Source organism: Ricinus communis, chromosome 8 (genome assembly GCF_019578655.1).
Source record: "Ricinus communis isolate WT05 ecotype wild-type chromosome 8, ASM1957865v1, whole genome shotgun sequence".
Classification (NCBI taxonomy): domain Eukaryota; kingdom Viridiplantae; phylum Streptophyta; class Magnoliopsida; order Malpighiales; family Euphorbiaceae; genus Ricinus; species Ricinus communis.
Window position 1 is genome coordinate 8113825 of NC_063263.1, and position 143301 is coordinate 8257125.

Here is a 143301-nt window from a genome sequence, read left to right on the forward strand (position 1 = left end):
TTAATTGTTTCTACTCCTATATTTGTCAACTTCATTAGCTAACAATTCATATCCATTGTGCTTGCAGCATTATTCATTTCTGAGTTAAAGATTTTTTTTTTTTTTGTGAAATTCATATTTCTTATGCCTGCATGAATTATTCATTCCTTGAATTGGATAAATATTTTTGTTTCTTGAAGACATAAAAAGCTCACTTTTGTGAAGAGAAAAAGTTAAACATTCTAACATAAACACAATTACATACCTTAAAATCTTCATAATCATTCTCAACAATAATGGTTAAGTTTGCTTTAAAAATCAAAGTCACCCTCAAAAATCTCACTGATTTGCAACCTTAAGGTGGTGCTGATAATGGGCTCTCTTATTTTCAAAGTTAATGTTTCAATTTTAACATGCTAACAAATGTAAGACAGAAATTCCTAAAAATCTTTGCTTATACACAACTGGTCCAGATTCCATAAAGTACAAGGTAGTTTTCTTTTTAAATAATTGAGATTTTCAAAATAATATATTGATTTTATTAATAGGTCAATCTCTAAATATTAGTTTTTGGCTTGAAAAAACTGCCATGATTTGATAAAAAAAGAAATGTATAAAATATATAACTTGTGTATGTATGTATGTATGTTATTAATAAAAAAATATCCTTAATTTTGCATTACTGTAGAGTTGCTCAACAAGGGGATCTATGAGAATCCTAGGCGACAAGAACTTGACTGATAATGAGAATCCTTTTGTTAAGTTTTCTAGTAATGGCAAATTCATGCTTGTTGGGACTATAAAGTTCTAATAAAAAGAAATTATTGTTTTGTTGTTGGTGTGTTTGATTTTATGATATTTATATTCTGGGTGTTGATTTTATAGTTATCTTTTTAATAGCTTTTAGAAGGAAATAAGAAGAAATCTTCGGTTTTGTTTTTGTTATGCAAAAATGTCAGAAGTGGGATTTGAACCCACGCCCTCTCACGAGGACCAGAACTTGAGTCTGGCGCCTTAGACCACTCGGCCACCCTGACCTGTGGTCTAAATTAAGCTATTAAACTAAGGGTGACGTGTGCCCATTTCTGCAAAAGCTAGTTGGCCTGCCAAATAAATATATGTTTATCTACTAAAGATTGGATGTAGAAACATCTTCTATACGGAATAGTTTATTCATGTCCGCTCTGTTTTAAGTTTAGCGATTATAGTTTTCTCGAGAAATTTTGTCTTGTGCATTAACCATTACTGTTTACAAGCACAACTAAAGTAATTAATTTCAAGGTCCTGCTTGGAATATCTACTTGAACGGGATTTGCATGAATTTATTGCTAAAAGTTGGATGAGCTTGTACATCTAGTTGACGAGCAAGAAAATCAAAGGGTGTTGCAAGCTTAAAAGCCTGCAACCAGTGGACATGTTAATTTTCTCTTTTCTGAAATGTGGACATGTTTGCTCACACTCCTTTCATTGAGTTCGTCTGCTTATTAGAGCATTCCTGCTTGTAACCAGTCTGTTTACCAGCAAGGTTCAACATTCCATCTCTTTTGCTAAGTGTCACGTGAGTTTTGTTTTATCTCCAAAACTTTGCCCACGTGCGGCCTAGCTTGCCGAGGCGGGGCGTGACATAAGGCTTTGCTCTTAACTCCGGAGTACTAGGCGGTGGTTCTTTTGTGGAGTCAGACAAGTTGCCTATTTGAAACAAAAAAAAAGGGCAGGAAGTAGATTCTTGCCGCTTGCACATTTTTCTACTCAGTGGTAACTTTCTTGCAATGAAGTCATTATGATCTTTTTGAGTTAAAAGAGTTACGGATGAAGGCAGGCGTCTCGAATTTAAAAACTTAATCAAACTGTCAGGCTAAATTATAATTTTTGTATGGACGGTGTTGAAGCGGGCTTTTCTTTTTCTGAATATAGTATTACTTTTGTGGATGATTTTGTTACATACAAACACCGAAAGAGGAAGAAAGGGAAAAGGCCAAGTGGGTTGGTGTCTGTTATAACTTCTCCTATATGCAGCTGAGTCAGATGATGAGTCATCTCATTTCGTAACTTGCTTCCACCTTCATCCAAATAAAATTCAATTCTGACAAGAAAATGATATATATTACCCAATAAATCCGCTTAAAAGGGTAATCTTATCAATGATGGTTGTGCATTCTCTAAACAAGGAATGGTCATAGATAAGATCATAAATCTTGAGAGCCTCTACACAAATGGGAACTGACCATTCACCTGGCGAAGGCTTCCAAAAAAGCTGGTCCAGTTTTCAATCTTGGATATGTTGGGTGCCCTGATAGATCCTGAAAAACCTTGTACAATATGTGATAAACCTCCTTGCTAGGATATGCATGTTATAGGAAAAAAAAAGGAATATGGTTCTGGAGTTCACTTTTATTTTGGTGGAAAGCAAAAAAGAAGCAGGTATATATAGCAGATTCTTGGTACCATTTTGCACATTTGTTTTCCATAGTCTTTTCATCATTTTCATGCAATGAAGCCATTTAATATTCTGCATTTTCACAAGATGAAAAATCATATTATTGGTTAAAATTTTCCCAACTTAATCTAAATGAAATGTCATTTTTTCATCAAGAAAAATGAAATAGGAAATTGAATCCAAGAAAATCAGGTTAAATGGGTAAACTAATTATTGGTCTTTATGTTACTTCCAAACAAGGAATCCTGGTCATGGAAAACCCAAGACATCCTGTTAAAAACAGCAAAAAAGGCTAATAATACTGATGATCAAGGAGCTAATTTGCTTTTGTTAACTCCTTAAAAGGCTTCTCGTAATAATATTATATGCATGCAATGGAGTCCTCACATCAGTATATCTTTTTCAGGTTGTACCTCAAATTGAAAAGTTGAAGAGCAAATAAAAATTTCACATTCCTGCAATGGCTAGTCAAGTTCATCAAGACCATGTTACAAGTAGGATTCTTTTCTTAATAGCTTTCTTGTGCTATAGATTTGTTGATGGAACAAGGATTTCAAATTCCATCCATGAATACGCTAAACAGGTTTAGTATTATCACTGAATTCTTACAGCCACTCCACTTTATGTACTTTTTCTCTTATCTGAATGCTAATTTTCTTTTAAAACAAAAATCTTCCTTATGTATTGCAGAGTGAGGATGGTGATGTAATTGAGTGTGTTGATATCTATTAACAACCAGCTTTTAGTCATCCACTTCTCAAAAATCATATTATACAGGTAAAGACTTTGATCTCTTGTGTTTCTAACACAAAGTCAGATTGATAACCAATATAATCTAATTTATTATTGATAAAGTTGGACCACACTCTCTTGAACTTGTGAAATTTAACATAGGTAAACATAATAAGGAAGTTAGGACAAGTGAAAACATAAATTTGCTTAATACTATAATATGTGTCTGATTTTACAGATGAGACCCAGTTCATATCCAAATGGACTAAAAGCAGGAAACAGTACAGAGCTTTTACAAGAGAAGGGAATGTGTCCTGAAGGAACAATACCAATCGCAAGAACACATCTATTTAGACACCCCAAAACTAGCCCAGTTCTTCTAAATAGGACAAATGCATTTAGCCCCCCAGTTCATGAGGTATCATAATATCAATTATCACTATTTTAGAAAAGGAAAACAAAAAGAAAGAAATTTAATGCACATTTTATAGAATAGGGTCCACAATTTTATTTAATTTATGTCATTCTTCTTATACATTTATCAATTTTTCTTTTCAATAAAAATGATATATAAATTAGTATGCCCAAGTCTCTCTGGAAAGTGGCTATTACTATGGGGCACATGCAAAACTTAACGTATGGAACCCAGCAAAAGCTAATGACGGGGAATTTAGTTTATCTCAAATATGGGTTCTGTCAGGTTTGGACCAAGATCTTAACTCCATTGAGGCTGGCTGGCAAGTAAGTTTACTGAGACCTTTATTGTCATTTGTTTTTCTTCCCAATTTAATTAACTTTTGCACATACAATCTTCAAAAACTTCCAGTCCAATCATTATCCACTTTCAAATGTAATTAACTTTTGAGATCAGAACTTCCAAAATCCTAAGATTTTTTTAGATGGATGGTTTACAAATTAAATCATGATGTTTCAGGTTTTTCCCGGTGATAATAAACCAAGAACTTTCATTTATTGGACAGTAAGTATATATGCATAAATTTTCATTCTTTTCTAATTCTTATTCACATTTTATCCTATTTTTTGTTTTTTACATGTATTCACATGGTTCGTTAAGAGAGATAATTACGGACAAACAGGTTGCTACGATCTTGTATGCCCTGGTTTTGTACAAACCAGCAGTAAGCTCGCATTAGGTACTCCGATAAGGCCAGTCTCCATCTACGATGGCAACCAATATGATAGAGACATAGCTGTACATAAGGTAATCCCCATTAGTCTCTACTATTTATTATTATTGTTCTGGTACCGCATATATATCCAGAGGGCCTCCATTAACTTATGTCGGGCCAAAACTTGGAACACTTTCATGGATGAGACCATAGGACATAGACATCCCACCAGCTCATTAAGAAGAAAAAGAAGTCTTGTCTACTTGGACTGCTACTGGGTCTCTTACCATTGTACTAAAGCTGTAATTGATCATAATCGATTAATTATTGGTGTCCTGCAGCTATGTCAGTGGCTGCAGGACATTCCTGGTGCCCGGCACGGCAGCAGGAAATACTTGTGTTAAAAAAGTTTTTATTGCTTTTGACGTAGAAATGGTTGATTTTATCAGGATAGAGAAAGTGGGAACTGGTGGCTACAAATTAGAGGCCAAGATATAGGGTACTGGCCCTCTTCGATTTTCACTACTCTGGCTGAAAGTGCAACACGGATAAATTGGGGTGGAGAGATAGTGAATTATGGATTGAATGGTCGCCATACCTCTACACAAATGGGAAGTGGCCATTTCCCTAGTGAAGGTTACAAAAAAGCTGCTGTACTCTTCAAACTTGGTTACATTGACGATTCCGGTGTCCTGAGAGATCCTGATGGCCTCGAACCATATATAACGAAATCTTCCTGCTATGATCTGCAATTTGGAGAAATGGGGTATGATGATTTTGGAGTTCACTTTTATTTTGGAGGTCCAGGATATTCAACACAATGTCCATAAAAGAAAAAGAAGAAGAAAAAGAAAAAGATTGCCTATACAGATTCTGGCTTTCCAAGTAGAACACATTTGCAATGGATGAAAATGGCTAGCTTTTCCTTACTTTTGCTTGAGGCATGACTATATATATGTATTGAGGCATGACTATATATATGTATCTAAGAAAAAATTAGATTTTTTTTTTCTTCTAGTGACACCTCTAATAATTATTATGGTACCAAAATGTAATTTAAAGAGAACGTGCATGAGGAAATTGCTCGTATTAAATTATTTTATTAGAATGACAATTAAGATGATCTAGACAATGAAACATGCCGCAATTAAAACCGTCGAAATGTCTCCATCTGTTCTAAATGCAAAGGTCTTGGACTTGCAAAATTGCCAGTTGAAGCAACCCTGTGATGGTATGTCCATGAAAGCATTATTTATATATGTAAATGCAACTCGATCATCCAATACAAAACTCATATTTTTCTGATTCTGCTTTTGCAGTTTGACATTATTCCAAGAGAATCCAGACAAACTCTAGTTCCTCCCATTGTGTAACTTCAAGGAACTGAATCTTCAATCATATATCCAGACAAGAGTTATCCCATTGCTGAACTTGTTGATCCTATGCCCTGGACATCTCCATATCCAGAGAGTGCAACAATAGATATTTTGATAATATAAGACTGGGTCACTATGCACTTGCAATTCTTTAAGGTCTGAAATGTTCTGAGCTTATGACAATATCAAGACTGAATCCCAGTGCACTTGCAAGTTGCATCATATGTAATCATGCATTATGATGGGGACTGATCCTGTATTTCATTGACAGAAATATGATCTTGTCATGCTTTGGCTTTTACAGTTATATACTGCAAATTAACATGGCATTCGCAACGCCAGCTCAGATCCCAGAATAATGTGTAAGCTGTGATTTTCTATTTCATTTCATTTATTATTTACTTAGTTATTTATTTAGTGAGGATGAGCATGCCACCGACATCCTTAATTCATATATAACAAGGATTTCCAGTTATTGCTATCTGATAATTTTACATTTTTCTCGTTTTCTTGTCATTGGAATGCCCATAATAAGACTGGTATCTGCAGATCTTTTTCCAGTAAAATATGTAAATGAAGCAACTAATACAAGACAACTTTCTTCACATGCAGATGGTTTAGAGTACTATTTTTCATTAAACAAATGTATTTACATGCTCTTAATATGTATAACAGAATTATACAAATAGTACATTTGATAAGACTAACAAGATCGGTGTGACTTCCACCAGTATGTCTTAGGAGATATAATTCTCATATATTTAATCATATTGTTTTCTTTCTTCTTGTATAAACCGAAAAATGCGAGCTGCTGATTCAGTTGCTGATCTAGCGTTGTGAGGCACAACCTTAATCACACGCGTCCATTGTGCATCAGTTTGACCATTTTGATCTGATGCCTGAGCTGTTGGTTCTATAGGAAAAAGCGGGAGTGCATCTCCTTTAAGACTCTCAGAGGGACTACTTGCAGTACTTCCTTGTACCTTACTTTCCTTTGATGGTTGAAAGTTCTCAGCACAGCATGAGATCACACGACTCATTGAGCTAGATATATGACATGAGCTTTGTTGTGGGAAGGTGAAGTTCATGTCTCCAAGTGATAACTGATTGCCTTTTGACTGGGGTCCATTGAATGGGCTCACCTGCCCAAATAATAAACCTGAAATGGAGGGAGTCATGACTGGCATGCCATAAGGTGGAAAATAGTTCTGACCTAAAGGAGGATCGCTGGGAAGGATTCCAATCCCATTTTGATGAGAAGCTTGGACACCATAAGCTCCATTGATGAAGTCCCCATGCTCTCCATCTAAGCTCACTGGAGCACAGTTGCCATAAACCTGTGCCATAAATCCGGCAGTTGGAGGGCATGGCCCTGTGTATGGCTTGTAAACAAGACCCTCAGAAGGGGACATTACTGGAACTAACCACTGATTGCTAGGCGGCGGGAAACACCATGGAGATGGTCCAGAATTGGTAGCAACAGGAGCTGGCAGATGCCCTCCTGAATCAGATCCATAATTTGATTGATTTGTATGAAGTCCTTTACTGACTTCATTATTAACAGCAGAAAGGGAAAGCTTTGCAACTGCATTCTCTTCGGCAAATTCAGTGCTAGAGTGTGGCTTCTGGGAACCATCTTTCGGTTTAACAATTGGTGGTGGTTGTTCTATAGCATAATTAGATGGAACCTTTTTAGCCTCAGAGGCCTTCAAGAAAGCTTTTCCCAAATAAAACTTGTCTTTCAGCAATAGTGCCGGTGAACCAGCAATCAGTTTTTGTACCTGTTCCAAATTAACATCATTTACTTGGTTCACTTTCCAAACTGAGATGCAATAAATCAAGTAAAAGAAATCATATGCACTATCTCATGATAGAAAAGGCTAGCAGCTTGATCAGGTGCTCAGCATACCTTTATGAGCCTATGTAACTCGGATACTTGCACTGTGAATGCTCTTTGCTGACTGCAAACAACAGCAAAAAAGAAGCCAGGTCAAATATTAATACTGTCGAACAAGTTAAGGAATACATGTACTGACTAAAATTTCATGCATATGGACAAAAAGGTAGAATATAAACCACGTTATAGATTAGATATCAGCTTACATGCTACATTACATTTGATATTCTTGCTAGATGGACCACTCTTATAACATGAATGCTATATCCTGCAAAATTTATTGATTTGTGCGGAAGAGACAGGAGAGAGTAAAATAATCAACAACTGAATCTGGCTGCCCACAAATACACAATAAGAAATCTGTGTAACGTGTATAATATCCTACCAGACACTGCAGACCTTGATTTATTACACAGTATAAATCGTTTCTGCTAAGTGAGACATGTCAGTGCCTCCCACCTACAACTTATACAGAGTTTTAGACACTAGTTATGCAAATGCAAATCATGGCCCTGCTGAGGTGTAAAAAAACAGAATTTCCAACTGTCCTATAATATCAATCAGGACAGAACTGACAAGTTGAAATAAAAATCAGAAAACACCAATAGTGTTTATACAAGGTAATCATCAAAATGTAATTCTATAAATTTTAAAGAGAGTGATTGTGAGTCAATTATTTCATATAGTGATTTAGATATTTGTAGTACCAAACTCAGTAGATAACATATGTCACTTTGAAAGGCCTACTAATAAAGAAAAGGGCACAAAACAAAGGAACAGCATGAGGAACTTTAGCCCATAACAAAGTGAGCAAAGTGTGTACATGGGAATTCTTACTTGATGCTGTCTAATGCCACTAAATCTCTCAACCCACACCGGCCCAAACAGTGAGAGAGAAAAGAAGAAGAGGTTCCGATTGATAGCGGTGCTTTCTGATTCTTAGATTCTTCTATTTATAGCACTTGCTTTGCTTCATAAGATCGAACCAAACCATAGGTTGCACCTCCAGTTATGATACAACATAGCAAGTTACTTCCAGGTTTAAATAGTTTATGCATGTGAGAGGGAATAGCTTGTGGTTCCACTCTCACCTAATTTATCTAGTGAGATGTATGCATAGATGTACAAGTCAAGGGCTTAATAATACAAACTCACAGAGAAATTTTTTGAATCCGTGAAAGTAACTAAAGGATATCGAAGCAAACATAGACTCTAGAAATTTCTAGAGTTTGTATTTCTCTAGGATCATCTACAGACCACTCTAAATCCGAAGTGCATTGGATGGTCAGTGAACAGGAGGTGAATAACTACCATAACGGAAAATTCTAAGTTAGACTAGTGATAAATAATAAAAGGTACATAAACTTCAAAAAGTAAACAAAATTCCACAAGTTTGGTAGCGATTTGCAGCAACTTATGTAAATAGAAACTACTGAAAAGATACTTACTTGACAATGATTCTTCTTGCTTTCCAGAATTGTTTCTCGCCTATTATTCTTACAACATCATCAGGCGATATTTCCAAAGCAGATAAGGAGTCCACCAAGGAAGTTTCTGAGCCATCATTGTGCCTTTCAACATCTCCTACTTGCAAAGACCCATTTTGCTTGTCTTCATGGTTTTTTCTGCTATTCTCAATCACATTACAACTTCTATTATCATCTCTGAGAGGTAACCTATAACATAACTTGCTTGTCACTTTGGCAGCATTTTCCTTATCATTGCCGATAGCATATTCCTCCCAAGATTTTTCTTTATGGACTGCTTTATCCTGCACTGTGACAAATTCTTGATCTAACTGACCTTTTGAACCCTTTAAGCTCCTCAAGAAATCCACTGAACTGCTTCTGTGATCCTGATATGACGATGGATGTGCTCGCTTCAGTGATTCAGGTCTTTTAACTTTTCCCGATGGGCTACATGATGGATCTGCTGAAGTTTTATCATGAAATGATGGGACAGGAGAATATCTTTCCCTAAGATCCTTGCAAGCCTCGGACATTTTTCTCTGCTCTTCAGTTTGGTTCCTTGTAGACTCTGTTGCCTTTAAATCTATGATGCCAGGACCTTTCTTCTGCTTTTCAGAGACATTCTGAAAGTGCATTGAAAAGCTCAAGTTCCAGCATGGTTGGTTTTCTCTATCTTTATTGTGTTGACTGCTGTTAGAATGCGGAACTGCTCCTGACTGGGCAGAGCCAGAAACTCGAAAATCATTTTCATATCCAATCTTCTTCCATGAGAAGTTTTTTAAGTGGGAGAAATTGTGCAACTGAAATGAATTGCTAGCATTAGATAACAAAGACTCTGTGGTTTTCAAACTTTGACCATTCGTACAATTCATGGACTTCCATTCTTGATTTTCCATCTTATTGCTTCGCTTAATTCCATCAGAGGAATAAGAAAAAGACTTCTCAGAATGTGAAGGTGCAGGGGAGTTACAAAATGGAGTAAAAACGCTTCTTTCGTTGCCGCTGACTTGTGAACATGAATCACTTGTAACCTAACAGCAAAAGAATGCAAAAAGGAAGAGGTATTTATCAAAAAATGAAGCCTAAACGAGTATTTAGCAAACCAGTCAGAAGATCCTACGACATAATCCAGGAATTTTGCAAAGTGCAAGCTAATTTGACTGTTTTCCAATAGATAAAAAAAAGTGAAGATGATAGCAATTTCCAAACCATCTTGATTAATAATAATCTAGAAAAAAACTATTCCTGTAGTAGATCAAGGAACTAAAATGATACTAATTTTATCCAAGATCACACCAAAGTGTCCAATGTAACTCCTCAAGATTGGAAGAAAGGATATACAAAAACTCATTAGGTGCACCGCTTGAAGAGCCAAGGCTGTGTTTTATTGCCTAAGGATTATATCAGGTAAAATGCATATCCCAAACCAATCAGGATCCAGAAACTTACCAGAGCATTAACCAAAGGCACACTCATTGTTTATATGATAAATTAAGTAAGATAATCTCAAGCAAAATATGTTCATTCATGAGAAAAAATTTAAAATAAGAAATAAAAAGAAATAAGGACCCAGGAACTCACATGGCTTGGTAACATTTTAGGAACAAAGGTACTGCCATTGTTAGGTGGAAGAGGCAACATGGATGCTGATCCAGAACTAACCTTTCGAGAAGGGATACCCAGTTGTTCATAAAGAGCCATCTTGTTTCTTGGAGGTGCCCTTGGCCCTCCTTTCTCTGTATCATTGACATGAAGCCTAGGAAACATAGGACTTATCATTTTATCCTCATCTTTTGTCCCTCTCATCATCCTTTTTCTCTTTCTTCACCACAAATTCCACTGGTAGAAATTTATACTTTCACCAAATTCATCCAATTACCATCCTTTTGAGGCAAGATTCGCTGTAAATAAATGCCTAGTATAATAGCATACTCAAATTCTTCAAAGGAGATAGACCTTCACTGAAAATCAATCACAAGCATTTTGGATAACTTTGACCAAAAACCAAAAAACTTGCGTACTCGGATAGCAAAATCAGTTACTTATTAAAAAACGAACTCTATTCTTTTAGTGTCTAGGATCAGCCTACTTTAAAAAAAAATTGAAATTTCGAATAATATTCAATCATCAAAAACCAAAAAGGAGCCTACCCAGAAAGCAAAAGCAGCAACTTGGTGGAGCATTCCCAAATTTAAAGTCAGTGAAGATCAACCCACCTCAGAAAAGCAAATTTCTTCCTGATCGAAAACCATAAACACACAACTAAAGCACATGAAAGGTTATTGACCAAGATACAAACTTTCAAGCACCCAGAAGTAACCCACTTCGTAAAAATGAAATCTTTGAACTAAAGAAAGGTCAGAACAGCCAAATATGATATTAACTCAAAATTTTATAAGTACCCACAATCAACCCACCTCAAAAAACAACAAACTTAATCCTGAAATTCTAGTACCAGCACCAAGAAAACATGACATTACTGAAAAGGTAGAAAGAAGAATGAGAAGATCAAAAAGGGAGAAATGATAATCAAAAGAAGAAAGTGGCAAAAGAAAACAAAATGATTGTTAAGTGGAGATGGAATCAAAAGATATATATGGCAAAAGATAGATTCGGCTAGAGAAGAGGGTCGCCTTGGAAATTCCACAGGAGGATCTCATCCAAAAAGCTACACCAAAGAAAAAAAGCAACTCCAAGAGAGAGAAAGAAAAAGAAAGAAAGAGAGAGGATGTGGACTGTGTAGGTCCCAAGAGGATTGAACTCAAATATATTTTGCCTAATCCTAATATTTACACCTCTCTCCTGTTCTGCATTTTCTGCCTACAAGTTAGATCCTTCCATGTCAGATTGGTCCCATAAACATTGTACTGCTACTATTACCATTAATATCTTCCAGTTTAATTGCCACCCAAAAGTTTTTGTATTTACTAAAATATCACATCATGCTCTTTACAATATGAGTAGAATGTCACTTGTTCTTACATGGGTAAAGTTGGGTAAAGTTTAGATCCATCGACTAGTCATATTTACATATTATAAATCCATCATTAGAATCCGAAATTGACTTTTTCAAAAGAACAAAAAAATTAAATCAGGTTAGAGTTTTTGTGGAAAGAAAACATCCCAAATAGCATAAGAGCTGACAATCCAATGGTGCAATTTATATCTAGAGCTGAGAACTATGGAAAAAGGTAAAAGTTTCTGAATTGTGCCTAAATATTTTTTTAAATTTTTATATTTTAAAAAAAAAAAGAAAAAAGAAAGAAATTGTTTAATTAGTACTAATTGTGTACGTATTTAGTACCAGCAGAAGACTAGGTCACATAGGTGGTGATTGGGGAGCTGAAAGAAAATAAGCATATGAACCACATGTTGTTTTAAATTATTAATTAAATAAAAAAATCTGGCCAATCTTTAACTAAAAATTCGTTAAGAAAGATTTCCCTTTTTAATTCAGTTAGAGTTTTCTTTCCTGATTCTTAAACAGTTGGGGCGTGAACGTGAAGACTCGGTCTCTCCCACATGTGCGAGCTGCTCAAGTAACTTCCTTCTTAACCACCACATCTTCTTTTTTTCATCTTTTCACACGCAATAAATAACAACACTTATCTTTAATAAATTATTATTTTTAATCTGTATAAAAATTATAAATTTTAATTATTTTTCAGTTATATTATTATTTTTAAGTATTTTTATTAAAATTCAAATATGAATAGAATTATCAACTCTTTTATAATTGTTTGAGATTAAAAAAAGAAAAAAATTATTGAAATTCAAAAAGATTGTATAACAATTTGCAATTCATCAAGAAAGTATAACTTAATTATATATTATGTTACCTAATGATGGACTTTTTAAATTATTGATAATTAAAAGAAAATGATATACTTTTAGATGGACCAAAAAGGAAAAGATCTATTACAGTTAGACAGAAAATATTATATATTACTAATTTAACATTAAATAATTGATATATTTTTTTAATTCATTATCAATCATATTTAATTAAATATTATTTATTGATTTAGCGATTGGACAGATACTTAAACAGACAAGGATTTTCCTTTCCATATTACTATGAGTACTTAGGAGTCTGAGATTTTGTTTTTCCAATTCTATATAAAAAGAAAAAACTCTGTCCTTAGCACCCAATCACGCATTGATACGTAGCAAAATGATACAGCAAGTTCAAGTACAGTACGGAATTAAAAAGGTTCCTAAGTGGGAGTGATTATTATATACTATTATTTTTGTTATATGGTGGGGGCGGTCCATCCCAATTGGGAAACAAATATCTAATTTATGGATTTTGTGCGCCCGGTGCCAACCACCTGAGAAATTATATCACCAACCAAACGTTGATTCCTTTCCATTTCTTGCGCTGCGTTTGGATAATTATTTTTAATTTTATAATTCTCTTCATATTTTTTTTTTTATTATTGACTTATCAGTATTGTTTTTGATTCAATGTATGAATTAGAATACCGCTTCTGGACACCAGATATCTTAGGTACGAACATGCAGTAATTGGTATGATAGTCACATCACTTAACACAGACAGTGTTGTTTTGATTTTCTTTCCCAATTTCAATCTATCCCTCAACGATCCCTACCTATCAACTGCACTCAAAGTACAAGTCCAGATCACGGGGGCAAATCAAGTAATTGATGCTCTCTCTGCGACCCTACATCATCAGATAGTCTACAGATTACAGGATCATGCCTTTAATCTCCAATTCCCAGGCTTTCAAGCCTCATCTGATGCTTTGTTCATTATAGCTGACTCTGGCCAGATTCCTACAATTGTCCAGGCCCCAAGGCAGCTGAAAAAAGAAGATCTGCAAAAGTTGATCCCAACTGAATGGGTAACCAACTATGAAAAGCTTCAGGCATCCCAAGCTAAGCTTGTTCAAGCCACCGACCCTCTTTTTGTCAATCAAAAGGACGGAACAGTAAAAAAGATCTTCACAAAAATAGGAGAATCTTCTTCTGCACCATCTATCTTCCAGGAATCAATGATACAACCTGTATCTAAACCAAGGGAGAAGATCCCTATCCATTCATTCCACCTCCGGACACGCTAAAGTAAAAGGACACTTCATCTGGGATGTTGACCCAGGAATGTGCCAACCAGGATGCACCTGTGAAGATGATCTCGATTTTGCTGAACCTTGTTTTCAGCATTGTAACAAAAATCCACGAGTTATGACTCTAGACTCTCCATGCTCAGCCATGGAACCAAGGCCAGATGACCGGGATCCAGACTGTCCTTGGATGGGCATTCCCCAGAAACAAAAGCAGAGCAAAGCACCGCTCCCAATGTTCAACGAGGCCTTAGACCTTCTTGCAAAAGAATGAAAGACAGTTCTTGACATCTCTTTTGATGAAATGAAAGAACTTTTGGCCCAATTGGGAATTGAATTTGGAAAAAGTCCTTCTGCAACTTGCAGAAAGGAGATCCAGGCTGATCTACCAGCAGTACAACCACCCCATGCAATCCAAAGTTGTTATATGTTTCAGCCAGAAGATTTCCCTCCTTTCGGGAAGACTGAGAATAAGATATCGGAAATCCTTCCCTCAAGGATTACTCCCTCCGGATCCATAGAACCCCTCACACCACCATAAGAGGTTCTGAACTAGCAAACTTTAAATTCCATTGTCCAGAATTGCTATCTAAAGAAAATAGATGGAAAACTGGATCAAGCTCTACATCTGGCTCATAAACTGGACCACAAGTTGGATACATTCTCTCAGGAAGTACTCCAACTATATTCAACACTCACTGCCAAATATCAAGTTCTGGACAAAGAGCTTCGAGTTCCTCGTACCAATCACTCCGTACCTTCATCCGGAAGGAAAAGGAAATTACCAGGCTAAAAAGGCAAATTGACCAGATTGAACATGATCTTCGAAGAGATCAGACTGCTACGATCCCATCTTTTACATCAGCAGCTTCTACATCTTCTGCTATTGCTCCCTCATACTATTCTTCATTTCCTTTTCTCCCACAGCCAGAACAACAACAAGAAACTCTCTACCAGCCCTTTGGCACTTTCTCTCATCTCTACCCAAGAGACTCAAGAACCCAGCAAAAAAAAAATCTCCCCTTCTTTAGCCTCTAAAGAAAAATTACCAGAACAATCTCTCACCCTATGATTCCGATTTCTCCTCAAACACCCTCGGAAATGGCGGATATCATCAAATTGATGAATACTTACCATCGATCCCGTACCCGAAGTAGTGGAATCTGAGGATGAGGATGCACATTCATTCTTTGCCCCTACTGGAGCTCCATACCCAAGGTCAAAACCGACAACTGGTACGGGACCTTGGTTTTCCTTTGATGACCTGCCTCCATCAAAATGGAAGGACAAGCTTTCTGAATTCTTGGCATGGATCGATCTCCAAATGACCCTCAAGGGGCCACACTCAAAAAGTTCTCACAGGTTCACAGGAAGTTTGAGAGATTGGTTTTAGTCACAGCCTGAGTATACCAGGCTTCAATTTGTGACACTGCCAACTCCATCAGCAGCGGTTACAGTCCTCCATAACCAGTTCCTTGGAAGTTATGATCTTGTCATGCGACAACAAAAACAAGAATTCTTTGATCGAAAATGTTGTTCGTTAAAAATGAAGGATCTGGAAAGACATTATTCTGCTATGTCTAAACTTTATTATATCATCGGAGAACATGATGGTGATGATACACTGAAGTATACTTTCATCGCCTCATTACCAGATGAAATACAACTAGAGGTCAACAATATGATTACTGCAATAAAGAAACCGGTCACCTCCATCACTCTTAGAGAAATTTGGCAATTCACTCTCTCTTCCATCAAAAGACTCTGTGACCAACAGGATTTGTTCAGAAGGCTATCTCAACGAGATTTAATAGTTCAAAAAGCCTGTAATAAAAATCATCTCAAGATCAAGTGCAAGGCCTCAACTTGCATCTGTTCCAATCATAAGAAGAAGACTGGAGTTCAGACAAAGAAAGACGCGCTCAAAAGGGTTCAGATATTTCCGGAAGAAGCGGAATCAAGGTCACAAATCTGACAGATGCTACATCTGCAGAAAAAAGGGACACTATGCTAAGAACTGTCCCTAGAATCTGAAAAAATCAGCAAAAATGATTCAACAAGTCAGTATGTCTATGTCCATTCCAGACTCATTTGAAGAGGATATAGAATCTCTCCTCTCAGAATAGGATAATCTTACTCCAGAAAGTCTTTTTGGAATTGAGGCGGATTATTCAGATTCCACGGAATCCTCAGAAGGGTCCTCTTCAGACTCGGATGATAGCGAGATCCCAATCTTGATAATTAGTCTCTCTTTAAGAGAGGAAAAAGAAGAAGACATTCTGAGAGATGTAATACAGTACCCGTTCTCTCCACATCCACTCCCCGCTAGCTCACTCAATTCTCTCACCAGAACTAAAATCCCTCCAGTACCCTATGTTCCTATACAAATCCTACCCTCAAAATATGAAAAACATGTTCCAGTTATAGCTTTTTTTGACACTGGAGCTCAAAGAAGCATGATGAATCCAGAGGTCCTTCCATCTGAATACTCGAAGCCCCATGATCAGTTTTTCAGGGCAGCCAATGGTCAAACCTTCAAAACTACTCTGATCACAAAACAGAAAATCGGGATATAATTTTTCTCTAATTGCGTAGTATGGACGCATATCATTGGTTCGGATCTTCCAAGCAAGGACATCCTAATAGGGTTTAATGTTTATCATCAAGCTCGGAAGCTCCAGATTCTTTCCACTGGCATAAAATTCAAAAGACAATTTTGGCCATACACAGAGACCTCAAATCTATTCACTATAGCAAATACCGGTCCACCATTCTTACAATACATAGAAAAATTCCTTCTCTTTTGTCCAGAATCTCATTCACACTTCCAACACCCTCTTCCACTATGGAGAAATCCTCAGTTCTATATCAGTCTCCCTTTCAAGCTCAATGAGGATATCAACCCCACAAAGGCCACACATTTGGGAATGTCTCCTACAGATCTAGCCCTTGCTAGATCAGAATGCCTAACCCTGTTACAGCAAGGTCTCATTGAGCCCACAACCTCACAATGGGCTTGTCAAGCCTTTTATGTGGAGAAACGGTCTGAAAAGATACGAGGGAAAAAGAGACTTGTCATAGACTACAAGCCCCTAAACCATTTCTTACAAGACAACAAATTCCCTCTCCCTGGAATCTTGAACCTCAAGGTCCATATCCAGAAGGCCCAATTCTATTCCAAATTTGACCTGAAAGCGGGCTTTTGGCAGCTGGGTATCCAGTCCTCAGAGGGATACAAAACAGCCTTTTGTATCCCTAATGCCCAGTATCAATGGAAAGTCATGCCTTTTGGGCTCAAAACGGCCCCTTCACATTTTCAAAAGACCATGATTGAGATCTTTGGGCCTATCCTTTACTCCTCTTTGATCTACATCGATGAAATTCTCCTATTCTCAGAAACAGCTGAGGAATATCATCAACTCCTAAAATAATTCCTCGCCATTATTCAAAAATATGGCATCATGCTGTCAGAAAAGAAGAGTCTTATTGGCCGACAAGAGATAGAATTCCTTGGCATGCAATTCAAAAATGGCCAATACACGTATGGTCCCCATCTGACAAAGGAACTTGATCACTTTCCAAAAAAAATCTCTCAGTAAAACAAATTCAACAGTTCCTTGGGATTCTGAATTATGTCAGAGAAGCCATACCACACATGTCCAGTCACACGTGCCATCTCTCAAAGATGCTCAAGAAGGACCCTCCTCCTTGGGGAACAGAGCAGACTACAGCTGTCCGAAAACTAAAAGAGGTGGCTCACAATCCTCCACCTCTTACTATCCCGTCCACAAGAAAGCTCATTCTCCAGACAGATGCGTCTGATTATGCATGGGGGGCCATCCTCCTTGAAAACCTTAATGGCAAAGAATAATTGTGTGGTTATGCATCTGGACAGTTTTCTTCCTCAGAAAGACATTACCACACAATCTACAAGGAGATTTTGGCAGTCAAATATGGGATAAATAAATTCGAATTCTTTTTTATTGGACAACACTTCCTGGTTCGGATGGATAATTCTTCTTTTCCAAAAATCCTTGAATCCAACCAGGAAGCCTTACCAGAACCTCAATTATTGTGGTTAAAATCATGGTTCAGCAGGTATGATTTTGAAGTTCAGCATATAAAAGGGACGAGAAATCTAATTCCAAATTTCTTATCCAGACTTTCAAAACCACAAAATCAACCTATAGTCCTCCTCACCTCAACAGTAAATCTTTCTATAATCTTTATGGCTTCTTCATCTTTAAAAACCACTCTGCAACCTCCCTCACCACCAGATCTTCCCATCAACCTCACAACCAAACAGGTCATTGATTTTGCCAGAAATATGATGTTCCATTATTTGGCAACCTTTCAACAAACTTTCTAACTATCCACCCAACCCAACTTATTTTTACCAGATTACCCTTGATGTCTGATTTATCACATGTCTTCTACCCATCCGCAGATTGAAAGTGAATTATGGTTCTTATGGTGTCTCTCTACAGTTTGTCATTATGCTATTGAATTCCCATCATGGATCTCTTACATTTCTTCAATAATGAAACAAATTTGGGATCATATCCATGGAGATACCTCACTTGGTTTAAAACTCCGTACCAATGGACAAGGGAACTTCTTAAGCTTATGCATGAGAACAGATTATTTACAGATAATAATTCCAGAGCTTCGGAATACCATGCCATTTTCATCTTCCACAGGCCTTACCTTCAGTTCTCGGAAGACACTTATGCAACTCAAAATATCTGCCATTATTGGAGAACACTTGATGTACCTTTGCATCTTGCTCCTCTACCAATCACAAAAGATCTGAAGCAGGCCCTCCAACTAAGAAATGAATTAGGAACGACTGATGTCTCTACACCATTAGTCTGCACTTTCAATGGACATCTGTGGTCTGAACACCCCATTGGACATTTCAACTTTTCCATACTTCCGACCCCACTGGATGATCCAAGCCTGACCAATGAACAGAAGGATGCCATCATGCAAGATTCTTAGCCAATGGATGATGATCACTATGAGAGTATTTTCTAAATACGTGGTGTGTGTGCTGGACATCAAGACAAGCACTCTACTCAATAATTCAAAAGATAGTGGTTGTGTGTGCTGGATATCAAGACAAGTTTTCTCTTCCATAATAATACAATAAAAAAGATGAGATGTCAATTTCATCTTTCGGTGCATTATTTTCCACATGTGTATAGTAGCAGCATTATTAAGACTTTTTTTCTTAAGATGCATGCGGTCTTTACTTTTGTAAGTGGGAAATCAAGATAAGATTCCCACCTTGTCTCTCTTTGTCGTTTTGTATTATCACTTCTCTATATAAGGAGATGTCGAATGAGAATAAAATCAAGCAAGTTTTCCATTTCATCTAGGACCATCATACTCTCTCATATGGCTTTCTAAATTTCTTCCTTCTCTCCTCTCGATCCATTGGTAATGAACTAATTGTTGCACGATCTGTTTCTTCTATGATCCAAAAGGGCTAACTCGGCTATCGAAGTCCAAAAGAGCAGAAAGAACACCCAATGGCGAGGTGCCTCTTTATGGTCTTAGCTTGAGGACATTCTCCTGCCTTGAGTTTACAGCATGAGGAATATTAATAAATTTATCAAGTTATCTATAATTTCTTAATTTTAAATAATAAAATTTTGTATGCAATCTACAAATTTAAAATCTAATAAATAAAAATTAATTATAAGTGTTAATATTTATATTAATTAATAAAGATAGTTTATATTATTAGACGAATTAAAAAAGGGTCTATCAAAATTGAAAGGAGAAAATATATTTTAAAATATTAAAGTTTATATTTATAAAAATAACCCTTCATTAATTATTGATGCTAGTCGGTTTAGTTAGAAGATCTCATTAAAAAAAAGTTTAACTTCTTTAATTTATCATTATCTATCAAATTCGATCATTTAATTTATCATTAAATGTCAGTTACAAATATGAGTTTTATAAAAACGTCTCTGTATTAATTTTAATGAAATAAATATGATTTTCTAAGTTTGGGATACTTGTTAATTATTATTTTTAGATACCATAATTAAATTATGATAAAAATTAAAAAAGATAGAGTAGGTAGAAGATAGTATTTAATTCTTGTATTAGATACTATAATTAAATATTTAAAATACAAGAAAATTCACTTTAATGTTCTTTTTTTTTTTTTGGTCAAAAGGATAATGAATTAGAAAGAAAGAGTCTGATATGACTGAATAATAAAACTCAAGAGGGAGGACAAGAAAACCAAGCACGGGGGAGACTCCCTTCCACATATTCCTTAGCTGACCACCTAGCTGGTTTGTTTTTTTACATATGAATAGCAAACCATATAACCAAATTAAAAAGACTGAAGTCTCTCCCTTGCATGGTCCACAGCATTAGCAGTCTTCCAATCAACCTGAGTATGATTAGATAAAGCTAAAACAATACAACTGTTTTCACAAAAAGAAACATCAAAAACTAGCTAGAACCAATGTCTGGGCGAACTGGAGACAAACAGATACGGCTAAAGGCTTCAGTTGATACTTGGGATGCGCTCAGAATAGACATTGTGATCCTGCATGTAATAGCCACAGATGCCAATTCTTTGGTCCTGTCAAATGTTACAGCAATATGAAAAAAAGAGATTGAAAAGTAGGAGTCTGAGTTGAGCGTGCATTATCACTAAAAGCTGCAGTAAAAGTTGAGCTTTTTTTGGGACTTTTAAGTACTCTTCAGCTAAGAAATCTCCCATCTTAACAGGGTCGAACATGTTATCAATTAAAAGGTCCTAAGTGCGGTACGGAAAGCAAAAACGCGTCAGAGTGGCCTACTGTTTTAGTGGCTTGTTCCAATTAGGTAATTTGCATGGCGACCAACAATTATTGAATGGGATTATTATGGTTAGATAACAACTTTTGCTATTGGAGCTACTTTTTTCATTTTCTATGAATTAATTTGTATGGAGTAAGAGATTAAAAAATTTATAAAATCTATACTCACTTATCTAAAACATGTATTATTTCTTTAATAATAATACCTCACACATGCTAATAACGTCTCTATTTTTATTATTATTATTATTATTATTATAAATACTAAAATATTTTATCCTTATTCATCTCCATTTTATAATGATTATTATACACACGTGGGGCGATTGCTTAGCAGGAAAAAAGCAAAATATATTTGAGATTTTCTAAACAGATACTTGAAAAGAAGAAAAAGTCAACAGAAGACTCAATCCAAACAAATAAAAGTAATAAGAAAATATTGTAAAAAGTCATAAAAGTGTAAGAGTTAGAGCTACTTTTCTTTACCAAAATTTAAAATAAAAATGTGATGGCAATGGTCATCTAATTTGTTATATTATCTAAAGTGAATATTTCAATATCTCAATTTTGACAATTTAATTATTTTAACAAGTTATCAAATATTATTTTATAGATATATTTTTTTATATTCAATCAATATGTTCATGCATATTATGATTAAGTATTTAAATATTATAAAAAAATAAAATTTAAGTATTTATTAAATTAAAATTAAAATTTTATAAGTTATAAAACTAAAATCTAGATGTTAAATTAAACTGAAATTTAAGATGTTGAAATAATTAAAATATCCAAAATTTAGATGTCAAAGTATATATTTCACCCAAATATATAAATCGGTGCTCAGCGACCTGTTAACGAGAGACATGACAATTAACCACCCTTCCCTTGCCGGTAGACTTGTTCAAATTTTGGTCCCGGCCAGTGCGGACCAAATTTGATCGGATTTGAAGTTTTTAAGTTTAGGTTCAAACTTAGTCCGGCCTGGTTATACGGCGCTAAATTTTTAATTAAATTCGATCCATCATAAAAAAAATATTATATTTTTTTAAATAGTTTTTTAGTCGAATTAAATTTGTTAGATGGATTTCAAAAATATATATTTCCAAACATACTAAAAAATTAAGCGAGCTTTTACGACTTCGGGTTTAAACCAGCTTAACATTAAAAAAAAAAGTGTTCAAATCCAAAAAATTTCAGACCGGCTAGACGAATATCCAATTGCATCAACATGTCTACTTGCTGGTAACAAAATGGCATTATTGAGCTTGAGTTTGGGGATGTAATCAAGTTAAGTTTATGTTACGAGATACATACTGTATTGTATATAGATATTGTATAGATATACTGTTTGATATGTATACGGTGTAGTATGGTAGAAGGGTGGTCATATATATTTGTTGTTTTGGTTTCATTGGGAGGTAGGGGAAATAGAATTCTTCTCAACATGGTATCAGAGCAAGGTGAACGGCGCAACGGAAGCGTGGTGGACTCTTAATCCACAGGTCAAGGGATCGATCCAAAGGAAATACAGTTTATTTCGGGGTCCAAGAAAATATTTTTTTTCGAGACGCGTATTCGAAGTGGGACGCATAGCTCTCTCCAAACCCTAAGTTTTTTTCTTTCCTCTTTCTTTTCTTCGTTTTTGGGGACATGGCCGACGGCGGCGAAAAATCTTCCTCCAGTCGTGCCATTGGCAGTGATAGGAAGATCGATGTCTTCTTCTTAGGATCCTCGGATAATCCTAGTAATCTCATTACTCCGATTCAGTTGAATGGAGACAACTACGACGAATGGGCAAGGGCTGTACGCACAGTTTTGCCAGCGAAACTTAAGTTTGGGTTCTTGGATGGTAGCGTCGAAAAGCCAGCAGAACACGATGTTAAACTGGATGACTGGTATATTGTGCACTCGATGCTGGTGGCTTGGCTTATGAACACGATCGAGCCTTTGATTCGGACAACGCTTTTGTTCTATGAAGATGCTCGTGAGTTGTGGGTTGCTTTAGAGAGGCGATTCTATGTCATTAATGGCACCCGTATTTGTCAACTAAAGACGTATCTGGCTGAGTGCAAGCAAGGCAAAATGGAATCGGTGGCTTTGTATTTTGGGCGGCTGAGTAAAATCTTTGACGAGTTATTACTGTATGTGGTGTTGCCTCGATGTACGTGCAGTGGGTGCACTTGTGGCGGCTGCAGGTGTCGTCTGGCCACTCAATACCAGACCCTCTTGCGGGAGGATCAGCTTCAGTGGTTCCTTGTTGGTTTAGATGGTGCATATGCTTCGATACGGTCTCAAATTTTGAATCATGATCCTTTGCCTTCTGTGGACAGTGCGTACCAAATTGTGGCTCAAAAAGAACGTCTGCATGGTGGTCACAAGGACGATCGTGAGACGGTCATGGCTTTTAGGGTTCAATCTGACCCCAGAGGTAAACCAAAACTTACTGCTCATTCCGAAAAATTTTGTGCTAATTGCAATCGTGATGGACATGATGAAAGCACATGTTTTCAAATTCATGGATTTCCGGATTAGTGGGGGGATCGCCCTCGTGGTGGCCGTGGGCTTAGTCGTGGTGGCAGAGGAGGACGTGGTATCATGGCGAGGAGGCATGGCTGCCAGGGCAAACAAAGCCACTGCTAGCACCTCGACACAACCGCAATAGACCTAGGGACACCCGTCTAACACCGCAGAGCAGGCTGGATTGTCGAACATAACTCCGGAATAATGACAAAACATTCTTGATCTTCTCAATCTGCCGACACCTAAGGATCGCCTCTCTGGTAAGTATTCTTGGATTTTTGATACGGGGGTAACATACCATGTAACAGGGAGATTAGATTGGATGATCGATGTGCGGAAAATTAGCTGCTGCCTTGTAAGCTTGCCAAATGGTAATAGTTCACAAGCTACTCATGAAGGGAGTGTGGTGTTGCCAGGGATTTTCAAAATTGACAATGTGTTGTTTGTTCCCAAATTTGATTGTAATCTAATTTCTGTTACACAGTTGCTAGATCAAAAGAATTGTACTGTTCAAATAACTAACACATTGTGCATTATACAGGACCGAACCTCGAGGCGGTTGATTGGAGTGGGTGAACGCAAAGATGGACTTTTCTTTTTCCGGGGTGTGCCTCAAGCTTGGACTCTAGCTCTTTGTTGTGGAAGCTCAATGGAGTTGTGGCACCAGCTGTTGGGACATCCGTCAGAGACTGTGCTTAAGAAGGTTCCTAATGTGAAGTAGGTTGAATAAAGATGGTTGTGATGTCTGTTATCGTGCAAAACAGCCTAGAAAGAGTTTTTCAATTAGTAACAGTAGAGCTGGTAGACTTTTTGAACTCATACATTGTGATTTATGGGGACCATATAGAACTCCGTCCACTTGTGGGGCATATTATTTTTTTACTATTGTTGATGACTGTTCGAGAGCAGTTTGGGTTTATTTATTGTTTAATAAATTAGAAGTTGAATTATCATTTATGAATTTTGTGGCCTTGGTAGAACGACAGTTTGATCGGAAAATCAAACGAGTTCGTAGTGATAATGGAACCAAGTTTAACTGTCTGAAAAATTACTTTGTGAAGAATGGCATGATTTTTGAGACGTCATGTGTGGGTACCCCGCAACGGAATGGCCGGGTAGAATGTAAACATAAACATATCTTGAGTGTAGCACGTGCTTTACGTTTCCAGGGACACTTGCCGATGAAATTTTGCGGGGAATGTGTGATGGCAGCATGTCATTTAATTAATCGTACGCCTTCCAGTGTATTGAATTTTAAAACTCCTTATGAATGTTTGTTTGGAAAGAAACCTGATTTAAGTGCAATGCGAGTGATGGGATGCTTATGTTATGCTCATAACCAAAAATCGAAAGGGGATAAATTTGAGAGTAGGAGTCGTAGATGCATCTTTCTAGGTTACCCATTTGCTAAAAAGGGCTGGTTGTTGTATGATTTAGAAAAAAAAAGAGTTACTTATTTCACGTGATGTTGATTTCTATGAACATGTCTTTCCTTTGGCTGGGAGCAATATAGACCAGGATTCTCATACTGTAGGAAGTGATGCGAGCCTGCAATGTGATGAGCTTGATGAAGCAGTGGACTGTGAGGATAACGTGAGTATTGGTAGGGCAGTTCATGATGACCCTGCTGGCAGTAGTGCGGAGATGGGAACAACATGAGGTGGTGTAACGAGAGGCAATGCAGATGAGGTTAGTGTATGACCGGATTCTGGCAGTGACAGTACTGGTCTTGAGGCGATGGCGGTATGTACAGATGAATTTAGTATAGAGACGGATACGGGAAAAGGGAAGCGTGTTAAGATTCCAAATTCTCGCTACCAAGGTTTCGTTACACATATAATTGTGAAAAAGAAAAGTTCGTCTGAACGATCGCTCCCTTCGTCAACTACCTCAGGTACTCCTTATCCTATTTCTCATTATGTATCTTGTGAACGGTTTTCAAATAATTATAAAAAAATTTATAGCACCTGCGAGTGCAGGCACACCACCTAAAACATTTAGAGAAGCAGTGAAACATGAAGGTTGGAGATAAGCTATGGCAGAGGAAATTAGAGCATTAGAAGATCAAGAAACATGGGTGCTGCAAGAGTTACCTCCTAGGAAGAAAGCTCTAGGTAGTCAATGGATATATACGGAGAAACGAGATGCAGACAGAAATTTAGTAAGATTAAAGGCAAGGCTTGTGGTTTTCGGAAACCATCAGGTAGAGGGTATTGACTATACTGAGACTTTTGCCCTTGTGGCCAAAATGGTGACTGTACGGACATTTCTGGCAGTTGCAGCAATCAAGAGTTGGGAAGCACATCAGATGGATGTTCATAACGCCTTTCTACATGGTGATCTGAAAGAGGAAGTTTACATGAGGATACCTCCGGGATTTGAAAAAAGTGACAACAAGAATGTAGTGTGTAGACTGAAGAAGTCGTTGTATGGATTAAAACAGGCGCCTAGATGTTGGTTTGCTAAACTAGCATTGGCTCTAAAGAGTTATGGCTTTAAACAGTCTTATTCAGATTACTATTTGTTTACGATGACTAAGGGTAAAATCCAGATCAATGTTCTTGTGTATGTGGATGATATGATAATTGCAGGAAATAATAAAGTGGCATTAGCAGTATTCAAGGATTATCTTGGAAAGTGCTTTAAAATGAAGGATTTGGGACCTTTGAGATATTTTCTGGGGTTGGAGATAGCAAGGAATAAGGAAGGTATTTTCATGTGTCAAAGGAAGTATGCATTGGATATTATATTTGAGTCGGGTCTGTTGGGGTCAAAGCCAGCAGGATTTCCTATGGAATTTAATCACAGATTGTCTTTAGCCAGTGGGAAACTGCTCGGAAATGCAGAGCGATACAGGAGGTTGGTGGGTCGACTTATTTATCTCGGCGTGACTAGGCCGGATTTAGCGTACTCTGTACACGTTCTGTCTCAGTTTCTGCAGGATCCACGGGAAGAACATTGGGAAGCTACTTTGAGAGTTGTCCGTTATTTGAAGAAGAACCCGGGGCAAGGTGTGTTACTAAGGGCAGATAGTGAGCTGAGTTTGGAAGGATGGTGTGACTCTGATTGGGCTAGTTGCCCGGTGTCCCGCAGGTCGTTGAGTGGATGGTTTGTGTTGCTCGGTCATTTTCCAATCTCCTGGAAAACCAAAAAGCAGCATACTGTGTCTCGATCATCGGCAGAGGCGGAGTATCGTTCAATAGCGTCTATTACGTGTGAATTAAAATGGTTAAAACAACTGCTAGGAGATTTAGGAGTGCAGCATAAGAAGGGAATGAGACTCTATTGTGACAGTCAGTCGGCTTTCTATATTGCTCACAATCCAGTTTTTCATGAGCGCAGTAAACACATAGAAGCCGATTGCCACTTTGTTAGAGATGCAATTTTAGAGGGCTTGATTGATCCATCATATGTTTCTACGAAGGTTCAGTTAGCGGACATATTCATGAAAGCCTTGAGAAAGTCACAGTTTGAATTTTTGTTGGCTAAGTTGGACGTCCGAGATTTGCACGCTCCAACTTGAGGGGGGTGTTACGAGATACATACTGTACTGTATATAGGTATTGTATAGATATACTGTTTGATATGTATACGGTGTAGTATGGTAGAAGGGTGGTCATATATATTTGTTGTTTTGGTTTCATTGGGAGGTAGGGGAAATAGAATTCTTCTCAAGAGTTTACCTAAGCCATGTTCTTATTAGTTTAAGACTTATTTATTTACTATTGAGTGATGTCCGAACTAAGTATATTAAATTTTTAAATGAGCTTAATTAACTTTATTTTATATTAAAATTCAAACTCTTATACATCGATATATGAGTCAACTTATGAGTCTATATATATACTAGGTCACAACTACATTGAGTCGACTCATGATTTTATATATAAAGTAGCTCACAAGTCTAACGAGTTGAGTTTTACCAAATTTGAGAACCGAGTTCCAAGTAGTTGACGTGTTGGCTCAGTTCATCTTTCCAAAGCTTCAGCAGGAGAAGAATGACAGAAGATGGAGCTAGCAGCAACACAAGCGAGCTCTTGTGTGTTCTTTTCTAGGACTTCTGTTTTTTAAAATTTTGTTCAGGTTGTTGTATTGGGTCATTATTTGGGTTGGATTTGTATTTTAATTAGAAGTAATAAAAAATTTGGAAAAGGAAACAGAAAATGGCATTATAGATATCTTGGTTGGGACATTTCAAAATCATACGTTGGATAATTGTTGATGTCAATTCGTAATCATTTTATATTAATGCTGGCGTGAATTGTCTCTTGGGTTGAAGGCCCAATTTCTTCCTTTGAATTTCTACATTTCTTTATATATACCATAATGTATATAAAAGTATGAATGAAGGAGAAACAAATTTATTAAAATAATTTTATAATTATTTAGTTATTTAGTTAATTATTTAAATTAATTATATTATTAATTAATTAATTTTATTAAATATTAAAATACTAATAATCTGTTAAGTAAAATTTAATTTTAGTTCTATTAGGATTTCAACATTAATTGTTTAACTCTATTAGAATTTTAATATTGGTTGTTCAATTCTATTAAAATTTCGATATTAGTTGTAAGATAAATTTTTTAAATAATATTAAGCTGATGTAATCGATAGCTGGTTGTGACTAAATCAGTTATCAATCGTTGATTCTTAAATCTTTACCAAACACTCTAATATTGATGTTTAATGAAAAACAACTACCATGTGGATACATTTTTTGAATCAAACATCCTCGTAACTAAAGAAATTTAGAAAGAAATTATTATAATGCTATGAACCACGTATAATTTGATTATTATACTTAGAAATTAAATATTGACATTTATTTTTATTATTTATTGATAATAAATGTATGTCATTTATCTTATATATTTGGTGAATGAATGCAACCTACACCTGGAGTATTATTCTTTTCCTTTGCCTGTAAACGGATCATATGAGTGGACCTCATTGTTCAGGTATAGGGTAAAAATTGCAATTGAAAATTAAGCTTGTCTGTTTGGAGCTTGAAGCCCAACTTAGTTTGGTACGGACTGCACTTAGTATCAGAATTTTAAGCCCACAGGCCTGGACAAAATTCATGCTGAAATCTTTTGTGCAGCTCGTGTGTCCTGGCTGTGAATGAACCTGAAAAGAAAAGTGTACTGGAGAAAGAAACAGCCAAGAGGATTATAGAACTTGACATGCAAATATCAGTCCAAACTTAATAATGATAAATTGTCATTATTTATTATTTGCTTTGTTGGATTCAATTCAGTTATTTCAATTTATTTATATCATTAAATTTAGTTTTTTATTTTTTATATGATAGATCGGGTTGATAGAATGCTCACTTTTGTATAATAATATAGCAGTTGATTAGCAGTCGATAATTAGAGAGTGAAGCAATATGACTGTGGTAACGAGGGTAAATTACATCGTCGGTCATTAAATTTTACATTTTATAACAAAAAATACTAAATATTTAATTTGTAACTAAATGATTGTTAAACTTTAATCTTAATAATAGTGTTGAATTTTTTCGGAACACTAACATGGTAAATAACATGATTAGTTACCAAATTTTATATTTTATAATAAAAAGTATGAAATTTTTAATTTGATATAAAAAGGTACCAGTCATATATTAAAATTTTATTATTTTAATTATAAGTTTAACTTGATGTCCGCTTATAAAATATATTTTTATATTGTCAAAGATATATCGATGTTAATAAAATTAAAATTCAGTAATTAATTAATTGCAAATTAAAGATTTAAATAAAAATTTAGTTATCCCTAATGCAATTTACTGTGGGAATAGTATTGTTAAAAAAATCTTCATTTTTCTGGTCTGTCAGCTCCATTCAGAGTCCTCCCTCCCAAGCCTTTGAGCATGAGCTCTAGCTATTCTTTTACCACGATATCGTTCGAGGGTTCAAGCAGTCAATGCTATACATTTCGTGCAAATAATGCTATGTGTCTTTTCTGATAATGAAGACAGACTATTTTATGATCCAGAGACTCTTTCAGACAGAGCAAAAAGAAAAATTTACCACAAACAAATATATAGTAATAAATAAAAATATGTAAGACATGATATATGATATGAAGTGGACCAAGTGTCCTAGACACGTGGAGGTCAGCATCATGGAACACTAACCCTGGGGGCATGCAATTGCAGCCAGCTTGAAGAGTTCTAGGATTATATATGCAACTACAACTACTGGCTAGTTCTAGAAAATGTAAGGATAACGACCCTTCATTTGAAAGGGTTCTTTTGCTATCCTCTCCCTATGGGCTGTTGGTCCTTTCTTTGGGTAAGAGCCATTGCATCTGACAACATACATCACTTTCATGCAAACACACCAAAACAACGCAAGAAATTGAGACTTGAGATGCCACCCATTACGGTGGCTGTAAATAACCCTTACAGCGGTGGAGAACCTGCTGCTAGGTCAAACTTTAAGATGGCCAAAGGTCAAAACTTTTAATCATTAAAAAGATTTTAACACTTAATTAAAAAGCTTAAGCTGGTCAGACTACTGGGTTTCTTTTCCTTTTCTCTTGACCATTTTGCCGACATGCGGTTTAGAGGTACATACATTCTATGGACTGAATCAGGGAGGGCTTTTAAAAAAAGGGTGTATTGTTAAAAATGGAAGAAAGTGGGAGTAGCAGTAGCATAGCTGTCAAAGGGCCATGTTGTGGGGTTGGGCTGATCCTATTTAGCCGACCTGTTTTAGGGCCATCCCTACTCATGCCCCTTGGACCACCACCACTCTTCTCTTCATCTCTTTGCTTTATTTAACCCGGCCTCAACTAAATCATATATGTGCATAGTTTATAAATATAATGCAACTTAATTAAAAATGAAATTCTATGTATGGTGTATTAAAAGATAACTATGAAATTTATTTAAAATTAAATAAATATTTTATTAAAGATAAATTATTATAAAAAAATGAAAGAGAAAATAAAATAAAATAATAAAATTGAAAGAATAATTTTACTTTTACGAAATGACCGTGAAATTTATTTAAGATTTTTGCCTATTTTAGTTATAATTAATTTTATAAATTTAATATAATTTTATAAACTTTAAACTTAGAAATAAATTTTATAAAATTTTATGTACTTTATTTCAATACAACTCTAATATTATGTTGGGTTGAAACCCATTAAAGAACTCATTCTATTTAAAAAATATTAAAAGAATAAAATAAAATAAAAAGTTGAATGAGATATATAATATATTGACTTATTAATGCAGAATTTATTTGAAAATTCTATTTATTTTATTAAAATTTAGTTTAGTTATAATCAATTCTATATAAATTTGATTATATAGAATTTTAAATTGATTTTTATTTTATTCACTCTAGATTTACAAGTGAATTACATAAATTTTATGAATTTTAATTAAATACAGTTTAAAAAGACTAAAATATTCATCCCCTTCGTTTTAAATGGTAAATATATTTTTTTGGTGATAACATATAGTACAATAATTAAAAACAAACTATAATGCATTTTACATAAATCAAAATCATAAAAAAGACACAAAAATAAATCAATAAATTTAGGATGATACAAAGACAAAAAATGAAGATCAAATGAAAGAGATGCACATTAAAAAAAATTGATAGAGACATTGATCGAGATCACACATATTACAAAGATAATGTTTTCAAAATTAAATCATGAAAATAAAAATGAAAGAGCTTCCAAGGAAAAATATCAGATGGTCCCAGCTCTTACCACCGTTTTTGATTTCCCCATGTGGGAGACGGCTATCTCTTCAGGTGACCGCCCAATCACTCCGCGCCACGTACACACATGAGTGTTGAGTTCACGTGTGGGCAAGTAACAATAATAGAAGCACGGAGGATTGGAAACTGCGGGTCCCCAGCGTAAGTTCATTATGGGGACCACCCCACACGAAATATCACCGGCCGCGCTTAACTATAAATGCAGCTTTGCTGTGACCTGAGCTGGCGGCTGAGCCGTGTAGAAGCCGACAGCTAAGAAACGGTTATAAGGCAGATTATTGCAGAAATAACGCGGGAAGAAAAAGACCAAAGTGGCATTTATTGAGATTTTGACATTTTACAGAGCCTAAAATGGACCACCTTTTTCTTCTTCTTCTTTTTTTTTTTTTTTTGTTTTTCCTTCCATTTTTTTTTTATTTATTTTTCAAAAGTTTTGATCAAGCGACAAGTAGGTCCCAACATAATATTGATTAACGGTTTAAATTGGATGTGATGGCTAGTACAGATCAGGATTTTAAATTCTTATTGGTCGAGGCTAAAGAATAATTGAAGTTTCATTTATCTGTTTTAATTTTTACTTCCAATGTGGATTTTGATTTTGGTATTTGAATTAAACGGTCTCTTAAGTTATTATTTTTTCTTTTTTCCTTAACTTAAAATTTAAAAAATTATGCAGAAATAAAAAAATAAAAAAGGTGAAATTTGAATTTTTGATAATAATATATAGTCTTATTTTATGTTTCGATGACTTCAAATTTCAAGATATAATTTAGTGGACAAAATATATAGATGTGTGTCACATTATGGATAAGATGTTGGGTTTATTAGATGAAAGAATGGGTTTTAGCAAAATGTGAAGTTCCAGTAGCTATTGTATATATAGATTTCATAATTGATGACAGGTTCAAAATTGAAGTTGACACATGATACTATTAGTTCTGATACACAGAGTTGATGCCGAAATTTTGATGGAGTACCCACCAACTTATGATGTCTAGATTAATCGAAACGTATTTTCCAGATGAAAAAGTTGACTTAATTGCTAAAATAAACGTATCTATCCATATATAAATTTAATTTTCAAATTGCAATATTAATCTTCTAGTATACAGTTGCTATTATTTTAATAATAAATACTCTTCATTCTAAAAAAAAATAGAATTATATTCTTTATTTCAAACAAAATCATATATATACAAAATTTAATTAATAATAGATTAAATATATAATAATAATTTAGTAAATAACATAGTTAATAATATTGGGATCAAATTTCTCTTATTCGAATCATATTAACTTTATTTTTGGTAATACATTGCCACATGTATATTTTAGATGTATACTTTAGACTTGAGACTTTTCCAATTTTTATTAGCTATAATACTAATTAAGCCACTTCCTAATAATTATTTTGCAATTCTATTAATCCTTTTACCATTTTCTTTCTACATATGCTTGCTGAGGATCTGCAGGGATTATATATATATAGTGGGTTTTTTTAAAAGTTTTTTTTTTTTTTTAACTAGTGTCTCATTTTATATTTGGCATAAAAAACCAAATGTGTCTGTCTCTGCAAATTGATTTGAAAGGATATTCTTGTAAAATCTGAAACAGAATTCAATTGGTAACATATATTTAGGCACTTGATCTGAAAAGAAGGGAAGTGCAAGAAAACCATGAAAGAGTGAAGAGTTGACACAATTTTGAGATTGATTGTTAATGTTAGCAAACAGCAGCAGAAAATATACTCTGGGAAACCATTCACTGAGCTGTGCAATGATGGGTCGCATGTGGGTAGTACTCAGAAACCCCCAGTTAGATACCTCTTTCCCTCATAACATTCCTTTTCTCTTTCTACTATTAACACTGTACATACATTTTTTTTTTATTCAGCACTGCACACGAATGTACAACTGTCTGATTTGTGTATTATTTCCTCGATCCAACGGTTGTGAGCTTGTGCACCTTAGACCCTTGAGCCCACTGAATCATCTATCCATTTTTTTTTTAATTTGTAAACTGAGAGAAGTGATATAGGGCTATGCGACCTGTTTCTTTCTTTCTTGCTCTGACTGCATGTTTTTGCCTGCCAACATCTTTTATGTCCTTAACTTCCCAGTCCCACTAGTAGTTTTTATGTTCAAAATGGCAATCCTAAGAACTACATCTGCAGGTTTTCTTTTCAGGATTTGCTTCTTTTTTTGGAATTCTTTCCTTTTTTTTTCCTTCCACTGCAGCCAAGCAAATTCTACTCTCACTATTCAATTGTGAACTTATGTAATTAATTCTAAGATTATAGATTAGCATTTCTTGAAAGAAAGAAAAAGAGAAGGATATCCGAGAAAAATTATGGCCTAATAATCTATAATTAGGCATCAGTAATATAAAGAAATGGATAGAATAACAAAATGTGGAAAGGACTGTAGTAGAAAGTGAAAACAGTAATTAGTTTTTCTTTTGGGTCATGATTAAAACTATGATTAAGCAAAAAGCTTAGAAGAAAGTGGCACTGTCAAAAGATGCTCATTAATTCTCTCACTCTCAGTACTACTGCTGCAATTTTACTGAAACTTCACAGTGCGCATGGAATAGCATGACCAGAAAAACAAACCAAAAGGAGGAGTCAGAGCTTTTCCCCACTTAAAAGAATATAAAAATCTAAAAAAATGCCCAAAAAAAAAACTCAAGAAAAGAAAAATAATAATCAATTAGTACTCTTATTATAAGATTCAATGATATATATATATATATATCCTTCTCTGAAATCTCATGCTCCCCATCTGCAAAAAATATACTCTTTATATACATCCCCACCAAACTGACCAAAAAGCCTTATCTTTTCAAACCCCTCCATTACCTCTCTCCTTTCAACTATATATAATCTATATTTTATTGGGTCTCTTTTCTTTTCTTATATTTTACATGTTTAAAGTACTATATTAACAGTACTTTTTAGCAATATTATATTCAACCTTATGTTCTTTCTATCTATATAAGCACACCCTTTAACAACCATAACCACTGTATCAGCATTTTGTGTCATCTAAGATATATAGTTCAAGGTAGAGCAGGGCTTCAATTCTCTGTTATCTAATTTCTTCTCTTCATCGCTGTGTACATTTCTTGTTTTGTACTTCCTTGAAGTGATTTTTATATTCTTGAATCAGTAATGGTGTCTTCAATTCTTGGAGGGTTTTCTTTTGTCTTTATTAGATAGAGTAGGCTGATGACAGATTTTAGTTGCTAAAACTGACGTTAGCAATGGCTGTTTTGTTCGTGATCACAGTTTCCATGATACAGAATTAAAGAGGGCGGTTAGGACCAGTACCAGATTGTACACAGAGAGTATTACACAAAGCTGAAGTCTGTTCCAAGCATTGGCTCTATTATTTGCAATCAATAAAACAAGAAAAAGAAGAAGAATTGCAGGCAAGTAATTCCAGTCTATTGGCTCCTTTGGCATATTAACTTGGCTGGCAGCTGCTGGATCTGAAATTAATTGGTATGTCATATATTACTCAAAGTTTGTTGAGCTATATATATAAAAAACACCCATTTGTTATATCTCTCTCCTGTCCTGAGATTTAGCATTTATATATATATATATATATATAAGAAAATTCTTTATGTTCTAGACTATTTTTCTTGGAGCTTCTCTCATTCTTGATGTGATTTCTTGATTTAGGCCGAAAAAAGGATCAATGGAGAGTTTGGGATGGGATGATTCACAAGTCCTTACGAACACATCATCTTTATGGAACAATCCACAACATGCATCAATTTTGTGGAGCAATCAAGAAAATCAAGAAACCTTGATTGCTTCCAATCCAAATTCTTGCCTTTTTAGCGGCAAGAATATGGATCTCGCAGACGACATCTTCAATCAAATTCAAGGCTTCCAAAAGGCACAGACATCACAGCTGAATTCAAATTCTGATAGAGTAAGTGAAAATCTCCAGAATTTAAGTGGCTCTTGCTTTTGATTCTTTATCCATAAAAGTTTGACTCTAACTTTATATTTATCATTAATTGCAGCGACAAGAGACATCAACATTAGTTGCAAATACACTAGTTGCAAAATCAGGAAATGGAACAAGTTGGGTCGATGCTTCGAATCAAGAATTATTCTCTTCTCCTTTGATCACTATTAAGCCTTATGCCACAACTGGTTTTGGATTGAATAATCAATCAAGAATCATGAATGGCTTGCCAAATGGAAAGGCTGGTGTTCCGACAGGCTCTCTTGAGTCTCTTGATTGCTTACTCTCAGCAACTAATAGCAACACCGACACTTCAGTCGAAGATGATGGGATTTCGATGATCTTCTCTGATTGTAGAAACTTGTGGAATTTTAGTGCTAATAGTGCAGCTTCATCTGGAGAATCAGAGAACAATACTTCCAACGCAAGAAACAAAGAAATGCATTGTCCCGACGAAACTGTCTCTCAAAGTATTTCTTCAGATAAAAAATGCTCTCAAACATCTAAGCCTGTTTCTACGAAGAGAAGCAATGATCAAACTGAGCTAAAAGCGGATATTTTTGATCTTCTCCAAACTAATTCCTGTACTACACAAGGTGGTTTCAGGCTGATTTCAGAGAATCCATCAAAGTCAAAGAGACTCAGATCAGACAACAAGAAGCCAAGTTCATCAAATATCAATTTTCAACAGCCAAGTTCATCAGTGTCTTCTTCAATTGAGGAGCCTGATCCTGAAGCAATTGCGCAAATGAAGGAGATGATTTATAGAGCAGCAGCTTTTAGGCCAGTGAATTTAGGATTGGAAGTTGTGGAAAAGCCAAAGAGAAAGAATGTTAGAATATCAACTGACCCACAAACCGTGGCTGCCAGGCAAAGAAGGGAAAGGATAAGTGAGAGAATTAGGGTATTACAGAGGCTGGTCCCAGGTGGGAGCAAGATGGACACTGCATCAATGCTTGATGAGGCTGCAAATTATCTCAAGTTCTTAAGGTCACAAGTCAAGGCACTAGAAAATCTTGGCCACAAACTTGAAGTGAATTCTCCACCAACAAATATTGCTTTCTCTTCTTTACCATTCAATAGCCACCCTTTTCATCCCATGCAAACTCACTTTTCATCACTCCAAAACCCTAATCATATTCACCACCCTCAAAGTTGAAAAGCTAATTTTTTAAAAACAAGAAAGAAGAGAAACCCGATAGAAAACCCTAATAATGGATTATTAATCATGATACTTATCATCATTTCCGTCTCCAAATGATTAAGAATCCAAAGCCCATTTTCTAGCCCTAAATTTAAACAAGTACAAAAGCTAATCCAAGATCCTTCTTTACCATCATCTTTCATCATTACAATTCCTGTGATCCATAGTCAAAAAAGCTTCACCTAATGATAGATTTTCTAATTATCATCGTCATGATGACATCCACCTTCCAGGAGCACAAGGGAAAAGAGCTTTCGTTATTGTGCAGTTTCTATTTCCTCTATTGTTTTTCTGCCGCTTCCACTGTAATAATTAACAAAGTGGAAACGGTAAGATGATAGTGTGGAAATGGTAAAAATTGGCACGGAAGCAGTTTAGGGTTATTACTGCCTTTTTTCATACAAAAAGGCATAGCAATTATAACACCTATGATTAAGATCAAGGGCTAGAAAGTGATTAGCACTTTAGCCTGCTTTTTAATAGTTTGTTTAATGTATCCAATGTACTTAAAAGCTCATTTTTCTTGGAGATCTTTTATGATGTTTTCTTTTTTAATGCTAATTTGTTAGCTAACCAATGTAAGAGACATTCTCTTAAGAGTTGTGAGGTCCAGTCAGTGGTCCTGTCTCCTTGATTCAACCCAAAGCGTGCCCTTGAAAATCACCCCAAAACTCATTGCTTAGCACATGTTTATGCTTCTCTTTTGGCAGGGGTGGTTCAATTTGTTAGAGTTAAAAATTTTAAAATACTATATATGGTTCCTAGAATTTTAATCAAACTAATGATATTGATCATGATGAAGGAGATGATGAGGTGGGTTTAATTAATTATGCTAAAGTTTTGATATTTATGTTCTTGTTTAGAAGTTTTGGCTTTGTATTGGACGATCGAGTTGAAAAAAAAACCGCTATAATAGAAGTATGAATAGATGGGGTATTCAAATCATTACTCGAGTTTCATGGCATATATATACTTATGCTTAAATAATTTAAAAAGTAATTTCTATTTATTCAAAAACCAGAGGCAATATGTTAGAATTAGGTAAAACAACTCTATATTTGAAATGCGTCTAAATAACATTTGACTCTTTTTCTGAAAGAAGAGAAGAAAAGAAGCAAGTTGTGATGGGATTAAAGAAGTATTATTCTTTGAATTTATATGTGGTTGGGGGTACATACTATATTTAGACATTCTGTTGAGAAAGGAACCTAGATCTCTCGTCCTTTTTGGGTTTTGTTTTTATGTTTGTGCTACAAGTTGACAATGTAAGAAGGGGTCCCAAAATAACCAATTTGCGTGTGTAGAATTTTGTCTAATGAATGCTCATATTTTTGTGGGCTTTTCCCAAGTGGGAAATTTGACTAGTTTTTGTTATCAATAGTTGGGATAAATGGCTGTGTTGTATTGTATGGGACAGCTATATAAGTTTTTCATTGGATGACTTGTGGCTGGCTTAATCAATACCACAAGCCATCTATCTTCTTTAAAATTAGGTAAAAAAGAAGAAGAGAAGAAGAAGAAGAAGAAGAAAATATATATGTATTCGGAGCATTAATTGATTTGTTACACCTATCGAAAATTCAATAGAAATCAAGCCCTTGAATTATTGATCTCCTCTCCTGTCAGAAACTGTCACTAGGCACAACAATGTTGACTTGATACAATGGTCTTTTACCTGTTTTTTAGGGGGCATCCGGAATTTGAATGAATGAATGATTATTATTTTCAAAATAGTTGCATAATTGTAGTGAGTTTAATCTAGGTGCAGGGATATATATTTTAATTTAAGTAAGATCTAAATGCTTTCTCTTATTTATAAAAGAAAATTACTTATTTAAGCCAATTTACTCTTAGTTATATAGTAGGTAAAAGAAAAGATTTAATCTATTAATGAGATTTAAATGTTTTTGTTGCAAACTTGCATTGGAAAAATTTATTTGTTACTATTATAGCACTGTTTTGGTTCAAATATGCTCATTTCAAAGGCTAAATTTCGCTTTCATTTCAACTTATATAGCAAATATTTGCCTTGTTTGATTATTAGATTGTAACATGATGCTGAGATTGATTTGATGGTCAAACAACGACGTTATGAGTAGTTAAAATTTAAATTTATATTATTAGATAAAAAATAAAATATAATAACAATAGCTAATCGAAGTGACAATGGTTGAATATTTATAAATTAAAAAATTTTAATAGTGACTATTTGTAACTATATTTCTTTTTTATTAAAAAAATCACATATTCAAAATTATTATAAAATACAACCATATGATATTTCTCTACTTATCTTTAATTATAAAATTATTAAAATAACATCGGTTCTTTTAAATATAAAATACAATTTTAATTTTTCAAAATATAAAACCTTTTATAATCAAATAATAATAACAACTTGCACAACAAATAGAAAACTAATATATTTAGAGATGGTAAATGGATTGATATAAATGGATGTGGGTCTAATATAAGGTGAGTGAGTCTTAAACTACTTATTTATTCATATATAATCAATTTAAAGTTTATATAGATATCCAAATTTATATAATCTAAATAAACCCTTATCTATCTATTTATTCCATTAGTGTTAATTTAATTTAATATAAAATTATTTTAAATATATTATGATATTATTATTTAGACCTTAATTTTCTTCTTATTATTACATGTTATAGTATTCAAATTTAGTGAATTATTTTAATTTCATCATCATCATTATTATTATAAATAAATTTATTCGATATAAATCTTTTTCTTTTTTCAGTCTTGCCTCTACAATTTTATTAATGTCACTTTCTTTCGAGTGAAGTTTTTTATTTATATCTTCTTTATATATTATGAGTTGATTTAAAGGTCAATTTGCCCCCTTAACTTGGAGTCAATGGCCAATTTACTCAAATCTTAAATTTTTGGCCAATTTCAACCATCAACTAGGCAAAAAACGGCAAATGCAATCCAAAATTTCACAAAATAAGAGATTGGACTCCACGCATCATCCAAAGCAAGTGAATGAACGAACTAATAAATAAGTAAAGTTTATTTTAGTCATTGAATTTTATATTATGTATTAAACTTAGTTTACAATAAATTTTTTATTTTAAAATAATCTAATAATAATATCTAAGAAAAAATAATTAAATTTTTAATTTTTAATAAAAATTTAAATTAAATAATAAACTTAAAATCATGCAAATTTAAATTTTTACTAAAATTAGAAAAATAATTGATTTTTTCAAATAATTAATCTTAATTTCTAATATTTTTAGCATACTTTAGTCAAGTGGATAAAAAAATTAGTAATTAATTACTATTATTTAATTCAAATTAATTAGTATTTTCATTTTAATTGAGTTTAATACTTAATATAAAGTTTTAAGGACTAAATTAAGTTTTACTTATTGATTATGTCATTTAATTAAACTTTTATTTGCTTTGCATGATGTATGAAATCTAATCTCTTAATTTTGTTAGAATTTGGACTGAATTGACCGCTTTTATCAAGTTGGTAGGTGAAATTGACCAAAAATTTGAAATATGAGTAAATTGGCAATTGACTCAAAGTTAAGAAAAAAATTAACATTTAAACCTGACTATTCAATACTTTATTTTTTCTATTATCGCATTACCTCGAAGAAGAAAAGGATACATAGAAAAGACTAGAATTTTTTCTCGGAGAAGAAAGGTTATATATCTTCTGGATAAACAATATTATTGTTTGGCTTGGAGGAAAATTCTCTAAGGACAAGTCTTAAGCAACGGATAAGAACAAATTTTATTAATGATGACTTGTCATCGATGTGAAATTATACATTTTAGGAGATTGATGAGTGTTGGAGTTTATAATAAATTTTGAGGTTTATTAAAAAAAAATTGATGAGGGGACTTAGTAAGTATCATATTCAATTTAACCCAACTCATATAAATAAGAGTTATTTTCTTATTATTCTTTTATTACCTATTTAGTTTTTATTTATTACTTATTTATTATCTATACCTATATAATAAGGTCGAATTATGATGAATAAAAGAATAAGAGTGGAATTTGTCACTTCTAAAACTATTTAAGAATACATTGCTAAATATATACGTGTGATCAGTCGTAATTGAATCAAGTCGAGCCAAACATCAACAGTTCATGGTTGATTTGTTTAATTTTGAAAGAGGCTCGAACTTTTATAATGGAGCTCAAGCTCGTCTTGTTTGAAAATAATTAGGCCCACGAATAGCTCGAACTCGATTCGAATTTGATTCGTTAAATGGATGCATAATGAAAAAAACTTGAGTTCGAGCTCGTTAATAATTTGAGTTCGAGCTCAAGCTCGTTAAATATTTTTTAATAATTAAATTAATCAATAGCAACATCTAAAAATATAACAGAAAATGATGAAAGTATCAAATTTGTAATAATAAAAAAAAATCAACATTAGTGTCTAAAAATATAACAAAACATGCAAAAATAGTATTACTAAAACAACATGAATGATGAAAGTAAAGACCGACAATGCATAAAAATGGTAAGAAGACCATACTAAACATATTACAAGTCTGTGTTAACTTTAAAAAAGCATATAAACCAACCCAACCATTTATTATTTTTAGTAACACTCACCTTTTAATGAATAAAATTTATAAAATTTAAAATAAATCTTAAGATATAAAATAGTCGAAGTGTGATATAATAAAGTAGCTAAAGGTTTTCCACAATAATATATTAATTTATATAAATTATAATATTGATTAATTTAGCTTAGTTTTTAATTTGATTACTATTTTTATATATAAATATAAATTAAATTTAAAATTTTAATTAAATCAAGATTTTTTGAAAGAAATTATGTAATCCAACATTGACATTCTACTCTATTAACTTCAAAATTTGAGTTGGATAAATATAAGATATCTAAGAATTGAAGAGTATAAGATTGCGAAAAAAATACTTTATTTTAAGGTTAAGATATATATAAGATTTCAAAATAATGGCAATACTACTTGCTATATTCATTTTGATATATGTTTAATTTTTTTCTTTCCATGCTAGTGCCTGGTTAGTCATGATCTATTATATATTAATTAAGATTTTAATGATAATTAAATTGTTTTTATATTAGTATAATTAGAGGATGCATTTAGGATATTTTTACCATCGTAAAAATATAATTAAATTTTATAATATATAATAGTTTATAAGTAAATTATTGTAGTAATAAGTCAATTTTATATTATCTAATTTGAGAAATACTTATTTTATTAAATTGTTATAGAATATATTTGTTTATCATTTATTATTTTTATTGCAGGTCTTTACTAATAGTAATAGCTTCATTTTAAATGTAGTAGTTATAATAATAATAATATTTTATTATTTTTATTTTTATTATTATTATTATTTTGAACTCAAACTCGATCCTACAAACGAGTTCGCTCATGAATTTGTTTGTTGAATTTATAAATGAGTATGTTTATGAATTTTATAAACGAATCAAATGACAAGCCTATTCGAGAGATTTATAATGAACTGAGCTTCAGCTCGAGGTCATAAGCCTGTTCGCAAATCAATATACGAGCAAATTCGCGAGCTAACGAATCAAATTTTGTCAAGTTTGAGCTCGGCATGAAACTGAATTCGAACTCAGCTAGTTTAAATTAATAAATGATGTCGAATAAACTTTTTATCAATTCGAGTTTCAAATAGGTGGCGAGGCGTAGAGTTGAATATGAATTCAAATAAAATGGAGCTCACTTCATACAGTTGCAAAATTATCTAATTAGTATTTCAGATTCTGTTAAGGCCCATTAATACTCATGGCCTAGAAGCTCACTATCTTATACACATATCTTGGGTAAATGTAGATATTCATGGGCTACGTGCCTTCGTCACAAACACTATCAGGCCCATTAACAGTTCTACGCACTCCCTGTGCACATGTGATTTCTTAATTACCAAAGAGTACTTATGCCAAAATAATTATGCCTGTGTGCTTGTATCTAAATACACAAATATGTTACAATACAAATAAATCAATTTAGTAACAAAAAAAGAAGCCACTTATGGCAAAATGTTGAAGCAATTTCATGTGGGTGGCAGAACAGAACGTACTAACCTTTGAACAAATCCATTGAGACTTTAAAACTATCTTGCAAGAGGAGATGCCTCAGTGTGCACATTCACAGTCATCAACTCAATAGAATTAGAGTTGAATGATTGACTGCTCTGTCCTTCCCTTGTTCGACCCATCTCTATCTTTAAACAATCATTCAACTCCACCACCGCTTGATTCATTGTCGGCCTTCTAGCAGAAGATGCAGACACACAGCCCATTGCTAATTCCGCAGCTTTCCATACAGAATTAATCTCGAAATCCCCGTTTAGCCTTGGGTCGACGATGCCGTGAATGTCTCCTTTTTCAAGCATGGAGCTAACCCATTGGCTAATGTGAGTCCTTTCACGGGTTTGAGCTATCGCAGGTCTTCCTGTGATGATCTCCAAAAGAACAACCCCAAAGCTAAAGACATCACTTTTATCTGTTAACCAGTTGTTTACGTAGTACCTGCAACCCAAAACAAGTAAATCAATCCAAAACTGATGTGGCATTAATTTATTTTTCACAGACCCTTTTCATGATTCTTTAGTTACAGAAAGAACATCTATTGTAGAGCTACATAAGAATGTGAGAATAGACAGGATAATATATGCCTATTTTCATAATGAAAGATATTTAACATAAATCGTTGTTTACCCTTTTAGTAAAATTTGTTTTAAAAAAAAACTACTGACTATTTCCTGCCTTTCTGCCTCATCTTTGCCTTGATCGTGCGTATTATTATAATGCTAAAGTCAAACCTGCTAACGAAAAATTGAATTTCAGGTAACAAATAGAAGGATACTTACTCAGGATCAAGGTAGCCAGGAGTGCCAGCAACAACAGTTGATATATGTGTGCTACCGTCAACTGGGAAAATTCTTGACAACCCAAAATCAGCTAGTTTGGCTTGGAATTTATCATTTAGTAAAATGTTTGTTGTCTTCACGTCTCTGTGCACAATTTGTGGCTTACAACCGTTATGAAGATATTCCAATCCTATATTGCAGACATATATCCATTAATTCACTATTAACTGGGGTTAGATGTGCAGATAATTATTGCAGTGCCTGCTGCTAACCTTGTGCTGCTTCGGTTGCTATTCGAAGTCTTATCTCCCAACTTAAGGTATTCAGACAGCTATCTGCAAACACAGAGAATAGCCTGTCTATATTAGCTTGTTTTCAGTGGTTGTTCTTAATTAATTAGGAAACACGGAGATTTCCCTTTTGTAATAAAAAGATGCAATAACAAATGATTTCATTAAGAAGAAACCTGAGAGATAGTCTTCTAAGTTTCCATTAGCCATGTACTCATAGATAAGCCCCAAATTGGTGCCTTCATTGCAGTACCCTACAAGGGTAGTCAAGTTCCTGTGATGAACTCTCAGAAGAAGCTTCACCTGTAATTAAAACATTAGAGATTAGTACGTGTAACTGAAAGGAAGAAACTTAGTGTTAACCTTAAAGGGGAAGCTGTATTTTGGAAGAAGCACCTCTGCTTGGAACTCCTTGTACCCTTGAGCTGAGGATAGAGAAAGAACCTTGACAGCTACTTGTGTACCATCATTTAAGGTGCCATGGTAGACTGTTCCAAAACCTCCCTTACCAAGAATCTTATCGAAGTTATTTGTAATCTTGAGAATTTCAGAGTAGGAAAATTGTCGTTTCTTCGACTCCACTAATGGTTCATCATTTGTTTCATAACTTATTTTAGCTTCATTAGTCTTGGCTTGTGAACGTACAAAGAAGTAGCGTAAAATGACTACCAATGCAGCTGCTAAAATGAAAAATGCAACAACTGAAGCCACCACTGGAACAACAACACTTTTCTTCTTTTTCGTGCATGAAACTGATGGACAGAGTTCTGGATTTCCGCTAACACTTGAAATGATAAAAAGAAACAACAATTATATGTTAGCTTTTGAATAAATCTGTTCTATCCGATTCTTTTATTTGATTTTTTTTACTTTATGCTTCCTTACACATGGAATTAATTTGGATTCAAGGGAAACATACCTTAGCAATAGCGAACCCTGTTGCGATCTTTCAAAGAGGTCAGCCGGAATGGTACCTGTGAGCTTGTTTCCCGTCAAGTTTCTGCAGTGAAATATCAAAAATGATTCTTTTCATAAGACATGATACGCCCATAAAATCCTATAATTTCAATCTAAATCAAAAGAAACTTACAGGACTTTCAAGGATGTCATTCGAGAAAGAAAATCAGGCAATGAACCTGACAAGCTATTGTTTGACAAGTCCCTGACATTGTAACAGAGTTATAAGCAATTTTTTTCTATATCAATATTTTGATAATCTATGGTTTGAATCAAGATTAAGATGCTTACAACAATTCCAATGATCTGAGGTTGGCTATTTCAGAAACTATCTCTCCTCTCAATCCGCTAGAAGATAAATTCCTGAATGAATAGGACTATTCGTTAGAACTTGTATCATAAATATAAAAATAATTTAGAGGTTCTTATGCTTGATGCAAAAGCATATACTTACAAGGATTTGACTGTAGGTGGATCATCGTCACTGTAGCTGCAATTTAGACCATGCCACACATAAGCTTGAGGAGCACATGGATCTCCTTGCCAGTTTTTTGTAATTCCATATGTTGACTTGATTTTCATGATAGCATCAACTACGATATTGAGTGCCAATAAGCTTATTAGCTGAAATTATGCATACTAATTGGTATGATGATATAAAAGATTACCAATGTCAAAGACATACCATCATCTTGGTCTGTTTCTGATTGAGAGAGATCAACAACGAAATATATTTCAATCGCATTGAGGAGGGGTGGCAGGGTTGAACCTTCGATTTTAAAGAGTGAGAACATATTATTTCCTCCAATGATGGGAAATTGACTATAGACGGTGCCTGAGGACAAATGATTAGGAATCACAGGTCCATACCAGATTGTTCCATTCAGAGAAATGTTGAATAGACGGGATTGGTTAGCTTGAAGCTCTACGATTTCAGCAAAGTGCATGTAGACATAAAATAGTGAAGTTGTATCGTCAATGTCTATATAGAACTCCATGTTTTCACTAGCATTGGTTGGCATGTTTGCAGTCCTCATTACAACTGATGGTGGCTGGAAATCAATGTGATTTTGAGCATCAACGGTATCTGGAGTACTCAAATCTGTCCATTTGTGGAAATGATCAGGGGTCCAGATACGGTCAAAGACATCATCAGGATACCTATAGCAAGTCCACCGGAAAATAAGCTACAAGCAGTATACATGCACTATCTAGAGATTACATAACATTTGACAGTATAAAATGGCTAACCTGACAGTTTTATTTGTTAGAGAACCCAAATCCAACCGTGTGGATTTCACCAGTGCTCCAGATTGCGCTACATATGTTGTATTTTTTAAGGGCCTCAACTCTAGTGCTGATATGAAAGGCATCCCAGAGTCGGTATTTACCAGACAGATATGAATATAGTTCAATGTAGGTGTATGTATGATTTCTTTAATTACAGGAATGCTAGCATTCAAGATTTTCACGGTAACCCATTTGTTAGGTCCTAGATGCAGATCAAATTCTGGTAGCTCATTGGATCCGTCGTAGTCTCCATGCGCGAAAATTGCTCTGATCAAATATTTAGTGTTTTTAGCAAGTTCTACATTAAAACAATTTCTGTCACCTTCAGGAAAGCTCCTAACAGACAATTGCTGGCGGTCCGTGCTATTTGTAGTGACTTTAGGCGTTATGGTTGTAATGATACCAACGTCGATGAATGATGCATCTGAAATGTAATTCAGGCTCGTTGTTTCATCAGTATAGCTAGAGTTTGCTGGTAAACCACAGTCTATGCTAATGAAGCCTGAGAGATAAAGAGAGAGCTGGATTAGTCCATGGTTAGACAGAGGAATAAACTTGAACTACCTGAAAAATATAAGACGTATTACCTGATTGATCCTGAGCATAAACCGCTGTAAGAAATAAAACAGGAATGAATCTGAAAAGGAAATCCCATAACATCTTGTTTCCCGTCATTAGCTCTTCTTGCTAAGAAGAGCATAAAAGTTATTGTCTCTTGATTTATACTGATAAAAGAAATTGATGATATATGTGAAATATAGCAAGTGACCGGGTCAATATTGTTGCTGCAGCTTTAAGAATGCAAGTTGTTCCTTAATTATCAACTGGAAGCTAGATAATTGGATTATTTACATAAGAGTATATGATAAAATATGTCCACTTCCATTTATAAACTTCCATTTTGTTACGAAGTCAGACTCAGGAAATTGAAGTAGGTGGAAGAAAGGAGAGGTATGTCTATTCATGGAGTTTTTTTTTTCGTTACTTTGAAAATTTGGAGAGGTAGCAAACGGCTGACGTGGTGAGTTGTATTCATGTAATAGTCCTTTATACCAAATCCTGATCTGATGCATTCGATTACCATGATCAATGTCTAATCTTTCTTATTTTTCTAGCACCAGGCTCTCTCGAGTCCTCTAAATTGGATTCAAGATTGAACCTTCTGGATTTAAATCTGAAAAAAAGAATTAAAAAAAATTCCTGACAATCATTAGAATCTTCAAAGATACCCCTGATGCATTAGCATCCACAAGCTGGCAGTTGAGAATTAGAGCTAGTAAGAGTCCAACAACAGAAAGATGAAAAAAAAAAACCTCAGAGCCATGATATTCTGTAACAACTTGACAGGGATATCCAAATACTTAACTAGCTACCCAACAAATAATAGAAAGAATAACACAAAACTATTAGCCTTAAAAATTTTATTAAACTTTGACAATTTGTATTCTGATAATTAAGACCGATGTCAAAAGAGACTTGGTCCATTAACCGAGATTATTATTAGTATATAATATTGATTTCATTGCAATAACATAATATTACATATCAATTTTGATGGTTATCAGATTTAATTTATATAAGCGTGATTGCTTTAGTAGAGCTCCTACATATATAAATGGTGGACAAATCAGTCCCCCAATGGAACTCAGATAATAAACAGTTCGCTATCAAGCTCTATTCAAGAATTGTGGGAGAAGAAAGGTTTAAAAGAGAATGATTCAAATTAAGAGCTAAAAAACCAGCACATATTGTTTAAATAAATATATTTTATTATTATTTACATGCAAATTATAATCCAACGAATGATTCAAAGGCTATATTCTTTTTGTTAACTTTGCAGCATGGAAAGCTCCTTCACAGCTACATAATTCATAATTTATAATTAGTTGCTATAGGACTGATTTACCTATTACAAATGTATTTTACCTGATTTCGAAATGGGGAAAAAGTATCTATAATTAGGTAATGAAATAGTGATATATATATATATATATTAAATTTTAAAACTACCCTTTATATGTTGTACATCTAATAATTGAAGGTAACAGAACAGATAAAATCTCTTTAAAATAATCTTAAACATTGAATAAATATTTTCAAAAGGAAAAAAAATTCCATCAAATAGTGGACGATAAGATGTGTATAATACAAGGAAAGCCTTGAAATCTATGGTCAATCTGTTTTATCAAGGAGATTACTTTTCTTAGAAGTTTGACATAAAAAATTTTAGTAGTACTCTAAGTGTTACAATTTAATTATAAATTATTAATTAATAAATGTTAATGTAGAATTTAACTATAAATTCTAGAATTAAAATTATTATTTAATTATAAAACTAATTTATTATTTAATAAAATATTAAAATATAATTAATATATTATTTTTTTTGATAGAATTAGTATTATTATCTGATTAAAAATTATCTATTAGTTAATATAATATTAAAATATAATTATTACACTATCTTTTAGGATTAGACTTAGTGTTTAATTAGAAATATAATTTATAATCAATAAATTAATAAAAATATTATAAAATTACACATAAATTTTATATGTTAAAAATAAGTACACATATCAATAAAAAATTTATTATTAAATATTAAATATATATATTAAAAATCTTAATTTTGAAAAAATATATATATTTATATATATATTTGAGAGGAAAAGAATAAGTAAACAAGAAGGAATGATATTGATTCATACGCGGTAGTAAGCAACATCATCATGAGTTATTTTGTCCCATTCCAAGGACGACATGACGTCTGGTAAATACACAGCATTTGCTACTCTTTTCATTAAAATAAAAATCTGGAAGTATAAGAAGATTTGGGACATTTTCTAGATATTAATTTGTCTGTTTACCAATTCAGAATTTATCAGTTCAATTTCATTTTTTAAAGGACTGAAATTGTGATAAACAAGTAAATTGATGCTTCTTTTCAGAATTAAATTAAAAAAGTAGTTTGCAAAAATTTAAAAATCCATTTATTAAAAAAATAAATTTCCAAATCTAATTTCTTAACGCTCCATAACAATAACAATCCCAAAATTTACGTTCTTGTTGAATTAAAAATGAAGATTTCTCGTTCACAAGCATATGTAAGAGCTTACAACTTCCAAATCATATATTCACCCTGATTTAGATGTGACATACGAGCTCACATGTAATCTCATGGCCCTCACAGAAAGGGAGCCAAAAAAAGAAAAAAAAGAAAGAAAAAAAAAAACCTATCTTGCTAGTGGGGGATGAATCTGTTAGCAGATTCACAGTGATAATTTCATCAGGATCTTTAGTTTCATCCCCATGCCCCTCTATTTTTCGAGCTAATTCTGATGCTAAGCACTCATTCAATTCGGTGACAACTTGATGCACGGTTGGCCTTCCTGCGAAGTTAATGAAACACATGCCATAGCAATTTTCACAGCTTTCCAGACACAGTTAATGTGGAAATCTCCTTCTAGTCTAGGATCCACTACATTTCTGATGTCTCCATTTGCAAGCATAGAACTAACCATTGACTTATATGAGTCCTCTCGTTATTTCTAGCAATTGCAGGTTTGCCTGTGATTATCTCCAGAAGAACAACTCCAAAGCTAAACACATCACTTTTTGTAATCAACCTTTCTGATTCATAATATCTGCAAGCAAAAAGCAACTAGGGACTTAATCAATGCCCATATCCAATTATTGTGATCCATTGCACCATGAGTGCAATCGGACGAATTTATTTAAGAGGAAGAGAACTACTCACTCAGGGTCAAGGTACCCAAAAGTGCCAGCAACACCTGTGGAAACATGAGTGCATTCTTCAATTTGAGAACTTTTAGAAAGACCAAAATCAGCAATTCTGGCTTGCAGTTTATCATTTAGTAGGATGTTTGCGGTCTTCACATCTCTATGTACTATTGGTGGCTTACAGCCATTATCCAGATACTCCAATCCTACAAAATTTTGATTAATATGATTATTTTCGCTCCTAGACAGATAGAAGAAAAGAGAAGCAAAATGGAAACTAAGTCATCTGATTGCCAACCTTGTGCTGCCTCGAGTGCTATTCTAACTCTTTCTTCCCAACTCAATTTATTGTTATTGTTACCTACATCAACACACAGCATCTTACTCGTCAATATACAATTTGATTGATTTGAAAAATTTGGATCATATAACTAAATATAAGAAAGCTGTCAGATTTTGCATCTATATTTTATAAGTGTAGTAAAACTAAACCTGATAAGTGCTCTTCTAAGTTTCCATTTGCCATGAATTCATAGATTAGCCCCTTTCTGGCTTTTTCATCACAGTATCCAACAAGGGTTGTCAAGTTTCCATGATGAACTCTCAACAGAAGTTTTACCTGGAATCAGAAACGCTTTCTTAATGTTTAATATAGGGGGTGAATTCTCAGCCTGAAAATTAAAACAATGACATTTGAAGAAATAGTGTTTGCCCAAATTGAGAAATTCACCTACCGCTAGCGTGTAGGATGTCTTACTTAAGTTGATGTTTACATTATATTTATATAGTGAACTAAGTAATTAAGGCATTTACCTCTGCTTGAAACTGTCTATACCCTTGGGCTGATGATTGAGAGAGCATGTTCACAGCTACTTCATTGCCATGTAAGTAGCCATGGTACACTATTCCAAATCCTCCCTTACCAAGCACCTTCTCAAAGTTGTTGACAGTTATACGAGTGTCAGAGTACTTGAATTTCCGATTCTTGGAGGCTGACGATTCATGCAGTACTTCTCGCAGTGATGAATATATGGGCGATTTCTCAATTAATTATATACATACAGAAAGTTTTTAACCACATCAATGTCATTAATGCCAAAGATTGTTATATAATTGACACAAAAGAGAAATGCTCCTTTGAACAGACGGAGATCCTAGGAAGAGGGCATTGGATGGGCATCAGAGCCATCGAGGAGTGGCAAGCACCCACAGAAATAATACTAAAGGTTTGATTTTGTTTTTAAATAATTTTCTCCAAACTATTATGTTCTATTTGGGAGTTGATAATATACCTTTTTGTTTCCTTCTTATTAGGCTCCAGAGTATGATTGCCAAAGCAGCTGCACAGACAAAAAATGCGGCAACCGATCCCACTGTGGGAGCAACAAATTTTTTTTTCTTTCTAATGCATGAAGCTGATGGACAAAGTTCTGGATTTTCGCTGACACTAAATTCGATGAAAGAAAGACAACAAGCAGAAGAAATTTTGTTAAAACAATCTTCATATGCTAGCTGCATGCTAATCTTCCATGTGAAATAAATAAATCCAAATATATTTTAGCTTGCACGTGTACAAATGTAAACCATTAAATTCTATGAATACTCAGAAAATCCTGATTTTGAATTAGCTAAATCTCTTAGATTATGTGATTTACTCACAAATTTGTCATGTATCTTGTAAATGGAAGTATCATGTCATAAAATCGAACCTTAATAGTAGCGAACCATCTTGCCACCTTTCGAAGAGGTCAACTGGAATTATACCTGTGAGCTTATTTCTTGATAAGTTTCTGCAGAGACATATCAAAGATGATAATGCTGTTTAGATGTTACCGGGAAAATTTTCACTTTCAGTCTTAATCGCAGGTTACTTACAACGCTTTCAAGGAAGACAATTGAGATAGAAAATCAGGTACTGATCCACTCAAATTATTGTTTGATAAGTCCCTGTTAGTTTAGTAGAAGTTGTTTAGCAAAAATTTTATTCCTTATCAAAGTTTAGCAAGATTAAGATACTTACAGATACTGTAGTTATTTCAAATTGGCTATGTCTCGAGGAATCGCGCCAGTTAATCCACTTGAGGATAAATAACTAATTAATTGTTGAATTATGTTTCATTAATTAAATACTCCTGACACAGAGGTTACCTAACCTTAATAGAAAAAATCCTATCCTTGCTTAACGACAAAAGCTTACAAGAATGTGATTTTAGGTGGATTATTGCTATTTCTGCTGCAATTCAGACCCTTCCACATAAATGCTTGGGGAGCACATGGATCTCCTTGCCAATTTCTTCTTATTCCATAGGTTGACTTGATTTTTATAATAGCATCCACTATTGTTCACATGCATACAAATACTAACAGTATCCAAATTAACCAATGATAAGCTGATACGCTTCTGATACTTTTAAAAAAAAAAAGAAAAGACATAAGATATAAGGAACATACCATCTTCTTGTTCCGTTAGCGATTGCAAGAGTTCAACTACATAGTAGACTTCAATAGCGTTGAGAAGGGGTGGAAGAGCTGAATCTTCAGTTCTGAAAATTGAAAACGAATTTCGTCCTCCAGGCAAGGCTATTGTACCATAAATAACGGATGTATACAGGTATTCAGGAGTAACAGGTCTCGAAGAAAAGATTTCCATTCAAAGAAATGTTGAACTCACGGGATTGATTGGGTTCGTGCTTCTCCAATTCAGCGAAGTAGAAGTACAAATGAAATTGGAGAGAAGCGTCATCCGCCTCTATGATCAATTCCATTGGCTCACTAGTATTTTTTGGTCTGCTTGCACTCCTCATAACAGTTGATGGTGGCAGGAAATCTCGGTGATTTTCAACAGTCTGTAGGGTACTTATATCCGTCCACTTCGAGTTGAAGAAGAGTCCCGGAAACCAGAGCCGGTCATAGACATAATCTGGATACCTGAAGCAGCATTGGCTTGACAATTAAGCTTGAAGAGTAATACTTGCCTTTTATTTTTGGAAAGAAATTGAAGATATGTGGCTTTACCTGACTGTTTTATTGGTTAACGAACCAACATCCAATCGAGTGAAGAGTGCAAGAGACCCAGATTGTGTTACACATGTAGTATTTCTCAAAGGCCTCAATTCTAGTGCTGAAATGAAAGGCGTAGTGGATTCAGTTTTCACAAGACAAACATATATATAGTTCAACATTGGAACATGTATGATCTCCTGGATAACAGGAACCGATTTCATTCAAGAATTGCACTGTAACCCATCTATTAGGTCCTATATACAGATCAAATTTCGGGAGCTGATTCAGCCCATCATAATTTCCGTACATGAAAGTAGTTCTGATCAAATATTTAGTGTCTTTGGTAAGTGTGACGTTTTAGCAATTCTTGTCACCTTCAGGAAAGCTCCTAGGAGGCCATAGTTGTCGCTTTTCTACATTGCTCTCCAGGTGCTATGCTCGTAGCTATACCGGCGTCGATGAATGTTGCATCTGAAATGCAATCTAGACCAGTTGTCTCGTCTGAATAGCTTGTGTTTGCTGATAAACCACAATCTATGTTCACGAAGTCTGAAATTGGTAAAGAAAGCAAGAACTGCTAAATAAGTTTCCCTGCTACCAAATAAAGACTTAAAATTAATTAAAAAGACAGATCTAGATGTACGTATAAACCTGATTGTTCTTGAGCATGAATCAGAACTAGAGGAGCTAAAATACAAAAAAAAGTGAAAAAGAAACCTTGTAAGATGTTTATACCCATAATTAGTCTTAGAGCTTTGGAGAGATTAATTGCTATTTAATATTTACTTTTGATTAATATTTATAAAATTTATTTATAAATTCAAAGTTTATATGATTTGAATAAAGTGAAAGTTAATTTAGAGCTCTACATAATCAAATTTATATGAAATTGATTATAACTAAACTAAATTCTAATAAAATAGATGAAATTTTTAAATGAATTTCATATTAATTTATCAATATATTTCACAACATCAAAATATCTCTTTCAATTATATCATTTCTATTTTATTTTTTCTAATATTTTATTAAAGAATTCATTTTATTAAATGAATTCCTCCGTGTTCCTTTTTACGCCTTCTAATTTTTTATATTTTATTTTTATTCTTCGCTGTTTCTATTTTGCAAATTTCTCATCTCTATTTTTTATTGTTTCTCTCTCTCTCTTGTTGTTTTTTTTTTTCCTCCAATTTGCTTTAAATTCTTTTTATAATTGAGCATCACCATTATCATTGATGATGATAGTCTAGAGAAGAGATAAAGATCAAGATCACTTTTTTAGATATTCAGTTGACTGGAAGTTTGCTCTTTTTTTTTTTTTCTTTTATAATTATTTGTAATAGTTTACAATAGAGAGAAAGAAAAATATATGTACAATTAATTTAAGAGTTGAGAAATTAAAAAGGTAAGAAAAAAAAATAAATGGAAGAATGGGACAAGGAGACCAAGAGATAATTTTAGCTGTGAGTACTAATACCGAAACTCGCTATTATACTTTCTATTCTTTTCTTTGCTTTGTCGATATTATTTTAATTTTAGTTATTATAATGATGGTAATAGATATTTATTATATATTCGAAGTATACCAATTATTAGTTAAAAATTTGGATAAAAGATTCAATTTTTTATATTCATGTGATATGAATTTATTAGATCATATTAGTTCATGATAGAATAACTAAAGTTTTGGATATTTAAGAAGCTAAATGCAAATCTTGTTAGAATTTCTTAATTGGATCTTCAAAAAATAAAACTTGTAATTTCTTAAATTCTTTTTTCAATTTTATTAGTTTTATAAATATAAGGGTTTTCTTATGGAAAAAAATGAGATGTAATCAATAAGATGATAAACATCAGAACAAAGTCCAAAAGAGCTGAAGATTTTAATAGTGTATCTGACTTATATAATAAACTTAAGAAGGTGGATAAGCTAAAAGAAATTTAGAGAAGAAATTTAATATAATTATTATATAATTTTTTATAAATGTATTATATATGATGATAAGTATTTTTATAATTTTATTAATAGGTTTAGGAATAGTATTTTTATTGTCCATATTTAAAGAAATTGATGAAATATGTGAAACATAGTAAGTGACTTGGTCAATTGCGTTATAGCTTTAAGAATGCAAGTTGTTCCTTAATTGTCAACTGGAAGCTAGATAATTAAATTATTTACACAAGAGTCTATGATTAAATAAGTCTACTTCTATTTATAAACTTCCATTTTTTACAATTACTATTTTTAAGATTAAAAATTTATTATATATTAAAAAAGTAATTTATTATTAAATATTATATTAAAATATAATTTAAGATGTTAGTTTCTAGAATTAAAATTATTATCTAATAACTTATTAGTTAATATAATATTAAAATATAATTAATAAATTATTTCTTAGAATAGAATTAGTATCATTATTTAATAAGAAAATTATTTATTAGTTAATATAATATTAAAATATAATTAATATACTATTTTTTAGAATTCAAGTAAGTGTTTAATTATAAATATAATTTATTAGTCAATAAATTAATATAAAAATTTATAAAGTTACACATAATTTTAAATTTTATGTATCAAAAATAGGATACATGTCAAAATAAGAATCTTATGACTCAAAAATTAGATACACATTCCAAAAAAATTTTAAGTTTCAGAAATTAATATATATAATTGAAATATGGCTTTTTAACACTCTTATAACATGCTAAAAATTAGGCTAGAATTTTGATGGATCAAACCATTAGAATTTAACTTTAGTTAGGTCACAGTCAACTTGTTAGTGGAGTAATTATAAAAGTATCTATGAAATACAAGCACTTTTCTTTTTTACTTTTACATTGAATTCTAATTAACACAGTAGGTTAAGAACAAATGCAACTACTGATAAATAATATTATTTATTAATATTTGATTTTATTTATTTATGGATAATGTGATAAATTAGGTTTATTTAAATTTTTTTATAGAGTTAATATTTTATAATTTAGTGTCAGCATACAACTATCTGAATAGCATTATCTATATTTTTGTATTTTAATATATATTATTTTTAAATATATTTTTGTGATAATTCTTGAGTTTGAATTTGACAAAATATCTTTCAATTGGAGAACAAAAAATTATAATTAAGTGATTAATATAAAAAAAAGTTTAGATATCCCTATTTAAATTATTACATTATGCTTTCAGTAAAGAAATATATTCAGAAAACTGAAAAAGTAGAGAATCAGAAAGTCATGACAAACGAACATTGAGTATCAGTTTTTGAGTTTCTTTATTTGGAAAATGAAAAATAAGAAGAAGAAAAAGAACTAACAAAGGTCCGGGTGAGAACCTAGGAACACGAATTTTCTCAATCTAAGTCGTTTCCAAAAACCTGACACTCAAAAGAAATTAAGAAACAATGTTTTTAAAAGAATGACTATCTTGACCGGGGAGATAGTACGGTACTAAGCACATTCACAGACATTAATTCAGCTGAACTATTTGACTGAGCACTGCAGTACCCTTCCCTTGTCCGAGCCATTTCTGTTTTTAGACACTCGCTCAATTCCATCACCACTTGGCTCATACTTGGCCTTTCAGTAGAAGTTGCAGATACACACGCCATTGCCAGTTCTGCAGCTTTCCATGCAGTATTCGTGTCGAAATCTCCACATAATCTTGAATCCACAATGTTCTTGATATCCCCTCTTTCAAGCATTGGTTTAACCCATTGGCTTACATGGGTCTTCTCACTGGTCTGAGAAATCACAGATCGGCTCGTGATGATCTCTAAAAGAACAACTCCAAAACTATACACATCACTTTTCTCAGTTAACCAGTTTCTTACATAGTACCTGTAAGCCAAAACCATTTCGTTACTTTTTCTTTTTTCTCTTTCTTTTGCTTAATTTACTTATACAGGCATGAACTTTGGATAATATAAACCAACTGTGCAATTGAAAAACTTCTCTAGCTACGCATATATTTAGACTTGTTTAGTTCAGCAGTTGCCATTAGCTATTGGCGGTCAGCTTTCAGCTGGTAGCAGAATTACATATAGACGAGAACAGAAAGTACTCACTCGGGATCAAGGTATCCAGGAGTGCCAGCAACAATTGTTGACACATGAGTGCCACCTTCAGCTGGAAACATTCTAGAGAGTCCAAAATCAGCTAATTTTGCTTGGAACTTATCATCCAATAAAATATTTGCAGTCTTCACGTCCCTGTGTACAATTGGTGGCTTGCAGCCATTATGAAGATACTCCAGTCCTACATTCAGATTTAAAATAAATCAATCCCCTTGAAATGCGATATATAGACAAGCTGAAAGTTTCTTGTTTCTTTTTTTTTTTTGTTTTTTCCTCATAAGCAAAAAATGAATATGATATTTAATAGAATTGATATTCTTTTTACCTTGTGCTGTCTCAAGGGCTATTTTTAATCTCCCCTCCCAGCTTAAGATGTCTGGATGTTCGCCTGCATTCACAAAAGAATCTAGGTTTATGATACAGTGGTTGCTTTTCAATTTCTGAAAATGGTCAAGGAATGAAAGTTCTTCAGGATTGGGTTCAAATTTCAACAATAATAATTATGCTAAAAAATAAATAGACAAATACATAAAAGAACTGGACGGTTCTTTTAGCCATTTCTAAACAAAATGAACCTGAAAGATGCTGTCTTAGGTTCCCATTAGCCATGTATTCATAAATGAGAATCATGTTTCCGCCTTCATCGCAGTATCCGACAAGGGTAGTCAAGTTTTTGTGATGAACCCTCAAAAGAAGTTTGACCTGTAATTGGAAATGACCATCATCCAGAAAAAGGAAGAAATTTCAATATATGCATCTAATATACGCTACCCAGCTTAAAGTTAATTTGTTGTATAAAGACTATGCCTTCTAAACCCATATATGTATATACCTCTGCCTCGAACTCTTTGTATCCTTGAACAGAAGAAGTGGAGAGCACCTTTACTGCTACTTCAATATCACCCAAGTAGCCATAATAAACTGTTCCAAATCCTCCTCTACCAAGGACACTCTCAAAATTCTTAGTAAGTTTCAGGACCTCAGAGTAAGTGAATCGTCGGTTTCTCATCTCCCGAGGTTCATATGTTTCCTTGGTATCAGCTTCCTCATTCCTTGCTACTGAAGTTTTTAATGAGTTTAATATATATATACTTATTAATTAAATAACACTGAAACATTAACGCATATATACATATAGCCCTGTCTTAAACATTCACCTTGCTGCTTTCTTCTTCTACAGCAACATATAATTGTCAATGCAGCTACAATGACAAGTAATGCAGCAATGGACGCCACAACTGGAACAACGAAGTTATTATTATTCTTCTTCTTCTTGTTATTGTTACTGCATGACACTGAGGCACAAAGTTCTGGGTTGCCGCCAAAACTTGAATTGATAGGAAAAGAAAAAAGAGTTCAAAATAGAAGTAATTGTGTTTAGACGAAATAAAAACAATGTAGCAAAATTAGCTATTTTCAAAAAGATAGTTGATATTATGATTACTTCTATGGTTATTTTTCCAGCTTAGTTTAATATTTATTTCATTATTGTGGATAATAAAATTAGTTAGATGTCCAAACTATTTGGAATGGGTTTTTATCTATTTTGGATTTATAAAAAAATAAAAAAAATTGTCTATAGATAATTATCTTTTGTTTAGATTAAATTCTCAAGTACCATCTATTATCTAGTTGATAATTTTAGTTATAAGTATAACATTTTCTATAAGGCTTTTGATATCTCATAGATATTATCTATTATTTAGTTTGATTATTTTAATTATAAATATATACCATTTCTATAAGACTTTTGATATCTCCTAGATAAATAAACATATTTTTTCACAAATTATATCTATTTTTAACCCAGTAATTATTAATTTATATAATTTATTAAGTGTTGAATATGTTTACTCTTTCGCCAACCTGTGCTGGTGAAGAAGTCCAATCCTTTTTAACCCACTAACTTTTAATTTATATAATCCATTCCCACAATTAATCACAGACAAGTTTGACGTTTATTAGAATATACTAACTATCAACTGTGTTTTTCAATACTATATTTGGTTGAAATTTATAAGAAAATTTATTTTACTTAAGATAAAAAGATGAAAGAAAAGTAAAATAGAAATGATAAAGTTGAAATAAATATTTTAGTATTATGAAATATATTGACTTAATGTCGTGAAATTCATTTTGTTATAATTTAATTTAACTATAACTAATTCCATACAAATTTAATTATATAAAATTTTAGATTAACTCTTACTTCATTCAAAGCACATAAAATTTAATTTACAAATAAATTCTATAAATATGAATTTCAATTCAACCAAACACAATGTAAGAGTTTATTAAAATTTGAAAACTACTTTTAGAAAATCCAATTGAATATAGTTTTTTTTTTTTTGAACTGATAATAATTATAGTTCACTCAATTGAAAATTTGAGGTTATTAAAAAATGTTAAAAATTTAATTTTCAGAGTTTTGGTTTAATTTAGTCATAAGTCAACTTGAGGCATAGATGCCATTCAAATAATATATTTAATCCATGTGTACATTCAACCTCAATACTTTGCCATTCTTGTAAATTTAAAACGAAAAAGCCATTGAATGAAAGAATGACTTCCATTAAATAAATAAATGTCGGTCAATATAGATAATACTAAATATTTTTTTTATTTATTTTTATTTTTATTTTTTTAATATGTCATGTAATATTTTTATAAGACTGCTCCTTGATCTCAAAATATTATAGAGCAGTTTTATAAAAGTTTTAAATATTGTATCAATGGATAAGAATTAAGACAAATAAAAATGATAAATAAAATTTAATTCAAAAAAAAAAAAGACAAATAAAAATGAATTATATAACATTACTATGGTGAATGTATATAGTGGACTCCCCACAATACTGAACTTGATGCCTAATTATCTTGTCTGATTTTGTGATTTAATTAGCTTTTGTAAAATGAAAATGAAAAGAAAATTAGCGTGATGCATATATGTGTTTAGATGAGAATTAAATTCTTGGAAGCCGGACCTTAGCAACAGTAAACCACTTTGAGATCTTTTGAAGAGATCATCTGGAATTATACCTGTGAGCTTGTTTCCTGTCAAGTCTCTGCAAAGGCATATGAAATAGAATTATTCTTTTCCTGAGGATAATTAGTCATTATGAAAATTAATTATGTGCTCACTTTAGTCACCAGTAACTTACAAGACTTTCAAGGATTTTAATTGAGAGAGAAAATCAGGCACAGGTCCCGTTAAACTATTGTTAGATAAGTCCCTGGCATTATAATAAACATTGGAATTTGAATTTCATTTCCATATCAAAATATGCTGAGAATTCATGTTTCCATTCGAGGATAAGAATACTTACAGAGATTCGAGTGATTTCAGATTAGCGAAAACAGGGGGTACGTCCCCTGTCAATCCGCTCGAAGACAAGTCCCTAATTCAACATTTCCTAATACTCGTCATAACAAGGAGATAAAATAATTGAGAAGTGCCGACTTAAAAGGCATAAACTTACAATGATATGATTACAGGTGATGCACTATTACTGTAATTGCATTTAAGACCTTCCCACACATAATCCTGTGGAGCACATGGATCTCCTTGCCAGTTCCTTGTTATTTTATAGGTTGACTTGATTTTAATCATAGCATAAACTACCATATTCAAATACATATGTACAAACAGTATTAGTAATTGAACTTCTGCATATTAAATGCTGAAATAGACAAACATCTAAAAGTATAGAGGAAACATACCATCTTCTTGCTTTGTTTCTAACTGTAAGAGTTCAACTATGTAATAAACTTCAACTGCGTTGAGAAGGGGCGGCAGGGTTGAACCTCCAACTTTAAAGATTTGAAAATCATATGTTCCTCCAGAGATGGCATATCCACTTGAAACAGTAGTTGAATATAAGTAATGAAGAGTAATAGGTCCATACCAGATATCTCCATTCAAAGTGATGTTGAATTCACGAGACTGGTTTGCATCAAGCTTTACAATTTCTGCAAAGTGAAAATAGGCATAAAATTTCAAAGTAGGGTCCTCAGCTGCTATGGTTACTTCCATGGGACTACTGCTGTTTCTTGGTGTTCCTGCACTTCTCATAACAGTTGATGGTAGCTGGTAACTATTACTTTTTCCTAAATCAATGGTCTCTGTGGTACTTATATCTGTCCATTCGACAAAATGAAATGGAGACCAACGACGATCATAGACATCATCTGGATACCTGAAGTATTTTCGATATAACATATATTAATCAAAGCTAGAATAGTAATTACTAACACAATGGGAAATTCTTGTCTAGATCATGGCCCATTATGGGATTCATATTCACATAAGATATTCCATCATGGACCATGGTCTAGGCAAGAATTTTCTCTAACATATATACTGATTGCTTGGAATTAATTGGAGATACAAAATTTCTCACCTGACTGTCTGATTGGTTATTGAACTAATATCTGCCCGGTCGAACAGCGCCAGCGATCCAGACTCGGAGACATATGTGCCATTCTTCAGAGGCCTTAGTTCCAATGCTGATATGAAGGGTGTTCCGGAATTCGTGTTTACAAGACAGACATGTATGTATTTCCGTTTAGGATGATGTATGATCTCCTTTCTCACAGGAATGGATCCATTGAGAATTTGTACACTGACCCATTTGTTAGGTCCTAAATACAAATCAAAAGAGGGTCTCTGATTCATACCATCATAATTTCCATACATGAAAGTAGCTCTGATCAAATATTCAGTATCTTTGGTAAGTGTGACATTATAGCAATTTCTGCTGCCTTGGGGAAAGCTTCTTACATACCATAGCGGTCGGAAAATGCTATTTGTACTAAACTCAGGAGCTAAGCTCTTACTTATACCAATTTCAATGTATGATGCATCTGAAATAAAATTTAGGGTGGTTGTTGCATCAGAATAGCTAGTATTTCCTGGCAAACCACAATCAAGGCTAATAAAACCTGAGAAAGAAAGATGAGTACAGTATTAGATAGGTAGTTATACAGTGAAATAAAACTATCTGATATGGAAAGATTGGAATTACAGACCTGACTGATCCTGGCAGTGTACCAAAACTATAAGCGCTAAAACACCAAAAAATTTAGAAAAGAACTGGAATAAGATTATCTCCATTCCTGTCTGGATTTACTTCTTGCTTGAATAGCATAGAAGTGAATGGTTCTTGATTACCTTTTTAAACCAATGACCAACTTCGTTTGGCCTCATACTTTATCAAACAATATCCGTAAATCACTCCCAAGAAGTCCACACGATGTAGCATACAAGTTTTGCGTCAAGAATTGATGCAATAATATATTAATAAGATTTTCAGAAATACCAATGATGAACCTAAAGTAGTGTTGGACAACCATTCATTTCTTTCTCGATAATTTTCATTTTTTTTAATATTGATAAAAGAGAATTCTAATAGACTTGAATTCTATTGTCTATTTATGAATTAAAGCACTAATCTTTTAAAATACTTTTAGATGTTTTCTCTTAAAATCTGTTTAAGTTAAAAGATCATTTCTAATTTATGCATTAATAAAAAATAATATATTTTTCATGTGATCTTAAGGTTGCAACATCATATTGACCTGGTTGAGTAGGACATACTCGTTTAAGAAAAAATTATTTCAAAAACTCTTAAGAGTTGGGGCAGTAAAACACTTGAATTTCTGTATATATAAAACATCAGACATTTTAGTCCTTTCATTGTCTCATGTTAGGTTAATACCTTTTTGGGTCAAAAGGGAACGTGTCACTAAATGAGTAGAACCAAAATAATTGATGAATGAAATCTAAAACATCAAAGTATTGTCTTCTACAAAACCTAGATTGTTGCATATAAAAACTTAATGAAAGACATTTTGATCATTTTGCATTTCCTTAACAATCACACAATGGAGTTAAAACTCAAGAATCAAAGGTAGTAGTTTAAAAAAAATGGTAAAACGAGAGATAATACTTTAAATTTTCAGTTAAAGTGCAATTCAAATTTTAAAATTTAAAGTAGTAAAATAATTATATTTTTAAAACTAACTCGGTCCATCTTTTCATGTAATAGTATTAAAACTAGTTAGTTTTAGATGTATAAAAACTGTTTAACTATTTGCAACTCACGTTTTATGTACGTGAGAAAATATTACTTTTATATTTCAGTGGATAAAAATTATAAAAAAAAAAAATATCTCATTCACTTTAACAATGAAAAATCAATATCATTATCATTAATTAAAAATTAGTCAACTCCGCAGATATTATTTATTTTATTCCTTAACCTTTAGATTTGAGCTATTTCAAAATTTAAGAGTTTAATTATGCTTTTCGTTAAATTCAAATATTTATAAATATGTTTTGCCTTTTAAAAATTACAAGGCTCAAATATCATTCGTGTGAAACCTCATTAGGGACTGTTATTTAATTCCAACCAGCAATCACCTGTGTTTAGATTCCAACTTTACATAATGAAGTTGACTTTTTATCAAAATAAGAAAAGGTTGACTTACCAACCTTATGCGATGCCAGCCAAGTCAATGAACTATGCAAGTTGACTCTGTCGTTTTCTTTTTTCTTGCCTCACTTCTTATTTAATTATTAAATTAAAACAAATGGGTTGTAATAAAAATAAATTAAGACTAATGATAAAACTAAGTTATTGCCTTTCTTCCATAAACAAGAAAACAGAAAAAGGAAAACTAAGTCATTGCCTGTTGTTAATAAATCAACTCTTTAATGCTAGCTTTTCAGGTCAAAAACTTTTTAAACTACTAAAAGAGAAAATGTGAAGGTAATTCATATATAAGAAAATTAGCCTTAATTACTATTTAACCTTTGAAATAAGGTCTATAGCACTAATTAGCCCAACTCTTTTAATTACATGAATTTCTTTTTTAGTTTTTTGATTATTATTTTAGTATCTGTCACAATATAGAGACAATGCAGTAAAAAAAAAGAACTAGGATAATTTTTTAAATTTTCAATTGAATCTCAATTAAGTTCTTAAATTTTAAATTGGAGTAATTAAGCTCCTAAATTAAATAAGATGGAACAATTAAGCTTCTCTATGCAATTCTATTATTTTCGGTGTTAACTATTTTGGTAAAAGGTACAAATAATCCACTAAGCTTTTGACTAAATCTCAATTAAGTCCTTAAACTGTAAAATGAAACAATTAAGCCCTTAACTAAAAATTATTATTTCAGGAAAAAAAAAAAGAAAAAACCCTTTCAGTTTTCACACCTGGATTTTATCTTAACTCTTTCATTTTTTACACCTAGGTTTTATTTTGTTGAAATAATTATTTTAATTTTTGTATTTTCTTTTAGAAATATAAAAAATAGAATTTATAATCTAGATGCCTTTATGCTATTGCTTGTTATTTTTTGTGGGTCATTATCAATAAAAATAATTATCCGTAGTAGGAGTTGCATAAAAGGGTTTAATTGTTTCATATTCTTTAATTTAAGAGCTTAATTATTCTGACTTAAATTTTAAAGGTTTAATTAATATTTATTCAAAAATTTAAGAGGTTGTCTGTACATTTTGCTAAAATAGTTAACGGTAGCAACAACGGAGTTGCATAGAAAGGCCTAATTGTTTTTATTATATAATTGAAAAGGTTAATTATTTTAACTTAAAATTTAAGAATTTAATTGATATTTGGCTAAAAATTTAAAGGTGTATCTGGACCTTTTGCTAAAAACTAAATTCATTAAAAGAGTACAATTTAATCCTTAAATTCTTGCTTAGTATCAATTTTATTAAAAATTAATTTACAAATCATATTTTCAAAAAGTTCCCTTGCTCATAATTAATTTAAAAGCAAAATCGCGTCTCTTTTACTTATTCTTTTTTTATTGAATGATAAAGTTTTATTTTGGTCGGATCTAACCCGTTAGGACCTCGGGACTTGTCAGGATGCATCTCCATATTAGCCTTTCTAGACTCATCAACAGAAAAAAAAAAAAAAAAAGAAAAGAAAAAAGAAAGACAGATAATAGCTCAGCATTCTCGGGCTCTGAAACTCTAGGGGATAAATAAGTGACATGGATAGAACCCGAACGGAATGATAAAGTTCTATAATATCTTACTATCAATAATAAGTTGACCATAAATAAAGACTAGTTTTCTTCCCAGCTATTCTATTCCCAATGTTATAAGACGAGTTTTCCATGAGAAAAACTAAATTTAAAAGACTTTTCAATACAGAATTTGCATAGGGTTCTCAAACCCATGACAGTTCTAGAATAAAGAAACTCATGGTGATTGGCCACGTTGAATAACAATCAACATTCATTCATTATAGATACAGGTAATATCATATATAATCTCTTATTTATTTATTTTTTAATTTAAAAAACTCTTACTTAATCTTTAAAAATATGAAAAGAATGTACATTGCGACATACTATATTAGATATGAGGTTAATCTAAGTTCTGAGGTAATACTCTTGTGGAAAAATTGAAATGTAGAAGAACTAAGATTTTATTGATTAATGATGGTTTAGAATTCTAAATTACAAAGGAAATGTGTATTCTGTTATATACACTTGTAGTCTACCGGTAATTTTCTGTGTAGGGAAAGGTAGAAGCAGCTTTTTCCCTTAGGGGAGAGGTGTTGCTCCTTTTCCCTAACTAGGCCTGTGATGATCTTGATATCTGAGGCCTTGACCAACAGTCAAAGACTATTGGTCTTTAATGTCAGTCTTTGCCTGCTGAGTTTTGTAAGTATTGTATGATTTGGGTGCTTCAACACTCCCCCTCAAGGTGGGTTCGAATAAATTGATAGAACCCATCTTGCTTAGAAGTCTTTGGTGGCTTGCTTTGTCTAGGGCCTTGGTGAAGATGTCTGCCAGTTGTTCGTGGCTTCTGACAAATGGGGTTGTGATTTCTCCTGATTGGACTTTTTCTTTTATGAAGTGGCAGTCAACTTCAATATGTTTAGTCCTTTCATGAAAGACTGGGTTTGATGCTATGTGTCTAGCTGCTTGGTTGTCACAGTACATCTCCATTGGATCCTTGCACTTTACTCCCATGTCAGTGAGCACTTGCTTAATCCAAATAAGCTTGCTAGCTGTTGATGCCATGGCTCGGTACTTAGCTTCAGCACTGGATCTTGCTGTTACTGATTGCTTTTTGCTTTTCCATGTTACCAGATTTCCTCCTACAAAGACACAAAACCCAGAGGTTGATTTTCTGTCGCAATTGCCTGCCCAATCTGCATCGGAGAAACCAGCAACGGTGTTAGCATTATTATTATTCTTCATCAAAATACCTTGGCCTGGAGTACCCTTGAGATATCTTAGGATTCTGTCGACCGCATCCAGGTGGGAAGTACGGGGAGCATGCATAAATTGGCTAATCATGCTTACGGCATAGCTAATATCAGGCCTGAAGACAATTAAGTAGATTAATTTTCCTACCAACCGCTGGTAGTGACCTATGTCACTTAAAGGGTCGCCATCCTCTAGATTGAGACGGTTTTTCGTTTCCATTGGAGTATCTACAGGCTTGGCTCCTATTTTTCCTGTTTCTTGCAGAAGATCCAGGACATACTTTCTTTGAGATAGGAATAGTCCTTTATGGGATTTGGCTATTTCTATCCCGAGAAAGTAAGTTAGTTGACCGAGATCCTTGATATCAAATTCCTTCTTTAGAGCTTCTTTTACTTCCTCAATCTCCTCATTACTATTTCCTGTAATAATAATATCATCCACATATACTAAAATAATTATGGTGTGAGTGTGAGTGTGTTTAACAAATATAGAAGAGTCAGAGGTACACTTGCTGAAATTAATTTTTAAGAGAAACTAACTAAGCTTGGCATACCATGCTCTCGGTGATTGTTTCAGCCCGTAGATTGCCTTTTTTAATTTACATACCAGGGAAGGCTCAGAGGCTAATGTATAGCCTGGTGGAAGTTTCATGTATACCTCTTCGGCTAGAGACTCTTGAAGAAATGCATTCTTGACATCCATCTGAAATAAGCTCCACCCTGAGTTAGTAGCAACAGACAATAAAATACGGACTGTGCTCATTTTAGCTACTGGAGCAAAGGTCTCCTGGTAATCTACACCATAAGTTTGGGTAAAACCCTTTGCTACTAGCCGGGCTTTGTACCTTTCAATGGTACCATCATGCTTGTATTTGATCTTATATACCCATTTACAGCCAACTGGTTTTTTATTTGATGGTAGGGTAACAAGATCCCATGTTTCATTTTTCTCCAGAGCCTAGAGTTCCTCTTGTATAGCCTTACACAAATTAGGATTGGTGTTAGCGTCATAGAAGGAGGTGGGCTCTGTGTGTGATGTGAGAGTGTTTAAATAAGCCCTGTAGGAAGGAGATACTGAAGTATAACTGATATAGTAAATGGGATATAATACCGAATTGGACACATAGTCCTTTAGCGGAGCATGAGGTCTGGTAGGTCTAGTGGATCTCCGCAGGGCAAGTTCTTCTGTTGGTGACTCATGATTTCTCCCTGAAGAAGTTGCCATTGGGATGGAAGTATCTCCCCCTGAAGGGTTAGGGCTGATGACAGGCACATGAGTGCGCTCCTGTGCAGAGAGAGTGTCCTGAAGTATGCTATCAAAAAAGAAAAAGTTAGAGGGAAACAAGTCTGTTGGGGGTGCTGTGGGAAGAAAGGGATCATTAGGAAAGTAAGGGATGGTTTTGTTAAAGGTCACATCTCGGGAAATGTATGATTTGTAAATAGTAGGATCATAACATTTGTAGCCCTTTTTTTCTGAGGAGTATCCAAGGAAGATGGTTTTGATACAACTTTTTTCTAGTTTATGGTGATGTCTAATGTGGACAAAGGCAGTGCAGCCAAATACTCGAATATGACCTAGATCGATTTTTCTTTGTTTGAGGAGTTCTAGGGGGCTAAGGTTGTTAAGAACGGAGCTGGGAAGCCGATTGATGAGATAGGCTGCAGTGAGGAGGGCATCCGACCAAAAAATATGGGGAACATTGTTTTGAAAAAGGAGAGTACGAGTAACCTCAAGAAGATGTCTATTTTTCCTTTCTCAAATTCTATTATGTTCAGGGGTATAGATGCAGGTAGTTTGGTGCAGAATACCTTCTTGGGAAAAAAATTCAGAATTTTTTTGTTGATGTATTCAGTACCATTGTCTGAACGGAAGATTTTAATTTTGGCATTGTACTGATTTTTAATAAAGGTATAAAAATTGAGAAAACATGTAAAAACATCATTTTTCCCTTTTAATAAATAGACCCAAGTAATTCGAGAGTAATCGTCAATAAAAGTGACAAAATAGCGGAAGTGATTATAGGAGGTAACGGGGACGGGTCTCCAAACATCAGAGTGGATTAAATCAAATAATTTTTCTGATTTAGTAGACGACGATGGAAAAGGTAATCTAGTGTGCTTGGAAAATTTACAAACATCACAACAGCTAGAGTCTATTTTAAGATGGAAAAGGTGATTCAAAATTTTGTCTGACGGATGCCCAAACCGCCGATGCATCAACACGCCTTGGTTGGAAAGTTTGGTTGTGGTCAGACACTGACTGGTAGTGGTAAGATAGTATAGACCATTGTGAAGGTATCCTTCACCAATCGTCTTCCCGGTGATTCGATCCTGAAAAGTCACAGCAGATGGTGAGAAAATAACGTTGCAATTTAAAGTCTGAGTTATTTTACCAACAGATAATAAATTCGATTTAAAATTAGGTAAAAGAAGGATATTTGGTATAGAGTGATTCAAAAGGTTGGAGGAGCCAAAACCAGAAATTTCGGCTCTATCCCATTGGCAACGATCACATGTTGGAAATTCACAGGAGTAAAATTGTACAACTGTGTCGAATCCCAAGTCATGTGGTCGGTCGCCCCAGAATCAATAATCCAATCAGTAACATGGACTGGAGCTGAGAAATTAGGTGTGAGAGTTGGGAATTGTCAACTGGGCCGGATCCGGGTTGTGTAGGCTCAGCCCAAGAGGTGCGGATGGTTTGATCGCCCAGAGCCGCTAGATCACGGACCGACCACCGCTCGCTTGGCCGGGCCGATCGCCCAGAGCTGCTGGTGGACTAGGCCGACCGGACCAATGGTCGTCACTGGCCGGCCCAAGTCGCCACTGGGTTGGACGTCGGGTCGGATCGGGGCAAACAAATTTGACCCATTAATGAGTCCCCCCGACCTGACAAGTGTGTCATAACCTGTAGGGTTAGACACACTTAATCCCACGATGCCGCCCACTCTATTCTCCCATCTCCTTTCTCCGGAGAGCTTTGTAGCTCGTATCGAGCCCGCCGAGGTAAGTGTACACTAAGTCCTTTTCCTATCGCTTGCGTGCTTGATTGGGGTCTATTGTGGGTGGGAGGTAACTCTGTAATTCCTCCCATCGGGTTAGTACTTCGGTCGCGTAGCTTGTGCTGGACCTGGTTCCTTGCTTGATGTGTGCTAATTCTTGTTTTAGACTGAAAATGTGTGCGAAGTTGTGCTCTTGTCCATACAGGTTTCTCATCTTCTCCTATACAGCCTGTGATGATGCCAGAAGCATACATAGTCTGGCAATCTGAGGCTCCATCGTGTTGGTAATGAGGGACATGACCAAATGGTCGTTTGTCTGCCATTCTTCGATGGTTTCAATCTCCTCTTTTGTTGGTTGGTTCGGATTTTATATTGTTGGCTTGGTTAGGGTTCCTGTGATGAACCCTAATTTTTTTCTGCCACTCAAGCCAATGTAAACTGCTCTTGACCACTCGAAATAATTCTGATTTCCCTTTAACATAATGTTTGTGAGTTTGGTGAGATCATTTTGTGACATGATGAAAGAAAAAAATTTCTGATTGTTGGGTAGATGATGACAGGATTAATCCTGCTCTGATACCATGTGGAAAAATTGAATGCATAAGAACTAAGTTTTTATTGATTAATGATGGTTTAGAATTCTAAATTACAAAGGAAATGTGTATTCTGTTATATATACTTGTAGTCTAACGGTAATTTTCTGTGTAGGGAAAGGTAGAATCAGCCTTTTCCCTTAGGGGAGAGGTGTTACTCATTTTCCCTAACTAGGCCTGTGATGATCTTGATATCTGAAGCCTTGACCAACAGTCAAAGACTGTTAGTCTTTAATGTCGGTCTTTGCCTGCTGAATTTTGCAGGTATTGTATGATTTGGGTGCTTCAATAACTCTTTTAACGAGTGTGATTTTAAAGAATCAAGTTCATGACTTTTAGTCCGAAAACGCCATAAAATCTAGCCAACATACCATTAGATTAGTACCACATTTATAATTTTTATTTTCACGAATGATGAATAAGATTGGAGGGTTGAGGTTCCAATAACAAGATTTTAGATTTTAGAAAGTTGATTGTTAAATGAATTCTCAATATTTTTCTTTTTTAATCGCTACAAGGAAGTCGAAACCTGAGTCCCGCAAATAGCCTGGGCACGAGGCCACATCCTAATGGTTTCAGTCATTCATTTTGATTTCAATAAATTACAGAATATAAAATTTTCCATATTCACCGCAGTTGATTTTGAGAAACAAAAAAAATTGATAACCTATCTTGCCAGTGGAGTTAGTTCAGTATGCAAGACAGTACTATATGACTGAGAGCTAGTTCCCTCTGTTTTCACCGTCTCTGTAGCTAAGCACTCGCTCAATTCTATCACCACTTGGTTCATAGTGGGCCTTTGAGCAGAAGTTGCAGAAACACAAGCCATTGCTAATTCTACAACTTTCCAGAGTGAATTGATGTCGAAATCATCTCCTAACCTTGGATCAACAATACTTTGAATGTCCCCTTTTTCAACCATGGAACTAAACCATTGACTTAGATGAGTCGTGTCCCCGTCCCTAGTTTTTGAAATTACAGGTCCGCTTGTAATTATCTCTAACAGAACAACTCCAAAGCTGAACACATCGCTTTTCTCAGTTAACCAGTTGGTTGCGTAGTACCTACAACCCAAACCCAGATCATGATATTTCTTGGTGAATTTTGCAATGACAACAAGTGGGTTTCTTGAAAATTAGTTGGTTTTGTTGAAATTTTAATTCGGTCTTTCAGATACTTACTCAGGATCAAGGTAGCCTGGAGTGCCAGCAACAATGGTTGACACATGAGAGCCACCTTCAACCGGGCAAATTCTTGACAGCCCAAAATCAGCTAGTTTTGCTTGGAATTTATTGTTCAGCAATATGTTTGTAGGCTTCACATCCCTGTGTATGATTGGTGGCTTGCAACCGTTGTGAAGATACTCCAGTCCTGCATTTAGATTTTGTTTAAACCAATATGTTTGCGTATTACCATAAAAAAGGTAATTGAAATCATTGACTTCAACCTTGTGCTGCCTCAAGGGCTATTCGTAGCCTTTCTTCCCAACTTAAGAAGTTCCCGTTGCCATCTGCATTCATAAGAAACATATATCTAATTGTTTTTACTACAAATCCAAACTTAATCATACAAGTAGATCAAGATGAATGAAATAAAATGTTTATCAAAAAATTTCAAGTGCAATCAAAACCTGAGAGATTGTCTCTTAAATTTCCATTAGCCATGTACTCATAAATAAGCGCCATCTTGTTGCCTTCATCGCAATATCCAACCAAGGATGTCAAGTTTCTATGATGAACTCTAAGAAGAAGCTTCACCTGTAACGGAGAGAAGGAAAAAATTTATTCTTGCAACTTATTATCTAAATCAGCTTATTGGGCGAAGATGCTTAATTGTGTGCATATACCTCTGTCTGAAACTCCTTATATCCTTGAGCAGAGGATGGAGAGAGCATCTTTACTGCTACTTCCATATCATCCAAGTGACCATGGTAAACTGTTCCAAATCCTCCCTTACCAAGAATCCTCTGAAAGTTATTCGTAATCTGCACGATTTCAAAGTATCTTAACTGTCGTTTTTGGAGTTCCAGTGGTTCTCTCTTGGCTTCAGCTTCCATCTTCCCAACTACTGGAAATCTTAATGAGGTCAATTAGAATACAACATTCACCTGGAACTGTTGGACCCAGGCCAGGCCTTGAACATCTCAAATACCCCCAAAAAGACAAGCTATAATTTGAGTTATAATCTAACCTGGCCATATCATTACCCAACAAAACCCGTTTGGAACTGTACCTTGTTGTTTTCTTTTCTTAAGCCTCCACAATATGATTGCTGATCCTGCTATAATGACAAAAAGTGCAGTAACCGAGATTATAACTGGAACCGTAATATTCTTCTTGTTGTCAGAGTTGCAAGAAACTGATGCACAAAGCTGTGGATTTCCGCTAACACTACAATTATTGAAACGAAGACAAAAAAGAAAGTAAGAACTGCAATTACAATTATATGTGCTGTTAATTATGATTTCAAAATGATTAACATCCGCCTTTTTACATTTTTTTTTTATATGTATTAGTTAGAAGTGGTACTAATAATATGGAATGATAACCACACCTTAAAAACAGTAGATCACTTTGCCATCTATTAAAGAGGTCCGCTGGAATTGTCCCTGTGAGATTGTTTCCTGCCAAGTTTCTAGAAAGGAATATTATTTAAAAAAAAAGGGCCCAAAATTCTCATTCTGACTGTTATTAGCTGCAACTTACAGTGATTTCAAGGGCAGTTGAGAGAGAAAATCAGGCACAGGTCCAGTTAAACTATTGTTTGATAAATCCCTGGCATAACAATTAAATTTGGAACCGTATTTCATGGTCATTTCAACTAAATATGCTACAAATTGGTTGTTCAAAATGTTGATTAGAATGCTTACAGAGTTTCCAGCCATTTTAGATTGGATATATCAGGATCTATCTCCCCTGTCAATCCACTCGATGAAAAATCCCTGATTGAATTTTCAAAATTAATAGGTATAACAAGAAGATAAAATTGCAAAAGAAAATTTTATGGTCAAACTTACAATGATGTGATTACTGGTGAAGCAGTATTGCTGTAGGTGCAGTTAAGACCATCCCATTTATAATCCTGTGGAGAACATGGATCTCCTTGCCAGTTTCTTGTTATTCCATAAGTTGACTTAATCTTCGTAATAGCATTAACTGTATATATATATATATAAGCAGTTCAAAATTTTGCTTACCTAGATACTGAAATTGATAAAGAACGGAAATATAGCTCGCACATCATGCTAATAAACATACCATCTACTTGATTTGTTTCTGAATGTAAAAGATCTACTACGGAGTAAAGTTCAAGTGCATTGAGAAGGGGTGGTAGGGTTGAACCTCCAACTCCGTAGAAAGAAAACAGAAACTTTCCTCCCGGGATGGCTGACTGGCTGTATACAGTGGTTGCCTCCAAGTGTTTAGGAGTAACAGGTCCGTACAAGATCTTACCATTCAGAGAAATGTTGAATCGACGGGATTGGTTTGGTTCAAGCCTAACAATTTCAGCAAAGTGTATGTAGACATACGCTTGAAAGGTATTATCCTGAGTGTCTATATTCAGTATTATTTGCTCGCTAGCATTAAGTGGTACGGTTGCACTGTTCATAACAGTTGATGGTAGCTGAAAATAATCAATACCAGAAGTAATATTTTCTTTGGTACTTATATCTGTCCCTTTGTCGAAATGAAAGGGAAGCCACATACGATCATAAACATCGTCTGGATACCTGAGACATAAATTAATTAGCTTGTCAGATATTAAGCTAGAAAATTAAAACTAAAATTCACTGAATCCAAAGAGGCGCATCGAGACCTGATTGTTTGATTTGTTAAAGAACCAACATCCACGCGATTGAAGAGTGACAGAGATCCTGACTGGGCTACGTATGTGCTATTATGCAAAGGTCTTATTTCTAATGCTGATATGAAAGGTGTCCAGGGGCCTGTTCTTACAAGACAAACGTATATGTTGTTGAATGTAGGAGCATGAATTATCTCCTTTATCGGATAAATCAATGGATTGGTAATTTGCACATTAACCCATTTATTAGGTCCTATATGCAGATCAAATGCTGGTAGCTTATTTAAGCCATCATAATTTGCATACAGGAAAGTAGCTCTGATCAAATATCTAGTGTTTTTAACAAGTTCCACTTTGTAACAATTTCTATCGCCTTTAGGAAAGCTCCTAACCTGCCGTAGTTGCTGGTTGAAGCTACCAAGAAATTCAGGTGCTATGCTCTTAGTTACGCCTGTTTCAATGAATGCTGCATCTGAAATGTACTTTAGGCCTGTCTTTTCATCTGTATAGCTAGAATTTGCTTGCAAGCCACAATCAAGGCTAATGAAGCCTAAGAGTCGGGAAGAAAACAGACGCAGAAAGGCCTAATTAGATAACATAGTTATAACGAAATAAAATCTAAACTACTTTGTATAATAGGATTGGGATTTACAAACCTGATTGATCCTGTCCATGAACCAGGACTCTGACAGCTAAAATACAAAGAAATTTGAAAAAGAACGGGCAAAAAAGCACCATTCTTAATACAAGTTTTTCTTGCTTAGAAGTTATTACTGAAATTATAGTGTCATCTCATGAATTATACTGTCAGAATGGTATGCTTGTGTCAACTTTAGTTTGTGATCGACTTGGTCAATTGGGCAATAGTTTTGGCTTCGCCAACTAGCCTGTAATTATGTAGTTTGTTTAAGAATAAGGTCAACTTATTGGAAGAGGGGGCATATGTTGCTAGGAAATTTCATGGAAGACTTCTGTACTACCACCTATATAAATATATAAAAACTAAGGAAAAGAAACTTAGTGGCATTTTAATAGTTCAACTTGTAACTAATATTAATAGTTTTTTCTTCTTCAAATTTCTTATGCCTATGTATCATTTTCATTAATTCAAATAATTTATAATTCTCAAATTGCAATTTATAACGTTCCGTATTGCATAAATGGCAGACTATTTATATGTATAAATAATATAAGTTATAGGTAAAAACTACAAATAAATCATTAATCTTTTACTTTAACTAATTATAAGGTTAAGAACATGTTTTGTATATATACATATAAGGAGTTAGGAGATTACAGTTGTTGAGATTAACTAGCTATAAATTTGCCGGTATACCCTAGGCGGATTTAAATTAACATCTTTCCTAAAATTTTATGTATTTATTATTTAAATGTTAAATATTCATTATTTACTAATTTTCTCTTATGGGTATTCAGGAAAAATACTATCAATTTTGCATTCAAAACAAAGCCCAAATCAAATTTTTTGATTGGTTTCAAATTTACTGCAAAGAAAATGGCATCCTTTATCCCTTTAAGGATAAGTCCATTAGTCCTGTCAAAGTAAGGAACAAAGCCCCTGAATGGAAGGTAGGAGAAAACCTAACTGTCCAGTCTGAGCATCCTCCCCTTAGGAAGATAACCATTCCTTATGGAGAGAGTGAGATAGAGGCTACACCTTACAAACTGATAGGCGAAGACCTTGAAAAGAATGTCAAGAATATTGTTCAACAGAATAATTATTCGAACACCTGCCTAAACACTATAGGAAAGCAACTGGTTAGAATAGAAAACCAGATTCAAAAGCCCCCTGTAGTGGTGACATCTCCAATCCCCAGTACTGGTCAACCAAAAGAGTCGAACCAGTCAGAGAAGCTTAAAAATCCAGTTTTTAAGCCATATCAGCTTACAAAGCCGAGCCAAGACCATTTTCAAAAGCAAACTGAGTTTGCCAAAGCAGTCAGAGAACAGCTGAGTAGATTAGCAACCTCTGAGTCGTCCAAAAATCTAGTGCCAGATACTCCTCAAAGCAGTAGGAATATCAGTGCAATAGGACAAGCCCAAAGCGATGAATCAGATGATTCAGGGCTTGAAAGCCCCATTCCAAAACCCTTCAACATCAACAGATTGGGAATCCAAGCCCCTAGATTAACCTGGAATACTCCTAGGAGTACTGCTCCAGATCTAGGAATTGAAAATAGGAACAATATCCTAACCCAGTCTAGATTCAATGCCTCCTCCGTCTATGAATGGAATATAGATGGAATGTCTGAGTACAACATCCTTGGTCTCTTACAACAGATGACCATGGCAGCCAATGCCTACAAAACCCAAAGTGATACCTCCGATAGAGCCATTGCTGAGCTCTTGATAGCTGGATTTTCTGGCCAGCTTAAAGGATGGTGGGATTATCATCTCACTCAAGCACAACAACTCCAAATCCTAGGTGCTATCCAAACCACAGTAGAAGGAACTCTCATTCTAGATGAAATAGGAAATCCGATTGAGGATGCAGTGTCAACTCTAATCCTCACTATTTCCCTTCATTTCATAGGAGACCCTTCTCTGCTCAAAGACAAAAATGCCAAGCTCCTTAGCAACCTTACCTGTAAGAAGCTTAGCAATTTCCAAAGTTACAAAGACACTTTCCTAACCAGAGTCATGCTTAGGGAAGATTCTAGCCAACCTTTCTGGAAAGAAAAGTTCTTAGCCGATTTACCTAAGATTTTAGGTGAAAGAGTTAGGAATACCATAAGAGAAGCCCATAACGGTCAAATCCCTTATGATTTCTACACTTATGGTGAGTTAGTTAGCCTAACCCAGAAAGAAGGTTTAAAGATTTGTCATGACCTTAAGCTTCAAAGGCATTTCAAATGGGAAATGAAAAAGACTAGGCAGGAACTAGGTAGTTTCAGAACTGATTTGAGTATAACCCAATAGAGCTAGTGTCTAGTTGCAAAGGAAATGCAAAGTTGATTCTTATTCAAAGTCTTTCAAAAGAAGCGATTTTCCAAATATAGAAAGCCTTCTAAAAGCAAGGAGAATTTCTATAAAAAACCATCTTCTTCCAAATTTCATTCTAAATTTCCAAAGAAAGATTCTAAAAAAGATTTTTCAAAAATTATATGCTTTAAATGTGGTAAGAAAGGTCATACTTGAAGTATTGTAAGTTTTCCAAAAGACTTCTTGAGCTTCAAATAGAAGAAGAAGTTTTGCAAAAGATTTCGCTCTTCTAGTTGATTCATCCGAATCGAGTTCTCAAACAGTGAGGAAGAATTTCAAATTGATGAGATCAAAACCTCAATCGATTGTTCGGACAGTTGAGAGCTCTTCGAAGAACATTAATATGCTCACTAGGCAACAAGAAGCTCTTCTTGAAGTCGTAAAGCATATTAGTGATCCTCTTATTCAAAGCGGTTTTAAAAGAGATTTTAAAACTGAATCTCAGTTCCTTCTTCTAGTAAGAATACTTATGATCTTACTATGATTTTGGACAAAGGGAAGAAGTTGAAAAACCCTCTTCCTACTGCCTGTTAGGAACTCCGAAGGAGATTAAAACCATCAAAACAGAACTCAAAGAGTTGAAAGAAAAACAACAAAATGATTCCCATTTTGCTTCAAAGCTCGATCCTCAAATGCGAATAATCGATTCCGATTCCGATGAGGAAAATGATTTTCAAAACCTTGAAGTTTCTGAAAATATTCCTGAAAACTTTATCAATGTTTTAAAGGAAATTACTTCAAGAAAATATTTGATTCAAATAAAGCTTGTTTTCCCTGGTGATTTCCAGATAGAAACCATCGCGTTGTTTGATACAGGAGTAGACCTCAATTGTATCAACTGCGAACTGGTTCCTAAGAGGTTTCATCATGAAACCAAAGAAAGGCTGACTTCAGCCAATTCTTCAAAGATTAAGATTGCTGGTAAAACTAAAGCCGCAATTCTTAATAATAATATTGCTTTAAAGAATGTTTTTATTCTTACAAAGGATCTTCAGCAAACTGTTATCTTAGGGACTCCGTTTATCAATTTGATAACTCCCTTTAAAGTGACAACTGCTGGAATCATTTTCAAAGCTAAAGATTCAAAGATTGTTTTTCCTTTTCTAGAAAAATCAAAAAAGAGAAATTTGAATCTTATCAAAGCACATTCCATTTACAATTTTGAAATCAATGCTTTGATCAAAGGTAAACAGACCCATCTTTCTCATCTTCAACAAGATGTGGGTTTGAAGAGAATCCTTGATCAACTGCAAAATGATTTTATTCAAAGAAAAATTTCTAATTTTCAAATGAAGATTGAGAATGAACTCTGTTCTGATCTTCCAAATGCTTTTTGGAATCGAAAGCAACATATGGTAGATTTGCCATATGAAAACGATTTTTCAGATAAGCAAATCCCTACTAAAGCCAGACCCATTCAGATGAATGAGTCTTTAGAAAGCCATTGCAGATTAGAGATTAAAGATCTTGAGTCTAAGGGTTTAATTTCAAAGTCTAGATCACCTTGGTCTTGTGCAGCTTTCTATGTCAATAAGAATAGCGGAATAGAAAGAGGAACTCCTAGGCTAGTGATCAACTACAAACCCTTGAACAAAGCTCTTAAGTGGATTAGGTATCCTATTCCAAATAAAAAAGATCTTTTACAAAAACTGCATTATGCATTCATCTTTTCAAAGTTTGACATGAAATCGGGATTTTGGCAAATCCAGATTGATCCAAAAGATCGTTACAAAACGGCATTTACTGTCTCATTCGGTCAATATGAATGGAATGTGATGCCTTTTGGATTAAAGAATGCCCCTTCTGAATTTTAAAAAATCATGAATGACATTTTTAATCCATTTTCAAAGTTCGCATTGTCTACATAGATGATGTTTTAATTTTTCAAATTCCATTGAGCGGCATTTTAAACACCTAGAAACGTTTTTCTATGTTGTTAAGAAAAATAGTTTAGTGGTTTCAAAGTCTAAGATATCTCTTTTCAAACGAAATTAGATTTCTTGGTCATTACATCTCTCGGGGTACAATTACTCCAATTGAGAGATCCCTTGCATTCACTTCCAAAGTTTCCGGATAAAATTTTGGAAAAACTCGACTTCAAAGATTTCTTGGTAGTTTAAATTATGTCATGGATTTTTATCCTAATTTAAACTGTCTCATAAAAGCCCTGCATGATAGGCTAAGGAAAAACCCTCCTCCTTGTCCGATCGGCATACCAAGATAGTCCAAAGCATTAAAAAACAAGTTTTAGAAATTCCTTGCCTGCATCTAGCTGATCCTTCTGCATTCAAGATTGTAGAAACAGATGCATCAGAGTTAGGATATGGTGGGATTCTAAAGCAAGTTCAAAATTCCAAAGAATGTATTGTCCGGTTTATCACGCGCCACCGGAGCGATACTCGAAAAGAATTACTCTACTATCAAAAAGAAATCCTTTCGATAGTTCTCTGTATTTCTAAATTTCAAAGCGATCTTTTAAATCAAAAATTTCTTTTAAGGATTGATTGCAAGTCTGCAAAAGAAGTTTTACAAAAAGATGTCCAAAATATAGCTTCAAAACAGATTTTCGCCCGTTGGCAAGCTATCTTATCCGTTTTTGATTTTGAGATTGAATTTATTCGAGGAGAATCAAATTCTATTCCTGACTTTCTAACTAGAGAGTTCTTACAAAAACAGGAGTGATACAAAATGCCAAGAAAATCGAAGTCCAAAGAAGAAAAGTCCACGGCTAGTTCAAAACCGGCCCAAATTCAAAGCCCAGTGAAGGAAGTTCTCCCTTCAACTTCAAAGCCCATCAGGACTTGGGTGAGATAATCCAAGAAGAATTGATCAACCGGATCCGGTTCAACAACAAATGGATCCTTTCAAAGCCGATCAAGCCAAACAAATTCGGGGAATGGCTTGCTCAAGACCGAATTCATTCAAAGGGTGGAAGAATACAAAAGACAAATGGTTCAATCCTGTCCGAACCATCTACAAAGCAAATTATTCCAAAGCCGGGCGACTCCAAAGTCGTCCTCTTCCCTCTACAAAGGGTAAAGGTATACTATCTATCCCTTTTCAAAATACCGAGATAGAGATTTTTCCTCCAAATATATCTCAAAACTCAAATAGTTTTCAAAGCCAAACTCTCGATGAATTGTTTTGGCCTTGAATCAAAATGTTTTAAATCAAATGAGTATTTGGAAAACCTATTTTCAAAATGTTTTAACCATTGAGGAAGGATTCTCGCATGAAAGCCCCTCAAAATTGGTTTCAAAGATTTTCCCTCCAGTTGATTTTTTAAACCTGAAATATTTCAAAGCCTCGGGCTTATTACCGATCAATCCTTGAGGTTCTTGGTTCAGCCAAATTCAACCATTTCAAAAAGACAAAGCCCATAAAGACCCTGCATATTCAACATGCACAAATTCAAAGAATCCTTCACCCGTCCGATTGGGGTATGGATTTACACTCTCCTCGTTCCTTCCCTACTTCTAAAAAGAACCTACCCTTCAAATCTAAACACCTCTTTCTCCTATTAGGATTACCGGCGAAGCCCGGTTCAATACCTTTCTTATCCAAAACGAAGGAAGAAGCCACTCCGGCTATTCTACTTGACACCAATATCCAAACCTCCAAAATCCCTTAATGGTTTAAACGTTGGTGGAATTACTACGGTAATGCCCCCGAGACTCTTATTCAAGTCTTACCCTTGTTCAACCTCTTCAAAGCAAATTACAAACCAAATTCTATGGAAAGCGTTTTTCCCCGCTTCTCCTTTTCCTGTTCAAATTTCTTTTACCTGGTATGTGTATGGTACTTTCACTTCAATCTACTTCCAGATGGTGAGATTACACTTATCCGTCGATTCAAAGTAAAATGGTGGGATAAATTCAACCACCAAGACAAACTGTCCCTGAAAGCCGTTCAAAACTTCTTGACCAAACATAGCTTCTTGCCTCCTCCTAAAGAACAAACAACGTTCTTGGCACAAGTCTTTTCTCCTTCCAAAGCCATTGCGAGCCCAAACCGAAGAAGATTTCCTACAACTTATAAAACAGGTTGTCCGAGATGTGACTTCTTCTAAAGGCAAATCCAAAGCCTCATCATCATCCTCTTCCAGTGCTAGTACTGCTGCATTCGATTTGGATGATCCAGCGGGAGACGATTGTTATGGGATACTCAAAGTCCCATAATTATTATCTCCTTCTTTAAAAGCCCATGGGTTGAAAACCATAAATGGTAGCCCAAGGTTATTTGTGTTGGGCCAAGAAGCCCACACTAAAGCCCAGAAAAAGAAAAGAAAAAGAAAAAAGAAAAAGAAAAAGAAAAGAAAAGAAAAGAAAAAGACAAAAGACAAAAGAAAAAGAAAAGTCAAAAAGCAAAAGATTCCTTCAAAGCATGGCCGACAACTTTCTCAAAAGACGGTTGGCATTATCAAAAGACTCCAAAGCATGTGAAGCATCTCCACAAGACTCCAAAGACAAGTGGAATCATTTATACTCCACTAAGCAAAGCATCCAAAGCCCGTGACAAGTATCCAAAGCTCCAAGACCTCTATATATAGAGGAGTCCTCCTTCTTCATCCGGCAGAACTTAGAAGAGAGAAGAAAGAATTCTAGAAAGAGAAGCTCTTACATTCGGTTCTCGCGGAAGAAATTAGAGTGAAAAGAGTGAGTAAGAGAGAGAGAAATCTTGTAACTCCTCTTGTAAGTCTATATTCTTCTTGTTTCAAAGTTTTACAAAGTTGTATATTTGTTTAAAGCTTTCAAAATTGTTTATATGTCCATGTTCAAAGTCTGTTATTATTAATAAAGCAATTCAAAGTTTATCTTCTTTATCTATCTTCTTCTTCTTTCCCCATCATCAAGCGTATGCTTTGTGCTTGCCTCGTAAGGGGATCCTGCACATCAGAAACTTGCTGATTGTTTCTGTTCAAATTTATTTTCAGATCTATAAGTTTATAGGCTGGAAAACAGATTCTGCAAGAGCATTTAAAGCTCTCACAGGCTGTTAAAAGCGTGAATCCTATCAAATCTTTCTATTTTTTCTTTGAATTACTCATATATCTTATGAATTTCATTTTGCACCGGAAACTATTCTAGGAGAAGTTTGAAACCGTTCCGTTCGGATATTGATCGGTCTTGGTTTGACATGGTTTACGCGTTACTGGTTTCTGAAATTTATTAATTGATTAATGAATATGGTGTTCAATAATGATGAATATTTATTAACAAACTAATAGATATTATGCCTATGAATGAAATTGTCAATCATAAAAATATTTTAATATATTTCACAAAAATAGTGAATTTAACATTCATAAATAATCAACATCATTTTTATCTGAAACAATATTTCATAATGATATGAGGAACATCTATAAAATTATAACTATTGATTAACAAACATGCAGATCATAAATGATGAACAACCTTCACTAGAACAATGTACATTTAAAAGTTGATGTAATAAAAAATAAATATAATTACAATAAACAATGAACATTGTGCCTATGAATGATGAATATCGATGTTAATCATAAAAATGTAACACTTTTGATTATAAAATTATCAATTACATATTGATAATATTCTTAAATTATCAAATATGTAAAAAAAATTAGTTTCATTCACTGAAATATGTGTTAATAATTATATTATGTGTTAATAATTATATTAAATTTTGAGACATAAATTCTTTTTTGTATGTGTTACTATATTTTAATACGTAGAGTTTATATTTTGACACGTATATTTATCTTTAGCACATAGAATTCAAGTCTATGTGTAAAGAAATTATGAAAGACATTAAGAAATATTTAATTTATTATTATTTTTAAAAATATAATAAATAATTGCAAAATATTAAAAATCCTATTTAATATTATCTATAAACTTGATTTACATTATTATTTAAAATCAAAATATTTATGAAAGTCATATAATACATGGGTAAAAAATTAATATTTATAAATATAGAAATATTTATACAATATATAATTTTTAATATAATATTAATTTTTATAATTTATTTTATCATATTTTAAACAAATACTAAAGAGCGTATGAGTGACATATAATATTTTTATGAAATTATTTTGTTAATACAGAAGTAACCTCAAAATATTTAAAATAATCTTATAAAAGCATTATATGACACATGCGAAAAATTGATATAAATAAAAATAGTTGTATGGTATTTGTAATACTCGGAATTTTTCCTTTAATAATGATTATATTAATAATGATTAATAATGAGTTTTTATTTAATTTAATTTAATTTAATTTTTATTTGCTTTAGTTGGAATGAATTAAATGGAATTTTAATGCTAGATAAATAAGGAGCTATTTTCTATATCCTATTAGTTTTAATTTTTAAGAAATTAATTAAGTAAATTATCCGAGAAATAAATTATATTTTGGTTATTCAAAATTTCTCCATATATATATATAGTATATATATATAAATAAAATTATATATTGAAAAATCATGGAAGAAATTATAAAGGATATTTTTATAAAAGAATTTTTGGGGAAATGGGTATTTTAATTAGCTAGTGGTATTAAATTTTAAATTAAAAAATAGTTAGCAAATTGATTAATTAAATTAATTGTGTATTAGGACTAAATTGGAAATTTATTTTGGGATGAGGATTAAAATTATAATTTTATTATTATGGGGGTTTAATGAAGATTTGTATATTTGGTATTTTTTTATAAATAAATATGTCGGAAAGGGTATATATGTAATTGTGTACTTTCAATAATTCTAATTTGCTCCAAATTAAATAGTTAGGGGCTTAAATAAAAGGCTAAAGAAACGTTTAGGGGTTAATTGGAATTTTTACGGGATGAAATTGATGGTAATTAAAAAAGTTGAGGGACCAAAAGGTAAAAAAAGAAAACTTCAGGGACTAAATGTCGATATTGAAAGAAAGAAAAGAGAAAAGAAGAATCGGGGAGAAAGGGAGAGAAAAGCCAGGAGAAGGAGAATAAGGGGGTCTCATTGGTCGAGGTCGACCACACTGGCGCGAGGGCGAGGCAGGCTTGGGCGTGGCGGTAAGCACGTGGAAGCGAGGAGAGGTAGCGACTTTCGGGCGCTTTTCCAACCGTTTCTGGTGGCCTTGTCGGATGATCTCGGTGGCGATCGGCTCTCCTCGGTGAGGGCTCTCTTTTGGCAGCAGCGGCGACGCCAATGGTGGCCGGAGACGGAAGATCCGGTGGAGAGAGAAAGTAGGGGACAACCGGTGTTTTTCGGCTTTTCCGGCGAGCTCCGGCGGGAGATGGATGATCGGAGAACATATCCAGACTCTCCTTAGCTCAAGCTTCGCAATGGCACTGGTTTCGTGGCGATCGGACTCCATTTGTAAATCGACGGCCTAGATCGTCCACAAATCTCTCCGGATAATCGAGGGTCAGATCGGAAGATCGAAAGTGGGGATCGTCATCAGTGCGTTGTTTCGAGTCCGATGGTGAGTTCGGATCGTCGATCGGACTCTGGCTGCTGGAAGCGAGTCGACCGAGCGATCAAGCGTCTCGATAATCCAGCCTTCCCGCCAGCTCCACCTGAGGTGTAGGAGCGGCCTGCGAAACGCGTTAGAACTGTGAGTTAAAGTCACATAATCTCTACACTATTGCCAAGCCTAATTTGATATGCTACTCTAAAATTCATGTTTAATATGATTATTAGTATCGCAATATAAATAATTTCATTTAATTATTATTTACTGAGAATAATTTTAATATTGTTACTAGTAATATTATATTATTATTTTGATAGTTAATGTTATATTCATACAATCGTTATTATTATTTTTCCACACAAATTGCATGTTGTTTCCTCAAAATTTTAAATCTTTATTTCGATATGTGTTGAATGATTTTGTTAGACCATGATTATTATTATATGTGTTGATTGTGATTTGGGGATAAGGCTTTAGTAGAACATGCCTCCTGAAGGGTTACATCAGGACCGTGTGCGCACCGGTAATGATTAAAGACAGGTAACAAGGTATTTATGGATTTTTGCTCTAGTCGAGTATTGTTCTCTGGGCGCCGGCTTAGTTGGAAATCAAGTATTCAGGCTGGAGGTAAGGACACTAGTCGAGCTTTGCTCTCTGGGCGCCGGACCTGTTGGATTAAGAGAGCCGAAAGGCTACTAGTAATTGGAGTTAGGGTTCTACTGAGCCACTCGTCCTGCAAAAGTAAAAATGTATTTTATTTTTAAAATTATGGTATATGATTATAATATAATTCGTATTTGATGTACATGGTTTGTTATACTGATTGTAATAATTATTATTTTCAGTGAAGACTACAACAGTCACAAGATTATTTGATTTTAACTCACTCTCGAGACTGACAGTCTCAATTTTACTGTTTTTTAGATCTGTGACTGTTAGTCTTCCCGCGACCCTTATCTAGTAACCCGACTCCTTCATCGGGTGGTGTATTTGATTCGGTATGTTAATTTGTAAAATCTTAAATTCTCCGTAGTTGAAATAGTAGATGAATCAGTTGTAATGCTTTATAGTTTTGGGTCTAGCCTAATTCTTCTGGCAGACCGAATTAATTGTGTAAATTTAATGGTTATGAAATTGTGAGATCAATAATATTAAATGAGATGAAATTTAATTGAGTTAGTGAGTGTCAAGCTTACTACGGGATTTGGTGGCCTTACGCCTACCCATTCATTAGTGCCGGTCATGACAGTATTTCTACTTAAGAAAAAATAAATAAATAAAGAAGAAGAAATCCCGAATCCTAAAAATTTACAAATGTTCCAATTAAGTCTTGGTTTTCTTCTTTATTTTTATTTATTTACAATCAAATAAACTTCCATAAATTCTTAGAATGGCACATTTATTAGTCAACACTCAAACTGTAATTTTTCTTTTACATTTTAATCCTTAAACAAGAAATAGTGTTACGAATATAAAAACATGATTAACCATTGAAAGTTATGAATAACAAGAAATTAGTTATGTCAAGTTTGGAAAAAACTAATCAAGTATAACAAGAAATTTATAGATGTTTTAATAGCAAAAAGAACTTGTTAGATAGCCATCTATTTTGCCAGGGGACTCAGTCCAGCAGTCAGATTTACAGAGACCAACTCAATTGTCCCTTCTGACTTGTTTATTCGAGCTATTTCCATAGCCAAACAGTGGTTTAGTTCCTTCACCACCTGAATCATTGTTGGTCTAATGATCGAAGGTGAAGATACACAAGCCATGGCTAGTTCCACAGCTTTCCACACAGAATTAATGTGAAAATCTCCTTTCAGCCTTGAATCAACAATTCTATTAATATCCCCTTTGCCAAGCAAAGATTTAACCCATTGGATGATATGAGTTTTCTCAGGATTGTTGGCAATTATAGGTTGCCTAGTAATTGTTGCCAAGAGAACAACTCCGAAGCTATAAACATCATGTCGCTCTGTCAAATTGTTTCTGATGTAATACCTTCAATCCACACCAAAATAAGTTAGCTCAAAACAGCAGTCAGTGAACAATTGCATTTCTAGCTATATCCTAAGGATGTTGTACGAGGAGGAGAACTTACTCAGGATCAAGGTATTCTGTGGTGGCATCTTCAGTTATCAGGATTTTAGACAGGCCAAAATCAACTAATTTGGCATGGAAATTTTCATCCAATAAGATGTTCGTCGGTTTCAGGTTTCCATGTATGATTGGTGGTTTGCAACCATTGTGCAGAAATTCCAATCCTACAAATCAGAACTCAGAAATATTAATCCACTTGCAGTAAAAAGTTAAAAAGAAAGAGAAAAACAGAATTAGAAGAATCGCTATTTGACCTTTTGCTACATCCAAGGCTACTTGAAGTCTCTCCTGCCAGCTCAAGAAATTTGCATTACTATCTGCAGTCACGAGGTCAGTTCTTTACAATATAAATTCAAATTTCTTTTTAACTTTTTAGAGCAAGCAGTAGCATGGACTCAGAGCAAGTACAAGTGACAGCAAGGCTTTGTGGTTGGCTTGCTATCTTTGCGACATGTAAAATAATTAGCCACTCAGGGAACTGCATGCTTTTAATTAGAGTAGAAAATGTGCAGCATTATTGATACCAGATAAAGCGTCTTGTAGGTTTCCATTTGACATATACTCGTAGATGAGCCCTTTATTAGTATCCTCATTGCAGTAGCCAAAACAAGTGGTCAAGTTTCTATGATGAACTCTTGACAAAACTTTAGCCTGTAATTGAGTGATATGTGGTTATAAAAGATTAATTTTTAGAATAACTGATATATGTATACATTGATGATCATGGTGAAAGACAAAAGCAACTTCTAGCAAGTTGTAACTTACCTCAGCTTGGAATTGCCTATATCCATGCACATATGATGGAAAGAAAATCTTGACAGCTACTTGTATGTCATCTAAATATCCATGGTAAATTGTTCCAAAATTTCCATTACCAAGAACCCTCTCTAAATTCTTGCTGATATTAAGGATGTCAGAGTAAGCAAAATGCTGTTCCTTTAACTTTGATGCTCCATTATGTTCATCTATTTCCCCTGCGTTTGAAATTGACATCACCACCGTGAATAAATCCTACGATCCGTTTTGCGTTTCATGTGGGGAATAATGATATAATGTTTAAAGATTTCCAAGCTTTATCAGTAAAACTAAAGATTAGCATTGTTAAAGTGTGAAATGGCACTTAGTTGAGAACATTTACTTTTGTTGTCTAATGTGCATTGTCCCATATGGTGCATGAAGATTACTTGTTGCAGTGAAAGTAATCTATGTTTTGGTTAAGAGTATGACTAGGATAAGCATGTCTTGTTTAAGTTAAGCCAATGCATGTGTAACACTATCTTGTTTAGTGTGCTGGATTGCTTTGTTTAGTAGGCTAACTTTATGTTAGTTGCTTTAGTTTAATCATTGTAAAAGCACTATATATTTGCTTATCTTGTCAATAAGAATATAGAGCAATATGTAGCAATATGTACTAAATATGAAGCTAGAGTTCTAAGCATTTTATTCTTGTATTTGCTCTTTCTCCTCTTAAAGAACTTAACACATACCTTGCTTTCTCCTCTTAAGGCTCCAAAAGGCAACTGCTGCAATGAACAAAAAGATGAAAACTGAACCAATGGTTGCAACCACCGGAAGGGTAATCTTGGTCTTGCATGAATCCGAGGAACAAAGTCTTGAATTTTTGTGGACACTTGCATCAATAAATTTAGAAATGTGAAACTAAGATGTTTGGACAGTAGTAATGAATACTATGAATACAGAAATTAAGATTTATGGTAAACCACCAACTTCAATACGAGTGTTTCATTCTTCGATCTTTCAATGAGTCCTATTGGGACTGAACCCGAAAGTTTGTTGTGGGACAAATCTCTGTCAAGGAAGATAAATATCACCTTCAATATTTATTCCAAGAGAAAACAATTTGAGTGAATAACTATAAAACTTACAGCATCCTCAGAAATTGCAGCTGAGATAGGAAGTCAGGCACCGGCCCTGTTAAGCTATTGTTTGATAAATCCCTGTAGTTAATGAACAAAACATATTTTATTGAAGATGAAAACTTCAGGGACAGATCTGAAAAGTTTGAAATTCAGATACTTACAAAAACTGTAACATCTTGAGATTGGATATGTGAGAAGAGATTGGTCCAGTCAGTCCACTAGAAGAGAGGTTCCTGGATGTACAAGTAATTATTTTCTTAGGATATAGTAACTAAGATGACCAATTTTAGCATGCTTAGAGTTAGACAAAGAAATAGAACTTACAAGGAAATGATTCTAGGGGGGTTATGACCATTGTAGCTGCAATTAAGACCGTCCCATACAGAAATCATTGGTGCGCATGGGTCTCCTTGCCAGTACCTCTTCAGTCCATATGTTGAATAGATATTCAAGATAGCCTCAACTGGTATTAAGAGGAAAATATTGAAAAAGTAATAGAAGGGACCATAGGAGCATGAACAATTGCCAATAAACAGAACAGGAGAAAGAGCACATCTGACAAGGGCATACCATCCTGCCGATAGGTTTCTGATTGTAAGAATTTTTTTACAAAATAGATCTCGAAAGCATTGAGCAAGGGCGGAAGTGTTGAGTTTTCTGTTTTATTGATCAAAACGTCATAGCCTGTTGCATTCATGGCTTCTGTGTTGTATATTGTAGTTGTCTGCAAGTATGTAGGACTAAAAGGACCATACCATAACTCATCATTCACATAGATATCGAGTCCTCTGTACTGTGTAGTTTTGAGCTCTTGAATTTCAGCTAAATGGAAATATATATGAAACTGGGAGTTGGGGTTATCACGTACCCAACTAAGAATGAGTCCTACATAGCTATCGTTTACCGTCACTGCTGTTTCCATGACAATAGATGGCATTTGGAACTTGTTGCGACTATGTTGAACAGTGGATGTAGTACTCAAAACTTCCCAGTATGGGGAGTTATTAGGTGACCAGATGCGATCATATATGTCTCTTGGGAACCTGCATTATTTATTCTCCGTCAGAAAATTGTGAACAGACGAGGAATCATAAAACATCTGGGTTTGCTTCTGTTGAAGTTGTACTTTAGTTGCTGCAGTTACTGTCCAGCTAGAGTATCTTAGCCGTTTATTTTTTCTTTTTTTAAATAAATATAATTTTTTTATTTGACTGTTTCAAATAACTTAGTAAGCAGTAGTTTCTATTATTTAGGGAGTTGTTAGTTATGGAAACGTACTCCATGAATAGTTCCTATTTTGATGTTTTTCAGTTTTATCTTAAGCTGTATTTAAAGTCTTCACAGTCTAATAAATTATACAGACTTCACACAGCAATTTCTTTCTTCTTAATCTTTCTTTTCCTTTGAAACTCCAACAAATTGGTATCAGAGCTCTCTTCTTTAAGGGACCTGTGAAAGAAAAAAATATTCTATCTTTTTTTTTTTTCTTTATCAATGGATGCAGAAACACCATTCACTGCATTGGCACCACCAGTATTTAATGGCGAAGGTTATCACGTCTGGGCAGCAAAAATGGAGGCTCATCTAGAGGCAAACGATCTGTGGGAAGCTGTGGAGGAGGACTACGAAGTTCTTCCATTGCCTGCAAATCCGACAATGGCGCAGATCAAGACTCATAAGGAGAAGAAATCAAGAAAATCAAAGGCGAGAGCTTCGTTATTTACTGTTGTTTCTTCTGACATCTTTATTAGAATCATGACGATGAAATCGGCGTTTGAAGTTTGGAATTTCTTGAAAGAGGAGTATGAAGGAGATGAAAAAATCAAAGGAATGAAAGTTCTAAACCTGATCAGGGAGTTTGAGGTCCAGAAAATGAAGGAATCAGAGACGGTGAAGGAATATTTTGACAAGCTGCTCAGAATAGCAAATCAAGTAAGATTACTTGGATCTGAATTTCCTGATTCTAGATTAGTTCAAAAAATTCTTGTAACTATTCCTGAAAGGTTTGAAGCTACAATTGCTTCCTTGGAAAACTCTAAAGATCTGTCAAAAATTAGTTTGGCAGCATTGATGAATGCGTTGCAGGCACAAGAAACGAGAAGGCGATGAGGTGCGAAGGGTGCATCGAAGGTGCATTAGGCTGCGAAGGCTAGCTCGAGTTATGGGGGGAAAGGAAAGAAAGTTGAAAGTTATAAAAAGGGAAATTCAGGTTTTGATTCTCTCAATACGAATATGGGAACAAAATCTTATTTCTCTCCATGTAAACACTGTGGAAGAGAAAACCATCCACCTTGGAAGTGTTGGAGAAAGCCAGACCAGCAATGTGAAAAATGCTTGAAAATGGGGCATCATCAAAGAATTTGCAGAAGCAACAATCAACAAAAGACGGTGACGCAAGAGAATGTGCAACAAAAGAATGTTGCTCAAGTTGCTGATGAAGAAGAGGAGCAGCTTTTTGTAGCCACTTGCTTTGCAGCCTCTAATTCAAGTGAGAAGTGGCTAATAGACAGTGGTTGCACCAATCATATGACATTTGATCGTGATCTCTTCAAGGAATTGGATACTTCTGTTGTTTCCAAAGTGACGATTGGCAATGGAGAAAAAATTGCAGTCAAAGGAAAAGGCACAGTGGCAATTGAAAGTATTTCAGGTACAAAATTTATCAAAGATGTGTTATTTGTGCCTAACATCAGTCAAAATTTATTGAGTGTTGGCCAGTTGATTCAAAAAGGTTTCAAAGTTATATTTGAAAGTAATCAATGTTTGATCAAAGATGCAAATGACAATGATGTATTCAAAGTTAAAATAAACGAAAAAAGCTTTGCACTTGATCCATTGGAGGATGAGCAAATAGCATTCCCTGCAGCAAGAGTCCATTCAGAAATTTGGCACAAGAGACTTGGACACTTCAATCAGAAAGCTATTGTGAATTTGCAGAGAATGGAATTGGTTCAAGGTCTCCCTTATCTTGAATCTGAAATTCCGGACTGTAAAGCTTGTCAACAAGGAAAGCAATCAAGACTTCCATTCAAACAATCAACTTGGAGAGCTACAGAGAAGCTGCAAATGATTCATACGGATGTGGCTGGACCTCACAGCACACCATCTCTCAATGGCAGCAGGTATTTTTTGATATTTATTGACAATATCTCCAGAATGTGTTGGATCTATTTTCTTAGATTCAAGTCAGATGTTGTTGGTATTTTTTGGAAATTCAAGCAATGGATTGAAACACAAAGTGGTCACAAAATACAAGTCATGAGATCTGACAATGGCAAGGAGTACACCTCCAATCAATTTAACCACTTTTGTGAAGAAGCAGGGATAAAACATCAACTCACTACTCCATACACTCCACAACAAAATGGAGTTAGCGAAAGAAAGAACCGCACCATAATGGAGATGGCTAGATGTTTGATGTTTGAGAAAAATTTGCCAAAGGAGCGTCTTGGGGTACTGCTTTGTATTCTTCTTAACCGACTTCCTACAAAAGCTGTCGTAGAAAAAACTCCATATGAAGTCCGATATGGTTTTAAACCCTCTCTAAAAAATCTCAAAGTATTTGGTTGCTTGTGTTTTGTTTATGTTCCTAAAAAAAACGGGATAAGTTGGATAAAAAGGCAAAAGCTGGAATCTTTGTTGGGTACAGCTCAGTCTCTAAAGCTTACAGGATTTTCCAACCAAACACCAAGAAAATTTTGATAAGTAGAGATGTGCATTTCATGGAGAATGATGAGTGGGATTGGGATAAAAAACAAGGAGTTGAATTTCCTGGTCAAGTTTCACAATTTCAACTTGATCAAGATGAGCTGGTTGATGACATTCCAGTTAGAGGTATGCGGTCACTTTCTGATATTTATGAAAGATGCAATGTTGCTGTGCTTGAACCAACAGATTTTTGGGAAGCAGAAAAGGATCTGAAATGGACTACAGCAATGAAAGAAGAGCTGTTAATGATTGAAAAAAATCAAACATGGAAGCTAGTGAGAAGACCCAAAAATAGAAAAGTGATTGGAGTGAAGTGGGTATTTAGAACCAAGTTGAATCCTGATGGTTCAGTCAACAAGCATAAAGCTAGGCTTGTTGCAAAAGGGTATGCTCAGATTTTTGGTGTTGATTTTTCTGAGACGTTTGCTCCTGTTGCTAGATTAGATACAATCAGGTTGTTGCTTGCGATAGCTGCAAAAAAGAATTGAAAAGTTTATCAACTTGATGTCAAGTCAGCATTCTTAAATGGTTTCTTGGAGGAGGAGATTTATGTCGAGCAACCTGAAGGCTTTGTTGTGAAAGGGAAAGAAGATGATGTGTACTTGCTCAAGAAGGCCTTGTATGGTCTGAAACAGGCCCCAAGAGCATGGTACAGCAGAATTGATGAGTACTTGATGCAATTCGGTTTCCACAGAAGTCTTAATGAAGCTACCCTCTACATCAAAGGTGATGAAATCAATTTTGTTGTTGTTTCATTGTATGTGGATGATCTGCTGGTTACTGGAAGCAATGAAGAGCTTGTGAGAAAGTTCAAGGAAGATATGAAGCAAACTTTCGAGATGACAGATTTGGGGAGAATGGCTTACTTTCTGGGAATGGAAATAAAGCAGAAACCTGGAGAAGTGTTCATCTGTCAACAGAAGTATGCAAAGGAAATTCTGAAAAAATTCAGAATGGATGAATGCAAGAGAGTAGACACTCCAATGTGCCAGAAGGAGAAGTTGAGCAAAGAAGATGAAGTTGAACCAGTTGATGAAACTTTTTACAGAAGTCTATTTGGTTGTTTAATGTACTTAACAGCTACTAGGCCTGACATCTTACATTCGGTAAGTCTACTATCTAGATTTACAAATTGTGCAACAGAAACTCATCTTATTGCTGCTAAAAGAGTCGTGAGATATGTGAAAGGGACTTTGAGTTTTAGAATTAAATTTTGCCCAAGTCAGGATTGTATTTTGCGAGGATATTCCGACAGTGACTGGGGAGGCTCTCTTGATGATTTGAAGAGCACTTCGGGATACTGTTTCTTTTTTGGTTCAAGTGTATTCTCATGGTGCTGCAAAAAGCAAGTTACGGTGGCGCAGTCTACTGCAGAAGCTGAATTCATTGCAGCTAATGCTGCTGTAAATCAAGCTTTATGGTTAAGAAAGGTATTAGCATATTTGAATATGAAGCAAGAAGGATGTACATATGTATTTGTAGATAATCAAGCTGCTATTTCTATTTCAAACAATCCTGTTTTTCATGGAAAAACCAAGCATTTCGACATCAAATTATTTTTTCTCCGAGAAGTGCAGAAGGTAGGTACAGTTAGATTAACTTATTGCAAATCTGAACTGCAACTAGCTGATATATTTACCAAGCCTTTACCAAGAAGCAAGTTTGAGTTTCTTCGAGAAAAACTTGGAGTTTGCAGCAACCAAAGTAAGGAGGAGTGTTGAAGTTGTACTTTAGTTGCTGCAGTTACTGTCCAGCTAGAGTACCTTAGCTGTTTATTTTTTCTTTTTTTAAGTAAATATAATTTCTTTATTTGACTGTTTCAAATAACTTAGTAAGCAGTAGTTTCTGTTATTTAGGGAGTTGTTAGTTATGAAAACGTACTCCATGAATAGTTTCTATTTTGACATTTTTCAGTTTTATCTTAAGCTGTATTTAAAGTCTTCACAGTCTAATAAATTATACAGACTTCACACGGCAATTTCTTTCTTCTTAATCTTTCTTTTCCTTTGAAACTCCAACATCTAATTTCGTGAAAAGAAAAAGGGCTAACCTGATTGCTCGATCACTAGTCGAACCACAATCATACCGTCCAAAATTTTGCAGCGATCCAGATGCACTCATCACATAAATGTCATTATACAAAGGTCTTAGCTCCAACACTGATATGAAAGGTGTCCCAAAGCCTGTATTCACAAGACAAATGTCTATATGATTTGATGATGGAACATGTATGATCTCAACTGTGAAGAAACTTGATGCTCCTTCTAAAATCACTGTCTCCCACCAGTTGGGTCCAAGATACAGATCAAATCTGGGGATATTGCCCTGTTCGTCATAGTTCCCATACAGAAATCCAGCTCTGATCAGGTGCTTATTATTTTTTCCTTGAGTAGCATTTAGGGTGTAACAACTTTTCTTTCCCTCTGAGAAGCTTCGGAGAGTCAAGTACTGCTTATCTATGTTCTTGGTGTTGATTTCAGATGAAATTCGTTCACTTACACCAGAGGATATGTAGGGTGCATCTGAAACATAATTGATGCCTGTGTTTTCATCTACATAGCTAGAACCATCTTCTATGCCACAGTCTATGCTGATAAAACCTGAAAGAAGAAAGAAATTTACATAAAAGGCTTAACTCTACGATTGGTGTCAAAAAGGAATTCAAATTTTGGAGGTTATAGAACCTGATTGATCTTGAGCATAAACCAGCACTGAGAGGAGAAAAACGCCACTTGAAATTGCAAAAAGCAGGAACAGAGACTTGTCCATTTCCATTGGACCCTTATGATCCTCCAGGCAAAAATATAAACATGCAGGCATACCAGTTTGAAGTATTTGCAATGACCATTCAGAGAAACAGGGGATTATGACTTGAATGAGTTAAAGTGTATTAACATTATTAAACATTTCTTGATAGGATGTTACTATAGAATACTGTATTAATTACAAGCCACATGGAATTATTAATCACTTTTTCTTGCAAGGGTTGCCTGAGAGAACATTGACTTGCAAATGTTTAAAGTACTTGTGACTATCAGTACCCCTCATGGTGTTGACTATCAAACAACTTGTTGATGAGAAACAGCAAATAAGAAAATTCTTGAGAATGTAAAGAAAAATTGGCATGCAATGGTCCGTATTACAAAATGGATATAAATAGTTAATAAGTGTAAATTCCTTCTGGTATGGCCTTCCACATTTTCTAAGTTTGCAGACAGGTTTTGTTATGAAAGGTCTAAAATACTAATTAAATGGCTGGAAAAAGAAAAATTAAGAAAAGGAAAGCCTATTTGCAATTGGATCATTGAATTGAGATTTAAAAGTATAAACTTTTGAACTGAATATTTCAAGAGCATATCACTTGCTAATTTTTAACAGCTCAACTTGCAAAAACAATTATTTTCACTGTGTATTTACATAGACGGTGAAGTTTATATATTATCTAATCGTTTACCAGTGTATTGTATAACCATTATTATTATTTTGATTATAAAATAAAATTATAAATACAATTTAATAAAAAAATTAATATTTAATATTAATTTATAATAATTTTTAAAAAATAGCAAACTAACTATTTTAGATATCTTTAATTTTTTCAATTTTAAAATTTTATTGTGCAATTATATAAAAATTATTTTACAAAATATTTATTAATTATTTTAAGTATTATATAAATTAATACTATCAATATAATTGATATTATTATCTTTTACTATTAGAAATTTTTATATAATTAAAAAATTAATTTATTATTGAATATAATATTAAAATATAATTTAAAATGTTATTTTCTAGAATTAGAATTATTATCTAATTAGAAAATAATTTATTAGCTAATATAATATTAAAATATAATTAATATACTATTTTTTAGGATAGAATTAATATCATTATTTGATTAGAAAATTATTTATTAGTTAATATAATATTAAAAATATAATTAATATATTATCTCTTAGGATTAGAATTTGTGTTTATTAGGAATATAACTAGAAAAAACTATAAAATATTTACATACATTAAATTCTTAGATCTAAATTTTTTTGACATATATGTTTAATTTTTGACATATAAGATTTTCATTTTGGCATGGGTACTTACTTTTAATATATGAGATTTAAATTTATGTATAATTTTTTAGTTTTTTCTATTAATTTATTGATTTATAAGTTACATTCCTAATTAAATACTGACTCTAATCCTAAAAAATAGTACATTAATTATATTCTAATATTATATTAACTAATAAATAGTTTCCTAATCAGATAAAGATACTAATTCTATAGTAAGAAATAGCATATTAATTATGTCTTAATATTATATTAACTAATATAATTACTTTTGTAATTAGATAATAATTCTAATCTAAAAAATAACAACTTAAATTATATTTTAATATTATATTTAATAATAAATTAATTTTAATTATATCATAAATTTTTAATTTTTAAAAAATAGTAATATCAATTATATTGATATATTAATTTTTATATTATTACATTAATAAAATTTTAAAATTTTTAAAAAATTAAGGACATTTAAAAATAATTAATTTTCTGTTATTTTTAAAATTTTATAATCAAATATTAAAAATTAAAAATTTTACTAAATTTTATTTATCAACTTGATCTTATAGTCAAAATAATAATAACGGTCGTGCAACACATTGGTAAATGACTAATTACACATAAATTTAAATCTCATTTGTTAAAAATAAGTACACACGTTAAAACAAAAATTCTATATGTCAAAAGAAAATTAAAAGAAAGAAAATGAGAAAGAAACAAAGAAATTAGAATTTATTTGGATATTTACTTTAAAGATAAAGAAGGAGAAATATTAGACATTTTAATTCTTAAAATGCGGCTTTTATTTGCATAACAAGAAATTTTAGATGTTTTCTTTTATTTCTCCTGCATTCACCTTTTTTTTTTTCGGACAAAATGTCAAAGATCTCTTTCAACTTGTAATTCAGGGTTAAATATGTTTAATTTCAATTATTTTTTAGAATTTCTATTTAAGGACCAAATATATTCAAATTTAAAAAAATTATGAGAGGTTTCTATCACACTCCTTATTTAAATTAATTAAATAAATTAAATTTCAAAAAAATATTAATTGTTAATACTAAAAATTTAATATTTTAATTTTTATATAGTAAAGATATTTTTTATTTTATTAAAAAATCTAAAATTATAAATCATTACCTCTATTCACTATTATAATCCACTTTGCCAAACCATCAGCACTACTGTTGCCATCAATTTCGTCCGTTTTAGTAATATTGGACCTATTTAGCTTTTAAATAGAAATTAATCAAATAATTAAAATTGGACTCCTTTGACCCCGGATACAAATTTGAGGGGTATTTGATATTTTGCTCTTTTTTTCTTCTTTTTTTTTTTCTCTCCTTTTCCCTTTGTTCATTTAAATACCCGGACAAAAATAATAAAGATAATTTAGTTCTCATATTTTCTTTCTTTCCTTTCTCTTCACTTCTATTATACCAAAAAAAAAAAAAAATAACTCAAATCAGAAGGCAATCAGGTGTAAAATAATGGTAACTTAATATACTTTTGAAAATTATAATTTGAGGAGGAAAGATAAGGTTACCGAATCAGAAAGTACATAAATTTCTTTTTCAGCCTTAAACAACTCTCTCTCTAGCAGAAAGTGTAAGCAAAAAAAGAGGTTGTTTGATTCAGAAATTCTGTAAAATTAATAATTATTTATGACTCAATAATTATATTAAACTGTTCGATAAAGATTTAAAAATTCTACAGCTGATAGCTGATTTTGTCCTATTCAACTGTTGATTATATATTAGCTCTGATTTTTAGAGTTTTTTTTTGTTAGATGATAGTTGATTTATTTTTTTATTTATTTAAACAATATTATCTTTATCAAAATATTAAGATTAACTTAACTTAAATTGATCTCATATAATTATTATTTATAATTCATAATAATTGAGATTATATTCAATAATTAAATAATTATGATATTTATTATTATAGTACTTGAAATTAGAAAAGTTTTATTAGTGAAATTTAAATATTAATTCCTACTTTTAAAATAATCTTTATAAATATCTTCTCATAATAAATATAATTAAGTTAAATAAAATTAATTATAATATTTTTAATTATTATAAGTTATTTTTATTATTTTGTAGCATTGAAAATAACGTAATGAAATAGAATATTTTGAAAGATAATTTATACCATCACTAGTCATTTAATATATTAATAGCAACTGTTAATAAAATTTACCAAATAGTTTACTTATTAGCTACTAGCTATCAGTCATCAGCTATCAACTACATTGATTAACCGAACTAAACATGCCCAAAATGAAGCTCTTGATCATTAACAATGGAAAAAAAAATGTTTATGTAAATTCTCAGGCTAGAATCTATGCATGCGCAACCGTTATTTGAGTTATGCGTAACTGTTATCCGAGTTAAACTATCGAGAAATGTAATCGACCCCAGAATTCATTACTCAATCCAACGAGTTATAGGAAAATTTCTAGTCAGCAAAATTCAGAGAAATTAAATTACAGAAAATTCAAATGAATAATGTTATGTAATTAAAATTCAAACGTAGAGATATTCATAAAGTAGCCATCTCTTGCACTTGTAGAATTGAACGCATGATCAAATATATTACAATTTACAACAACTAGCCAGAAAAAAAAGGAAAAATAGAAAAAAGAAAAAAGGAATCTTAAAGAAATTCCATGTGGGTAGCATAAAGTAGAAATCTTAAGGGTCTTAAGACCAAGAAACTATCTTGCAAGAGGAGATGATTCAGTGTCCACATTCACAGTGACCAGTTCAATAGAGTAGTATGATTGAGTGCTTTGCCCCTCCCTTGTTCGAGCCATCTCTGTCTTTAAACACTCATTCAATTCAATCACCACTTGATTCATCGTTGGTCTTCTAGCGGAAGTTGTAGAAAGACATTCCATTGCTAATTCCACAATTTTCCATACAGAATTAACCTCGTACTCTCCATTTAACCTCGGATCGGCAATGCTATTAACATCTCCATTTTCAATCATGGAGCTAACCCATTGACTTATATGAGAATTTTCGTGGTTTCTATTTTGAGCTATCACCGGTCTGCATGTAATGATCTCCAAAAGAACTACTCCAAAGCTATACACATCACTTTTGTCGGTTAACCAGTTAGTTACGTAATACCTGCAAGTCAAGATAAGTAAATCAATTCATTTCAATTTTTATTAATATTGTGTTTGATTAAAACACATAAAATTTATTTAAAAACAAATTTATGTATTTTGAATAAAATAAATATGTTATTTTTAAACTCTATATAGTCAAATTTACGTGGAATTAGTTATAGCTAAACCTATTGGTAAGTTAATATATTTTATAATACAAAATATCTCTTTCAATTTTATTATTTTTATTTTACTTTTTTTCATATATATTTTTTCAAATAAAATTAATTTTTAATAAATTTTTAACCAATCATTATATAAATATTTTTATTTTATCAGTAATTAAAAAAATTTAAAAGTGAATAAGCTGTGGAGATTTGAAGCTGACATATGCTGGGAGATGTAACTCAATTTTGAAGTGTTTTACTAGTTTTGTAATGGAGTAATTCTATCTAGGCTTGGTGTATACACCACAATTAATAAAAGAATGACATATTATGAATATTTTATATTTTTATATTGGATAATTGACACATACTCATTAATTTAAAACTAATAAACATATATTAATCATCTATCCATTTGCTCTGGCAAAAAATGCATATGAATTTTATATTCATATGGTCAATCTTCTTCAAGAAATTACTTATATTTTTTCTGTTCTTCTTGCCTTAGCTTTTGCCTTGATCATTCAAATTATCTTAATGCTAAAGCTAAATCTTGTTAGGGAAAAGTTAAAAAGCAATAATGCTTCTTACAGATGTTAAATAGAAGAATACTCACTCGGGGTCAAGGTAACCTGGGGTGCCCGCAACAATAGTTGACACATGTGTACCACCGTCAGCTGGGAAAATTCTTGACAGACCAAAATCAGATATTTTGGCTTGGAATTTATCATTTAACAAAATGTTTGTTGTCTTCACGTCTCTATGCACAATTGGCAGCTTACAACCGCCGTGCAGATACTCCAGTCCTACATTGCAAATTTACGGTTAGGTATAGAAATAAACATTACAAGTAACGGCCTTGTGTTTAGCTCTTCCTGACCTTGTCCCGCCTCCAGGGCTATCCGAAGTCTTGCCTCCCAGCTTAAGGTATTCAGGTTGCTACCTGCATATACATGTACAGAAGGAAAAACTGATATGATTTTGCTTTTTCTAATTAGAAAAGACTTGAGTTTTTCGTTTATGATAACAGTTTTTCCATAAAATCAATCAAAAGTAGATAAAAATGTAATAGGAAATGATTTCATTAAGAACAAACCTGAGAGATAATCTTCTAAGTTTCCATTGGCCATGTACTCGTAAATGAGCCCCATGTTGGTGCCCTCAATGCAGCATCCAACAAGGGTAGTCAAGTTCCTATGATGAACTCTCATAAGAAGTTTGACCTGTAGTTCAAGTATCCGTAGCCATTAAGATTTGGAACTATAAATGTTTTAACTACTAAAACATATCAAATTTATCTACAGTGGCTTTTTTAATCAACAGATTCAAGAAGTTAACTTTTTCAACATCTAAGATAATGTATCTAATTGAACTCTGAAATTTAATAAACTGAATGGTGCATATTAGTTACCTCTGCCAAGAACTCCTTATATCCTTGAACTGAGGATTGAGAAAGAATCTTTACAGCTACCTGAGTACCATCAGCTAAGGTTCCATAGTAGACTGTTCCAAATCCTCCCTTGCCAAGAACCTTTTCAAAGTTATTTGTGATTTTGAGAACTTCAGAATATGTGAACTGTTTATTCTTTAACTCCATTGGCTCATTTGATTCATGGCTTAGTTTAGCTTCACCAGTCTCTGATACTGAACGTAGAATGCGGTATCGTAAAATGACTGCTACTGCAGCTGCTAAGATGAAAACTGAAGCAACTGATGCCACTACAGGAACAGCAATACTTTTCTCCTTCTTCTTGCATGAAACTGATGGACAGAGTTCTGGGTTTCCACTGACACTTGAATTGATCAAAGAAATAAAGAGTCAACCAATTATAAGATTAGATACTGTTCTAAATGGTAATTAGCTAATATTGGATAAGTAAATTCTTTCTGAATCTACTGGCTTCTTCACAAATGGAAATTAGTTGGGGATCATGGACTATGTACCTTAGCAGCAGTGAACCTTTTTGCGTTCTTTCAAAGAGGTCAACTGGAATTCTACCTGTGAGCTTGTTTCCTGTCAAGTTTCTGCAGAAAGAAATCGAAAGCAGTCCTGTTAATAAGGTGTGATATCTACCATGAAGTCCTTCATTTTGATTCTTAATCACTAGTAACTTACAAGACTTTCAAGGATGGCATCTGAGATAGAAAATCAGGCACTGGGCCAGACAAACTATTGTTTGACAAGTCCCTAACATTGTAACAGAAATCATAAGAATTTTTAATCGGATATAAATATGCTGATCGATTTATGTTTTTTTTCAAGAATCAAATTAAGATGCTTACAGAAATTCTAGTGATTTCAGATTGGCTATATCAGAAACTATCTCCCCTGTCAACCCGCTCGAGGATAAATTCCTGAATAAATATTCATTAATACTGTAAAATAAATATGGAGTAGATGATAAGGGTTCTTGTGCTCGATTAAAGGCATGTACTCACAAGGAAGTAATTTTAGGTGGATCATTATCACTGTAGCTGCAATTCAGGCCCTGCCACACATAAGCTTGAGGAGCACATGCATCTCCTTGCCAGTTTCTTGTAATTCCATATGTTGACTTGATTTTCGTGATAGCATCAACTATAATATTGAATTAAATACAAGTTTAGTAGTTCAAATTGTGCATGCCAATTGATAAAATGATGCACCAAATTATCAGTGAGAAAGACATACCATCGTCTTGATCTGTTTGTGACTGTGAGAGGTCAACAAAGAAATAAATCTCAATCGCGTTGAGGAGGGGTGGCAAGGTCGAACCTCCGATTTTAAAGAGTGAGAAGACATTACTTCCCGCATTAATGGGTAAGCCATTATACACACTACTTGTATACAAGTAATCAGGAATAACAGGTCCAAAAAAAATTGTTCCATTCAGAGAAATGTTGAATTGACGAGACTGGTTAGCTTCAAGCTTTACAATTTCAGCAAAGTGCATGTAGAAATAAAATTGGAGTGAAGTATCTTCATTGTCTATAAAGAACTGCATGTCTTCACTAGCATTGGTTGGTACGTTCGCAGTCCTCATAACAATGGACGGTGGCTGGAAATCATTGTGAAATTGAGCGTCAATGGTCTCTGGAGTACTCAAATCTGTCCATTTGTAGTAGTGATCAGGAGTCCAGATACGGTCATAGACATCATCGGGATACCTGTATCAAGTGCTCCACAAATTAAGCTACATGTATACATTAACAATCACAGATCACAGAACATTCACAAGTATAAAAATGGCTAACCTGACTGTTTTATTTGTTACAGAACCAAAATCCAACCGCGCGAATTTCGCCAGCGCTCCTTCAGATCGAATTTCGTATGTGGTATTTTTCAAGGGCCTCAACTCTAGCGCTGATATGAAAGGTGTTCCAAGGCCAGTATTGACAAGACAGACATGAATATAGTTCAATATAGGTGTATATATGATTTCTGTGATAACAGGAATGGTTGCATTGAGGATTTTCACTGTAATCCATTTGTTGGGTCCTAGATGCAGATCAAAATGTGGTAGCTTACTCAAGCCATCGTAATTTCTATACAGGAAGATAGCTCTGATAAAATATTTAGTGCCTCTAGTAAGTTCTACCTGATAACAATTTCTGTCACCTTCAGGAAAGCTCCTAACAGACAATTGCTGGCGGTCGATGCTACTTGTATTTAATCCAGGTGCCAAGTTATTAATTATCCCAGTGTCGATGAATGCTGCATCTGAAACGTAATTTAGGCCTGTTGTTGCATCAGTATAGCTAGAATTTGCTGGCAAACCACAATCGATGCTAATGAATCCTGGGAGAAAAAGATAGGGCTGGATTAGTTCATACTTAGAGGAAGGATTAAATTTGAACTGGTATAAAATAGATCAGAATTGGTACCTGATTGATCCTGACAATGAACCAGAATTGCAAGAGCTAAAATAGGAAGAAATCTGAAAAGGAAATTGGATAACCTCTTGTTTGCCATCATTACTTCTTCTCGCTCAGAAGAACAGTATATAGAAGTTATGCTCTCTCAATTTACGCTGCCAAATTAATAAAATTATATATTTGGGAACTTGGTCAAGTCCTTAATTGTCAACATGCAGCTAGATCATGAAATTATTTACAATATTGTTATCATGAATAACTAATCACATGTACTCCTCAATGTCAACTTCCTTTGTACGTATTTGCATGTCAATTACAGGAAAAAGATAGTGACAAATTTGACCAAAATAAACACGGCAAGTTGATTCCATTGGTAACAAGAAAAGGGAAGTCAATTCACTTCATGGTTCATTTTTCTTTAAAATTTATTTTGAAAGGAAACTTCTATGGAGCTTTGGGCTTGGAATTGAATGTTAGAACAATCGGCTTCTTGTGGTCTGTTGAGTGACAGCAAATATATGCAACTTGTAAGATTACTCTGTACTGACAAAATTCCTGGTCCTCCATGGAATAAGAATTCAGAGAAACTTCAGAGATATCCGCGTGATAGACTTGATGTATGAGCATGTTGACAAGCTGACACTTGACGATCTAGAGCTATTAAAAGTCCAACAAGGAATAATTGGACATTATTATGAGATTCTAACTTGATATTATTGTCAATTCTCACCAAACTAAGTGGAAAGATTTATATAAAACCCATTAGCTAGTTCTTGCATAGTGATTGCCGTCAAAAAAAATTTCAACATAAGTATTATTTTCATCGTTAATAAAATAATGTTCTGAATTTCTTTTAAATAACTTGATAAATTAATTTTTTAAAATTTTATCTATATTCCAGTCACATATAATAACACTTATTTATGATTTTAGTAGAGCTCCAATATATTAAAATGATGAATTTTGTTCTTAAAAAAATAAAATTGGAGGGCAGATTGCTAATAATTAAGGGTTGAGAAAGCCTAGCTCGTATTAGCGTTGTTAATAATTGACATTATGGATTGCGTGCAAAGTGAATTCCAAAGAATGATTCAACGGACTTCAAAAAATGGGAATATAATAATATAAATTAAAAAGAAACGTTGCACCATCAACCAACAAAATCTCGGTATTTGATTGTTTCTAATGGAGGACAAGTCATTCTCGAAATGATTTTCCACAGGTCAACTGGAGCAATTTATTAACTCACAAGAATATAAGTATGAATTTCTTTTAGGAAAAATAATATATATATATATATATATATATATATATATATATATATATATATATATATATATTAATTTTGTAGTTTTTCAATTTTAATTATGTATTTTTTAATAGGTAACAATACCACGCTTTAAATTATTAATTAATTTTCAGTATATAGATTAATATCATTAACTTGACTCTTGAATTGGGTGATAAAAATAATTAATACTAGCAACTCCTTTGATTATTTTGGAGTCTGTTTGACTAAACTATTGTTGGTAACTGATAGCGGGTTGTTGTTGATATGGTTGTTGTTGATAAATGGTAGAAGATAGTTGATTGATAATTGTTGTCACGACCCACTCTGGGGGCCCGTGACCGGCACTAGGGAATGGGTAGGCTTAAGGCCACCGAAACCCGTAGTAAGCCTTACCAACCCGCAAATCCAAATATAAAATAGTCATAATTGTCTTGCATAATACATCATCAAACTACCAACAAGAGTCAGAATAGTTATACAAATTTTAAAATTTCCTACTGCGGATACTCTAGAGTAAAAATGACAAGTATACAAGTACAAGATAATTACAAAAGTCCGAAAAGAAGAAGTCCTGTCGAGATGTCTTGAAGGCGAAAGTCTTTAATCACACCGAAAGAATTACAACCGATTCTAGAGTGAGTCAAAATCAAATAATCTAAGGGCTTTTGCAACCTTCACATGATATATTAATTATTCAAAACAATATACCAATTTCCGAATATAATTGCAGTCATAATATAAAATCATACACCATAATAATAAAATGATAAAAGGAGAGTGTAAATAAATAAAGACATTTTTACTTTCACGGGACGTGTGGCTAAGTAGAACCCTAACCCCAAATTCTAACGTACCACTTTGGCTCTCTTAATCCAATAAGATCGACGCCCCCGAGAGCAATGCTCACTGCGGACCTTACTCACCCTGGTCACTTAAATATCCAAATAAGAAATCTAGTAGCCATTCGGCTCTCTTAATCCAATAAGACTGGCCGAGAGCAATGCTCGACCAGGGACCTTACCTCCGGTCAGTCACTTAAATATCCAAATAAGCCGGCCACTCGAGAGCAATGCTCGACCAGGGACCTTACCTCCGGCGAATTTACACAAATCAGCCCAGAGAGCCATGCTCGACCAGGCATACCCATAAATATCTTATTACATGTCCATGATCATTACGCTCATACGATGTAACCCATCAGGGCAGCATGTTCTACAAGCCACATTTCCCAATTCGCAATCATCACATATAAGAAATATCATTATCTGATGAACTCAACCAACACATATCGAAATAAAGATTAAAGATTTAAGGTAAAACAACGTGCAATTTGCGAGGGGAAAAATAATAACGCTCATCTTATTATAACATACTAATAATAAATTTATATTATTTCAAATATTAATAATCAAGTGAAATCATTTACCTTGCGATACTAATAATCATATTAAGCACAAATTCTAAATAGCATATTAAAATCAGACTAGCAATAGCGCAAAGATTAAATGACTTTAACTCACAGATTTGATGCGTTCCACAGTCCGCTCCTACGCCTCGGGTGGAGCTGGCGGGAAGGCTGAATTATCTAATAACAAAAGACATACAATTAATAGACATTCGAACATTTTTCCTAAACTTAGACCCTAAGGTCGACTGCCTAGAATTAAATTGGACTCGAGGATTAGAAATTTGTGAACCTCCCTAAATTACGGATATTTACCCCCCGTAAAACGCGGTCAGGGACTGCAAAACATATGAGACATGCTGGAAATTAATAACAGGAGCCGGGCCACAAGAACTGCATTAATATTTTCCCGACTCCAAAACACCACAATCCAAACAATTCAATTTGATTTATTTTTAAACTACCCAACACAAGCAATTAATAGCCTCAATAACTTTCTAATATTATAACAAAATTTTTCAGAGTCTAATAAAATTATACCGAGTTGAAAATTAAAATATTTCGCGCGTCCAGAAAACACTGGGGTCCGGAAGCCGGTCCCGCCAACAGTGTCGGAATTCAAATCCGGAAGCGCCTACGCGAAGCTCAAGTTGCGGAGAGTCCGGAAGGACAAGAGTTTTGGCCGGAAAGTGGCCGGAAGGCGGCGGATCGGGGCCGGAAAGTCGCTGCTCACGCGACACCTTTCAAGGCTGCCGGCAAGGATTTCCGACGGAGAAGGGTTGCTTCAAGGGTTTTCGGGGGTGGGGAGTCCGATTCCGGCGCCAGATCGCCGAAAACAAGCCGGCAAGAGGCCGAACGGCGAAGACAACTCCCTACCTTCGGCTAACGTCGGCGGAAAGGAGGAAAGGGGAAGGAGAGCTGCTGCAGAGCGGCGGGAAGGGAGGAAGGCGCTGGCGACGGCGGCGGCGAGCTGGGCGGCACGTAGGCGGCGCGGGGAAGAAGACAGTCGACGGGGGGAGGGAGAAGGAAGGGAGGAAGGAAAAGGAGGAGGGGGAGGGGAAAAAAAGTTTTCCTTTTTTTTTTTTTTTTTTTTTTTTTATATATATATATATAATTATTATTATAACTAAGGGTGTTACAATTGTGTTTAGTAAATCATTTATAGTTGTTATTGTTTATATGTTTATTGATCAATATCGACATCAAATTAACAATTTATTTTCAATAATATATAATAATATAATATTATAATTTTAATAAGACAGTTAATTATATATTAAACATAAAATGTATACTAAAATTTTTATTTATATAGTAAATAGTTTTTATATTAATAAGTAAAGATATTAAACATGATATTATATATTATTTTACTTTTATAAAGAAAAATAATGTTTTAAAAATTTAAATTAGTATTTATAAGAGATATAAATAATTATTTATTTGTCATTTACTTGTAAGAAAATTCAAATTAAATTACTAAATATTAATATTAAAATAATAATTAAGATTAAAAATAATAAAATAGTAAATTAGTTTATTCATTTTAAATATAAGAGCTGTTGGTGAAAAGCTCTAACTCGGAGCTTTTGTGAACTAGAGCATTTCATTATTTTAATAACTACCAATCGCTCTTCAAAAAATTTAACCAAACAACTTAACATAGCTATTGAAAACTGAAAAACTATCAGTTGTTTTTTAACAGCTATGCCAAACACCACTTTGATTGAAAATGGTGAATAATGGAGGGAAAAAAAATTGATTTTCAATGATTTCGAATAAATTCGAATAGCTTTGAACCATCCTATAACATTACAGATTTTATCTCTATGCTAGCTTTTAACAAAATTGATTGTACAATAATTGAATACAAATTTAAGATTTTAAGACCGAAATTACTAATAGTGTAGGCACTTATGATGAAAATTATTAATAATTTAAAGCAGGTACTATTATTTATTTTAAAAGATAATACATATTTAAAAATTAAAAAATCATAAAAAGCACAATTTTATTTAGAATTTTTCTTTATTTTTATTATAATACTGCTAAATTTAATTAATTACAAGTGCAGGAGGACACGATACTCCTTTACACCATTTTCGGAGACCATTCCTCACGCCTGACTGTAAACATAATACAATAATATAAATATTTCAGAATTTCTCTGTTGTCAAGTAACGCAATTACAACCCTTATATACACTTTATCCAAGCCATCACTCATATACTAACTTAAACATTATAGTAGTTTTTCAGATACCACACTGAGGAGCTCTAACTTGTTTTCTTACAGATATCGAGGAGATCTCCAAGTCTTGACTAAATCACAATTAATTAACGTACATATTTTTTTTGACTTGGATGTTTCTAGCTAATTACCAACAATAAAAACTATATATACTAACTAAAAATGTATTGTCTGGTATACCTTTTAAAAATTGTAATATTTGTAACTAAAAGTTACGAATTGAGATAAAAATTAAGTTGTTATCGAGTTATAGGTGTCTTCTTTTTACATCTATAATTAAGTTGTTTTTATTGACTGGAAAATGGGCGTAAAGGTGACACATATCTTCCGAGCGGGGAAAGGGTGGCTAATTGTCTTTCTCAAGAGGCCCTGTGGACATGGTGGACCCTTAATCCTTCCTTTTGTGCGTATTTTCTAGATGATGATTTGCTGACTAAAGGGCATATTGTAAATTTTTATAGTTCGGTTAGGCTTATTTCTTATGCCTAATTCCTAATTTGTTTCTCTTTCATATAGCTTCCATTTGCTAGTTTGCCGGACCATCTTGCTTTTGTTTTTATTCTTTTTAATAAATAATTAAAAAAAGAGTGTGATACGGTGCTTGGACGGCTTTAGCCAAGGACTCAAAACATGGGATTTAAATGGTTTCCACTGAGCTATGGCCTATCAATATATCCCCCGAAGTCGTTATTTGGGTCTGCATACATAATTTTACTTCCAAAAGTACCATATTATTATGTAATTTTGAGATTTAACATATTACATTGCTTTATATTTTAATATTACATTTAGACATTCTTGAGGTTTGTCCAAATATTTTGGTTCTGCCACCGTTAGATTTTCCACGGACAGGAATTATAACAGAGGCTAAAAGGGAACATCTGAAATTGTAGTTCAACTTAAAACCCATCTCAAAGTATTCAAGCGCATACCAGGTTGCTTCATATTTGATCCAGTCTCTAATGTCAGATATGCTTTAAACATCCTCTAAAAAGGTGCTGAAGCTAGCACAAGAATGACCCTTGATCAAACAAGTAGCACAAAAAAAAAAAAAGGTCCTGACACTAGAGGTAAAACCGTAAAATAATCAGTAAAGAATGATATTTTGATTTAAACAAATGTGTCACGCAGTGCCCGGCTCAACTTCATGCGCATATTCACTAAAGTACCACTCCGAGCTAGTCCAAGGGACAATCCCCACAATTGGCCTGTCATTTCTTCTAGTGCACTACTACCTGGCTAGTGGAGTTGATTCAGTCATCATTACAATGGACTTAGTCTTATGTCCTTCCTCTGCTCGAGCTGTTTCTTCCGCTAAGCTCTCGATAAGTTCTCTCACTACTTGATTCATAGTTGGCCTGCCAGCAGAAGTGGGAGAAGTACAAGCCATTGCTACTTCTACAGCTTTCCACACAGAGTTAATGTCGAAATCTCCACCTAAGCACGGATCAATAACTGTTTTAATATCACCATTTGCGACCAGAGAACTAACCCAGTGGCTTATGTGAATACTTCTCTCATCTATTACTGCAATCACTGGCCTGCCTGTGATTATCTTTAAGAGAACAACCCCGAAGCTGTACACATCACTTTTTTCTGTTAGCCAGTTTGTCATAGAATACCTGCAGGACATAAGTTGGAACTCGGACCATGTTAGTTTCCATTTTCCAATTTCTCTCGAGACTATGTTTCTTGATCAAACAAGCATTACAGTTTAATAGTTTGATATGAACTACTCACTCAGGATCAAGGTAGCCAGGGGTGCCGGCAACAACTGTTGATACATGAGTGCCGCCTTCAACTGGGAAAGATTTGGACAGCCCAAAATCAGCAAGTCTGGCTTGGAATTGGTCATTTAATAAGATGTTTGCAGTCTTTATATCTCTATGTACAATTGGTGGCTTGCATCCATTGTGCAGATATTCCAATCCTGCATTCGGATTTATTCCACATATATTAGTTCCCTTCTGGCCATAAAAGTATAACAGGTAAGTGGATTAAAAAATCCAAGCTAGTTTTCTTTTTTATAGCAAACCCTTTGCGGCTTCAACAGCTATGTCTAGTCTCCTCTCCCACTTCAATACATGTCTGTTTCTACCTGCATTTATATATGCAAATACTGGCTCAGGTTTTCTGAATGTTAGACACCGCGTAGTATGCTTAGCTTGGTAAATGGCAATGCCAGAAATGTAACCTGACAATAGGTGTTCTAGATCTCCATTGGCCATGTACTCGTAGATGAGCCCCATTTTGGTGCCTTCATTACAGAACCCAACAAGGCTTGTTAAGTTTCTGTGGTGAACTCTCAAAAGAAGTTTAACCTGATATCAGAAACGTCTCTTCAGTAGGCACTAAATGTGCTAAAATCAATTTTACATGAAATATGAGTAGATAGAATTACCTCTGCATGAAACTCCTTATATCCTTGGGCAGATAATGGAGAGAGTATCTTTACAGCTACTTGAGTGTCATCTAAGTAGCCGTGGTATACTGTTCCAAATCCTCCCTTACCAAGAACCCTCTCGAAGTTGTTGGTAATATTCAGGATCTCAGAATAAGTGAACTGTCGTTCCTTTGATTCCAGTGGACCATATATATTGCTAGTTTTGGTATCTTCTTCTACAGCTAGTGGTACTTCATTAACAAATTGAATTAGTAAGCAGAATCAAGAAACTCATGCAATTGAATGAAAATTTGCACTTCTAGTTTTAGAAAATCTTGAAGTCTTCAGGTTCAAATTCTAATGTTCAACATTACGAGTCATACCTTGTTGTTTTCTTCTTTTACGGGTATATAATATGGCAGCCAACGCAGAAATGATTATTAGCACGCCAGCAATTGATGCCACTACTGGAACAACTACGTTGTTTTTCTTTTCATTCTTGCATGAACTTTTCAAACATAGATTTGCGTTTCCACCAACACTAAGCAATAGAATAGACTATTATAAGAAAGATTTGGAATGTTTATCTTAAAATTCAAGCTAAACATTTACAGCTACAAATAATCACCTTAATACCAGCAAATTCTGCTCTGATTTTTCAACGAGCGAAGGTGGAACCGAACCGCTGAGTCTGTTTCCTGTCAAGATCCTGCAAAGGAACTCAGATAATTTACATAGTTCCTGAGGCGTTACTTGTTTCAAAAGACGTATGTATTTCCAGTTCTGGTACCAATTATATAACTTACAAGACGTTCAAGGATGGCAACTGAGAAAGAAAATCAGGCACCGATCCGGTCAAATAATTGTTTGATAGGTCCCTGAGATTGTAATAGAAACTTCTAAAAGAACTGCTTTGGTATTGAGATACTCAGAACAGACTGCTTTATTTAGACTTACAGAGATTCTAAAGATGTAAGACTGGATATGGAGGAAGGTATTTCGCCGGTCAATCCACTTGATGATAAGTTCCTAATTCATATTCAGTACTGTTATCAGAGAGTGTTCTAATTAACAAAAGTTTCCTCAGTAAAAGGAATCGACTTACAAGGATATGATTCTGGGCATGACGTTGCCACTGTAGCTGCAGTTTAGACCTTCCCACAAGTAGGCTTGAGGGGCGCATGGATCTCCTTGCCAGTTCCTTTTTATTCCATATGATGACTTGATATTCGTAATCGCATCAACTGATCACTCATATGTGTACAAACATTAGCAGTTGCAAATATGGCAGCTAATATATAGGACTATTAGACTAGTACACTGGCCAGAAAGTGCAAATGAAAGAAAGAACGTACCATCTTCTTGGTTTGATTGAGGTTGTGAGAGGTCAAGTATATAATAAATTTCGATGGCGTTGAGAAGGGGCGGAAGAGTTGAATTTTCAGTTTTATAGATTGAAAACTCATACTGTCCTCCACTCAACACTGTTGGACTGAATACAGTGGTTGTGTACAAGTAATCAGGACGTAGAGGTCCAAACCAATGTTCCCCATTCAAAGAAATGTTAAATTGCCTGGACTCGTTGGCTTCCAGCTTTAAAATTTCAGCGAAATGCATGTATACTAAGAATCTGAAAGTGGTGTCTTCAAAGTCTATAGAGACTGTCATAGGCTCATTGTCATTTGCAGGTATGCCTGCAGTCCTCATGACAATTGATGGAGGCCGATAATCATTTTGAGCTAGTGCATCAATAGTCTCTGACGTACTTATCTCTGCCCATTTAAAGAAATGGTTAGGAGTCCAGATACGGTCATAAACATCATCTGCATACCTGAAGGAATTTGCTGACAGTTAAGCAAGAAGCTTCTTGATGACTTGCTATTAATAGTAATTACAAACATTTTCAGAAGTGATATTGCTCACCTAAGAGTTCGATTTGTTGTTGAACCAACATCTGACCGCGAAAATCGTGCTAATGATCCGAGACTGGTACTATACGCAGAGATTCTGATAGGTCTCAGTTCTAATTTCGACATGAAAGGTGTTCCGGAGCCGGTGTTGACCAGGCAGACATCTATGTAGCTCGTGTTAATCAAATGAATGATTTCCTTAGTAATAATCATGGTTGAATTAATGGTATCAACTGTTTCCCATTTGCTTGATCCTAGATACAGATCGAATATTGGTGCTTTGTTTTGACCATCATAATTTCCATACAGGAATTCAGCTCTAATCAAATATTTAGCGCCCTTTTTCAATCCAATCTTGTAGCAATTTCTTACCCCTTCAGCAAAGCTTCTAACATTCTGTAGCTGTTGGTTTATATTATATCTAGTGTATTCAGCTGCTATGCTTTTACTTTTTCCAGTATCAATGAATGCAGCGTCTGAAACATAATCTATGCTCGTTGTCGAATCAGTGTAGGTAGCATTTTCTGATATGCCACAATCTATACTGATGAATCCTGATGAGACAGATTAACAGAAAGGGAGACATTAGATCAAACTGTTAAGTAAATCATAATATTGAACTTCAGAGATTGACGTGTTTTCTTTATACCCGATTGTGCTTGAGCTTGTACAACTGCTAAAAGAGCAATGATACTAAGCAATGGAAATGGGTAATATTTCAACATCCCTACAAGAAGAAAGGCAACAGCATTTTCTCTTTAGATTTTGCATAACCAATTCATGTTTGATGTTAGGACTAATTTAAACGTACTCACCAGGAATGCTATTGGCGTTAAGCTTCCGTTGATTACCTGCAGCAGCTAGTTTTGACAGAAAAATTAGCAAAAACTTTCCGACCATAATCATTTTAATATTTTCTTTAAACACAAAATAATGATCAGCTTTGTCTAGGTTCAGACTTATAAAAAGATTCATATATCATTCCTAGAAAGTCCACGCGTCATAGCTAAGAAATTTGGAGTATAGAATAAATGCCAATAATATTTATGAAGATTTTTGGGAATACCATTGATCAACCAAAAGCAGTAATGGAAAACCATTGATTTATTGCTTTTCTCCAAGCAACTAACAATTACTTTTGTTTAGATTCGGACTTTACAAAATTGGGTAGACTTCACAGCAAAAGAAGAAAAGGTTGACTTACCAACCTCTGATTCCATGCATGCCATTGCCATGCACGGCTGCTACTCAACAAGCAAGACAAGTTAACCTTGTTTGCAATTGTCTTTGTCTTAGCCTCACTTCTTGACGATTCAATTAAAACAAACAGGACTTACTATGACATAAAAAATAAATAAATAAATAATAAAGAGTAATCACTATTTACCACCTGAATTTTATTTTAATATACGAATTGTCCCTGTGTCAATTTATTATATTAATCCCTCTTATATTTTTATAAATCTAACTACAAACCATTTCCATCCAAAGTCAAAGTAGTGAAAAATTTCAATTGAGAAATAAAATTATAACTTAATTTTTGAAATTTTAACAAATATAAAATTCATCTAAAATTAATTTAAATTAATATCCTTATCATATTAGAATGAAAATATTAATTTTAGGAGTGATAATTTTACAATGAGTTAATTTTAGTATTTAACAAAATTAATTATTATTTTTACTCGCTCTACTTTTTAGCACAATCTAATCCTAGAAATTTAAATATTTATATTTAGAGCACTATAATTAAATTATCATGTAATTTAACTTGAATTATTAAAATATAATACATATTTACGTTAGAAATTTTTGTATTCTGTATTTTGATTTTAAAATTAAACTATACTAAAAATAAAATCTTCACTCAAATTTGATAAAAAGATTGATTTTAGATGATTTTAATACTTAATAAGAAACTTAAAGATCAAATTGTAAGTTTATTTTTAATCAAATTGTAATTTTATTTTTTAATTTAATTATTGACTTTAGAAGTATGGAGTTAGTAATTGGTTTCGTAAAAATATAAAAGAATTTAATATAATCAAATCAATTTAAAAGATAATTTGTATATTAAAATAAAAATTAGGGGTAAAAAGTAATTACCCCTAACAATAATAACACTTATGCTGGAAAGAGATTAACATGAATTATTTAGTGAACTTTGCAATTTGGACAGAAGCCAGCGTCATATGGTTAGAAAATTGCTTGTGTAAAATGATCTTTTCAGAATTGTTGCATTCTGGGCACACAAAATAAAAACATATAAAAATATATAGATACCGTTTTTCTTATTTCTTTTTTCTCCAACTTTCTTTTTTTCTTTTTGTCCTTTTTTTGACTGCTTTCATTATTAATTTTACTATTTTTTTATTATTTTTATTATATTATAATTTATTATTTTGATTTTATATTTTCAATTATCTTATATTTTTTACTACAGTACAAATCTTATTTTTTTAATAATTTACTAGTGTTTTTATAAAAAGATAATATATCAAAATTAAAATTTTATATATACATATAACTTTATTAATGACTTAAATTTTTCTATGAAAGTATAAAGTCACATTTTAATGTATATTTTTATTTTAAATTATATTGCAGCTTTTTTTTAAAATTTTAATTTTAATTATTTTTATCATTATATAATAATACATTAATTTCTTAAAATTTAATGATAATAAAGAGACATTAAAATTGATAATTTCTGATTGATGATTATAAATTACAAAAGACAATTATTGACGATGACAAATTCATCAGTAAAAATTATAAATAGTAATCACAAAACTACAAGGTCCTGTTTTACAAAGCAACAAATTCATAAGTTATAAACTATAAGTTTATTACATATACTTGAGGTTTATATATTATAGTCTAGATACATTAAAAAAAAAAACTATAGCTTTATAGGTTAAAAATAAAAGATTTATAAATTATAAATTATGAGTTCATTACATGTATATTTGAGATTCATAAATTATTGTTGAGAAATGTATAAATTAAAAAATACAATCATATGTTAATTGAGCTTATAGTACTATAGCTTTATAGGTTAAAAATAAAAGTTTTATAAATTATAAATTATGAGTTCATTACATATATATTTGAAATTCATAAATTATTGTTGAAAAATTTATAAATTAAAAAATATAATTATATGTTAATTGAGCTTATAGTTCATAAACGTTGAATCTATACTCTACACTTGATGAATCTATAAATAGAATTAATGAATTTATTGCCTATAACTTTATTTAACATGAATTCTTAATAAACCTATGTCGTATTGTTGATGGATTTATAATTTATATTTAATAAACCTATAACTAATTATATATGAATATGCATGACAGTTAAAATATAATGTTGTATAAAAGAGAAATATGATACTCTATAAAAATATAAAATATCATCAAAAGATATTTTAAAAGCCACCTATAAAATATTAAAGATTATAAATATGAATTATATTAAAAACTTTATGAAAAAAATTTAATTCTTTATTTTTTCTTGGTACTAAAATTGTGATTGGAAAAATTAAACAAAGTGCGATTTAAAGAAATATGGTTTCCTTCAAGATAATATGCCATCTTTTTAAGTGTTGGTCAAGAAATATGTCTTAAATAGATTTCGGCCCCAACTTAAATAGTCGTGGAATATAATTTGGTTTAGCTAACGTAATAATATAGGGTTTATTTAGTCAAAAGAATTAAAGATTTTGATGGAATTTAGAAGTTAGGGTCCATCCAATAATAACTTCAAAAGATTCTATATAATTCGTATGGTTTTTAAAATTTTATAAAATATTTATTAAAATTAAGAGATATTTAATCACAACTTTTGTTAACTGTATAAAAGTAAGTTAGTATTTAAAAAAGTTATTAACTTTTATAAACATAGACTTTTATATATTTTTTAATGATTGTATATACATTTTTATGAATATAAATTGTCAAGAATTCTCTTTCACTTCTCTTTAATATTTCAATAGATTTCTTTAAAAGAAAAAAAATTCATATTTCTTCTTCTTAAAATTTCCTGCATTATTATCTTCATTCGTCCTCACTATATTTTCCATCTTAAAAAAATAAGAGATTTGATAAAATTCAAAAGCTAAAAATTATTTACTAATAATATTTTTTATACTCATAAATATAAAAATTTATTAAAAAAATTAATTTATTTTTAAAAGGAGGCCTTATAAAGAAATATGAATTTCAAATGAAGAATCTAGTGATTTTTGAAGGATTGCTTTGAGCAAATAACTCTACCATAAACTTCTAAGTTTTATTGGAAAAAACATTTGAATAATTATTTGTAATGAAAAGTATGATTATTGTTGGTTTAGATATTTATTAAATAATTGGTAAGTATGATTGTTGTTAGTTTAAGTATTTATGAAATAGACATAATAAATAAAATATGGCGCATATGACATGAATTTAGTGGTTTAATTGGAGATAAATTATAATATGATAATTTTTATAAAAAAAATTATTATCTTGACAAAAGAATAGTGTTAATATGAGATAGAAATTTAAAAATGAATATAGATTTGATACAACAATAAAATGACGTATGTTACTTATGTACGAAGTTGCAAATAATATTACATGGAATAATGCTTAAACTAAACACATATAAAAAAGTAAAAAGTAAAATAATTAATTTTATTTTTAAATAATGATTAATAATAAATAATAATTTATAAAAATCAATGAAAACCTATTAGTGTCTATAAAAGTTTCTACGTGAAAGTCATTGATAAATTTATGAACTCTGTAAAAATAATTATAAATTTATAAATTTCATAAAAATTATTAAAAATGCATGAAATCTTTAAAAATAATTTATTTAAAAAAGTCTTTAAAAGTTTTAATTAAATATGCTCTCTTTAGTTTATATATATTTTAATTTCTGATACTTAAATTTTTTTTTTGATACGTATGCTTAATTCTTGACACGTAAGATTTTAATTTTGACATATGTACCACTTTTGACACATAGGATTCAAGCTTATGTGTAGTTTTTTTATTTCTTTTATTAATTTTTTAATTTTTTAATTAATAAATTACATTCCTAATTAAACATTTATTCTAATCCTAAAAATTAACATATTACTAATAAATTAGTTTTCTAATTAGATAATGATTAGTTTTCTAATTAGATAATGATTATTCTAAAAGATAACAATATTAATTATATCTTAATATTGTATTAACTAACAAAGTAGTTTTTTAATTAGATAACAATTTTAATAAAAAATGATATATTTAAATATTATATTACTAATAAATTAATTCTTAATTATATGATAATTTCTAATTCTAAAAAATAGTAATATCAATTATGTTGATAATATTACTTTATATAATAGTAGAGTTAATAAATAAATATTTTAAAAATAATTTATTGATAGTGTTAATTTAAAAATAATATTAATAAATAAATATTTTATTAATATAATAATATAAATAAAATAGTTAATACAAACAAATATAAATAAATATTTAAAAATAGTTAATTTACTATTATTTTTAAAATTATTATAAATTAATATTAAATATTAAAATTAATTAAATTGTATCTATAAATTTAATTTTATAATTAAAATAATAATAATAATAGTCTATCGACTAGTTTAATTAAATTTATACTTTTATCATTTATGAGAAATTAGAATTATTACCCATTAAATATCTCGTCTCTTTTAGTTTTGAATTTATGAGTTGCCCTTTTCCACCCATTACGGCCCATTTAAAATATTATGGTAAATTTATGTATTCACATTAAATAAAAAGTGTTTTAAAGAAAAATATATTAGCATTACATTTGGTTGAATTTATTTTATTTATAAAGAATTTCTACATCAATATTAAAGTTGAAAAGAGTATTTTAGTATTATATAATGTGAAACTTATTTAAAAGTTGTACATATTATTTTGAATTAAGTGGCATTTAATAAAACTAAAAATCAAGTGTTGGAAATATAAATATTGAAATTTAAACACTAATAATACTGAGAGTTTTAAGTATTGAATTCAATCAAACTACTTGATAACTATAAACATTGAAAACTCTTTAATTAAGCAAATAATTTTAATTCTTAAAATTTAACCATTAAACATATATTTAAAATTATATTATAGAATTAAAGAATTTAGAAACAATAATCACATGACAAAAATAATTTATTCATAAATACATAAAAATGAAAAAATAAAAATAAATACAATATGAGGATATATTAAGGACGCCAAGTCAAATAAATAAAGAATAGATTTATTGGTGATAATTTAAAAATATATTAAGAATATAAAAGTGGCTCAGTCAGAAAAAAATTAAAAAACTAATAATAGTTTAAATAGCATATTATATGTTAATTATAACTTAACATTTTATGTGGCTTTTGACTTAATTAAATTCTTTAAATCCAATCTGTATTATATTATTAAACCATCTTTAAAATATTAAATACTTTAATTTTGTAATAATTAATTTTATACATCTTAATTATAAATAAATTTACATTTCACCTAAATTTATAAATTTTGAATTTTATAAATAAATTATATAAAATATAATAAATTTACTTCAATTAAACACAATATAAAAAGTAAATATAATCAAAATTTCATATTAAACGAGTTTTTTCTTTTGAAAATGCTAAGACGATTCTAATTTTGCAGGAACCAGAAGTACTTAATAATTAACCAATTAATTTTAAACATAAAATTATAGATATTTATAAACACCTATATAAGTTCATACTTTGTACACAGCTACTATATTATGCATTATGTAAATTTCTATTTAAATACTTGATATATATAAACGGAACATTACAATTACAAGTGGTAAATATAAAATCATATAAAACATGTTAACATAAATAAATAATTATAAATAATAAAAGAACATATAATCTTAGTTTAATTTACATAAGCAAAACAAACATGTATCCTAATCAAATTTAAATAAATAAATAAAATCAAATATACACCGTTATCCTTTTTTTCTAAAAAATTATTCTAAATCTATTTATTTTTAGTTTATTTTACATTTATTAACTTTTTAATTATCTAATTATTTTAATAAAACAAAAAATTAATTAATTTAGTCTAAATTGGTTAACTTTAAATAGTTTAAATTAATCTAAAAAAATCCTTTAACTTAGTTTAATTAACAAAATTAAAATAAAAATAGAAGAAAAAAATTACCAAAAATTAAAAAAACTAAAAAGTCTAAACAAAATAAAGAAAAGTAAGTAAAATCTAAGCCGAAAGTCAAAACTACGGTAATCTATAATATTGAGTGACACGTGGAAGATGATATATCACTTCTATAAACAACACCGTTTGGATTCATAGAAACATGATTCGGAATCCATAAACTAACTGACTGGGCCTAAAATGAAAAATAACTGGATCTACATGAAAGGCTATTTTCCCTTGGCCCATTCAACTGCCATTTCAGTGAGAATGAGACCATGGAATGTCCATTATTCCCCCTAATAAATAATAAATAATAATATTGTTATTAATAAATAATTCCTTCTGCAAAAGTACAATAAATCAATATGATATGGTATAAAACAAATAATCAAAAATTCAAAGTAATTGATTGCTTGGAGAGTTAGTGTAAGTTTGAGTAAGACATGTAATTTATTTTGGCTTGAATAATCTCAACTTGTTTTTAATAGGCAATTGACCTAAACATTAACTTCTTTGCTGCATTTATTTACAATGGTCAATAACCCAACTGTCTAAGTAAATCATATGCGTGACATACATACAATTGCATAAATGAAAATAATAATTTTTTTGATATTTTATTTGAATAAAGAAAATGAAGAATTTCTTTTTTTAATTTATTCTCTAATTTTTTGGTAACTCAATCTTTCACAGATTCATAAAGTTAAAAAAAAAACACAAAAAAACACTAAGAACGAAACTGAGTATTTACAAAAAGGAAAAGAAAAAAAATGAATCAATGAACGAATTAATCATATGTTCTCCTCCTTATGAAAACCAAGCAATATCGGAAAAAAAAAAATTAAAAATAGATAAAAAGAATTGAATAAAAAAAAGTTTAACAAAAGCATTATTATTACTGTGAAAAATTCTTGTCTAGACTTTGTATATATCGCTATTTATATACCAAATCGATAGATGTTAAGGAGGATAAAGAATATAGGAGTAGAGAGAACGGTAAAAAAAAAAGAGATTAAGATAGATGGAAAGAACAAAAAAAAATAATTAAAGATAACTCTAAAAATAATAATATTTTTAGTCGAGTTTAAAGTATATGGCATGTTTTCTTTTTGCCCTCTAATATTGGGACTAATTAGGCACATTTTGATAAGTTAGTGGGCAATTCAGCCAAAAAGCTAATTGCCATGGAGATCAAAGTTGAGGGGGCAAATTGATATTCGAGCCATTTTATTCTCCCCATAATTAATACTAAAAATAGTTTAAATGTTTTCGTTAAAAGTAAATGTGAACCTATTCGGGATAACATGCCCCCTTTCAAGATATCATTTAAATTCAACAATTAGTTCCAAGGACCTTTTATTTTTTCAAAGCTCTCTGGTTTTGTTTAAGTAGTTCATTTTTTAATTACAAACAACTAATCACTTGTGATCATCATTGTATTAGTGCTCTTGTACATACAGCATCATTTTAGTTTACAGAAACTTTTTACAAAAATCAACAAATATTTACATCTTATGTTTGGCTATAAACTTCAAAATATAGGAAGGAAGGTCCAGCAAGCAAAACACAAAACACCATGGTTCCGTTTATTTTTACTTATGTGGCCACCTCTATAGAAGGATGTTTCCAGGGACTACCTTGCCAGGGGAGATACTCCAGTGTGCAGATGCAGACTGATAACTTCAACAGAACTACTGGATTGTGTGCTACGGCCTTCCCTTGCTCGAGCCATCTCGGTTGTTAAACAGTCGTTCAATTCCATCACCACTTGACTCATACTTGGCCTTTCACCAGAAGTTGTCGATAAACATGCCATTGCTAACTCTGTAACTTTCCATACAGAATTATTGTCGAAATCTCCACGTAATCTTGGATCTACGATGTTCTTTATGTCCCCCTTGTCAAGCATGGCTTTAACCCATTGGCTTACATGGGTTTTATCACGGGTTCTTGCAATCACAGGTCGGCTTGTAATGATCTCTAAAAGAACAACTCCATAGCTATAAACATCGCTTTTCTCAGTTAACCAGTTTGTTACGTAGTAGCTACACCCAAAAGTGGTGAAGATATTAATGTTGGAATTCACGTATATATTGGATATAAGTAAACGAATGCTATTTACATAACATTTTTACAACAGCGAAAAACTTACTCAGGATCAAGGTATCCTGGAGTGCCAGCAACAACTGTTGACACATGAGAGCCATCTTCAACTGGAAAAGTTCTTGAAAGTCCAAAATCAGCTAGCTTTGCTTGGAATCTATCGTTCAATAATATGTTAGTAGTCTTCACATCTCTATGTACAATTGGCGGCTTGCAACCATTGTGCAGATAGTCCAGTCCTATACATATATCAAATTTAATGTATGTATATATTAAACAACCGGTTTCTTTTTTTCTGAAAAGAAAAAATGGAAGTTATACAGAATGATGCATCTGCCTGCTAACCTTGTGCCGCTTCAAGGGCTATTTGAAGTCTCCCCTCCCAGCTTAAGATACTCGGGTGATCGCCTGCATTCATAAGAAATATAAGGTGTGATCCGGCGGTTGCTTCGAGGCATGCAATGACATTTTCACTTCACATTAATAAATATGTATTTTTTCCCAAAGGGGTATATAATAATTATACTTAAAGGATATACGAAGTCCCTACTCTAAAGAAAAAACAACCTGAGAGATGGTGTTTAAGGTTTCCATTAGCCATATATTCATAAATGAGCCCCATGTTATTGCCTTCATCGCAGTACCCAACAAGGGTAGTTAAGTTCTTGTGATGAACTCTCAGAAGAAGTCTGACCTGTGATCGGAAATGAACATTATATCCAGAGAAGAGAAAATATTAATATGGTTTGAAGTTTCTTTTATTAAGAGATGTGTGGGTTTCTAATTTTAGATAATTATACCTCTGCATGGAACTCCTTGTATCCTTGAACAGAAGATGGAGAGAGCATCTTCACTGCTACTTCAACATCATCCAAGTAGCCATGGTAAACTGTTCCGAAACCTCCTCTACCAAGAACACTCCCAAAATTGTTCGTAATTTTCAGGACATCCGAGTATGTAAATTGTCGTTTGTTCAATTCCAGTGGTTCATGTGTTTTCTTGGCTTCAGCTTCAGTTCTACCAGCCACTGAAATTTGAGTTCTCTAGAGTTATTTATATACAATTATTTAGCCCTTTCCTTACATATATATTTGTGTAAATATGTACCTTTTTGCTTTCTTCTTTTAAGATACCATATAGTTGTCAATACAACTATAATAACAAGTAGTGCAGCAACTGAAGCCACAACTGGAACAATGAAGTCTGTATTCTTCTTCTTCTTCTTCTTCTTATTGCATGAAACCGATTTACAAAGCTCTGGATTTCCGTCAACACTATATTTGATAAAGTTAAATCAAATGAATAAGGATGATAATAATAGTAATTAAGATTTGGATAGAATTGCAAGTTGCAATCAATGTTTGATTTAGGACAAAAATAATCGATTGTATTTGAATTCATAATCTACTGATATATGTTTCTTTCCATGTACAAATCTACCAAATCATAGTAGATTGATACATCATAACTTCAATAACAACTTAGGCTCCGTATGTTTGCGGGAAGTATTCTTCTATTTTCTCTTATTTTTCAATATCTGGACCGACGAAAAATAAATCAAAAAATATAATTTACTGGTCCAAGAAAAATTATTTTAAAATATAGGAAAATAATTTTCTGTTTTAAGAATGAAAAAATATTTTCCAACACTTAAAAATATGTCTATTAAATTTCAACACTTATTAATTACAAAGACGTATGAATAAAAAAAAAAAATTATAAATTCTTTTAAATACAATCTTCTCTCTTGCTTTACCTATTCAGTACCATTTATAGGCTCAACAAACTAAATCCAATACACATATGAGATGTGATAGTATATACTATTACTTCAAAAAATAATAAATCTAAACTCCAGTTAAATATTAAAAAATATTTTTCAAATGGTTCTTAATGTTGCAATCAAATGCTAGAAAATATTATATTTTCCTAGAAAATTTTTTAGAGAAAATTATTTTTCACAAACAAATGGAATGTTAATTATATAAACAAAGTTCTAATTTTCTTCCTTCTAATTAATTAAATATTTTCTAATAAGGTTCAACAATACAAAATATTGAATAATTGCATGTTGTTTTATTAAAAACTGTAATAAGATGTGGTCAGAGTTTGATTTAGTCATAAGTCAAATTGAGCTATTGATGGTTAAAATGAATTAATACATCTGACCTATATCCCTCCAATCCCAATAATTCTCCACAGTTAGTATTATAATAAATACTAATCCAAGAATGATATTTAATTAAATTATTAATTATGATCAAAGCTCTAAATTATTTTAGTATTCTTCACTTCAAAATTTTTAAATAGGACTTGGAATCCAGACCTTAGCGTTAAACCACTATCCGCTCTTTTCAAGAGATCATCTGGAATTGTACCATTGAGCCTGTTTCCTGTCAAATTCCTGTAAAAGCATATACCAATAAATTAATTAGAAAAAGAAAAGCCTGGAGAATTTATTACAGTCACTTGTTACTTACAAGAATTTCAAGGACTGCAACTGAGATAGAAAATCAGGCACAAGTGCAGTTAAATTGTTGTTTGACAAGTCCCTGGCATCATAGTAAAAATCAGAACTGAGTTTCTTTTCTGTATCAAATATGTTGCAACTTCATGGCTCCTTGTGAGATGAGGATGCTTACAAAATTTCAAGCGATTTCAGATTGGCTATGTCAGGAGCTATCTCCCCATGCAATCCACTTGAGGACAAATTCCTAATTCATTTTCATTAGTACTGATGATAAGGAGATGAAATAGAAAAAGAAACTTATAATTCTTTATGGTATAAACTTACAATGATATGATTACAGGTGAAGAAGTAACATTATACTTGCAACTAAGACCCTCCCAAACAAAATCTTCAGGAGCACATGGATCTCCTTGCCAGTTTGTTCTTGATATTCTATATGTTGACTTGATATTCATGATCCCAATAACTATAATGTTCAAACAGATACCAGCATTGTCAATTAGTATTACGCATTGAAAATAATGCTTTAGGAACCAATGAGCTTAATTGGGCTCAGTGGTATGCTGGTCTAGGATATGGGTTCACGAGTTTGAATCTCAATCTCTCGAATAACCAGAAAGAAATAATGCTGCAGGCAGACATTAAAAAGTTATAGCAGATATTTCTCCTTCTACTAAACATACCATCTCTTTGATTTGTTTCCGGTTGTAGGAGGTCAACTACGTAATACAACTCAATTGCATTGAGTAGAGGCGGCAGGGCTGATCCTTCCACTTTAGAAAGTGAAAACTCATACATTCCGTCAGTGATGGCTGATGTGCTATACACAGTGGTTGTATACAGGTAAGTAGGAGTAACAGGTCCATACCATATCTTTCCATTTAGAGAAATGTTGAACTGACGAGACTGATTGGCTTCAAGCTTCACAATTTCAGCAAAGTGCATATATGCATATAATTTATAAGTCGTATCATTGTTTATGTAAAATTCCAGAGGACTACTGGTGTTTATTGATATGACTGCACTCCTCATGACAATTGATGGTGGCTGGAAATCATTATGATCATCCAAATCAACCGTCAGCGTGGTACTTATATCTGTCCCTCTCTTGAAATGATAGGGAAACCAGCGACGATCATAGACATCATTTGGATACCTGAGGAATTGACTTGATATGAAAATACTAAACTTGAAAGAAAATACTAAAAAGCTTATCAAAACAATTGCAGCTAAAGGCTTACCTGACAATTCTATTGTTTAATGACCCAACATCTTCCCGCGTGAAGAGCGCCAAGCCCAGAGATCCCGACTCTGTTACATATGTGCCATTTTTCAAAGGCCTTGTTTCCAAAGCTGATATAAAGGGTGTCCCTGTATCCTTAGTCACGAGGCATACATGTATGTATTTTGATTTAGGGCTGCCAATGATGATCTCTTCTGTTACAGAAGTGGATGCATTGAGTATTTTCACACTAACCCATTTATTTGGTCCTATGTGTAGATCAAATTCTGGTAGCTGATTTAGGCCATCGTAATTTCCATACATAAAAGTAGCTCTTATCAAATATTCAGTGTCTTTAGCAAGTGTTAAGTTATAGCAATTTCTGTCACCCTCAGGAAAACTTCTAATGTACCATAGTTGTCTCCTAAGGTTATCTGTAGTAAATCCAGGTGCTAAGCTCTTACTTATGCCGGTGTCAATGAATGATGCATCTGAATTATAGTTTAGGCTTGTTGTCTCATCGGTGTAGGTAGTATTTGCTGGCAATCCACAATCAAGGCTAATGAAGCCTGGAATATACAGAGAGCCTCTTCAGTTAATTACATGGTTAGCCAAACAGAAATAGAAAGATAGAGACTTGTAAATACCTGATTGATCTTGGCCATGAACCATGCATATAAGACCTAAAATACCAAGCAATGCAATTAGCTGCCGTAAGAACTTCATTCCTGTCAGGAATCTCTTCTTATTGAGGATAGTATAGAAGCATTTTCTCCTGATATATATTGCAACACTAAGGATTATTGACCTATTTGGCAAGTGGATCAACCCTGCAGGTGAAATTCTTTAATCTACTAGCTATTTAATTTTATTTGTTTCAATAATCTAATACGGACATGAACGAAACATTCTAATCTGAACATGAATTATCTACTTGTTAAGAATGTTATTTCATCATATTATTCTTACGAATGAATGCGTTCTTAAAATTATCAAAGAAAATAAACAGTCAAATATCAATATTTCAACCAAAAAAAAAAAATACTGAGTCCTGCATCTCTATACGGCCAAAGAAAAAGCTCATCAAGTAATACAAAAATATAGTGTCAATGTAGTGATGTAATAGTAGAGTTGGTACTTCAGTTGACTTGGCCAATTGTGCTTGGAGCTCCAAGCAAGCTTCGTCAACTAGCCGGTGATGATATAATTCATTTGAAAATAGGGCCAATTCCAGTGAAAGCTACATATGGTAGTTGGATTCTTTTCATTAAAGATACATTCTACTAATTATGTAAAGTATGATTAGTGGCTGGGTAAAAGTACGTCTGGCCACAGCGCAGTTCGGATTCGAAATTGGACTAGTCAAAATAATATAGAAATTAGTCAAATATAAAATCGTGTTTGAATCTGTCACAGTCTGATCTTTAGGCCTATGAATAATAGATAAGTTTAAGGCCACTAAATCTATAGCAAACCTAATTAATCAATAACTCAATTATATATATATATATATACTAACAATTCATTCACATAATAACAACACAATTAAATTAATTAATCAGCATATTATTTAGTAATTTTTTATAGTTTTAACAGAACAAAATGAAATATTAATTTTCAGAACCATTACTGTAGAAAATCCAGATTTTTAAATAATTAGAAATGCAAAAAAAAGAAATTAATTACAATAGGCCTGAAGGAAAAAAAAAAAAAACGGCAGACAACCTAACCGTCACTGGAAAAATTAAGACTAAGAGTGTCAATCTTGGAAATAAGTCAAAATCATATATCTGAAATTAAACATATATATATATAATGGTTAATTAAATAATGTAGAACATCACAAAATAATAAATTTATATCATAGCATAATTTATTTTTCTTAAATAATTTTTAACTTATATGGGATAAGTACTTCAGCAGAATCCTAACCACAATTCTAGCAGCCTTTTCGGCTCTCTTGTTCCAATAAGATCGACGCCTAGGGAACGAAGCTTAACCAATGTTCTTAAATCCAGTCTGGTCACTCGATTTCTAATATAGCCGGCGTCCAGAGAGCAACGATAGATTAAGGACCTTTTGTAATACCCGTAATTTTAAATTTTAATTACTTTAATTTTTATCAGAAATAATTTAATAAATTTTAAATTTAGATATGTGAATTTAAAATAGTAGTCAATTTTATGTACATTCACATTAGTTTTATTTAAAACACTTGTTTTCTATTTAAATTTAAAATTATTATTACATCAAATATTGATTATTTATTTATTATATATATATAAAATAATAAAATTTAAAAAATAAAATAAAATAATTTGGTCAAGGGTGTTATTGTAGCAACTTATTTAGAAGGGACTCATTTGTATTTTTTCATCTTTTATTAAAAATAAATAAATAAATATTATTACAAAAAAACCCACCCTCTCTCCTTCTTCTCCCTCCCCCCACTCCTTTCCATTTTCGGTCACAACCTCGCCGCCGCTAGCCACCCAACATCCTTCCTCCTTATTTCTCATTGGCACCATCCTTTTCCTCTTCCTCTCGCCACAGCAAGGAGAAGAAGCCACCTCATACGCTGCCATCACTGATTCGACCTCTGGCCGCCGTTCTTTCACCTGTCCGACGCTGGAAACAAGTGCCCCGCTGTCGAAAACTCTCAAGCAATGATTTCTCACTTTTTCCAGTCTCGATCTAGTGGCTTTCTGCTAGTTTCTGGCAGAAGTATTTTCGTATTCGGACTCCCCGCAATTCAAGCTTTGCGTAGGCATATCCAGATTCAAATCCAACACTGTTGGCGGTACCGACTTTCGGACCCAAGGGTTTTTCGGACGTATAGAAGTTCGGGTTTCGGCACGGTATAAGTTTATCTAAACTTTAAAAATTATTTAAAAATTATTAGAAAATAATTAATCTATAAATTGTTAGTTATAATTAATTAATTAAATTATGTAACTAATTAGTAGCCTGATTTTAGAATTATTGTAGATTAATTACAAAAAGAGTTAATATTCTATCTTGAAAATTGAGGATGTGATCAATTGAATTAAATGTGAGAAGAAATATTTGTGTGATTTATCGTGAATAATATTATTTTGCCGGACTGTTAATTTTTGTATTGTGATTTGGATTGTGTTACGGAGTCGAAAAAATAATGTAGTTTTAATGATTCATTCCAATTAAATAAATGTGAAATATTTGAAGTATTTCTAGCCTATTCTAGACCCGTTATACAAAGGATAAACGTCCATATTTTAGAGGAGGTTCTATCAAATTTTCAGTACAATTTCTTAAACAGTCTAATCTAGGAATCTAGGTCTAGAAAAAATAAAAAAAATATCTTATTAATTGAGTTATTTTCATGAATAGATAATCCGTCCGTCCAGCCAGCTACACCCGAGGTGTAGGAACAGACTACGAAGCGCGGGAGAACTGTGAGTTAAAGTCGTATAATCAACTGCACTTATATTATGTCTAAATTAAATGTAATGTTAATTAATTAAAATAATTATTATGATTATTATTATTATTAATTTTATTTTCGTTATTATTATTATTATTATTATTATTATTATTATTATTACTATCATATTTATTATTATTTTATTATTATTATTATTATTATTATTATTATTATTTTTGCATATAACTTTCATATTTACTATACTCGAGACTGTTCAACTTTAATTCTTAATATGTTATTGAATAATTTATGTTTACTTGTGATTTACGCTATTTTTAATTATTATTGATGCTTAGTAACTTTAGGATGAGGCAGTAGTAGAACATGTCATCTGATGGGTTGCATCAGGATCGCGCGCACTAGTATTAATCAAAAATAGGTAGTAAAATATTATTTTTGAAATTTTCCCTAGTCGAGTACAACTCTCTAGGCTGTGAGAATTTGAGTACCGGAGGAAAGGTCCCTAGTTAAGTGTTGCTCTCTAGGCGCCGACTTTATTTGAAGTCAAGTGACCAGGCTAGACTTAATGACAATGGTTGAGCTTTGCTCTCTCAACACCAGTCATATTGGAATGAGAGAGCTAAAAAGCTACTAATATTGAGATTAGGGTTCTACTAAGGTATTCGTCTCATAACATTTAAATTGTATTTTTCTGAATAATAGCGTGACACGCGTTTTAATATGATATAATATTTTATTATATGATTAAATAAATATTTTATTGAGATGGTTGTATTTATTTTTGGATTATATGATTTTAACTTACTGTCGAAACTAACAGTTTCAAATTTTATTTTTCAGGTGTCTGTTAGGTTTCCTGCAGTTATTCTCTTTTGGCAGCCCGACTTTCTTCATCTTCAGATTTTAATGTAACTAATTTTATTTGTACGTTTGATTATTAGAATTCTATATTCTCTGTAATGATTCTAAAACATATTATTTTATTTTGACATGTTAAACTAACCGAGAATATATTACCTAATTGTGCTGACATACTGATTTAAATATGTAGTATTTTGGTGGTTGAAATTTTGTATTGAAATATTGTTATAGTGGATAAGATTATAATTTGATTGAGTTAGTGATTAGTCAGACTTGCTACGGATTTCGGTGTAATTACGCCTATCCATTTTCTAGCGCCGATCACGGGCCCATAGATCGGGTCGTGACACCTTGCCTCCTGCAACCAAATTTCTACAAACCAAAGAGTTATACTCAACTAGGGCACATCACTAAAAATATTCTCTGACTATTTGTCTTTTATTTATACCGGTGCGCATACAGTCCTGATGTAATCCATCAGGTGGCATGTTCTACTGTCGTTTCATCCCGACTCATAATACAATCATAACATTGATAATATGAAAAATGGCATAAATAGCAAGCAATCTTACCATTGTTCAATAACTTATTAAATTAGATTGAACAGAACATGTAATGCAAATCTAAACTTAATTAATTAAATAAATAATTTAAATCCATAAATCAATTAATTAAATATATAATAATAAATAATAAAAAATTTCAAGCGATATCCCTACTAACAAAAATATATTAATATGATGATAATTCTAAAAATATTCGTAATAATTATTAGTCAAAAATACTATATAAAAATTGGCATATGGCATGTATGCAAAGGATATATGACTTCAACTCAAAATTTTGATGACTTCCTTGCTCTGCTCCTACACCTTAGGTGAAGCGGGCTGAATTGACAAATTATCTATTTACAGAAACTACACAATCAATAAAAATAAAATATTTAGTTAATAACTCTAGTCCTAGACTCTTACAGGCTCTTAGAATTGACTGTTTAAAAATTTCGATTTAAAAATCTACCGAAAATTCGGTAAAATTTTTTCTAAAATTTTCTAATCTAAATAAATTATACCGAGCCGAAAATTTGAAATTTTGTGCATCCAAAAGACATCAGGGTCCGAAAATCGATACAACCAACAGTGTCGAAACTCGAATCTGAAGGTGTCTACATGGAACTTGAGACATGTGGAGTCCAAATACATCAAAATTGCAGCTTAAATCTCGCCGGAAAACACTAGATCACGGTAATAAAAAATTCGCTCCGGTGAGGCACATACACCACTGCCGGCGAAGAAAAATGGGAAAGAAGGGCTGGTTGGTAGCAAGGGGCGGTGGTTATAAAAGGAAGTGGGTGGTGCTAAATGAGGAAGGAAAACATGCGAGCAGAAGGAAAAGGAAGGGGATGGGAGGTTGCTCTTGACATATTTTTAAAGGAAAAAAATACCTTTTAATCCCTCTAGCTAAGCCAAGGTACTACAAAATCCTCCTTCTTAATGTTTTATGCCCTTTTATATATATATATAGATGTACATATACATAGTACTTAGTTAAAACATGTTAAAATTATACCATTCACATAGTCAGAAAATAATATAATTTAAGTCTATTTTATATTTTAAAAATAATTATACATATGTTAAAATTAACTTAATAAGATTTTAACTATTTAAAATCACAAAAATACATTTAAAGTTCACCAAAATCATTATATTATAATTATTAGATAATATAAAATTAAATGGTGCTCAATTATCCACGAAAAATATAATTTATCAAATTGCCCTCAAAACTAATAAATTAAAATCTTAAAAAAATTACGAATATTACAGAACCGGTTTGAAATTGGAGAAGATTGATTCAGGACTTGTTCCTTTTCAATTGAATTCAGAATTCACTTTCCGATTTCAACATATAAAAAAATTATTTATAAATTTTTACTATATAAATATACCGTTTATTTATTATCTCTCTCTAGAATTACTTTCTAGGTTTATTTATTATCTATAGTTTTTTTATTTCTCTAAAACATCTCTCTCTAATTATTTATGACCTAAATTATCTCTCTCAAAATATTATTATCCTTTTAGAAATAATATATACATATACAATTTATTTATTTCTTTCATATTAATTTTTTTAATACTATCTCATTTTTTTATCAATATTATTTTCTATGTTTTAGTTTCTACATTATCACTTATATTTTTAACACTTTTTTATACTGATGAAACCTACAGTATAAAAACCAACAGGAACCAGAACCGTAAACAAAGCATAAACTGAAACTAATTGGTTTTATGTGCTATAAAACTGTGAATCGATAGTTTTGAACCAAAATTGCCGGTTCACAAACCGTAGGTAAACTCGAGTAAAAGGGCCTCACATAAAATGTTAAAAAAGGAGGAGGTGAATCTTTTGCTACTATCTCTAAACTATTTTTAAGCAAAAATAAATTGATAGTTTTCAGAATCTGTAATCTAAATTACTCATTTAATAAAAAAAATAAACAACAATTATGTAAAGTTAATATTCCAATTTTTTCCTTTTTTTTTTCTCATCTCCCTCCCCTGAGGTTTTTCTCTAGATAGGTTTGGGAAATTAATATTTATAAAATTATATTTTTAAGGTGGTTTATAAAAAAAAATCTGACTCTAATTAGTGGACAGCTTTTATCTATCGAATTAAAAAAAAAAAATTTATTTAAAAAAAAAGAAAGAAATGTATTTGTTAATAAAGAATCATTTAACTCATATATTCCTTCACTCTTTCTTTGAATCAAATATTATTTTTATATTTTTATTATTAATAAATTATTATTCTCTTCGACAGTTTAAAGAAAAGAAGACAAAATTTGTAAGTTTGAATTTAAGATGAAGACCAGTTTTAATGGTCTGTGTGGCATTTATATATGTCCCTTTCTCGGAATAATATGGAAACCAGAAACGATCATAGACATCATCCGGAAACCTGAGGCATTAGCTTGTAAAATAATTAGCTAGAAGGGTAAAATTGACATTTACAGAGTGCTAAGTGGCTTACCTGACTGTTTGACCGGTTAATGAGCCAACATCCATCCGACTGAAGAGTGACAGAGCTCCAGAAATTGATGTATACGCGCCATTTTGCAAAGGCCTTATTTCTAGTGCTGATATGAAGGGTGTTCGTGGCCATTTATTACAAGACAAACACTTACGTGGTTAAGTTTAGGAACATGTATAATCTCCCTTATGTGACGAGTGGTTGAATTGGTGATTTGCATAGTATCCCATTTATTAGTCCTAGATGCAGATCAAATGCTGGTAGCTTATTTAAACCATCATAATTTCCATACAAGAAAATAACCCTGATCAAATATTTGGTGTCTTTAACAAGTTCCACATTGTAACAATTTCTGACACCTTCAGGGAAGGCCCTAACATTTTGTATCTGTTGGTTGATGAGGTTGAATTCAGATGAAATGCTCTTACTTATGCCTGTTTCAGCTGTATAGCTAGAATTTACTGCCAGCCCACAATCAAGGCTAATGAAGCCCGAAAGGCAGAGAGAAAGAGACACAGAAATGCCTATTTAGATAACATCATAATATGATAACATGGGAATTTAGAAAACCTGATTGATTTTGTCCATGCACCAGGACTGTATGAGCTAAAACACAAAGAAACTTGAAAAGGAACCGGCAGAAGACCACCATTTTTTTTTCTTGGTTAGAAGTTAGGAGAATACTGAAGCTACGGTGTCAAGTCTCATGAATTATATGTATTGTCTGAATGATATATGGTGATGTAAACTTTTAGTTGGTGACTTGATCAATTATTTCACATATAGTTTTATGCTTTGTCAACTATCCTGCAGTGATGTTAGTTATCCTGTAATGATATAATTTATATAAGAATAAGGTGAATATTTTATTGGAGGCATATATGCTAGCTAGGAATTCTCAAGGGTGAAATTCCATTATTATATGGTCTATACGAAGGGGTTATGAGATTCTAAAATTTACTGAGATTGGAAGATTGCTCACAAGCTTCCCAAGCAAGCAACAAAAAAAGAAAAATAATTTCTGATTGTTCTGCACAACACATGTAGTGGTATTAGAGCGTTTACTTCTTTTATTAGTTTGTTTCTACATCTCACAGTAATCTTCCATATGATAAAATATATTCACGCCTTCTCTTTTTTTCAGAAAAGATCAGTCATGTCTTGTTATCAAGTCATTTTCTTTGACAAAGACTTTTGCCTCCTACCTTATCCCCTTGCATGTAAACGGTATCTGGGATTTGCTGGATGTGAGCGTTCCTTGATGTATACAAATCTAATTATAAAACCTCAAAACTCTTACTATACACCTATATATATGTATATGTTTGTCTCCCTTCTTGATATTTCTTGCCTAGACTGGCTCCATAATGAACCACACTCATATTTTATATTGTGAGATCCAGCATATGGGAGTATGAATTCTCAAGAATATACAACTCGTAAAATTCGTATCTGATATCTCCGACTCTTAGCGTTCTTGGAGTCTAGTATTTTCTTTCTCTTCGTCTCATGCTTTTCTTTCCTTTATTTTTCTATCCAAGAAACTGGTCGAATTAATTGTATATATAAAATGTTAGTTGGTACCTTAATAGCTAGAAATAACATTAGCAGGCTCCACTAGTAATTTGTTTTATTAAGGTACAAACTTCATTTCAATTTATTTCACTGGAAGACTGAAATCATTTCGTAGACTTGAAGAAAGGCAAAACCAACACATGGATGGACATTTGTTACGGTGAAAATGAAAAGTGAAAACAACTACCTAGCTAGGGGAATGGAGTCATCGATCACTCCAGTGGAACCATTTAATTCAATCCCATGTATCACCTTTGATCGAGCTATTTCTTCTTCTAAGCACTCATTCAGTTCGGTCACTACTTGAAGCATAGCGGGCCTTCGAGCGGAAGTTGGAGATGAACAAGCCAGGGCAGTTTCTACAGCCTTCCAGATAGAGTTAATGTTGAAATCTCCGGTTAACCTTGGATCAACAATGCTTTTAATATCTCCATTTGCAGCCAGGGCACTAACCCATTGACGTAAATGAGTATTCCTTGTATTGGCTTTTGCAAACACAGGTTTGCCTGTGATTATCCTCAAAAGAACAATGCCAAAGCTGTAGACATCACTTTTCTCTGTTAGCCTGCATGTCATAGAGCATCTGCAAGCAGGAACATGAAAACCCAATCATGTCAATCTTTTATGAATAATAAATTAACGTTAAAAGCAAATGTCTGTAAGTGATTACACATTCAACCTGCAAATCGGAAAATTAAACTCAAACCATATCACCAATAGTGTGTTTATCTGTTTCTTGAATGCTTAGAGGGAAAGAAGTTCCTTCACCAATAATGTAACTGAATTTATTTTCTTAAGATACCCAAGAATTCCTTTACCAATCATGAGGACTGAACCACTCACTCGGGATCAAGGTAACCAGGAGTTCCAACAACAGTAGTTGATACATGAGTTCCCCCTTCAACTGGGAAAGGTCTGGAAAGTCCAAAATCAGCCAGTTTGGCTTGGAATGTATCATTTAATAAGATGTTTGAAGTCTTGACATCCCTGCGTATAATTGGCGGCCTGCACCCGTTGTGTAGATACTCCAATCCTACACAAAAATTCTACAAAATATTAGTTCACTTATGGATACAAATTGTAAATAACAAAGAGAATCAAATTGACGTAACTTATTTTCTTGCTAACCTTTTGCTGCGTCAATAGCTATTTGAAGCCTCCTCTTCCAACTCAATACATTTGTGTTTGTGACTACATTCACGTGAAAGCATTCCTCAAATTTCTAATGTAATAGAAATATTTGACGCCAATTGTAAAAAAGCTGGAATATTTATGCCCTTTTAAATATAATCTAATATTTATGCGAATGTTAGGCATCGGGCATACAATTTATAACTAATATTTCCCACAAAACAGCATCTTTTAGGAAACTAAATTCTATTATTCAATCTATAAGAAGAGCATTCAGTATGCTGAAACAAATGCGCATACAGTTTATAGTATATTTAGATTTGCAGTAACCTAATTTTAGTACAATTTTTCACCTGATAGATGCCTTTCTAAATCTCCATTAACCATGTACTCATAGATGAGCCCCATGTTGGTGCCTTCATCACAGAAACCTACAAGGATTGTCAAGTTTCTGTGATGAACTCTCAGAAGAAGTTTACCTGTAATCAAAAATCAGATTTTCATTTTCCTTTATTCAGTATACTATTGAACTCAAATCTATTCATATGACATTCAAGAGGTACCTCTGCTTGAAACTGAATACTCCCCTGGACTGACAATGGAGAGAGCATTTTTACAGCTACTTCAATGCCATGTAAGAAGCCATGGTAAACTGTTCCATATCCTCCCTTACCAAGAACCCTCTCTAAGTTGTTAGTTATTTTCAGGACCTCAGCATATGTAGGCTGTCGATATTTTGTCTCTGGCACCCATACTTCTGACTGGTAAAACTTTAAAGAGTTTTATTAAGCATATGTTTGTGATCAAGGATAAAAGGAAAAAAAAAGAAAAAACATATACTGATTAAGTAAAATCTTCTTGTAATCACAATCTGCCTCTTTAATTTTGCTCAAATTTTAAAATATATTAAATGATGGAGGTGTTACCTTGCTGTTTTCTTCTTCTAAAGCTCCAAAACCAGACTGCGAGAGCAGCCATGATGATAAGCGCTGTACCAACAGATGCCACTATTGGAACAACAAAGGTGTTGTTTTTCTTCTTGCATGAAAAGGATGCACATAGGTCTGGATTTCCATCAGAACTGAAATTGATTGAGCAGATTTAGTAAAATAATTCTTGAAATTATTGAATTTATTACTATGTTATGACTCAGGCTTATAGGATCACAACTTGATGGGAAGATAAGAAACATGATGAGGCAACTTTTTAGGCTTCCTCCTCCTCCTCCTCCTCCTCCTGATCTCTCTTTTCCCTCTACTTCTCTCTCCCTTTTTCCCTCTATTTCTTTTCTATCAGTCGCAGTTATGATCTACAAGCCAGGGTCGTAACGGACCAGCAACAACTTCCATTTACATAATGTGTATAGAAATCAGCCTATGATCGCCCAAGTTTGCAAATAAAATCCTGAAAGTGACATGCCTAATTATGAGTTCTGCTAGCATAAATATGTTAGTTTTGTATAGAATCCGCACCTTAATACTAACAAGTTCTTCTTTGACTTTTCAAGGAGTGCGGATGGAACTGAACCTGTGAGTTGGTTTCCTGATATGTTTCTGCAGGGCATTAAAATAAAAGAAAATCAGTAGAAACAAAAATAAGTATTACTATTTCTGAAAGGCATGAAATTTCATTTTTAATCCGAAGTAACTTACAGAACTTTCAGAGAGGACATATGAGACAGAAAATCAGGCACTGATTCACTCAAACTGTTGTTTGATAAGTCTCTGATATCGCAAAAGAATTGTAAGAAAAATGTAGTTATTGACCTTGACAGGTTGAGAACATGCCAACTTTATTTGAGATTAGAAATACTTACAGAGTTTCTAATAATGTCAGGTTGGATATGTAAGGAGTAATATCACCACTCAATCCACTTGAGGATAAGTTTCTGATTAATTGTCAAATAATTTCATTAACAGAGAGTACAAATACAGGAAAAAAATTATATGCAAGCAAAGACAAAATCATAGACTTACAACGATATGATTCTGGGCGCGTCATAGTCATTGTAACTGCAATTGAGACCTTCATAGGCTTGTGGGGCACACGGATCACCTTGCCAGTTTCTTTTTATGTTATATATCGACTTGATTTTTGTTATGGTATCAACTGATGATCATATGTATGCATTAAATTAAAATTGCAATTAGTCACCAGAGAGGATATAAATCTATAGTGGCAATGAATTTAAAATAGAACGTACCATCTCCTTGATCTGATTGAACTTGCGAGAGTTCAAATACATCGTATATCTCAATTACATTGATGGGGGGTGGAAGGGTTGAATATCCAGTTTTATCTAGTGAAAAATTGAGATTTCGTCCGATTGATGCTGCTTTGGGATATACAGTTATTTCGGTCGAATAACTAGGAATTACTGGTCCATACCATTTTTCTTCATTCAAAATAATGTTAAATTCCCTGTATTAGTTAGCTTGGAGAATTGCGGGCTCGGCGAAGTGCATGTAGACATAATATTGTCTTGCGGTACCTTCAGAACGTATCGAGAAATTCAGCGGCTCAGTGGCACTTGCTGGTTCCACAGCAGTGCTCATGACTTTTGATGGTAGCGTGTAATTATTTTTACTGTACTCATGATTTTGATTGCCATTCGACTTTTTCCATGCGTTGAAATCATCAGAAGGTTGCCAGATACGATCATAAATATCATCTGGAAACCTGAGACATTTAATCACCTCAGCAATTATATGGAATTACTGAAAGTTGTATAACCAGTTTGATAATACATATATATATATGGCTCACCTGACAATTTCATTGTTAGTCGAGCCAAGATCCCATCTCTACGTGAGAACTAGTGATCCAGATTCAGTATTGCAAGATGCATTATTAAGGGGTCTTGTTGAAGAGCGATCTCAAAGTCCAACAATTCTTAACCAACAGTTATGGACCAGCAGTCAAGGCTTCAGGACTAGTCAATATCATTGGCCATAAAATCAGAGATTAGGAGTAAGGGAAGAAAGGTCATTTCTACCAATCTAATATAGGAAGAGGAACGTTGACATAGAGCTTAGGGGTCAATAGCATAGCAATAAGACCGTTAAATTCAATATGTATATATCACAGTCATACATTACTTGTAATCTTAGAATTTACAATATACACAATTCATCACAGATAAGCAACAATATTTTTCACATGGTATCAGAGTAGGAATAATCATGTCATCATCTACCCAACAAAACAATCAACCACTCTTTCATCATGGCTTCCAATGATCTCACAAAATTAACCAATATTGTGTTAAAGGGCAACCAAAATTACTTCGAATGGTCGAGGGCTGTCTATATCAGCCTCAGTGGCAGAAAAAAGCTCGGGTTCATCATGGGAACTCGAAACAAACCTCAAACAATCAACCCAAATCAACCATCAAAGTAGGAAATTGAAGCAATCAAAAATTGACAGACAACTGACCACATGGTCATGTCCCTTCTGACCCACACGATGGAGCCTCATATTGCCAGATTGTGCATGTTACTGGCATCATCACAGGCAGTATGGGAGAAAATGAGAAATCTCTACGGACAGGAACAAAACTTCGCTCATATTTTCAATTTAAAGCAAGAGCTAGCACAGATCAAACAAGGAACTAAGTCCAGCACAAGTTATGCAACTGAAGTACTAACTCGATGGGAGGAACTTCAAAGTTACCTCCCGCCTACGACTGATCCAGAAGAAACAAGAACACAAACAGAGCAAGATTTAGTTTTTACTTACCTGGTCGGGCTCGATTCGAGCTACGAAGCATTACGGTGTCAAATCCTACTGTCCAGCAACTTACCCAGACTCGATGCCATCATAGCCCTCATACAACAAGAGGAAACTAGACGCATCACCATGAGGACAGTAAGCAGCCAAGAAGTCGACAACCGAGCCTTTGCCTCGCTTTTCTCGCACTCACGAGAGTCGGTCCGAGAGAGGGAAGCGCCCGCTAGCGTCGAGAGGTGCGTTTACTGCAAGAAGTAGGAGCACTCTCACAAGCGTTGCTGGCATCTTCACCCTCACCTTCGGTCGACCCTCAACAGAGCCGAACGAGGGAGAAGCGGGGGAAGGCAAGAGCGAGAAAGGGAAGGGAGAAAGCGGTTCGGCGGCTTGGGAGTCCTAAACACATATAACCCTAATGGTTATAGTGTGGGTGGTGAGTCGGGTAGGGATGTGTTTATCGGGTCGGATGTGTTTAATCGACCACCGGCAAGAGACAGCCACTCATTTGGACCAACCCTGCCTAACCGTCAAGCACCGACCAGCCCATTATTTGGACCAACCCGGTCCAACCCGGTTTGACTCAATTAATTGGACTGATCTGAATCCAACAGAAAAATCCCAAATCTCCGAGCTTATATCTCAGCTTCAGTCTATTATTCAGCCAGCTTGAGGATCAAGTTTGGTATCTCAACCTCTTATAAATTCTTTCAATAACGCATCTAATTGGATAATTGATTCCGAGGCCACGGATCATATGACGTGGGATGTCACCAAATTACATAATTTTGTGACCACTCCTTCCAGTCATGTGACCGTTGCCAATGGGCATCAAGCTAAAATCTTTGGTTTTGGCTCATTAAAATTATTACATACTGATATCCACAATGTTCTTCACCTACTGGAGTTTCAATCCAATCTTTTATCTGTTGGTAAGATTACTAGCACTTTAAGTTGCAATGTTATTTTCTCACCATCTGCAGTCGTGTTTCAGGATCAAGTCACAGGGACGACGATTGGTGAAGATCGCCTTGAGAATGGCCTCTATTATCTCAATAACTCTTTAACCAAGTGTTTAGTATCCAACAATTCTGTCCGCCAAGACATTTTGCTCCACCAGCGGTTTGGGCATCCGTCCGATAGAGTCCTAAACCATCTTTTTGGTCTCAATATGAACACTCACTCTTGTGAAATTTGCAAACTTGCTAAACATACTAGATTGCCTTTCTCTGTGTCTTCTACAACATCAGAAAATATGTTTGATTTAATTCATTCTGACATTTGGGGATCTGCCCCCGTTCTATCCTATAATCACTTTCGTTATTTTGTCACGTTTATTGATGACTACTCTTGCACCACCTGGGTCTATTTGTTAAAAGGCAAAAATGAAGTTTTTTCATGCTTCCAAAATTTCTTCCATTTTATTCAAAATCAGTATAATGCCAAAATTAAGATTTTCTGGTCAGACAATGGAACTGAATACATAAATAAAAAAAATTCCGAATTTTTCTCCTCCATAGGAATTTTTCATCAAACTACATGCATTTATACTCCCGAACAAAATGGAGTCTCTGAACGGAAAAATCGTCATCTTCTTGAAGTCACCAGATCCATTCTTTTTTAAAATAATGTCCCTCATATGTTTTGGTCGGATGCCCTTCTAACTGCTGCGTACCTCATCAATCGTCTGCCTAGCCCCAAGTTAAAAAACCTTAGTCCTCTCGAAATTCTCAAAGGCAGGAAAATAGAATTAGGACACATTCGAGTCTTTGGGTACACGGTCTTTATCCACGTTAGACGTGCTCATAAACTTGACCAGAGTTCTGTAAAAACTATTTTTCTTGGGTATTCCTTGAAAAAAAGGGGTATAAATGCTACGACCCTTCCTCGCACAAAACCTATCTTTCTAGGGATGTGTCCTTTGATGAATGTACCCCCTATTTTACGAATACTTCCCCATATGCTTCTGAGTCATCTACTTTGTTATTTCTCGATAACACTTCCTCTTTTAACAGTTCAGCATTGGACAAAGAGTCGCTTCCTGCACCGCTTCCCGAAGCAACTTCTTCAGGGGGAGTCAATATCCTTCCCGAGACAACTCCTTCAGGGGGAGACGATGAGTCCCAGGTTGAAGCAATTGCCACGAGAAGATTATCTCGACTTACTCGTCCCCCTGTCAGACTAAGGGACTATGTGTCCCACCAGGTATCGTATCCCAGTCAATATTTTGTTAGTTATCACATTGTATCCCATTCATATAAAACTTATCTAAGCAATCTCGCCACTCACACTGAGCCATCTTCCTTCTATGAAGCTAACACCAATTCTAATTGGTGTAAGGCTATAGAGGAAGAACTTCAGGCTCTTGAAAAAAATGCCACCTGGAAATTAGTATCTCTTCCGCAAAGTAAGAAACCTGTTGGGTGTAAATGGTTGTACAAAATTAAATATAAGCATGATGGAACGATTGAGCGATATATGGCTAGATTAGTAGCAAAAGGGTTCACCCAAACATATGGGGTGGACTATCAGGAAACCTTTGCCCCAGTAGCCAAAATGAGCACTATTCGCATTTTATTACATGTTGCTGTTAACTCAGGATGGAACTTATTTCAAATGGACGTCAAAAACGCCTTTCTGCAAGGATCCTTCGAAGAAGAAGTCTACATGACTTTGCCTCCAGGGTACAAGCCCTCAACTGACCAATCCTTGGTATGTAAATTAAAAAAGGCTATCTACGGATTGAAGTAATCCCCGAGAGCATGGTATGCCAAGCTAAGCCACTTCTTCTTAAGAATTAATTTTGTTAAATGTGCTTCTGACTCCTTTCTGTGTGTCAAACGCAATCACACATGTATTGTCATTGTCCTTGTATATGTTGATGACATCATCATAACAAGTAACAATGATAAAGAAATTGAAGTAGTCAAACAAAAACTAAAAATGGAATTTGATATTAAAGATCTCGGTCAACTATCTTACTTCCTTGGAATAGAAATAGCCAAATCTCATAAAGGTCTATTTTTATCCCAAAGAAAATATGTTCTGGACCTTTTAAAGGAAACAGGAAAAATAAGGGCTAAACCTATAGATACTCCAATGAAAACTAAAACCAAACTTAACCTAGAAGATGGCGATCCTTTAGATAATATAGGGCACTATCAGCGTTTAGTAGGAAAACTAATTTACTTCACTGTCACAAGACCTGATATCACCTATGCAGTGAGCATGATAAGTCAGTTCATGCATGCTCCTCGTACTAGTCATTTGGATGCTATCAATAGGATTCTTAGGTATCTTAAAGGCTCCTCTGGTCAAGGTATTTTGAATGGGTTGTCGAAGTCCTTCAAAATAAATTACTGATTTTTCTAAACTAAATTGTAGAAATAGTGAAACCAGGTCGAATCCCAAGGGAACCAATGTGGATAGCTTCTCAAAGTAAAATAAAAGGGAGTTTTTGAATGTTTGAATCAAAATTATAAATAAGCAGAAAATAATGAAGGCTAAATATTAAATTAAATAAAAATTAATCTTAACAAATTTCCAATTCAAGAGTGCTAATTCCATCCAATTGTAATCATGATCATAGGCTAAAATATCAATTCTTCTATTCAAGTACTTAGTCTACTCATTCGAAAAAGCCGCAATAAGTGTAATTCTCCTAATACAATTGACTCAAACCCAACATCCAAATCAATACTTATCATTAGTCAACTGGGCACGATAGCGTTCCATATCAACTTAATGATAGCATTAAGAATAATGAGAATGACTAAACTAACATTAATTTAATTAAGATAACTGCAATTGAAATAACCTTGTTCCTTTATTTCCCTATAGCCTATCATGCAAGCTATGTAATTCGAATAAGCCATAATCACACACACATGAGCCAGCTCCTTGCTACTTGTGTCAATCGTTCATGACAATTACGGATCATAAACTCAAAGTTTAGCAATAGAAAAATCAATATCAAAGTTAAGTCGTCAGTTCAATCAATATCAATAATTCATAAATAATAAGAATAAGAAATAAAGAATACTTGAATTAAAGAAGAATTCTGTTAAGCACAAAGTCTCACAAAATCACAATTGAAATTTATTCATTATTAAATTAGAAACTAAAAATTTAGCCACTCATGGTGGAGTAAGAATTCACAAGAATTGTAGAGAGTGGAAGAAGAATAAGAATATGTATTCTTAAAGGTACTTCCAGCCGTCCTTATATAGGAAGTAAAACCCTAAACCCTAATAGAATCCTTATCAAAAAGAAATAAGCTTCCTATTTAATCTTATCCCTACAAGAAAGGATAAGATTAAAAGTGATCTAAATAAATTAAAACCCTAAATACATGGAAGAAAGTTCTATTAATCCAACACTTCCAAAAATAGAGGAGATTAACTAGGGATAGGTCCACCACAATGAAAACTCTGAAAATTTCGAAGCTCTCCTTCGCATCTTTTAGCAGCTCATGGGGCGCAAGGCGTGGTCACGCCTTGTTGACAGTAGTCTTCTGCATAGATTTTTGCGGAGCTCATGGTTGTAAGGCGTGGTCACGCCTTGTCGACAGTGCAGATTTCTGCACCTCCTCCAAAAGACTTGGTTTTTGACAAATGATGACTTAAAACATGTCTTT

At 33.2% G+C, this 143301-nt stretch overlaps 11 protein-coding genes, 1 non-coding gene and 1 pseudogene across 20 annotated transcripts in view; 2 read left to right on the forward strand and 11 right to left on the reverse strand.

Annotated features, from left to right (window-relative positions):
- Window positions 1-932: 932 nt before the first annotated feature.
- On the reverse strand, window positions 933-1016 carry TRNAL-CAA. Its single transcript has one exon. It is a non-coding gene; the product is annotated as a tRNA-Leu (tRNA).
- A 1107-nt stretch (window positions 1017-2123) lies between these two features.
- LOC8274537 lies at window positions 2124-6175 on the forward strand. 2 transcript variants are annotated; one of them, XM_025156786.2, is made up of 9 exons: window positions 2124-2400; window positions 2823-2999; window positions 3107-3193; window positions 3387-3566; window positions 3728-3889; window positions 4083-4127; window positions 4224-4370; window positions 4728-5044; window positions 5598-6175. In XM_025156786.2, exons 4-9 carry the CDS (start codon window positions 3387-3389, stop codon window positions 5632-5634), a joined length of 888 nt encoding a protein of 295 aa, XP_025012554.1. In that variant the 5' UTR covers window positions 2124-2400; window positions 2823-2999; window positions 3107-3193; the 3' UTR covers window positions 5635-6175. The 2 variants fall into 2 exon arrangements, with proteins under 2 accessions (XP_025012554.1, XP_015572842.1); XM_015717356.2 differs by lacking the exon at window positions 5598-6175 and having other exon boundaries at window positions 2129-2400; window positions 4728-5375.
- Window positions 6176-6255: 80 nt separating this feature from the next.
- On the reverse strand, window positions 6256-11775 carry LOC8281582 (protein HEADING DATE 3B). The gene is made up of 4 exons (XM_048378042.1): window positions 10602-11775; window positions 9000-10051; window positions 7564-7615; window positions 6256-7435 (listed from the first exon to the last, which is right to left on the reverse strand). Exons 1-4 carry the CDS (start codon window positions 10827-10829, stop codon window positions 6416-6418), a joined length of 2352 nt encoding a protein of 783 aa, XP_048233999.1. The 5' UTR covers window positions 10830-11775; the 3' UTR covers window positions 6256-6415.
- A 21847-nt stretch (window positions 11776-33622) lies between these two features.
- On the forward strand, window positions 33623-36951 carry LOC8281584 (transcription factor bHLH87). 2 transcript variants are annotated; one of them, XM_025156781.2, is made up of 4 exons: window positions 33623-34274; window positions 34499-34641; window positions 34898-35153; window positions 35248-36951. In XM_025156781.2, the coding sequence occupies exons 3-4, from the start codon at window positions 34914-34916 to the stop codon at window positions 36349-36351; spliced, it is 1344 nt and encodes a 447-aa protein (XP_025012549.1). In that variant the 5' UTR covers window positions 33623-34274; window positions 34499-34641; window positions 34898-34913; the 3' UTR covers window positions 36352-36951. The 2 variants fall into 2 exon arrangements, with proteins under 2 accessions (XP_025012549.1, XP_015572814.1); XM_015717328.3 differs by having other exon boundaries at window positions 33625-34274; window positions 34499-34714.
- Window positions 36952-42118: 5167 nt separating this feature from the next.
- LOC8281585 (LRR receptor-like serine/threonine-protein kinase IOS1) lies at window positions 42119-46558 on the reverse strand. The gene is made up of 12 exons (XM_002515855.3): window positions 46413-46558; window positions 45787-46327; window positions 45221-45696; window positions 44990-45128; window positions 44827-44898; window positions 44669-44740; window positions 44498-44578; window positions 43975-44362; window positions 43755-43881; window positions 43561-43623; window positions 43289-43478; window positions 42119-42947 (listed from the first exon to the last, which is right to left on the reverse strand). The coding sequence occupies exons 1-12, from the start codon at window positions 46498-46500 to the stop codon at window positions 42530-42532; spliced, it is 2655 nt and encodes an 884-aa protein (XP_002515901.3). The 5' UTR covers window positions 46501-46558; the 3' UTR covers window positions 42119-42529.
- Window positions 46559-48492: 1934 nt separating this feature from the next.
- Window positions 48493-53238, reverse strand: LOC8281586 (annotated as a pseudogene).
- Window positions 53239-55802: 2564 nt separating this feature from the next.
- Window positions 55803-61823, reverse strand: LOC8281588 (LRR receptor-like serine/threonine-protein kinase IOS1). Its single transcript, XM_025156811.2, has 13 exons — window positions 61680-61823; window positions 61052-61592; window positions 60372-60847; window positions 60131-60269; window positions 59978-60049; window positions 59813-59884; window positions 59636-59716; window positions 57809-57978; window positions 57484-57710; window positions 57227-57353; window positions 56977-57039; window positions 56643-56832; window positions 55803-56415 (listed from the first exon to the last, which is right to left on the reverse strand). The coding sequence occupies exons 1-13, from the start codon at window positions 61762-61764 to the stop codon at window positions 55998-56000; spliced, it is 2661 nt and encodes an 886-aa protein (XP_025012579.2). The 5' UTR covers window positions 61765-61823; the 3' UTR covers window positions 55803-55997.
- Window positions 61824-70037: 8214 nt separating this feature from the next.
- LOC8281589 (probable LRR receptor-like serine/threonine-protein kinase At1g51860) lies at window positions 70038-74235 on the reverse strand. Of its 3 annotated transcripts, none has more exons than XM_025156788.2 (13): window positions 73964-74235; window positions 73320-73857; window positions 72761-73233; window positions 72520-72658; window positions 72373-72444; window positions 72209-72277; window positions 72057-72137; window positions 71694-71893; window positions 71350-71570; window positions 71134-71260; window positions 70951-71013; window positions 70685-70874; window positions 70038-70567 (listed from the first exon to the last, which is right to left on the reverse strand). In XM_025156788.2, the coding sequence occupies exons 1-13, from the start codon at window positions 74043-74045 to the stop codon at window positions 70171-70173; spliced, it is 2652 nt and encodes an 883-aa protein (XP_025012556.1). In that variant the 5' UTR covers window positions 74046-74235; the 3' UTR covers window positions 70038-70170. The 3 variants fall into 3 exon arrangements, with proteins under 3 accessions (XP_025012556.1, XP_025012558.1, XP_025012557.1); XM_025156790.2 differs by having other exon boundaries at window positions 71350-71567; window positions 71736-71893; window positions 73964-74234; XM_025156789.2 differs by having other exon boundaries at window positions 71736-71893; window positions 73964-74233.
- Window positions 74236-85220: 10985 nt separating this feature from the next.
- LOC8281590 (probable LRR receptor-like serine/threonine-protein kinase At1g05700) lies at window positions 85221-94461 on the reverse strand. The gene is made up of 13 exons (XM_048377653.1): window positions 94130-94461; window positions 93496-94045; window positions 88308-88780; window positions 88062-88200; window positions 87899-87970; window positions 87744-87815; window positions 87586-87666; window positions 87345-87487; window positions 86623-86831; window positions 86382-86508; window positions 86112-86174; window positions 85859-86021; window positions 85221-85758 (listed from the first exon to the last, which is right to left on the reverse strand). Exons 1-13 carry the CDS (start codon window positions 94263-94265, stop codon window positions 85362-85364), a joined length of 2625 nt encoding a protein of 874 aa, XP_048233610.1. The 5' UTR covers window positions 94266-94461; the 3' UTR covers window positions 85221-85361.
- A 3555-nt stretch (window positions 94462-98016) lies between these two features.
- LOC8281591 (LRR receptor-like serine/threonine-protein kinase IOS1) lies at window positions 98017-102818 on the reverse strand. Of its 2 annotated transcripts, none has more exons than XM_002515861.4 (12): window positions 102668-102818; window positions 102038-102581; window positions 101475-101950; window positions 101243-101381; window positions 101087-101158; window positions 100920-100991; window positions 100748-100828; window positions 100215-100596; window positions 99900-100026; window positions 99684-99746; window positions 99420-99609; window positions 98017-98655 (listed from the first exon to the last, which is right to left on the reverse strand). In XM_002515861.4, exons 1-12 carry the CDS (start codon window positions 102756-102758, stop codon window positions 98238-98240), a joined length of 2655 nt encoding a protein of 884 aa, XP_002515907.4. In that variant the 5' UTR covers window positions 102759-102818; the 3' UTR covers window positions 98017-98237. The 2 variants fall into 2 exon arrangements, with proteins under 2 accessions (XP_002515907.4, XP_048234249.1); XM_048378292.1 differs by lacking the exon at window positions 102668-102818 and having other exon boundaries at window positions 102038-102146; window positions 102382-102517.
- Window positions 102819-108472: 5654 nt separating this feature from the next.
- On the reverse strand, window positions 108473-112912 carry LOC8281592 (LRR receptor-like serine/threonine-protein kinase IOS1). 3 transcript variants are annotated; one of them, XM_048378291.1, is made up of 15 exons: window positions 112713-112912; window positions 112547-112624; window positions 111911-112451; window positions 111343-111818; window positions 111093-111231; window positions 110945-111016; window positions 110794-110865; window positions 110616-110696; window positions 110371-110528; window positions 110006-110238; window positions 109799-109925; window positions 109640-109702; window positions 109345-109534; window positions 109117-109226; window positions 108473-109041 (listed from the first exon to the last, which is right to left on the reverse strand). In XM_048378291.1, exons 1-15 carry the CDS (start codon window positions 112870-112872, stop codon window positions 108836-108838), a joined length of 2706 nt encoding a protein of 901 aa, XP_048234248.1. In that variant the 5' UTR covers window positions 112873-112912; the 3' UTR covers window positions 108473-108835. The 3 variants fall into 3 exon arrangements, with proteins under 3 accessions (XP_048234248.1, XP_048234247.1, XP_015572791.2); XM_048378290.1 differs by having other exon boundaries at window positions 108473-109226; window positions 110006-110229; window positions 112713-112911; XM_015717305.3 differs by having other exon boundaries at window positions 108473-109226; window positions 112713-112910.
- A 7544-nt stretch (window positions 112913-120456) lies between these two features.
- LOC8281593 (LRR receptor-like serine/threonine-protein kinase IOS1) lies at window positions 120457-126080 on the reverse strand. 2 transcript variants are annotated; one of them, XM_048377592.1, is made up of 13 exons: window positions 125560-126080; window positions 124932-125481; window positions 124374-124846; window positions 124015-124156; window positions 123863-123919; window positions 123701-123772; window positions 123547-123624; window positions 122328-122494; window positions 122021-122247; window positions 121788-121914; window positions 121566-121628; window positions 121270-121459; window positions 120457-121162 (listed from the first exon to the last, which is right to left on the reverse strand). In XM_048377592.1, exons 1-13 carry the CDS (start codon window positions 125636-125638, stop codon window positions 120751-120753), a joined length of 2637 nt encoding a protein of 878 aa, XP_048233549.1. In that variant the 5' UTR covers window positions 125639-126080; the 3' UTR covers window positions 120457-120750. The 2 variants fall into 2 exon arrangements, with proteins under 2 accessions (XP_048233549.1, XP_025012559.1); XM_025156791.2 differs by having other exon boundaries at window positions 123863-123934; window positions 125560-126079.
- A 7754-nt stretch (window positions 126081-133834) lies between these two features.
- LOC8281595 (probable LRR receptor-like protein kinase At1g51890) overlaps window positions 133835-143301 on the reverse strand; it is an 11779-nt gene continuing 2312 nt past the window's right edge. The window contains 12 exon segments of the mRNA XM_048378348.1: window positions 133835-134394; window positions 134655-134844; window positions 134940-135002; window positions 135296-135421; window positions 135493-135712; window positions 135864-136023; window positions 136415-136495; window positions 136595-136666; window positions 136759-136830; window positions 136919-137051; window positions 137146-137638; window positions 140618-140854. Of these exon segments, the coding sequence (XP_048234305.1) occupies window positions 133995-134394; window positions 134655-134844; window positions 134940-135002; window positions 135296-135421; window positions 135493-135712; window positions 135864-136023; window positions 136415-136495; window positions 136595-136666; window positions 136759-136830; window positions 136919-137051; window positions 137146-137638; window positions 140618-140854 (2247 nt within the window). The 3' untranslated portion in view covers window positions 133835-133994.

Excerpts from the sequence above, each read along its gene's own strand:
- LOC8274537 (XM_015717356.2), top strand. The coding sequence starts at position 3,387 with ATGAGACCCAGTTCATATCCAAATGGACTAAAAGCAGGAAACAGTACA. Across the intron at positions 3,890-4,082 it reads CCATTGAGGCTGGCTGGCAA|GTTTTTCCCGGTGATAATAA; the intron begins GTAAGTTTACTG and ends ATGATGTTTCAG. Across the intron at positions 4,371-4,727 it reads GAGACATAGCTGTACATAAG|GATAGAGAAAGTGGGAACTG; the intron begins GTAATCCCCATT and ends TGATTTTATCAG.
- LOC8281582 (XM_048378042.1), bottom strand. The coding sequence starts at position 10,829 with ATGATGAGAGGGACAAAAGATGAGGATAAAATGATAAGTCCTATGTTT. Across the intron at positions 10,052-10,601 it reads CTAAAATGTTACCAAGCCAT|GTTACAAGTGATTCATGTTC; the intron begins GTGAGTTCCTGG and ends TTTTGCTGTTAG. Across the intron at positions 7,616-8,999 it reads GCAAGAAGAATCATTGTCAA|TCAGCAAAGAGCATTCACAG; the intron begins GTAAGTATCTTT and ends TGTTGTTTGCAG.
- LOC8281584 (XM_025156781.2), top strand. The coding sequence starts at position 34,914 with ATGGAGAGTTTGGGATGGGATGATTCACAAGTCCTTACGAACACATCA. Across the intron at positions 35,154-35,247 it reads TGAATTCAAATTCTGATAGA|CGACAAGAGACATCAACATT; the intron begins GTAAGTGAAAAT and ends CATTAATTGCAG.
- LOC8281585 (XM_002515855.3), bottom strand. The coding sequence starts at position 46,500 with ATGACGGGAAACAAGATGTTATGGGATTTCCTTTTCAGATTCATTCCT. Across the intron at positions 44,899-44,989 it reads CCACCTACAGTCAAATCCTT|GAATTTATCTTCTAGCGGAT; the intron begins GTAAGTATATGC and ends CTATTCATTCAG. Across the intron at positions 44,579-44,668 it reads ATGACATCCTTGAAAGTCCT|AAACTTGACGGGAAACAAGC; the intron begins GTAAGTTTCTTT and ends ATTTCACTGCAG.
- LOC8281588 (XM_025156811.2), bottom strand. The coding sequence starts at position 61,764 with ATGGAGATAATCTTATTCCAGTTCTTTTCTAAATTTTTTGGTGTTTTA. Across the intron at positions 60,270-60,371 it reads AGAAACAAAGCAAGAAGATG|TTTATGCTATGATTAAAATC; the intron begins GTATGTTTCCTC and ends TGAATATGGTAG. Across the intron at positions 57,354-57,483 it reads ACAAAGAGTTCGAGGCAGAG|GTCAAACTTCTTTTGAGGGT; the intron begins GTATATACATAT and ends TTCCAATTACAG.
- LOC8281589 (XM_025156788.2), bottom strand. The coding sequence starts at position 74,045 with ATGGTGCTTTTTTGCCCGTTCTTTTTCAAATTTCTTTGTATTTTAGCT. Across the intron at positions 73,858-73,963 it reads TCATGGACAGGATCAATCAG|GCTTCATTAGCCTTGATTGT; the intron begins GTTTGTAAATCC and ends CCCGACTCTTAG. Across the intron at positions 72,659-72,760 it reads AGAAACAAATCAAGTAGATG|TTAATGCTATTACGAAGATT; the intron begins GTATGTTTATTA and ends ATATATATACAG.
- LOC8281590 (XM_048377653.1), bottom strand. The coding sequence starts at position 94,265 with ATGCCTGCATGTTTATATTTTTGCCTGGAGGATCATAAGGGTCCAATG. Across the intron at positions 86,509-86,622 it reads ATAGGCAATTCCAAGCTGAG|GCTAAAGTTTTGTCAAGAGT; the intron begins GTAAGTTACAAC and ends ACTCAATTACAG. Across the intron at positions 86,022-86,111 it reads AGCCTTGGATGTAGCAAAAG|GATTGGAATTTCTGCACAAT; the intron begins GTCAAATAGCGA and ends TCTGATTTGTAG.
- LOC8281591 (XM_002515861.4), bottom strand. The coding sequence starts at position 102,758 with ATGATGGCAAACAAGAGGTTATCCAATTTCCTTTTCAGATTTCTTCCT. Across the intron at positions 100,992-101,086 it reads CTGAAATCACTAGAATTTCT|GGACTTGTCAAACAATAGTT; the intron begins GTAAGCATCTTA and ends TTACAATGTTAG. Across the intron at positions 99,747-99,899 it reads CTTAGAAGATTATCTCTCAG|GTAGCAACCTGAATACCTTA; the intron begins GTTTGTTCTTAA and ends ATGTATATGCAG.
- LOC8281592 (XM_015717305.3), bottom strand. The coding sequence starts at position 112,872 with ATGAATCTTTTTATAAGTCTGAACCTAGACAAAGCTGATCATTATTTT. Across the intron at positions 109,926-110,005 it reads ATAAGGAGTTTCATGCAGAG|GTTAAACTTCTTTTGAGAGT; the intron begins GTAATTCTATCT and ends TTCTGATATCAG. Across the intron at positions 109,703-109,798 it reads TCTAGAACACCTATTGTCAG|GTAGAAACAGACATGTATTG; the intron begins GTTACATTTCTG and ends ATATAAATGCAG.
- LOC8281593 (XM_025156791.2), bottom strand. The coding sequence starts at position 125,638 with ATGAAGTTCTTACGGCAGCTAATTGCATTGCTTGGTATTTTAGGTCTT. Across the intron at positions 123,935-124,014 it reads TCACCTGTAATCATATCATT|GAATTTGTCCTCAAGTGGAT; the intron begins GTAAGTTTATAC and ends AAAATGAATTAG. Across the intron at positions 121,460-121,565 it reads AGCCCTTGAAGCGGCACAAG|GACTGGACTATCTGCACAAT; the intron begins GTTAGCAGGCAG and ends ATATATGTATAG.